This window comes from Pituophis catenifer, unplaced genomic scaffold (genome assembly GCF_029215685.1).
Source record: "Pituophis catenifer annectens isolate HBS135680 unplaced genomic scaffold, rPitCat1.0.hap2 SCAF_11, whole genome shotgun sequence".
Taxonomy (NCBI): domain Eukaryota; kingdom Metazoa; phylum Chordata; class Lepidosauria; order Squamata; family Colubridae; genus Pituophis; species Pituophis catenifer.
In genome coordinates this window covers 4,872,907-5,017,085 of record NW_027256891.1, presented here as the reverse complement: position 1 = coordinate 5,017,085, position 144,179 = coordinate 4,872,907, and the positions used below count along the sequence as shown (strand labels likewise).

Below are 144,179 nucleotides of genomic sequence, written 5' to 3'. Positions count from 1 at the left end.
TGGAACAACTTGCCTTTGGAAGTTGTGGGCGCTCCATCATTGGAGGTTTTTAAGAAGAGACTGGACAGCCACCTATCTGAAATGGTCTAGGGTCTCCTGCTTGAGAAGGTGGTTGGACTAGATGATGTCCAAGGTCCCTTCCAGCTCTATTCTGATTGATTGAAGGTTCTGTGTTTGAACCCACTGATCTGGCTTCTGCTGATTATAGCCATTCAGCTGAGAAATACTCACATTTGTGAAATTTCCAAACAAAATGTCTATAGAGATTGTCAATCATCCATATCATGGTTGATTTTATTGGCTAAACCAACAAAAACAGCAGTCTATCCACAACTGCTCTAACCTCTGCAGTTGTTTGATCTCATAAATATTATGCAAGGGGAACAATACGGTTTTCCAAAAGGCTTCCTTGGTTTTTTCCCTGAAAAAGTTTCGCTTCTCATCCAAGAAGGTTCTTCAGTTCTGATTAAATGGCGGCGAATAGAATGTATAGGATTTATATTCTTAATAATTCTTATTCTATAAATGTATTTATATTCTTTGGAATCCTTCTATTGCCCACCAGGCTAAGATCTTCTTAAGCCTTTATTCTTCCCTCCCTTCCTCCAATTATTAAATTGGGGATTCTGTAATGCAACATATCTGAGTCCTTCTTCAAGGAAGCCAATGCACAGCAATTTGGAGATGGTTCTGCTTTGTTGAGTCTTCTCTTTCAACATTTTCCAAGACATAATCACATCTCTCAAAAACACAACAGGAAATACTGCCAGATGAATATCAATGGGGATTCACAATCATCCAGGTCATGGTTGTCTCAAAGGCATTTTTCCAAAAGGCAACTGGACTTTCTTGGGGGGGAGGGGATTCCTTGAAAATGTTCTGAACTGAGGAACCTTCTTGCATGAGAAGCGAAAATTTTTCAGGGAAAAAACCAAGGAAGCCCAGTTGCCTTTCGGAAAAGCCCTTTTGGGATTTCCAAACAGAAGAAACGTTTCTGCATCCTAAACTCAGGATCTTAGGATAACCGTATTGTTCCCCTTGCATAATATTTATGAGATCAAGCAACTGCAGAGGTTAGAGCAGCTGTGGGTAGACTGCTGTTTTTGTTGGTTTAGCCCCAACTGTGAAGACTGGAACATCTCTATCCTGTTACCCACTTCTCTTTCCCACTTTCTTTATGCAGTCTAAATTAGGGGTGAAGCTTCTAACAGGATGCATTTGTTCCATAAATGAAATCAAATTCCTGCAAATCCTTTAAACATCTAACTCCAAATAAGGAAGGTTTCCTTTGAATACAGTTTGATTTCAGTGGCTGGAATCTTATCAGATGGAGCCATGAGATCATTTATTAAGAATGAGTGCAATCTGAGAAAAGTGATATATGGTTTGTAAACCATGATGTATCTGTCATATGTGCATATCCTGTTCTGATGCCATAGTAAAAGAGAAAAAAAATCTGCTTTCTTCCTTTGCTGATTTATGGGCACATCTGCCTCGGGGAAGGGACAGAGGTCATTGGGTTGTTCTCCAGAGTTTTTTCCAAAGCAAATTAGTTACCAAAGGAGCAGTGTAAGAAAAGGAAACCAGGTGGATTTATGACAACAAACAAGGAAATACTGGGCTATTCACTAAAGTGATGTGTTTGTAGAGTTTTCCTGCCATAATTTTGTCATTTGGGGTTCCACATATATTAAGCAAGAATGTCCCTTCCAATTTTGAGGACAATCTTTCTCCTTCCCTGCCTGCCTGCCTGCCTGCCTGAAGTCTTCAGAAATTAACAAGAATTCAGGAGGGTTACAGTTACACAGGGGCCATTACACACATCCATCCATCCATCCATCCCAGCCATCTTTTCTCCAGCTTGAGCAGGAGGATAGATTAGAAGACCTCCAAGATCCTTTCCAACTCTATTATTCTCAGGGTTGAACTTCCCATCTCATTTCATAGGACTTAATTTCTATCCCCTGTGTTTATCATGGATCGTCTCCAAACCCCTTCAAATCCTCTGAATCCTTCTCAACTGGACAGCACAGTCAAGATGCAGGAAACCAAGGTAGAATAACATGGAATAAGAATTTCCTGTCCTTTGGAAATTACACTTCTATTGATGTGGCCTGAAATTGCATTTAGCTCTTTTTTGCAGCCACATCATTACTGCTGATACACAGTTTGCAATCTTCTACATTTCTACCCTCTTTTTCAAATGTACCACTACCAAACCAATCCTATTAGGTTCTCATCCATCTGAATTTCAAGCCATGTTGGTCCAGTTCACCAACATGGCTTGGCTTGCCTAGGTATTGCCATCTGCTGTTAAACAGTTCATACAACATACTAGGCTATGGCAGGGTTCCCACAACTTATGGAGGCACAAATGATTACATCTCATTTAGAGAGTCATCTGGTTGTATAAGTCAGCAATGCAGCGGTGAACCACCTTGTCCTAACTGAAGGAGCACATTCCATGAAGCAGGCCAGCTCCCAGTCAGTTTCTACTTCCCCTCCCAAGTTGTAGTTCCACTGCGTAGTAATTTGTATCCTGACATGGTAATATTCACACAACATCTTTCTAGTAAGGTGAACGTGGTTTCTTTAGTTTTAACTTAGAATACTGTGCAAACTATTGTGACTGCTATACCAGAATTTATGGCTAACCATTATGAACCTAGCCTATTTGAAGCTTATTAAACAAACTCTAACTAATAAAGGAGACTATTTGTAGTTCAGGATTGACATGAGGGGTACTTGGTTATGATTTGAGGGATCCTTGATGCTCTCTGAGCTTGTTTGTTTTCTTGCAGACGTTTCATTACCCAAACTAGCACTGCTAGCACTGATAAGGTTACCTAGTTTGGGTTAAAATATCAGCAAGAAAACAAGCAAGTTCAGAGAGCATCAAGGATCCCTCAAATCATAACTAAATACCTGTGAATGTGTGAATCCAGCAAGTATTTTCCCTATCCTTCATCAACACTGATGGCAGCTTCTGGTAAAAACAGGAAAATGTTCTGTCTAAATCAGGGGTGTCCAACCTTGGCAACTTGAAGACCTACGTATGGACTTCAACTCCCAGAATTCCCCAGCCAGTTGAAGGCCACAAGTCTTCAAGTTGCCAAGGTTGGACTCCCCTGATCTAAATGATCAGGACATCATATAAAGCAGCTTATACGGTAAAATAGGAAAATCCATTCAGAAACGCCTTCATTTATTTTGTATACAGAAATCTTTGAGGAAATTGGAGGGGAAGGTACTAAATCCCACAAATGCTGAAAGTATAATTTAATATTCAATGTCTTGCATTCAACAAAGCAAAACCATAGTTTAGGTTTCACAATTAATGGGCCACTGACTTCAATGGAATAAAAATAACACAGGTGGAAAAACACACTAGTAAATATTTTATTTCTGGTCTCTCTGAGTCTTTAAATGGACCTGCCTGTACAGCCTATAAATTAATTCTTCACCCGAGGTTGTTCCAGAAACTACATCTTCAAAATCATACCCAAGCTTTTCCCAGCTGATGTGGGAATCTTTTTTTTTTTAAAGCAGAGAACAACAAATCTATTCCCTCTGCACAGTTAAAAAGATGTCTCTAAATTCAGAAGACAAACATCCCAAGCTCTTTGACTGTGTGCTGCTCAAAGAAAAGCAATCTTCAAACACTTTTCACCTCTTTAAGAGAGAGTTCCCTCAAAAGTGTCAGGTCATTCACAAAAGTCAACTAAGTAGCACATCCTTAAGGGATTTTATTTTATTTTTTTTCCATCCCTTCTTATGAAGTTTTGGTTGCTTGTTAAGAAACAGTGTCAAAACAGTTTACACCCCAATATTTTTCTCCAACTACTCAGAGAATACAAATCAGCTAATATAACTCTGAAAAATGAAGAGGATTAAATGGTTTGTGTTAACACTTTTTGTTTTTTAAATCACATGCTTTGTCTGCCACAAATTCTTATTTCTTTCATTAAAAATAATTTTATGAGTTCTTTTCATGAAATTGGAGATAAATGCCTTTTAAACACAAATTAATTCAACTGTTGAATGTTCCATTAATTGCAATTGAACATAGGATCATCTGTCTAAAATTAAATGCCCTTGCTCTTTGTGATATAAACATCTATCACATCTGGAATGAATGGCTGGCTTCACTCATGAGATGAATATTGAATCAGTTTAAAAGCTCACCTACAATGATGACCAATGAGTTACAAACCACACTGGATGGATTCATTCACAATGCTAGTCTTTGTGCTACTTTCTCCTCCCATCTTTTAATGATAAATTATCATTATTGTTGTTTATTGGTTATTCCTTTAATGGTTACTGGTTTTAAAGTTTGTAAACCACCCAGAATTGCCTCTAGATGAGATGGATGGCACATAAATCTAATAAATAATCCCAAATCAAAGAAATCACATTATGATTTAGTGTGGAGTTAGTTGTACTTTGTTTTTTCGAAATTCCTAGAACAAACACACAGAATCCATGCCTGGCCCAGGACAGGAAGGGTCTGTGAGAAATCGGCAAGCCAACAGAAAGGTGGGGTTGCAAGATGACCAACCCTTCATTTGAATGTAAATGTTTGGGAGTAGCCAGTTATCTTTGACATTAGGCAGATCCTCAATCCACTGCTAGCCCAGCACCAGGGATCCTATTGTCAAGGATGGGTAGTAAAGAGACCTCCTGAGTCATCTGCAAAACCAGTCTAGGTTTAGGCTTGAAAAAGAGAGAGAGAGCGAGAGCAAGAAGAGGACGTGTGAAATCAGCCCCCACCCCCCAAGGAACAGGATGCCTGGCCAAGAAGAAGTTAGGGGATGAACTTCATCTATGTGAGTTATATTTTGGAAAAAGAAGTCAGGATGTATCCAGGTTCTGTACGATGCAACGGCAGCAGCAACCTACCAGCACAAAACTTTCCTTCTGCTACACCTTATGTAGATTACATAGGATACCATCATCCCCAAAGTATGGAGAATCGTGGACAACCTTCAGGGACTTGGGGAACACCTTATGGGCTGCCTAGGGAAGATTGGGGTGCTTATGGGCCAGGAACCTCCAACCCCATAAGCTCCCCCCAGATCAACAGGTCTTCTCCTGGACAGGTTTCCTTCTCTTCTGCTGATTACAGTTCCCTGAACGTTGCTGGTTCTGTGACTTTACCTTCTCTGGACACCATGAATTCAGAGGCAAATTCCCCTCCCCTCAGCCAGCGGCACAGCTCCTATGAATGGATGAGGAAAACGGTCCAATCTACTTCAACAGGTATGTTCTCCCTTCCCCTTCAAAAACGTTCCTCATGCTGGCCACTTTCTGAAGCCAAGGGACAGATTATCCCAAACTGAAAAGGGGTTTTCTTTCTCATCTTCTGATGGGGCTCTTGAGTCACAACTTTGATTTAAGGTCTCAATAATCTGGTTCTCCAAGCAAATGATGGCATGGTGTATTCATAAAATGGGGGTCCTTTAAGGGGAAGGAAAAATGGGCTGGCAGAGGCAGAAATTGATGTTTTAAAAAACCCTTCAGCTCCTGATACAAGATGAGGGATAGAATTGCTGTGGCACTGAGTGGGATCTGCTCCTGAAAAGGTTAGGATTTGCATATGTTGCTTATTAATGTTGGGTTGGCTTGAGGCTTGAATGCAAACCAGCTAAACAACCCTTCCAGCAGCATCTGATGAAGTGAGCTGCTGCTCACAAATAAATCAGGAAAAAGTGGTAGCAGACTGATTTTGGATCTACTGTAGTCCAACAGTTTTCCTGCTATACACAATACACGTTACAATCTTTGTGCTCTTTGAGCTTGGTTGTTTGTTTGCATTACCCAAACTAGGTAGCATTAGCAGCAGTGATGATGTTCCTAGTTTGGATAATGATACGTCTGCAAGGAAGCAACCTAGTTCAGAGAGCACCAAGGACCCTTCTTTTCAACCCTTTATTCAATCCTTTATTTCAGAGCTTCTTCCTCTAAATCTCTGTGAATCTGCATCAGCCCTTTGCACTTGAAATCAACCCAGAAGGGTGAACTTTGCACCTTTTAAAACTTTTTGCATAACAGCAGAACCAAACTGGCATTTAAGGGACAATGCTTGCATGCAATTCATTGCTCACCTGGGTTCATTTTCAGGGTAACCGCCATTAACATTTCAAATGGATGCTAAGGATAAAAGGAGCTCTTGCTAGACGCCTCTCGGAATGCAGGGATCTAAGAAGCAGAAAATACCTTTGATCTCTTGATAGAGTACCTTCCAGAATGTTAATAACAATGGATTTAACAAGCGGGCAGGATAAACATTGCACATGATTTTATAAAAGGCACCTCAGATAGACTGGAAAATTGTCTAGCTTGATGCTAAAGTAGAACAGGTATGAGAAAAATAGTTACAGCTGCATTAACACTAATATTTATATTGAACACTAATAGAATAGATATTGCTCAGGGTTGAACTGTGGAGTTCTTGGTGCTGAGCTTAGTTGCTCGCGAATGTTTCATGAGCCAACTAGTCAGATGTCAAATAATGCCACATTAGTATATTTTAATGAGTTAGTAATAGGCTTCCATAACACTCTACACATCTAGCAGCAATCTTCATATTACATGATATGCTAGATAAGATTTAGTCGCAGTTGTAAATACTGTAGACTGTAAAGTGTAAACAAATCCAGTCAAATTTGTTGGGTGCCCCAGGCTGTTGGGTGAGTTTGTGGTTCAAAGTAGCGTGAGAACTACAACGCTCTGGTGTTGTTAAATAAGTTTCAGCACAATGTGAGTTTTGTAAATTCACAGATTTTGACTAAATACACTAAATATGACATTTCCTAAGATACCTTGAACTACAGTATCCAGAATTCCCAGCCTCCCTCATTTGGAAAGTGACTGTAGTATTCTAGAGACATTTGAAGGAATTTGAATGAGGGAAAAGGGTTAGCAAAGACTGTTTTATTACCTGTGTCCTACTTGGTCTGGTCTCTCATTTCTATAGTTTTCAATTTGTGTTAAAATGATCCGCAAAGCTTCCAGTCTAGTCATCTTGCTGTAAATCAAAGGTTTGGCAACTTTTAGATGTGTGGATTTGTGGGGCTGGACAATTCTGGGACTTGAGCTCCACACATCTTAAAGTTGCTAAGTTTGAAATACAGTGTTGTAAAGCAATCAACTATGTCAGGATTATGAACAAAAACTGCAATTTTCAAGGCAAATTAGTTTCTAACTAACCCTTTATAAATGATATTTCTTGAAAGGTCCTGAATATAGGGGAAAAAACGTATTTCTTGAAAGGTCCTGAATATAAGGGAAAAAAAGACTTACTTCAGGGAACTCCCTGTTTTTAACAGTAGCTCTCCAGTTTCTCATATAAATCAAACAGGGTAAGATGGCAAGATCTGCAGATAAGGAGTAAAAGCCTGGTTTGAATTAAATTATCAAAAGATGGCTTATAGAAATCCCTAATACATTTAGTCTGTTGATAGTGTCATAGATACATGGATGGATGAATGGATGAATGGACAGACAGAGTAATATCTAGTTCACAACTTACCTATATAATTTTCTTGACTTGGCCTTCTCTGGCCCCTTTCAGACTGCAAATCCCAGAATTCCCAGCTAGTATGGGTTTTATGGTTCTGAGAATTGCATCCAGAGTAGGCTGCAGAAGAACATCTGGATTCACACAATGCTCAGCTAATCTAAAATAGGGTTGGACAGCTTGTGGTAGCATTTGGGGAACTCAACCTTTCTGTTAGCATCTTGTTTGAATAATTTCCTTGAAGATAAAGATGGTTTGTTTGGCTGAGCCCATATGTGAAGAGTGCAGTTGTGTTTTGTTAACCTGGGTTTAGCATGGTGTGAAGCTATAACTCCCATTGGTGGCTGGTGAAGCTGGTGGGCCACATCTTTGAAAGGCACTAGATGGGAGGTCTAACCAAATAAGAATTTATTTCCTTGTGCATCTGGAGGCCCAACTTTTGTGTTGCAGCAGACAGAGAAATGCTTTGAATAAGAATGTTACAAGACCAGAGAGCCAGTTGCTTCTCCAGTCATTTCTGGAATTCTGGAAAATGTCCTCCATATGGACCCAAATAAATGCACAGTGTGGTCCTGTTTCATCATATGAAATCCAAGGGATTAGTAGTCATACTTAGCCTCACAGCTAATTCTAGTGAAGCTCTTAGTATCTAACCTACCTGGACCAGAAGCCTTCCCTTCAGGCTCTGCCTTCAGCCACAACAAGTGGGTTCGCAACTAGAACATGTCCTTTCCTTTCTCCTTGGATTCTAAGCTCTACCATCTTCATCTGTGGATGTTATGCTTGTTAACCATTGCTCAGGCCCACTTGTCCATCCATCATGAATAGGTAGAATGTTCTTTTCAAAGCCTTCCTGAATGAGCTATTGTGGGAATAAGGTCCAAAAGCTAGAGACATGGCTTTCTTCAACCCAGCTGCCAAAAAATTGCTTTGACAATTCATCCCAGTCTTAATATACAGAAGAGCAAGGCAAACATCTTAACATCATTTTATGGACCTCTGTCATAGCCTAGACTGGGTTTGTTTTTCTAAACTAAAAAAAAGTGCTCTTCAGAGAAGAAGGGCTGATTCCATATCTGGGATCCTTCCACTGCTCTTCTCTAAGTGTGCCTCCCTCTCTTGTTTTTGGGAGAGGAAGAATGCACATTTTGACATAACATTGGTTAGATTCATGCATTTTGCTAAGCAGCAATATGGTTTGCTTGGTTTGGGCTGTGTATGTTGCTAAAAAGCTATGGTGTATTCAATAAACCATCATAAAATACATAATTTTTTATGGCAATTCTCAGGACATTCATAAGGTATTGTTTTGATGGCAATACAGACTTTTCAAGGATGGCAAAACACCTTGGAAGTCATTTGTTGTTTGGAGATGGACCATAAAGTCCCTTCTATAGTTGCTATTGTTGCATGGCAGATGGCCAAACTTTGTTGAGTCATTCAGTTGCTTCTGAAGGCTTATTTAGCACTCACAATGCCAGCTGCTCCACTGTGAGGACAGATGTTAGATTCAAAAGTTTCAGGCTGACTTCCACTGAGGTAGGCCCCTGATTACCAAACACAGTTGACCTGCCCACAGACAGAGTTTTCTTGGAGCAAAAAATATTTCGGCAGAGAAACAGTTAAAAAACAGACTGAAGTGCCATCACAAATATTAGCTTAGTAGCATCTCTTCTGCTTTTTATCATCATATTTTGTTATTGGGACTCTCGGGGCCATTTGGGTGGGGACTGAGAACCAAGCCCCACAAAAACAAAGTCCCATCTAAGATACACTTCCATATTTGAAATGATTAGATGGACAATGCTTCTCATACATGGTAGCAAAATACATAATTTTTATGGCAATTCTCATGGGGACCTACAAGGACATTCATAAGGTATTGTTTTGATGGCAATACAGACTTTTCAAGGATGGCAAATCAGTTATACATGAGTTCAAGATCTTTTTCTGGGCCTCTGACTATAATGGACCAAAACAAAGGGGGAGGGGAAGAAGCACCTGAGGGCAAGACAAGGGGAGATCCAACCTAGAACTAAGGAGAAATGTCCCAATAGTGAGAACAATTAATCAGCGGAATGGCTTGCCACATGGCTTGCCAATCAGAAGTTGTGGTTGCTGCATCACTGGAGTTTTTTTAGCAAGAGTTTGGACAGCCATTTGTCTGAAATGGTCTAGGGTCTCCTGCTTGATTAGGGGGTTGGACTAGAGGACTTCCAGGGTCCCTTCCAAGTCTGCTATTCTCAAGGAGAACAGGCAGCAAGAATGGCAAGGCAGTGAGATAAGTTGAGAAGGTTTGCTCACTGGGGTAACCTGGGGTAAGTGTAGGGTTAGAGTTAGGGTAAGTATAGGGCACATTTAGGCAGGCAAAGGTCTTGAGCAATAAAGTCAAGCTTTTCCTCAAATCTTTTGTTTGCTCTCCCCCATCCTCAAATTCATCAGGGAGGGCTACAAATTTAAACAAAAACAACCACAACTTCATGATGCCACCCCATCTTGTTCGGACTTGTCTTTGGATTGTTCCCAGCGACACCTGTTTTCCCCTAGTTGTTTTTTCTCAGTAGAACCAGGTGCATCCAAAGTGTTTTTGTAACATGGTTGTTAAGTGAATCTGGCTTCCCCATTGACTTTGCTTATAAGAAGGTCGCAAAAGATGACACTGGGACACTGCAAGCATGATAAATGTGAGTCAGTTGTCAAACTATCCGAATGTAAATCACATTGCATGCAATGTGATGCTGCAATGGTCATAAGTGTGAAAAATGGTCATAGGTCACTTTTTTCAGTGCCGTTGTGACTTTGAACAGTTATTAAATAAACTGTTGTAAATCAAGGACTACCTGTACTTATACGTAAATCACCCACTAGTATCACTATTCATGGAACATCTGCTTATAATTATGAATTATAATTATGAATTATGAATTATTTATTCATTCAAATCAAATCTCTGTTAATCATCTTAGACCAGCATAAAGTTCATTTGACTGGCACATTATGGATTAAGAAGATGATGACTGATGGTGGAGAAGGTTTCCTATCTAACTGGAGAAACATGAATTAGGGGCTGGATTATCCTGGGAGGGTAGAACCAATAGGCTTAAAATATGGTTCTATAATCCATTTATATATTTTCATTTCAATGGGAAATTCTATTTTATCCCCATAAGAGTAGGCCTATGAGGTAGGCTCAGCTCAGAGGGACTGCCTCAACATTGCCCACTGAGATCCCGTGCCTGAAGGTGGACTTGAACTCTGGCCCAACACCTGAACCATTATTCCACATTGGAGTATTAAACAAGAGTTCTCTGAAATGGTGTCTTCCAGATGTGTTGGACTACAATCCCAGAAACCTCAGTCAGCACTGCAGTTCTGTGAATCCTCTAGCATTGCAGTCTGACTCTTAGCTGGGGAAGCCCCTGTGAGTCCAGTGAAATCTTTCCTACACTGTCACTATATGCAAAGTTGTTCATTCACATGTTTTGGAAGTTTCTCCCAGGGCAGATTAACAAAGCAGGCTATCATGCATGAAGAACATTTAAAGACCTTAGGAGAGAAAGGGGGGTACCCAGTTTTTAGCAACAGCACTTTCACAACTTAAATCCATGTTCTCTGGCCTGGTATGTTCTCCAGCACAGATGGTGATTTGATTTCTGTCTATCATAATTAACTCAACATCTTTGGAACTGGCCAGGTGAACAATACCGAACAGTCAATCCTTTGAGTAGGAACCTTTTCTCATATGTGTAAGAAAACATCAAGACAGATACCTGCCTGATTCTGCTTTTTTTTTTTTTTAATTTGATTTATATGCCACCCTTCTCCAGAGACTCAGGGTGGCATACAATGCGTTAAGCAATAGCCTTCATACTTTTGTATATTTATACCAACTCAGCTTATTGCCCCCACAATCTGGGTCCTCAATTCACCTACCTTAGAAAGGATGGAAGGCTGAGTCAACCTTGAGCCTGGCGAGATTCGAACCTGCAGTAATTGCAGGCAGCTGGTCTTAATAACAGGGTGCTTTAGACCACTGTACTACCAAGGCTCGTACTTCAACAAGAACCTTTTCCTGCCCGTAGATTAAGTCATAGCCTTTAAAAGGAGCTTCTAGATTTAGTATGGATCATAGAATAGATGTGATTAGACAGACATGATTTGTCTCTTCATTGTCTTAGCTGTTGATTTAACAACCTTCAAGCCACCAAATCTGGATTCACAAAACACTAAGCCAAACCCAAACAATACTCATGATGTGCAACCCCAGTCATTTAAAATGACAGACAATGGATAGGATAGGATAGGATAGGATAGGATAGGATAGGATAGGATAGGATAGGATAGGATAGGATAGGATAGGATAGGATAGGATAGGATAGAAGAATAGAATAGAATAGAATAGAATAGAATAGAATAGAATAGAATAGAATAGAATAGAATAGAATAGAATAGAATAGAATAGAATAGAATTTCTTTATTGCAATCCAGGATTAGACTTTGTGTTAAAAAAATAAATGCCAAATTTGTTATTTGTACCTTGGAGCTCATAATCTTAGCCAATATTATTTTATCAGACATAACCCTGGGATATTTTGCACACAAATTAAAGCATAGGTTCTACCATTACTGTATTACAGTCCTATACTTGAACATTTGTGGTCCCTTACTTTTTAATTTTTGGGTTAGTATCTTATATCTCCAGTAGGTAAGAAGTCGAATAACAAATGAAAAATGAACAGTATAGTATATGCTGCAAGAAAATCCACATTCAGATCTTATTCTAATGATTTTAGAATTCTCTAAATGAATAGATTCCATGCAAAATTGGGTTTAAAATTCAGTAGTGTCAGATCTTGAGATAAGTTTCTAAAACAACATGAACACACCAAAACACCAGACACTTTTTGATTGGCAGGCAATCCTGGCCAACACACAGTTTAAAAATTCATGGATACAATTTTACCATGAAAATATTACCAATCATTTAAGATTGAAAGTAAAAACTAGAATGAGAGGGAAATACCCAACTAATGTAATTTTGATTTGGTATGTTTTAAATCCTTTAAAACATTCTTCAGTTTAAATAAAAATTTCCAAGACCTCATACTATTCATAGATACACAGCAAAAATTATCACAATTACAAACTAATTACTGAGGAGATCAGAGCAAACTAAGAACCATCATTTGCAGTCAGGTGTTCAAAAACATTAAAAAGGAGCCTAAAGGGCAGCAATTAAAGGCTGCATTAAAATGTCTTTGATAACTAAAGGTATGATTCAGCCAGTTAAATGTCTCTGCTAAGCCAATTCCAGAGCAAAAAAGCCATGACTGAAAAACAGGGATATCTGAAGGATTAATCTTAGGCTTAGGTTTAAAAAGTCAAGATGGTGATGATGATTGAAATCCTGCCTCATAAATGAGGAGTTTGGGCTGTGATCATGCAATTGCAGTCGCCATCTTGACTGTTTTGAGCCTTCAGATTGCTCCTGCTGAAAGGGCCCTTAGTCCAGTCTCTACCTACAGTATCTTGCTTCTGAAGACCCTCTGAAGAAATGTCCAGTTTCAGACAGGGAGAAATAGGCCACGCTTGAGAGACATGGAAGACCATTCCATACAAGTCTTTGCTCATTCGTTTATTCATGTCTTATATTTCTGTTGAGCTTTTCTTCAAGCAGCTCAAAAATCTTAGAAGACTTCATTTCTTTCCCAATAGCAACAATTCTGAGAGGTGTTTTGGGTTGACTTGCTTAAAAGTCACCAAATATGTTTTCATGGATGAGGGTAGAAGACTCTAGGCCTGGCCCAGTGTCTTCACTACTATACCACACTGTCTTTATGGTTTCTCTTAGCAGCAGAGAGACAACCAGTGGTATTTTTCAACAGTCAAGGTGTCCTCACTTGGCAGCTGTTAGATGAGACAATAGTAACTTTCATGGAGCTTTAATACTTTTAACACAAAGACCTCAAACAGGGACTTCATTCTGTATTGCTTCTATGGATTGGAATGGAGTTGGTGCCCCTTGTCTATGTTACAACTCAGGAATAAGAGCTAAAGGAACCATTTTATTATTTAGCATTACAAATGCATATGATGCTGGAAGAAGTAGTATAAATAAAACAATGTTGCCCTATCAAGAACAAGACTCATCAAAATATAGAGAATCATGAACTGAGAGAAGGATTATGAAGATCTAGTCATGAAACAAAATGCTGAGTCCCATATGTAAGCTTTCTTTCAGGAAAAGTAAAAATTAAAGATGCAAAGCCTAAACTACATTTGGAGTAGGAGGTTAAAAGAAAGTTTAGCTAGATTTAAATATTATCAATATTTTATCAACATTGACTAAGTGATGGATGGAAGATGCCCTTAAAACTTGTATCTTCTGGGATTATAGAAAAAGTATTAATAAAGGAGAACATTTGTTGAAATGAGAAATCCTTGGTGCTCTCTTTGTTTGTTTGTTGCAGATGATTCATTACTCACACTAACTAACATTGTCAATGCTCAAATGATGTTTCCTAGTTTGGGTAATGAAATGTCTGCAAGAAAACCAAACTCAGAGCACACCAAGGATTTCTCATTTCAACAAATGCTCTCAGAAAAAGTATTCTTGGTTCCTTTCAAAATCTTATCTCTAAGCTAAGCTTCCCCAACCTGGCATCCTTCAGATGTTAGAACCACAATGTCCCTCATTCTCAGTTGCCTTCAAGACCTTTTCTCATTTGGCTTCCTCTTTTCACTTGGGGTTCTCCAGAGAAGCTGAGATAGAAATCTTCTCCCTCATACTTGGGGAGCCTACCTAGAAGACGCCAGGCTGGGGAAGGCTGTTGGTGAACCTCTCCTCTAACCCTTTGAAGCTCCTTTGCCTGGATGAAACTGGAAAGGGATGGAATTTCCAAATGGGGATGCAGAGCTCAGCTGTTTTTATTGTCCTGATGAATTCACAGACATGGACAAATTCACAAATTCCTGTGACCAGGAAGATGCCGGCTGATGTAAAACGGAGCTAGGCTCAAGCAGAGAAGACAGGGAAAACCAGGGGCAATTTGAATGCTAATTTATTTTCTTTATAAACTAGTTGTGAGGTTCAGGAGCCTCATCCTGCTCCTCCTTGTCCCTTGATTCCATTGTCTTGAGTCCAGGGGCTGGCTTGCCATATCAAGCAACAGACCTTATTTTGACACTTTTGGGAGGTGGGGAGGGGGGCTTTGATATGCATCCTGGCTTCTGCTCCTTTTCTTTAGCAGTTATATTGCCGGAAAGACTGATGATTTTCACAGCAAATAAAGAGGCCCTCTCTTGGCTTTTATTGTGTTCTGAAAAAATGCCCTGTGAATTTTATGACCAAGGGAAAACCTCTTTCCCCCCCCCCACTCCTTCCCAAGAACAAGACTGCTAGAATAACTGGAGTATCCTTAAAACAGGTCCTGGTTTTAAAACACCTGGCGAGTTGTTTTGTTCAGAGTCAACAACCTGATTCTCTCTGATTACAAAAGACCCCTTTAAATGGGTCTTCCACCATTCCTTTAGCACATCCCCATTACACATTCCAGTCCAGGGCACCCACCCTTCTTTCCTACTTCTAATATCTCATTTAGAAAACAAAAGTCTATTCTTTTTAGCCTTCATATGCTCTCATATTCTATTTTCCACCCTCTGTTTCAATGGCTGTCTGGTTCATCTTTTAAAATGAAGAGCTTTAAGAGAGAAAAGGAGAAAAGGACGTTGATCCACTTCATGGAGAAAGCTGCAGCTTGAAAAGCAGCAGGTAGAATCTTTTCAAATCTGGCTTCAGGGTTTTTAAAGCAGCCACATACTTCATTTTGTAAGTCTCTGAGCATAACAATTCAAAATAGCAGCAAAAATTTAACATGTGGGGAGTTATCGTACAGTGCATGACACAGATGATGGAAGATTTTAGTGTTAAAGATAGCTTAAAGAGAAATTATTCAGGAAATTATTTTCCATAAGGCAAGGCTTTCTAAACATGCAGTTTCAATATAGACTTTTTTAGTGAGAACTGTAAGCCCTTTAGTTTTTTAGAGTAAAAACTCAGTTCTTTAAATTATATTTTTGAGGGAAAATTCCAACTAACTTCTCTGAAATGTGCCAAGCATACATAGGATTCAAAATTAGAACATTCCCCTTCTTGACAATTTCTGCAAATTTCTAGTTAGATGGACCTTAAAAGTTGAAGTTCTATTGCATCTGGAGGTCTCAATGTCCCTGATTCACAGCAAGAAAGTCACATCATCACACAAATGTCATTTGTGGATGTTATTTGTGCAATGTTGTCATGATATACATGATATCTGTCTAATGTCTATGTCTGTAGACCATCAAACAGAAGAAGGCTATTTCAGTGGCAGATCATTTCTGCTGCTTTGTGAAATTTACTGAAACCAAATTTAAGCCCTTAAAATGCTATTAGTTCAGTCATTGTCCTCAAAGGTTAACACTTAAAGCTTATTTCTCTTTCCAAAAATATATCTGTAATGTTGACACAGGGACCAAATAGAATTCCTATAAATACAGTCCTTCAAACTAAGATTTGCATCTATTGTCAGGAGGCAGGAGTTTTGCCAAGTTCTTTAAGCAAGAGATCCTAACTCTTCCTCCACTTAAATTTACCTTTTGGTCTCTGATTAGCTAGATCACCCTGTGTACAGCTCCAACAAGCATGAAAAGTAAGTCCAATTGCAAGAGGTTAGTGGCAATTATTCTAAGGCAGAGTTTCTCAATCTTAATAACTTTAAGATGTATAGACTTCAACTCCCAGAATTAGGAAAGTTCCTGAGGTTGAGAAAGGAGAATCCCCTTCTTATTCCTACAGTTTCCAGCGCCCAACCATACTCTTTGATCTCAAAAACAGGTGATCACTAGAAAATCCTAGGATTATAGTCTAATGGAGAAGTTTCAAAGATCCGGGAAGAAGACAATAACACTTCCCTATTATTGCCAAGAAAAATACATTGGTATTTCCATCAGGTCATCAGGGCCAAGCTCAACTTGATAGTAACTTGTTGTGTTTTTTTTTAAGTCCCCTGTAAGCAGACAAAGGGAAATCTCAGAAGCACAAGCTTCATTCCTACAAACATTCAGTGTGCTGGCAAATTCAGTGAGTGGCCAAAAGGTTCTGGTCAGAGAGCTTGCTGTGCTTTTTTGCATTACGTATTTCTGGGTGGACCCTTTGGGTATTTTGGACTGTCATTCCCATACACCATACTGATTGGACGGGTTGAAAATACAGGTAGCCCTCAACTTACAACCACAGCTGAGCCCAAAATTTATGTTGCTAAGTGAGAAATTTGTCAGGTGAGCTTTGCCCCATTTTACGACTTTTCTTGCCACGTTTGTGAAGTGAATCACCACAGTTGTTAAATCAGTAACCTGGTTGTTAAGCGAATCTGGCTTCCCCGTGGACTTTGCTTGTCAGGAGGTTGCAAAAGGGGGTCACATGACCCCGGGGCACTGCAACGGTCATAAACACGAGCCACTTGCCAAGCATCCGAATGTAAATCACGTGACCATGGGGATGATACAATGGCCATAAGTGTGATAAGTTATGGTCATAAGTCACTTTTTTCAGTGCCGTTGTAACTTCAAACGGTCACTAAATAAACTGTTGTAAGTCGAGGACTACCTGTATGGCCTACCACTTCTGAAGTTGATCAACTGGAGAAAGGCTACCATTAAGGCAAGAGACAAAGGTGCCCTTCAGGATTAGTGGGAAATGACATATGTTTACAGGCCAGGAACAGATCCATGCATGGCTAATATTTCCAACACAAAATGTCTTCCCACTAAATTCTGATGCCCTTGCAATAATTGCTGTTAGCAACAATCTACTTCTTTCCTGTCTGCAGAAGCCTGCCACAAACAGTGCAGGTCAACTAGGAAATGTTTTTGCAAGCTTTTAGCTGTTTTAGAAGTTATGGGTAAAGATGCTTGTGGAACAAAACCAAAATATGCTTGAATACATATGCCTTCTTATCCCTGACCCAGCCAGCGTGATTATAGGCACACTTTGAAAATAATTGAACGTAATTTTGATTGTTGTACAACTGTAGCATCTCTCTGCTATTATTTAAGGCAATCTGACTTTTCCAAGAATTCCTCATGGGCCTGAAAAATAACTGCCACTGTTTTAAGGAACCAACTCATCCCACGAATGTCACTTTTAAAGCAGAGTGTGTTTTTGTAGGCTTGCACAGAAGCCTAAAACAGAAGGGTGCTTTCATGAATAACAATGAGATGCTGGGTTCACACAAAGTCTAAAGCAGGGGTCTCCAACCTTGGCAACTTTAAGACTTGTGGACTTCAACTCCCAGAGTTGAAGTCCATAAGTCTTAAAGTTGCCAAGGTTGGAAACCCTGATCTAAAGTACTTCTTCCAAATCATTTTTGAAGCATAAGAATTAGACCAAAGGTGCTTTGTAAATACTAGTATTATTTATATTGGAATTGGAATATTTTTTATTGTCCAAGTGTGATTGAACATACAAGGAATTTGTCTCCAATGCATAAACTCTCAGTGTACATACAGTACACTTATATACAGTACATTTAATAGTAATTTTTTGTAAATGGTATTATTTTAGTTCTGCTTGGAAGACAGGCTTAGCAAAAGTAGTGCTGGCATTTTCCAGCATATTTGCATCTTCTTTATATGGTTTAGCCAAAGCCTGATTAGACAGGTCCAAGATTTCAGGAGCAAATGCAAACTTTTCTTACTTTCTTTTTCAACAGGTAAAACAAGAACAAGAGAGAAGTACCGTGTGGTGTACACAGATCATCAGAGGTTAGAACTAGAGAAGGAGTTTCATTACAACCGATATATCACCATCCGAAGGAAGTCTGAGCTTGCGGCAAATCTGAGACTTTCTGAAAGACAGGTAGAGCCTCAGTTACTTGCATAGGGCAGGGTTTCTGTCCAATTCAGAGCAGAGGACCAGTTGGGTGGGTGGGAAAACATCTCCTGAGGTCCTTGGTGCTGCCTGAGCTTGGTGATTTTCTTGTAGATGTCTCTGCTAGCACTGATGATGTCACCTAATTGGGTAATGAAATGTCAGCAAACCAACAAGCTCAAAGACCACCAAGGACCCCACAGGTTAACCCTCAGCTACAAATATTCTCTTCTATCAGGACCTTTGCAGATTCAAGGCAATCCATGCTTTTCCTGTGGTCCCTTTTATAGATAAATGACTGAAAGAAGCCCTGGATTAGCCATTAAGCCCATGCTTAGTGCCCCAAGAAAAGGTGGCACCATAGAGATATTTTCTCTAGCTGTCATGCCCTTCACTGTTTTACTGCTACACTCAACTTTTGTTAATTTTTTTTGTAATTGTTCTTATTTGCTGCAGTAGACTTTAATCTGCATTATTATTATTATTATTATTATTATTATTATTATTATTATTAAAAACTTTTTTTGGCCCAGTGCGGAGGTAAAGTTTAAAAACTTGGCTTACAGGTGGCATCAGATGTCACATTTGTTTCTCATCTTATGCCCTGGAGATTTTGCTCCCCTTGAGCACCAATGTTGGGTTATGCTTAGGGCACCCGTTGGCCTTAATGCAGCCCTGATAGAAAGTGTAATTGACTGGATTAGAATGGCTTCAAGCAGCATATTCCCTCATACTCATCAAGGGTTTGGTCCAGGGGTGAAATGCTCCCGGTTCGTACTGGCTCACCCGATCCGGTAGCAATGGTTCGGAGAACCGGTAGCAAAAATCCCTGCACCCCTCCATGCCCAGCTGAGCCGCGTGATCATCAGAGGCTGGTTTTTTTACTTTTAAAAGCATTTTTTTCTACAACCTCTTTGGCCAAAAAAATGCTTTTAAAAGTTTTTTTAAAAAAGCCTCTGATGATCGTGCAGCTCAGCTGGGATTGTCAGAAGCTTTTCAAAGCATTCTTTTCTGCAACCTCTTAAGGTTGTAGTAAAAATGCTTTTAAAAGTTAAAAAAAAAAAGTTGGCCACGCCCACCCAGTCACATTACCCCCCACCACCAAGCCACGCCCACAGAGCCAGTAGTAACAAATTTTAGATTTCACCCCTGGTTTGGTCACTCAGATTTTGAAAACCTCCTTTCAACAAGCAACGTCAATGGAGAGGCCAGATTCATTTCACAATTGTACAACTAACTTAACACCAGGTTATAAAATGGGGCAAAAGTCACTTGATAAATGTCTCGCTTTGGGCTCATCTGTGGTCTTAAGTCAAGGTCTACCTGTATCTCTCTGCAGGGGCTTCTTTGGGTGATGTGCTCCATAACATCACCCTTGACTCACCTGCTAGGGGCTAGTTTTCCTAAGGGGTGTTGGTCAAAGAATAAAACATAGAAATCATAGAATAACAGAATTGGAAAGGACCTTTGGAGGTCTTCTAGTCCAACCCTCTGCTCGAGGCCAATGGCTATCCAGTCTCTTCTTAAAAGCCTCCAGCGATGGAGCACTCACAACTTTTGAAGGCAAACTGTTCAGCTGGGTGATTCTTCTCACTGACCAGAAATTTGCCATTAGTTCTAAGTTGCTTCTGTCCTTGATTATTTTCCATCCATTGTTCCTTGCCTTCCATTTTGGTCCTTTGGAAAATAGATATCATGTCACCCCTAGTCCTTCTTTTCACTAGTCTAGACCTACCCAATTCCTGCAACCATTCTTCATATGTTTTAGCCTCCAGACCCCTAATAATCTGTGTTGCTCTTCTGTGCACTCTTTCCAGAGTCTCTACGTCTTTTTTATATTGTGGTGACCAAAACTGGATGCCAAATGGGGTTTTACTAAGGCTTTATAAAGCGGTACTAACACTTCATGTGATCTTGATTCTATTCCTCTGTTAATGCAGCCTAGGATTGCTTTAGACTTTGCTCATCTTTAAGGCTCCCAATGTAAAATGATAGAAACTCTTTTTACTCTCTTCCTCTGTTTTGCTCTTGCAGGTGAAAATCTGGTTCCAAAATCGCAGAGCCAAAGAAAGGAAACTAATGAAGAAGAAAATGACCAGTTTTGATGGCGGCAGCCTGGGCTCCATCCAGAGTGACTCTGGTTCCATGAGCCCTATTCCAGTTCATGACCCACAGACTCACTCAGAAATGGCTGGCACTTTGTTTCCACCCCCACCCCCACCCCCCTCCCCCCACCCCCACCCCCTCCTCTTTCCATGAATGGTCTTCAGCACAATGGAACAATTACACGAGTTGTGGTCTCTCAGTGAGGACTTTCCGCCAAGTCAAGAACACAGCAACACAAGTTTGCAGTGGAGCCAACAGAGCAGTTGGCACTACAACTCCCACACCTGGCTTCCCCATGGCCGTTTGCAAAAGACAGAGGGCTTTCCACCAAAGCTTGGTGGCCACACAACCATTTTGGACAAGAGGTCCTGTAGATACTGAGGGAAGGGGATAAACCATGAGCTCTCGGTTACAAAGTTGTGCTGGTTGGAGGCAGCGAGAATGGCTGGAGCAGAACGCCTCTCCTGCTTCTGTACTAGTGGTCCTGCACTTTGTTTGACTAGAGATTGGAAGATTTCACACACTTTGGCAACTTCAACCTCTTGTTTTATATTTTTCCTGGTTCACAGGGTGAAGACATGGTATCAGAAGAAATACCACACTAGCATAACTTATTGTCAGGGTTGGGCCTATGACATCTGCTTTGCAGAAGGAGAGAGATAGTGCTGGATGTGGAAGAAAGCACAAAGCACAACTTGCTGTGAATCATAGCTTTCCTGTTTTTAAAATATATATATATCCTAAGATTCTAGTCTTTATCACAAAGATATAGGTTGGGAGGGAGGGATGTCTGTTTTTTTTAAAAAAAATCATAATCCAGGTTTCTACGGATTGAGAAGATGGAGGTGAGGTTCTGGAATTTTTTTAGAACTCTCTGCTTCCTCCATTACTATAATATAAACTATACATGATGCAAATCTGCCCAATTTGCACTATTTTTTATCAATCATAATATTCAGTTTGTTTTGGTGTGGGACTGGCTCATTTGAATGCTGAATTTTAGTGCACAGATATCTGACACCATTAAACAAATTTGCAGATCAATCAGAGTTATTCTTCTATGGATTATTGAAAATCATGTTGTTAATTTGAGATTCCTAATCCAGAATGCTTCCCCCAGAGGTTTTCAGCCTGGTTCCTGCCTAACTGTAAAAATGGTACACTTTTCAAACATTGCCCAGTTGTAACAGCAAGTGGGTCACCGAGTTTCAAATCCATCCCAAGCGTTAAACAAATCTTCTGAGGGAGATTACAAAAGTTTGAAAGGTTGGTGAGCAATTTTTGCTCTATGTCTGGAATATAAAGTACTGTCATAGAAAGTAGAGAGTTTAAGATTATGTGAGAAATCTCTCCCAAAGGCTTTATTCAAAAGAGACACCATCATGCCCAACACTTCCTATGAGTTTTCTAAAGATGCCCAAATTCATGCCAAGTACCTTTTAGCTTATTTCCACATTAGGAATATTGGGTAAACGTGAAGACTATCATTCTTATTTTGTTTGAAGTCAGGAGCAGTTTCCTGATTGGTAATTATTGGCCAATGCAATGAAAGTTTGTGCCTCATTGGTAAGGCACAAACAAGGCTTCCATCTTCTATAGTTGGACTTCAGATCTAGTTCAAAGTTGCATTTGGAAGTTCAGAAGTATGAATTTTGTACTAATGAAAGACAATTCTGTGATCCATTGGGTCATCCTTTGAGAGAAAGGCATAAGGTCTGATGTGATCAGAAAATTAAATTTTAGGTTGACCATATTCTTTTACCTCAATAGTGAAGGGTCCATAGTTATCAAGAACAGCATATCTCATAAGCAGAAAAATAATTGTAGTGGTACTGAACTTCAATAATAAGTCAATATTTATTTATTTATTTAATTATTTATTTATTTAATTATTAAAATTTATATGCCGCCCTTCTCCCGAAGCACTCGGGGCGGCTCACATAAATAAAAAACAATAACAATAAATTCTAAAACTAATCTAAAATTAAAATCCCCAAATTTAAAACCTTGTAGAATGATCAGGGAGTCTGCTGGAACAGCCATGTTTTCAGGCCAGCGCGGAAAGTGCGGAGGTCGGGAGCCGTCCGGAGCTCGGTGGGTAACCCATTCCAAAGGATCGGTGCAGCCACAGAGAACGCCCTCATCCTGGGAGTCGCCAGCCAACACTGTCTAGCCGACGGCACCCGGAGGAGGGCAGCTCTATGTGAAGGCACAGGGCGGTGGGAGGCTGGTAGGAGGTGGTCCTGCAAGTACCCCGGGCCCATGCCATGTTTACTTACCTAAACAGAAAGACATGGGTGAGTAGAGCTGGAGTAAATTCTGGCTTCCTGCTGGCTTCTCCAGTGACTTGTGGGAAGCTGGCAGGGAGCATCGGAAATCATACACATGACTTCAGAGATGCTGCAAAGGCCATACCTTTGCAAATAAAACCGAACATTTTAACTCCCCAGGAGTAATGGGGCCAGATTTTTAAAATTATTCCTTAAGGTTTTACGTACCTTGATTCAAAAAATTGTAATGCACCATTTGGGCTAATGAGGGTACAAACTGATAAACACAGTGACAGTTTTAGTAGTATATAAATGGTTTTTGAAAATACCCACTTTGTGATTCCAAGCTGCTAATGTTGAGGAAGTCTAAGTGGCTCTAAACAAAACACAGGCCTTCATTTTTCTTGGGCCAAACATAAAACTGCTGATACTTGGTTACCCAATTCCAATTTAGCAGAGTTTACAAAACTATTTCAAATTAGTATCCTAAGAGAGTTCTTAGAAGATCCCAATGTTTACAGCTGCATTTCTCAAACTTGCCCACTCTAAGTTGTGTGGACTTCAACTCCCAGAATTCCCCAATTGGCATGGTGGCTGGGAATTGTAGGAGTTGAAGTCCATACATCATAAAAACCGTAGAGGTTAAAAACACTGATCTAGAGTCTTTAGGAACTCACCAAAATACCATGTCAAACTTTCAGGAGATCCAGACTGGTGAAGATTAAGCTACAAAAACCTGATGGCCACATTCCAATGCTTTCTTCTATCATATATAATGTGACAATCAGGGTTAGTTCCAAATTATGTAAGCTGAAGACATTAATTCTTCCTACACAATCCAAGTATACTTTGACAATCATTTTTTAGAGTGCCATGGAGATCTCCTTTGAGAGCCATCCAGAAGACATTGGAAACACAGAGTGCAGAAGAAATGGATTCCATGTAAATGGGTTTACATGGAAGGAGAGAAGGGAAAAGACGGCAGACTTGCAAGATATTTTTTTAACTATAGTTTTTCTTGATGATGATTTTATCCATTCAGTCTAGTCTAACTCTTAGTGATTCTATGGGCCAGGTCTCTCCACATCTTGATCTTGCACAACTTGTTTGAGTTGTTTTGTGCTCTGGCTGGTGTCAACTTTGATTGTGTCCACCCACCATGTTCTTTGGAGGCCTGGTTTCCTTTTATCATTAGCTCTTCCAAACATCATTGCTTTCTCCACTGAATTCCCCTGCACAACATGGCCAAAGTAAGTGAAACATAGCTCTTAGTATAGTTCTAGCCTTCTTGTGGACTCATCTGATCAGGGCTATCTTGTAGGGCTGACATCTTTTTCTACTATGTCCCTATGTCCACATGAATGAAACACACTTAATAAAGTAGCATTTTCCCTTTTCTTCCAGCCACATCCAAAGGTACTATTACACCGGAAGGGGAATCAAGGAATTACACTCATAGAAATAGACACAATAGAGTTAGGCAGAAATTTCACATCAGAATGATTTTCTATTAACTGAACAAAGTTAATAGAAACAAAGGAATTGGGTTTGTCAAGTCTAATGAACAGAAGGACGAGGGGTGACATGAGAGCAGTTTTCCAGTATTTGAGGGGCTGCCAGAAAGAAGAGGAGAGGTCAACTTATTCTTCAAAGCACATGAGTGTAGAACAAGAAGCAATGGGTGAGATCCCACCTAGACAAGTGCAATCCCCGCAGCTGTCACCCTGTGAAGGAATAGAACTGCAAATTGTTTGGTTTCAATTGGTTTGCCCATAATACCTAAAAAAAGTTCAGGTTTTATTAATATTTATACCTTAAATATTTTCTCTGTTATTATTATGTTTATCCAATACATTTTGCAAGACAACCACGCATGATAAAATGAGCCTGGATTTGGATTACATTTCCAGCACTTATTAGAAGTCCCTTTACACATTTTCGCTAGTCTATTGGGGTCAAATACATCATTTTATAGAAATTTTCTTTCAAGTTATAATTTAATGTAAATTAAAGGAGAAATTTCTTAACAGTGAGAACAATTAACCAGTGGAACGGATTGCATTCAGAAGCTGTGGGTGTTCCAACACTGGAAGGTTTTAAGAAGAGACTGGACAGGCATTTGTCTGAAATGGTAGAGGGTCTCTGCTCGAGCAGGGGGTTGGACTAGAAGACCTCCAAGATCTCTTCCCACTTTGATATTCTTTTAAGACTTAATACTTAGAGAACATGATAAAAAGCAGACGCCCCAATATCTGGCTCCTCAGATTTTCCATTATCTTCATGTCATCCCAACCTTAGAAATGTGAGCTTGGAACTCTTATGCAGTGCATGCTATGGTAACTTAAACAAAATGCCTTATCTAAGGCTCTTTCTGTGAATCCTGCAATCAAGATTCTGTGAATCCTGTGAATCCTCCACAAATCTGCAAGTCCAGCTGCTGGCCAGACAATGCAATCTCTTCAAGATGAATAAAAACTTGGGGATCACTGCTAAAATAGATCTAAAGAAAATGGAGATAAAGGTCCAGACAGCTCAGGAAAAGAGCTTTATCTCTTATTTCATAGATAAAACAAAAAAAAAGCAGAAGAGATAACATATGCTATCAGACGGTGGGTTCTAACAGAGGTTGTGGAGAGAGCCAGCAAAAGACCATCACAAAAGACTATCTAAAGACACCTTTGGGAGATCAGAAATCCATCTATTCACAGGTTCTCATCTGGACTTCCACCAGTGGTTGGTTGGTTGGTTGGTTGGTTGGTTGGTTGGTTGGTTGGTTGGTTAGTTAGTTAGTTAGTTAGTTAGTTAGTTAGTTAGTTAGTTAGTTAGTTAGCTGGATAGTTAGTTACACGTAGTCCTGAAACAGCAGCAGCTCTGTAAAAGGACAAATACCTATACTGAAAAGCTCTCTTTCTTTCTTTCTTTCTTTCTTTCTTTCTTTCTTTCTTTCTTTCTTTCTTTCTTTCTTTCTTATCTGTCTGAATTGAACAAAATTTTATTTTGTTCTAATGTATCTCTTTCCCTTTCCTTATTCTTTTCTTTTTTTCTTTCTCCCTTCTATTTTTCCTTCCTTCCTTCCTTCCTTCCTTCCTTCCTTCCTTCTCCTGGGCTCCAGCAATTCAGCAAATGAAAGCAGTGAGTCTGCATGGAGCATTGTTTTTTAAAAGGATGGCGGGGAGTCAAGAGCCATCTTCCTTTCCCAAAACCCCAAGCCCTAAGGGGGCCATTCTTGGGGCGACCCCTTCCCTTAGCAAACAGGGTCGTGTTGAACCTGTTGTCTTTCCATGAGGCAGAATAAGCACCTGCCTCTTGGGCAAGGGCAGACATCAGCCTACCTGTTGGCTTTCTGTAAATGGACCTTACTGGGGGCATTTTGCAGCTGCACTTTCTCAGAGAGCTGACAGAAGCTTCATCAGCAGGGATCCCCAGCTCCTCTCCTTGCTAATCCTTGACCTTCTCTCAGAAAGGCCAAGGGTGAAGAAAAAACCAAGTCAGCTGTTTTTCTTTCCACACTTTGCCGAAAGTGGGGAAAATGCAAGAGTCACACCTTGGCCCAGGCACAAGCGGTGCAAAGGAGGAGGATGGGCCTTCTTCCTTCAGCTAGCAAAATAAACTGTATTCAGACCCCAAAAAAGGCCAAGACCTTAGTCCTTTCTTCTCAGCCCTTAATTGGTGGGAACAAAGTTCTCTATTCCATCACGGTTTGACCTAAGGCAAGGTACCATCTCAGCAAATCTGGCATCAACAGTTTAGAGCTGTCCACCTCCTTAATATTAATGATAACCTTTCAGGAGTCTCAAACTCGGCAACTTTAATGTTGGGGAATTCTGGGAGTTGAAGTCCACAAGTCTTAAAGTTGTCAGCTTTGGAAACCTCTGCACTAACTAATGTGGTCCAGTCTACCAGGAGACTGACTATTTACATACATACATACATACATACATACATACATACATACATACATACCATGTTTCCCCAAAAATAAGACCCTGTCTTATATTTTTTGAACCCTGAAATAAGCGCTTGGCCTTATTGCCATGCACTCAAAAGCCCGATTGGGCTTATTATCGGGGATGTCTTATTTTGGGGAAAACAGGGTTCATACATACATACATACATACATACATACATACATACATACGGTAGACTTTGGACTAAACTTTGGATCTTGAAGTGCCTTATCTTGACAAGTTCATCAATGTACTTTTATGTGCAATAATACAGTTTGGCATTTGCACCTTCTGGGATGAGTAGTTGATGTTGTCATTGTTTGATTCCTCAGGCTAGAATACAGGCCTGGGATTCCCTGGGGATTTCCCATCCAAGCACAAGCTAGTTCAGACCTGACTGAGATTTCTAGATCAGCCCTTGAACCACACATATTCCTTTCTTTCTTTCTTTCTTTCTTTCTTTCTTTCTTTCTTTCTTTCTTTCTTTCTTTCTTTCCTTCCTTCCTTCCTTCCTTCCTTCCTTCCTTCCTTCCTTCCTTCCTTCCTTCCTTTCTTTCTTTCTTTCTTTCTTTCTTTCTTTCTTTCTTTCTTTCTTTCCTTTCTTTCTCAGAATGGATTATTTGCCATTCTTTTATTCTTTCTGGGCCCCTGCATCTGCCCACAGATTTGGTCTCAGGTTTCCCTCACCCTCCAAAGAATTTGAATGTCATTTTTGGGAAGAGCAATGAAGAAGTCAAGAGATCATGAAGTCTGGTTTTCTCTTAGGCATGAAAGCTGGTTGGGTGGCTTTGGGCCAGTCCCTCTGTCTCAGCCCAAGTTTGTTGAAGGAAAGTAGGATAATATGTACTCTGCTGCCTTGAGTGGCACTAATTAAACTTGGGATAGAAATCTAGTATTATTTACTGAGGACATGAAAACCTGCCTAAAATATCCCAAAATGAAAAATAAAAAAGTGGAATGTTCCCATTAAGATCTGCAGAAATGGGCAACAGCATCTTTCCTTTAGGACTTCTCATCCTCATTCAGTAACCCTGAATGTTTGGGTAATGAAACATCTGCAAAAAAACAACCAAGTTTAGAGAGCACCAAAGACCCTCACCAACTTCAATGGATCAGAAACCAGAGGTCGGGGAGGAAGCACCTGAGGACAAGGCAAGAAGAATGAAAGGAAGTTTATCAAGGAGACAATCAACCTAGAACTAAGAAATTTCCAGACAGTGAGAACAATTAACCAGTGGAACGGCTTCCCTGCAGAATTTGTGGAGGCTCCATCAGTGGAGATTTTTAAGCAGAGAGTGGGCAGCCATGAATATACAGTAGAGGTGACAAATAGGTTTAAGGAATTAGATCTGATAGACAGAGTGCCTGAAGAACTATGGACGGAGGTTCGCAACATTGTACAAGAGGTAGCAACTAAAACCATCCCAAAGAAAAAGAAATGCAAGAAAGCAAAATGGCTGTCTGAGGAAGCTTTGACCAAAATGGTGTAGGATCTCCTGCTTGAGTAGGGGGTTGGAGTAAAAGACCTCCCAGGTCCCTTCCAATTCTGTTATTCTATGTTCTATCTTTGAAGCACCCTTGCCAGGAAATGCAAGCTGTCATCAGGCTGTTTTCAAAGGTGACCTTTGAATGATAAATAAAAATAATGAACTGCTTTTCCGTGCCCAGGAGAGACCTGGTTTTTTTCCACTGAAGTTCAGGATTCAGTAAACAACCAGACTGTCTTATGGTTATTTATAATGTCAATATATAAAGCTGTCCCAACTTAAAGCCAACACCTACACTTGCTTAAAACAGAAATATCCAACTCAAGTCAGCATGCTGAGGAGTTCTGGAAGTTGAAGCCCACAAATCTTAAAGTTGCCAAGGTTTAAGACCCCTGGTTTAATGTGTACTTTCCTTTAAAGTACATGTTGTCTTGTTTCTTCTTATATATTTTAGGGATCATAAATTCCTTGATAGTCTTAGGATAGTGGGAGGTGAAAAATATTTCAAATAATAAATAACCTAGGGATGCTTGGTTTTCCACATATCATTGCAACTTTCTCCAACTTGGTGCCTTCAAGATATGTTGAGATGTTGCAGGATCCAATCTGGGTTGGTCACCGGTACCAGAAGTTTTGTCTTCTGAGCTTTTGGACTCATGCTGGAGCCTAGGTTAAAGAGAAGTTCCCTGAGGATGGGCTCCAGCATGAGTCCAAAAGCTCAGAAGACAAAACCTCTGGTACCGGTGACCAAGCCAGATTGGATCCTGCAACATTATCCTTGGATACGTAAATTTGCCTTCATTATGTTGAGAGGCACCTCATCGTCCATTTTAGGTTCCTGTTTCCATCACACCCAGTCGAGGGAGCCTTGGTTAGCTGGGAATGATGGACTCGTTAACTGGGAATGATGGATGTTATGATGGATGTTATGGGCCCCTAGATGGAAAGGCTGTCCTCAAGCAACTTTCTTCCCACCCACCCACTGTCCTCTGATCCCTGGTCTCTTCCTTTCCTGGAATTAATATGGCTGTGTTAGTTGGGATGGTGTCAATGTAAAAAGTGTGGAAGGGCCTCCCCAATCCTCCATCCCTGAACAGGGAGGGCCCTTGTGGTACTTCACACCTCTTTTGCAAGTACATTCTTTAACAAAACAGCTCAGGGCAGCTGTCTTGCATCTTGGGCTTGAAAAAAATGCAAATGACCAGATAGAGAGGCTCAGTAGTGGAGCCCTTCCTCTGAATGCAAATTCAGTTCAAAAGCAGGCAAGAGAGGCAAAGGGCAGGCCTGGTTTGGGGAAAAACCATGATGGTTTGATAGCACAGGAGCTGATAAGCTGAAAATGAGGTGGGAGACTGTGAAGAGTCTGTAAGACTTGCCCTAAATGCCCAAACCCTTTAATAAAGCAGTGGGTAAAACAAAGGGAAGATGTTTTGCCTGTCCAATTGAAGATGTATGTGAGCCACATTTTATACAAAAAAGCCAGTATGTATCCAAGATTGAAAAGGTGAGAAAGGAACCCAGAAAAGGGCTAGACAGCAGCATGCTGGAACTGCCAAAAAGCCAATGCAGGCATACTGTAGACGGCATTCACAGAGCGATAGAATCAAGATCATGTGAAGTGTTAATGCCACTTTATAATGGTATTAAATCTTGGGGATTAAGTTGCAAACCTGTTCTTAGTGAAGGAGAAAGCTTCCACTCCATCATAGAGTCCTACTACTTCTTCTCTAGCCATCTATCAGTGATGTTCAAATATGTCCTGCCCCCAGCAAGCAAGGGGTTGGAGTGGACCAGATGTGTGTAGCATTTCACATTTAATAAATAAATGATATAGACTGCAATTCTTAAAACTTCAAAGTCTTCTTCATATGAAGCTTGACTTCTGGTTAAGGGTATCCATGGGGCAGGTGGGGAGATCCTTCCTAACTTACAGTTATTGGTAAACTATAATTTAGTATTATGAATTGCCTTAGGCCTTGAGTGCTCTGTCAAATTCTTTCAAAAACAGTCAGGCGACTTAGCTATCGTTGCAGACTGTGAAGACAACAGGAAACAGGACAAGTTCCAATTGATCTTAATTACACTTCATTAAAACAGGCTATCTGCAGGTATTAGCTTTCTGCAAATGATTATTAACATTAAGTAGAGTTGAAGAATTGAACAAAACCCTAAATTGAGATTAATCTGAAACAGAAGGAAAACTTTACAATCTCCTTGTGGTCTTATTGAGTTTGCAGCTTGCCTTTCCAATATTTAAAATCATTTAAACAGGTTTTAGAATTCAGAGAGTAAGGAATGCAGTCAAAATAAATCCCTGCATGAAACCCTTCACGACATAATGGACAATTAGAAAGACAGTGAGGTCAGTTTTGTTATTTTCCTGCATACTGGAAACATGGAGATCCCAAATGCATCTTTTTGGGTGGGGGAGAAAATGTCATAACCTTGGTTAGATGGTGTGCTTTTCACCTCTTTTTAAATAGTGATCATCACATTATTTTGTTGCTTTGAAAATGTATAGCCCAGAGCTGTGTATTTATTTATTTATTTATTTATAATTTTTACTGGTTAATTTTTGACTTTTTTATTCTGAAAGTCAAAGTACAAGCTTCCAAAAAAGGAAAAAAATACAGTTTACAAACACAAAACAAAGTTTGACAAAACACTAAAAAATGTGCCTTAAAAAAGACAAAAGACAAAAATATATACACATATTGTCTTTTGTCTTTTCTATTTATTTATTGAATTTATATGAGCAAAGAATTACATGCCCAATAATAAACTAATAAAACATAGGTTCAATATCCAATAATAAACAAAAATAAAATAAATTTCTCAAAAAAGCAGCAATTGAAATCAAATTAATAAATGAATTTGGTCATTATATAAATATCTTGAATTATCCTACTTCTGGGTTAAGTTTAATACCCAACCTGAAGCAAAACCAAGATCACATTGTACACCAAAGCCAAACACTCTATATTATGGCTTTAGGTTATTCTTAATTTGGATTTCTGCCCCCAGAAACAAGACCCTGGCAACGGTGGGTTTCCCTTTGCCAACAGTGGTACCACCTTGGATTTTGTGATATCTGCCACCACACCCACCACAATCTCTTTTGACACTTCTTCAGCTTTGATATGCAAAACTGTCTCTTCCTTTTCTTTTCTTTTCTTTTCTTTTCTTTTCTTTTCTTTTTTCTTTTCTTTTTTCTTTTCTTTTCTTTTCTTTTCTTTGGCAAGTTATATGGCCGGAAAGGGTGTCAATTTTCACAGCAAACAATTTTGAAAAAAGAAGCTTTCCTTGGTTTTATTGTCTCCAGAAGAAACGTTCAGCAAATTTTATAGCCCAGGAGAATCCTACAGAAGGTTCACATAGAAACAAATAGAAACAACCCCCTACTCTCTCTCTCCCTCTCTATCACACACACACACACAAAGGTTTCCAATCGTATTGCATGTCTTATTTGCTCAACTAGAATATCACAGAGGCTCTAGAATGTGAAATACAACAAGCATTCACAAAAATTTGGAATAATTCAAAAAGTATAGATTTTATGTCATGCATGTCAAGTCTTGTAAGTGAACTGTACATAACATTTTAGCTAAATAACTAAAAAAAACTAAATAACTAAAAATAATAACAACTCTCTGTCAATTGCATTAACAGAAGGAAAAAGTCAAGATCACGTGAACTATTATTACCGCTTTATAAGGTCTTGGTAAGACCACACTTGGAATGCTGCATCCAGTTTTGGTCACTACGATATAAAAAAAGATGTTCAGACTTTGGAAAGAGTGCAGAGAAGAGCAACAAAGATGATTAGGGAACTGAAAGCTAAAACATATGAAGAACGGTTGCAGGATTTGGGTATGTCTAGTTTAATGAAGAGAAGGGCTAGGGTGATATGATAGCAGTATTCCAACATCTGAGGGGCTGCTATAAGGAAGAGGGAGGCAAGCTATTCTCCAAAGCACCAGAAGGCAGGACAAGACGCAAGGGATGAAAACTAATCAAGGAGAGAACCAACCGAGAACCAAGGAGAAATTTCTTGACAGTGAGAACAGTTAACCAGTGGAACAACTTGCCTACCAGAAGTGTAGGTGCTCCATCATTGGAAGCTTATAAGAAGAGACTGGAGAGCCATTTGTCCGGAATGGTATAGGGTCTCCTGCTTGAGCAGGGGTTGAAGTAGAAGACCTCCAAGGTTCCTTCCAACTCTGTTACTGTTATTCTGGATATAAAGTGGCAATAAGATTTACAAAGCTTCCTTCCTTGCAAATCTCTTACGGCAATACTAGAGTTACTGCTTGATTTCATGCACCATGTTATCTTTCCTCAAGGCACCTTTAACATTTTGAGGCAGGAGGGAAACAAAGATTCCTTTGAAACCCTCTTTTTCTTCTCTGCAACCTACATGGTGGTGGTAGTTGTTTTCCCAAAGTGGTGAAGTGAATTGCTGAGTAAAGGGGAACATGGTCCTCAGAATACTGCATTAATACCTTGGATATTTAGATGATTTTTTTGCTACCTTGAAAAATATTTAAATCTATGGACCTCCTGAGAGGAGGAAAGACGGGGGAACATGATGCTGCATACATCATGATGTTATACAAATGTTTCCAAGAATGAGATACCAACTTTTTTATTTCAAGACATTTGTGCAGTGACTTCATGATGGATTTGACATCATTGTGCCTTGTATAGGATGTCATGAATCTAACCCACCCCATATATTGGCCATGGAATTACTGTTACTTCTTGCATGTTCTTTTCACTATGATACTTTCAGGACAGGTGTCCAAGATCCCAGATCAGGCAAAGCCCTGCCTATCACGATAGCTGGATTCTTGACAATATGATCTCAGAGAGCTTTCTTTCTTTATTGATTTATATCCCATCTTTATTATTTCTTACAAATAACTCAAGGCAGTGAACACATCTAATCCTCCATCCTCCTCCTATTTTCCCCACAACAACCCTGTGAGGTGGTCTGGGATGAGAGAGAAGGACTGGACCAAGGTCACCCAGCTGGCTTTTGTGGCTAAAGTGGGATTTGAACTCACAGTCTCTCACTTTCTATCTTTGTGCTTCAATCCGTTGTCCCTTGTCATCTATATGTTCTCCTCCCAAGTAAATCATGTAAGATTATTGAGGTTGTACTGCCTGCTAAGCACAAAAGTGCTAGGATAGGGTAGGATAGGATAGGAGGGGAGGGGAGGGGAGGGGAGGGGAGGGGAGGAGAGGAGAGGAGAGGAGAGGAGAGGAGAGGAGAGAAGAGAAGAGAAGAGAAGAGAAGAGAAGAGAAGAGAAGAGAAGAGAAGATTATTTATTGGCCAAATGTGATTGGACACACAAGGAAGAAGCTCTCAGTGTACTATACATACAAAGCGATATAAGATACCAATAGGCACCCAAAGCAGAGGCTAGAAACCATGGTTTACAGTCTAGGCTAGGGCAACAAAACACAGCTAAAACAAGTCATGCAGTATGGAAATCTCTTAAATTCCCACTGATGGTTGGCGAGGAAACCACCTCTCAATCATAGGAGGAGGGTTGGGTGAGTCTATGACGTATCTGAAGATGTGACTAGGAACTCGGGAAAACTTCTACCTTTTAATAAAATGTGTGAGTCGGAGAAAGAATCCCTGGCCTCCAGAACCATGCAAATGGCCTGCAAGCAGGAAGAACAAATAGCAAGAAGAGAAGCATAAACTTCCTTGAGGAGTTAACGCTGAAGTGTGGTGGCACGGAGAAGATTCCTCTGTTGGAGCAGAGCTTCCTCCTCCAGAAAAGGAAACAGGAGGGGCGTTCCCAAGACTGATGCCCCTTGTTCTTGAGGAGATGAAAGCCAGGCCGACATTTGTTTAAGGCTTGTAAATTCCAAGCCAATTGGCTCGGGTATCTGAATGTGAAAGGAAGCTTTGATAAGATCGGCTTGCTGCCCCTTTGTGAGACCAGTGCTTCATTCTTAACACCTCCCTGGAGTTTAGGGAACCACTTTAAAAGGGCCTTTGTCTTGCAGTTTGTCCAAAGCACTCACATCAAAAACAGCCTGGAAGATCAGAAGGCTTATTTGAAACTCCAAATGAAGGCTGGGAAGTGATAAAGCAACAATGACGTTAGACAAGGGGAGCCCCTTCTCCTGATGTCCGAAGAAGGGTTAATCATTGATCACTCGCAATGCAATGCACCTCCCTCCTGAGGAAGAGTTTTCTATCACCACCATCAAAGTGATGCCCAGAGAAGTGACCTTTTCTGAAGTTATCCTGTTTAGAGAGGCCGAAAGGAGGCGGGATGGAGAAAGGTACTCATTCATCCCAGGAAAAGGTTCATGGGGATCAGGCAATCCAGACAGGCCAGGTGAAACCTGGTTACTCTAGAGACCATCCTATTAAGCCATAACAGGATAACAAGAGTTGGAAGGGATCTTGTACAGGCAGAAGACCCTATATCATTCCAGACAAGTGGCTATCCAGTCTCTTAAAAACCTCCAGTTTTAGAGTATCCACAACTTCTGGAAGGAAGCCATTCTACTGATCAATTGTTCTTAGTGTCAGTAAATTTCTCCTTAGTTCTAGGTTGCATCTCTCTCTTTAACAAGCTTCCAACCATTTCTTCTTCTCCGGCCTTCAGATGCTTTGCAAAAAAAGGTTGACCCCCTCTTCCCTGTTGCAGCCCAAGTACTGGAACATGCTATCATGTCACCCCTAGTCCTTCTCTTCATTAAACTAGACATACCCAATTCCTGCAACCTTTCTTCATATGTTTTAGTTTCCAGCTTCTTAACCATCTTTGTTGCTCTTCTGCTTTCCAGAGTCTCAACAACTTTTTTATATCATGGTGACCAAAACCGGATGTGGATCAAATATTATTATTATTATTATTTAATTTGATTTATATGCCGCCCTTCTCCGGAGACTCAGGGCGGCTTACAATGCGTTAAGCAATAAGCAATAGCCTTCATTCTTTTATATATTTTATACAAAGTCAGCTTATTGCCCCCACAAACTGGGTCCTCATTTCACCTACCTTAGAAAGGATGGAAGGCTGAGTCAACCTTGAGCCTTGGAGAGATTCGAACCAGCAGAAATTGCAGGCAGCTGTGTTAATAACAGGGTGAATTAAACCACTGTACTATCAAGTACAGTGATATGATATGATTATAGTATTATATAATGGATCAAAACCATGATGCGGTTGGTACTTCAATTCTCAGAATTCCCTAGGAATTCATGGGTGGCTGGGAATTGAAATTGACAAATCCTAAAGAGTCCGTTGCTCTAGCCCAACAATCAGAGACTGGTGATCAACTTGTTCAGCAACTGATCCAAGATTCTTTTAAACTATGATTTCAATTTTGCAAGCATTCTTAGAAAACGTTGTTTTATTTCTTCATATATCATTCTGTTTGTACCTCATGCACCAAGGTCACTGGCACTCTGTGTAAATGTTTCAGTAAGAACAAATACAAAAAACCCTCTTTCTGGATCAAATCTAGCTTAGACTTCACAAGAGAAAAGGACAAAGAGCCAAATATGGTGAAATTTTCATCCAAAAATTGGAGTGTAAAGAACTGGTACTAGATAAGGGCTCTTGAGTCATGAGTCATGTTTTGTCTCCAATGTATGTTTTGTCTCTTGGAAAAACAAGGACAAAAGAAAAGTCCTGGATGATTTATACTGATCAGCAGAGGCTAGAAGTAGAAAAAGAATTTAACAGAATAACAGAATAACAGAATTGGAAGGGACCTTGGAGGTCTTCTAGTCTAACCCCTTGCTCAAGCAGGAGCCCCAAAACCATTTCAGACAAAAGGCTGTCCAGTTTCTTAAAACTCTCCAGTGACAACCTCATGGTGTTCATTTCCTTGTTGCACTGAGATATGCACCAGAAGTGGCCAAATTTTTGTGTTCTGACCTTCTGAAGGCCATTGGGAGCGGGGGGGGCGATCATTCCCTGATACAGTGATCTCACAGGAAATATTTTCAGTCTAATTTGGGAAGATTTTAAGGTTTGAAATGGGAATAGATCACTGAGACACAAACATCTACTTCCCCACTTGTAAATTCACCTAGTTTATCATCAGTGCAATGGTGCAAAATATGCTGAGCATGACACACAGGTCTTTGGCATGGCTTACATACCATGATTGTCTTCCATATACTCACAATGGCACCCTAAAATGTTATGATTTCTAAAATACACAGAACCTTCACAATTTAGAATCATGTATATTCCATAAATAGGACTGCCTTGAAATAATAGCATGTATCAAGATTCATAATACAGATAGACCTCGACTTACTACAATTGAGCCCAGAATTTATGCCGCTGAGAATTTTTTAAACTGAATTTTGCCCCATTTTACGACTTTCCTTGCCACATTGGTTAAGTGAATCACTGCAGTAGTTAAATTAGTAACATGGTTGTTAAGTGAATCTGGCTTCCCCCATTGAGTTTGCTAGTCAGAAGATTGCAAAAGGGGATCACATGACCCACGGGACACTGGAACCGTCATAAATATGAACCACCTCTTGAGCATCCGAATGTAAATCATGTGACGCTGCAAAGTGTGAAAAATGGTCATAAGTCACTTTTTTCAGTGCTGCTGTCATAACTTAGAATGGTCAATAAATCATAGAACCGTCACAATTTAAAATCATGTACATCCCATAACATCTCCCTTTTAAATTGGCTTTTAAATTGGGTTTTAAATGTTTTTTAGATAAATTGGATGTTTTAATTTGTTTTTTGAGCCTAAATTATTTAATCTGTTTTTAATAGTTTCTTAACTTTTGTATGTCTTTGTATTTTATTTTGGCTGTTCACTGCCCTGAGTCCTTCGGGAGTAGGGCGGTATACAAATATGATTAAATAAATAAATAAATAAATAAATAAATAAATAAATAAATAAATAAATAAATAAATAAATAAATAAATAAATAGGACTGCATTGAAATAATAGCATGTATTGAGATTCATAATATTATATTATACTAATATTATGTATTACAATAAAGGGAGGAGGGAGAGAGGCCACAGCGCCTGCGCGCCAAGGGAGAGCGCCCTCTCCCTCCCTCTGCCCCCCACGCGCGCGCTCCTTCATCCATTGGGCTCGCGCACGAGCGCGCCGCCGCGCTTGCGCAATACCGCGCGCGGCGCGAGGTGGGGGGGGGGCGATGAGCGTCCTGCTCCCCAACATGGCGGACTTCGACACCATCTACGAACTGGAGGAGGAAGAGGAGGAGGAGGAGGAGGCGGCGGCGGCGGCGGCGGACCAAGAGGAGCTGACGGAGGCCTCCCGGACTGTGGTGAGGAGTCAGGAGCTGCCGCGGCCCCGGGACGCGCCCGAACCCGTGGCTGTGAGGGGCGCCGGGCAGATCACCGTGTAAGGACCCGCGGAGGGGGCGAAGGGTGCGGGCGGGCTGGGCGGGGCCGCGGGGCCTGCAGGCGGGGGAGGGAGGCGTGCCTCTGAGCGCGTGCAGAGAGCGCGGGGGGGGCGTTGGGTGGAAGGGGGAGGGTCCCTTGGGCATGTGCAGAGCGCCGGGACCCTCAGAGGAGGGGCAGAAGTGTGGAGGAACCCGCGACCCCCCCCCCTTTTTTTAGGGGTGAGATGAGGTGCGGAAATCCCAGGGTTCCTGAGCGTGTACAGAGCGCCTGTCTTTCACTGAGCAGCGGCTGTTCCTTGGATCTTCCAGGGACCCTCGGGGAGGGAGTCAGCCTGACAGGCAATGAGCAGCTTTTTATTTATTTTAATTTGTATTTTTATTTATTAATTTGTATTTTATTTATTTATTCATTCCTCAAATGGATACAGCCGTCTGTCTCATACATTTCTGACAATTTCAGAATATTAAAATATAAAGAGAGCAAAGAAGAGCAAGAGAAGCATTTAAAAAAAAAACCCCAGCCAATATAAAAGCATGTAGAAAGCCATCCTAAAAATAATAATAAAATTCAGAGTCACCTTTAACCGTAACATGCAATACGACTACAGATAGCCCTTGACTCACAATAGTTCGTTTAGTGACCGAAGTTACAACAGCACTAAAAAAGGGACTTACAACCTTTTTTCACACCACTGTGGCAGCATCCTCATGATCACATGATCAAAATTTAGACACTTGGCAACTAATTCATATTTAGGATGGTTCCAATGACACGGGTCATGTAGTCCCTTTTTGTGACCTGACAAGCAATGAGGAAGCTAGATTCACTTAACAACCGTGTGACTAACTTAACAAGTGCAGTGATTCACTTAACAATTGTGACAAGACAGGTAAAATGGGGCACAATTCGCTTGACAAATGTCTCAATTAGCAACAGAAATTTTGGGCTCAATTGTGGTCGTAAGTCAAGGACTACCTGTACTTGCTTTCTGGAGCACCTATGGGAAGAAGCCCAGCGGAGACCCTGTGCTGAAAGGACCCCAGAGCCTTCCTTAGGGTAGCCCCTTCTCTCACTTAGGGCACTTTCGCCCTTTGGGGTGTCTGTGATAGGATGGGGAGAGACACTGTCATTGCTTCCCTCTGGAAAGCCCTGGGGGGCCCATGGGGCCAACAGTCAGGCAGCCCCAAACTCTTCTCCAGTATTTGCAGGGTTGTGCCCCCCCCCCTTGCCTCAAACATTTGGGCTTGAGGTTGATGCTGCACTGCAGACAAGGAGGGCACATTTTAATATTGTCTGTATTGAACAAAAATAAAAACAGAACCAGATATCTATAAAAGGAGCTGGAGCAACATAGGAGCAGGAAGATATGTTGGATGTGTTTGCTGCCTTGAATTATTTGCAAAAAAAATAAAGGCTCAATACAAATAAACGAATTAATAAAGGAGGGTGTGACATTGCAAAGGCTTGGGTGATACTTAGCAGAGTTACAATTCAAAAGTTGTGAATGCTATCCAAATGGTGAATCTGGGATATGATAGAAAGTGATCCTAAAGTGGCCATTTGAAAAACATTGGTAGCTCTCTGATTGATTGTTCGCTTTTAATTATGAGAGGGAACCCATTTGCTTTTCAAGTGTAATCATAGAATGTGTGTTAAATGCAATTGTTTGTTACAATGTCTATTTTTACATCTTGCCCTGCTTTCTGTAAAGCAAATAACTTAATAATGTAAGAGAACTGTCCTTTTGTTATTTGTTAAAAGTTAACGGCTTTGTCATTTGATATTTATTTCATTATCCATTCAAAGATTATTGTCTTGGAAATAATTGGGAATACAGTAATTGGAATTACTTATTCTTATTATATGTATCAAATGGGATGTTTTGAATTGTGCTCACATGATATTTCTTTTTTATAATGCTCTGTTGTTGAACCCATTCTTTTTAAGAGGACATTTGCTTTCTTTTACTAAGATCTATTTGCTTTGTATATCTTCATTAAGTATTTTAATTTTTATTCTTAAATTGCATTTACATTAAGAGATGAAAGCAAGTAGTATCTTGATTTGATAGTTCTTCACTGGTCATTGACCCCTCTTTTTTTAAAAAAAACTATTTATATATAGAGTGAACTTTCTGTGTACTTTAAAAAAAACTTACCCAGAATTCTTTGACTCTGAATGTATGATTTCCATTTCTTACCTCCCTTTCTGTGGGGTACAATATATTCTACATTTTATCTGTAACTTCCTCATTTTTGTCAGTGTTTTCTCCATATTATACTAACTATACTGTTAGTTCTTGAGCCCTCTGAATAGACCACTCTGTGTCCCCCACTTGATTGAAGCACTGCATTTATACTGCTGTGAAATCTTTGCCAGTATTTCTAGGTGTCACCAATCCATACTGTTTGGAGTCTGTAGATTCATCTCCCCGCAACCCAGTTCTGGATCACGGCTTGAGACAGTAATGAAAAACCTAATTACAAAGCATGTAACTTTATTTATCTCTTCATATTGCATAAAACAACTTTGTGATAAGCTAATAATAAAAAGGACAATGTGATATAGATGTGAGCAGAATATTTGAACCATATTTAAATTGCTTATTAATTAAACTACTCAACTAAAAAAATCTGTATGCCAAGGTATATAAAAAAATCTGTATGCCAAGGTATATTGAAGAAAGCTTTCTCTTTCATGACCCTCCTTCTGGAAGGGTATAAATTAAACCAGAGAGCATACCTTTATCGTTTTGGGGCTCATCTACATTTCTAATAACTTCATAGTCTCTTTTTCAAATAATTCACCAAGTGAATTTGGTTAAAGCTAATGTAATCCTTAGCATCATTTGAGCAGATTCTAGTAGTGTAATAGACACTAGCATACAATTAACAATATAATTTCATCTTTAGCAGGAAATAGGGTAGATAAACAATGAATTGTGCAGCTAGATAGGAGAGACCAGTTTTCTAAAGGAAAGGCTCTGTTAAAAATAATACTGTGTACAACTTTCGTTCAGTTCTGTTGTTAAGCAAAATAGAATGAGGAGAAAGACAACCCCACATGGTTTCAATCTGTACTGTAAGTCTCATTGGAATTTTACATATTGTTAGCTCTGGCATGAGTTAACTAGGCAGAGTGTCTTTTAATTCATAGATGATTTTGAAGTTTATGCTTATCTCTCTTATGGTAAGAATCTCAAATATAATTTTTTGAGAGCACTCTCTCCCCTCTTTTAAATTCCTGTTATGACCTCCAGATGTATTGATTCTTAGCCAGCATGTTTTATAAACATGATGGCTGAAGGTGATGGGGATTTTAGTCCATTGCATCAGGATAATGCAAGTTGGGTAAAGTAAATTGTTCAATGTGTGCTGCTAAGGCATTGGATTAAAATGCAGGATTTGTAAAGTTTTTTTAGAAGTAAATTGAGAGGGTTTTTTTGATGGGATACGAAAAGTTGGTATCAAGATGGCTGCATAACTGTACAAATGCTTCATTTATATCCTGCCTTTATTATTATTATAAACAACTCAAAGCACATATCTCAAAGAGCAAGCATATTTAATACTCCTTCCTCCTATTTTCTCCACAACAACAACTCTGTGAGATGAGTTGGTCTGAGAGAGAGAGACTGGCCCAATGTCATCCAACTGGCTTTCATGCCTAAAATGGGACTAGAACTCATGGTCTCCTGGTTTCTAGCCTGGGAGCTTAACCACTAGAGCAAACTGATTCTCATTTTTTTTAGCTGTACCTTTCCAAAAATTATATTGAAATAGAATTTGAATTTTTCTTTTGCTTGAAACCTTGGTATCTTCTACTTGTTTGTTTGTTTAGTTGGTTGGTACCTTCTAGTTATATATGATCCAGATGGAGAATGATAGTCATTTCCAATCAGCACTGAATCAGTTAACCCTTGTTTTCAAATTCTGGCTATACTTTTTGACATTGCTGTTTCTCCAGGTATAAAGTACGTGATTATGTTTTCTTTCAAAGCTCTATCTTCAGCTCATCTTTATTAAGTCTAACATGGTTACCCATTAGCTCTTATTGTTTATTTATTTATTAACTTATGAACTTATTACCTGCTTCAATTAAGGTAACACACGCAGGGTATAAAAATAACAATCACACCTGGTGCAATGAACAATAAACTACAATAATACCCAATAGCAGAGTGTATACATACTTATTTCCAGTGGTCCCAATGGTCAGGAGAGGGGGGCTGCCTCTGCTTCTTGGAGCTTTTCTAGATGTGGGTAACCCCAATGGAGAATGCCTGTTTTGGGATAGGGTCAGTCACACCTCCCAATTGGTGGGCCCTCCAGCAGGCATTCTCTGTGGCCTTGGATTGCATGTGTTTTGTGTGGATTTTACCTTCAATGAAGAGACCCCCAGATGTAATGAGATCTTTTTTTGGAAGTTGAGTCAGTGATGATTTCCATTTATTATATATTTTAGAATTTTAGGTGGCGCAGTGGTTAGAATGCAGCATTGTAAGCCGCCCTGAGTCTCCGGAGAAGGGCGGCATATAAATCAAATTAAAAAAAAAAAAAAACTCTGCCCACTGCCAGGAGTTCAATCCTGACCAGCTCAAGGTTGATTCAGTTTTGGTCGGTAAAATGAAGTTGGTAAAATGAGGACCCAGATTGTTGGAGGCAACATGCTGACTCTGTAAAACTGTTAGAGAGGGCTGTAAAGCACTATGAAGTGGTATATACGTCCAAGTGCTACTGCTATTGCTATAAATGTTAGTTTGTGTCATTGGGATGGTAGACTGAGTGAAAATAGGCCTCATGTCATTTAAGATTTTACAATCAACTACTAGTTTTTCTTTTAAAAATGTGTATTTTGGAATGAGAAAACAGTAACAATTTCATTGCCAAATAAATTACTATTGTATCGACAATAAATTATAGTAAGTTATTAATTGCTGAAGCAGCACTTCAATTTTGTTTATAGAACACACATTACACACAATAAGCTATGAGAATATTGGACAGTAAGTACTGTATCTAAATGCCTTGTTTAATGGACTTCCTAAATAGACATTATAGGGTGGTCAAACATTTTCATAGGCTTATTTATAGGATGTGTTTCCAAGACTACATTTTCATCCTTTTAAGTGTATTTAGATGGTGGGTAGCCCACTCATTTGGAATTAATGGGTTTTACTTGTCAAGGAAACCTGACATTGAAGCTGGTTTTCAAGGCTGTCTCCAGAGACGATGGTACATAAATAGACCATTTCCCTACTGAATTGATTATGTAAAAATTTCCATTCCTTTAACTTGCATTTATTGAGTAAAATGGAAAGGAAGGTACTTAAATAGTTCTTTCTATTGTGATGCTTCAGTGCTAAAACATATACTTTTCAGTCATTCACTTTTCGTTATATTTTCTTCAATTGTCACTAAATATTAACATAGTTTAAAGAAGCAACAATAAATTTATGTTGTATGTTCCAAATTTGTTTGAAAATACTACAAAAAGGATGGCTATTAGTTTAATGTGCATGCTGTCAATAATATAATTACAATGTAATGTAATGCAATGTTTGTCATAATCTTGGCAAGTCTGACAAAAGTTAAGCATTCCTATAGGAGGCTCTGATATGGCAGAGCAGCATAGCAAGGCTAAAATGATACCAACATTTAAAAAAAATATTCCCGCTTCTTTTCCAGTTTCTACACCATTGAATTGAAAGAAAGAATGGTATAGAAAGTTGGAAACATTTTAAATTCTAAACATTTTAAAGAGCCTTGGTAGTACAGTGGTCTAAGGCACCCTGTTATTAAGACCAGCTGCCTGCAATTACTGCAGGTTCGAATCTCACCAGGCTCAAGGTTGACTCAGCCTTCCATCCTTTCTAAGGTAGGTAAATTGAGGACCCAGATTGTGGGGGCAATAAGCTGACTTTGTATAAATATACAAAAGAATGAAGGCTATTGCTTAGCGCATTGTAAGCCGCCCTGAGTCTCCGGAGAAGGGCGGCATATAAATCAAATTAAAAAAAAAAAAAAAAAAAATTGGCTTCTTTGTTTCTGCTGAAGCTCCAAAGAAAACTTTGAGAATTTAATGCTATGCACCAAACAAGACCAAGGCTAATATAATAATTTATTATGGAGAAAATTAAAATATATTCAACTTGAAAGATGTACTCAGTTAGGAGCTTCTTTTTCAATGTTGTTGCTTGAGGTTGAATTTTACCATGTTTAGATTAGGCTGCCATTATTCTGAAAAAATTTTATCGGCTGTTTGGGAGATATTTTTTAGAAGCTAGGTACTGAAATAAGGATTTCTCTATACTGATAGTCCTCAATGTACAACCATTCATTTAGTGATTGTTCAGAGTTACAATAGCACTAAAAAAGTGACTTATCGTTTTTCACACTTACAACCGTCACAGCACATCCACAGTTACGTGATCAAAATTCAGGCACTTGGCACAACTTGCATGCGTTTATGATAGTTGCATTGTCCTAAGGGTCATGTGATCAACATTTGTAACCTTCCCAACCAGCTTCTGACAAACAAAATCAATGGGGGCAGTCCGATTCACTTTATGACCACATGATTCACTTAACAACTGCAGTGATTCACTTAACAACTATGGCAAAAAAGGTTTAAAATAGGGCAAAACAACTGTCTTATTTAGCAACAGAATGTTGGGCTCAATTGGGGCCATAAGTTGAGGACTACCTATTATAGCTAGTTTTAGGGGTGCATAATGCCAGAGTCCATAATAAGGAATAAAGTGCATGAACTACTTATTAACTATGTCATCGGTTCCAGGTTTTTCTAATATTAGTGGAACACATTGTTTTCTGAAGCTAACAGGTTATTTATCAGTTTCCAATTATAGAAGGTCCTTCATGCTGGCAAGGGGCAATACTTTGATCTCTTTGCTTCTGATTGGGAACTTCAGAAAAAAATCCGTATTGTATATGACTTTGTACCAATAAAGGAGAATATTTGTAGCTCATATTTGTATATGACTTTGTCTTTGCAGCTTCAGGAGGTTGAATCAATAAAACATGTCCTACGTTTTGTATTTTATAATGCTACTGTACATAACACTCATCATCCTGCTTCTGAGGTCCTCCCAGGGTTAATAGACAGTGCTGCAAATTACTGTATTGCTTAGTCTCTTTCCATTGTGAAGCCAAGATACATTTGTATTGTGACTTTAGGTTTGTATATTATTTTATATTCCTTGCAAAGTATTAAGCTCTGGAGATTACGTTTTGTGTAATGTGTATACCTCAAAATATCTACAGGTTTTTCAGTCTTTTCTCTAAGTGAAAAATGAATCTGTGGGTATATAATATGTGTCATCTATATGGTTCTTTAACCTTAGCTCAAAGCTTGCAAAGTCAAGATTATACTGCTTTGGGATCCTATCCTGGAAGGATTCTTGTTTCCCCTGTTAAAACACAACAACCTTCATCATTCTTACTAACTTGTGGAAGAAAAGTCAGAAGATGAAGTGTGTATTAAAATGTTCTTGATGAACAGTTTATGTCATAATTTACAAACTTTATTTGAATTCCTACAAAGATCTGTCGAGACCTGATTAATTTGATGGAATTTATATAGACAGGCATTAGGAAGGAGAAACACCCATTTATATTTATCTTGGTAATTTTTAAAACAACTTGCTAATAACAAGAGACGTACATGTTTCTTGTTTTGGATACTCCTTACTATATAAAAAATTATTTGAATGCGGTACAAAGCCATAGCAAATTATAATCTTGAATGCAGAATAGGTATAACAAAAGTTGTAAACATTTTATAGGTTCGGTGGAAATACTTTTTGTTCTTTGTTTTTTCAAGGTTTGGCTTGAGCAACAGGTTTGACACAGAATTTCCCTCTGTTCTGACAGGGAAGGTAAGTTGGAATTGCCTTGATCCTAAACCTGAAAGTTGGAATTGCCTTGATCCTAAACCTGACTTCCTTGTCACCTTGTTGCATTTATCAAGGAACGCTCTTAAAATAATCCATAGTGACCACAAACAGGTGTAATCTAAGATATGGCCACTGATTTCTGTGGATTCAAAAAAAAATATTCAAGAGCAGCCTTTATGTAGATCTGCCCTTCATTCTGTTAGACTCAGGATCTGTTTCCCTTCCCCCCCTCCAAACTTATGAGTTTTCCTTTCTTCAATTTGAGAGTTTTCCCATGAGTAGAACATGTGCAAGAAGGGAAGTTGTCTACTCTTAACAGGGTTTAGAATGCTTTATATAGTTAAAGTTTTCTTACAAATATTAAATGGTTGGGTAGTGTAGGATGTGCATTCTCCTTGCTTACTTCAGTATCTCCCTCTCTCTCTCTCCCTGTCTCTCTCTCTCTCTGTCACACACACACACACACACACACACACACTCTTTAGTCTCCATTTGGCTATCAGATCACTCTCTTGTCAGTGTAGACTCGTAGCTATTATCTGTGACAGCATCTCTAATAGAGATGGCTAGGTTGTGTTCATTTGATGTGGCAACCAAGATGGGAGGTACTCTGCCAGATTGATTGAATTTATCTTGAAAGAGTATTTTAGAAATGTTGGCTGGAATGTATTTGATGGGTGTGCTAACTTATGCCGAGTGAAGCATTGATTGACCTGCTCTGTGCTATTTGTGGGCAGTGACATCATCCCCAAAGACTATATACAGATTCCACATATTATACAAGCAGTCCTCGACTTACGACCACAATTAAGCCCAAACTTTCTGTTGCTATGTGAGACATTGGTTAAGTGAATTTGCCCCATTTTACAACCTTTCTTGCCACAGTTGTTAAGTGAATCACTGCAGTTGTTAAATTGGTAACAAGGTTGTTAAATGAATCTGGCTTCCCCATTGACTTTGTTTGTCAAAATGTAGCAAAAGATGACTACATGACCCTGGGACACTGCAAACATCATAAATATGAGCTGGTTGTCAAGTGTCTGAATTTTGATCACATGACTATGGGGTTGCTGCAATGATTATAAGTATGAGAAACTGTCGTAAGTCACTTTTTTCAGTGCTGTTGTCACTAAACAAACTGTTGTAAGTTGAGGACTACCTGTACTCTCTAAGACATCTTCATTACCCAGAAAACAACACTAGCAAAAGCTACCCAGAAATTGGAACGTGGCATAAACTGACTGAGGGTAGAGTGAGGTTTCTTTCCATTTTTAATCTTGTAAAAACTAGGTCAGAGATAGCAAAGTTTGTGCATTTGTGTATTCTCTTAGTAGCATCTGTTCTGCTTGGCAACCGCTCTTCCCGGCCAGACATTTTGATGCAACATTAAAAATAGTTCAATGGTGGCAGCTAGACTGAACATATTATAGCATTGTTTAAAGAACCCATTTCAGGTAAGAACTCAACTGATTGTCAGACTCCAGCTCTAGGTCTAATTCAGAGTCAGCTCTGGGATTAGTAGCTTAAGATCTTCGTATCTGAAAGTGTTTTCTTCTTTCAAATGAGAATCCAACTAAATGAAGTCAATTGTTCTCAAGTGGAAGCCCAAATTACAGTATAACCATGCTTTGGTCTCTGCATTTCAGAATGCTGGTTATTGTTTTTCTATTACTGTAGGTGGTGGTAATAAGTCTAAGATGCGAACAGGAATTTAAGACATACTCTTTCTTGGAAAGTAACGTGGCTTTTTTTCAACTGAAGCATATCACAGACTTTGAAAAATAGAATACTGAAAACAAGAGAAAAATTCCTAGTTATTACCTCATTTCAACCTTCAGTTTTAGGGAATTCTCACATTCCAAATTTCCCTAACCCTTTTCTGTTCATTTAATTATTTTAATAGTACGCTAAGCTTTCAGCCCTGACCACCTAGTTTAGAGTTGCCTGTTCACACAACTCAACTTTTGTTGGGGAGGTTTCTTATTGATAAAAATGTTAAGCTTTCAATATGGTGTTAAATGGGACTTCCATAGTTTTGTCACCTGGTGCTGTTTAGTCATCCTTAAGGGGAAAAGTCCAGCTTCCTGCTCTGATCTTGAAACAATACAGACTTTAGTGAGCAATGCAGGGAAGTGCAAGTCATAAAACCTCCCTTTGGTATTATGATTCAGCAGAAGGTGTGATGGATAGGGCTGTGATCACCATGGTCAAAGAAAGCAGAGCAGGCCTGCTGGCTTTCGGGCGATCACTTCCTCTCTTGCCTGCTGTTGTAAAACATTATGACCCTTCCGTCCACCCTCCACCCCTTTTATGGCTGGTTGGCAAAAAGCAACTCCTCTTTAGAATGCAGGCCTGCTGATCTCTTCGGGCAGATGGATTTCTTAGAGCTCTCCTCGTACTGGGTGGGTGGGGGGGCTTACCTGGTTTGCTTGTTTTTTTAAAAGAACAATAGCATTTTATTTACGACATCACAGGATGCTTAAAAAGACTCCTGAACAATAACAAAAAGAAACCATGGCATTTTTTTGCATGTCGGAATAGCTGCAGTTCCCTCTGCTAATTTGGAATACAGCCTTTGTCATTTCTGAAATTCTTTCAGCATAAAATGTTTGTGCAGAGGGCACACAAAATGGCTGTTAATATGGATAGACCATCATGTGGCCTCTCCATGGCTGCATTCTGACATGCTGTAGAATGAAGCAGAGTTCAAAAAAATGGCCCAGTGGGTCTGGATAATTCTAGGTTTTAGGTACAAGAAAAGATTTCCTGAAATAAAAGCATGTTAGGAGTTCTCTCAGTGATTTGCTGCTTTTTCTTTTCACTTTGAAAACAGTTTAAATAGAGAAGAAGTTTTAAGTATTTTACTTTTGGCAGGGGGATGTTCTCCAAGCTTGCTGCTTGGCTCCCTGATGTTTTGTTACCAAACTAGGTAACATCTTCAGCAGAGGTTTTGGGGTGAAGTGTCTTGTTCATTTATATGGGTCCTGGGTGGTCAGTAGGTCTTGTGACTGGTTGAAGACCAAACGACCATCCAGGACCTATTTAAATGAACAAGACACTTCAGCCCCAAATCCCACTGAAGATGTTACCTAGTTTGGTAGCACAATGTCCTGGAGCTAAATAGCAAGCTTGGAGAACAGCCTCCTGCCAAAGCCTGCAAACTGAGCTACAAATATTCTCAACATTCTACTTTTTTTTTTTTTGCTCTAGTTAGAGGTGGATGGAGTGACCAGGGATTGTGTCTTTCCCTCCTATCCTGAAGGGGATTCATGAAAAATGTCCATTGTCAAGAGTGGCTGGATGTGTGTAATCTGTGTATCATCTGCTGTCTAATCTAGAGGGACAGCCTAGAAAAACTGAAATCCATCAAATAAATGAAAAATTAAACTTCCCCATCACAAACACTGTAAAAATGCCTCAAAGCTTAACCAATTTATTATGACATAAACTCCAACAGTCTGCTAAAAGTTATGGCATGTTCATGTGGTTTGCAAAAATGTGATGAGTTGATTGCAATGTAATTTTAATAGCTATACTCTTACGATTCTTGGTTTCTATTGAAGGGATCTGCAATAAGACACTAGAACAGAATAGTAGGAAAAAAAGAATTAACATAGTGTCACCAAAAGTATTGGTCAAAAGTATTCTCTTGTTTTCTTTTTATTATCCTGTTATTCCCATTCAGGTAAGAATTTATGGAGATTCTATTTCAGTTACAGGCTGTCAACATATGTAGATGCATCCCTAATATTGTTCACTTTTTGTTCACCAAAGATTAGATTCAATATTAACAAAACATTTAGGCCATTGGTGTAGGCAGACAAAACTTAAAAAAATTAGATTGATTAAAATTAATACAAATCGTACTCTTAATTAAAAAAAATAACTCATGAGATATCCCAAAGAGATATCCCATATATCTCATGATTTGATGTCTGCGGTGATTCCCAGTCATCCAGGTCATGGTTGTCCCAAAGGTGCTTTTTCAAGAGGCAACTGGACTTTTTTGTTTTTCTTTGAAGACGTTTCGCTTCTCATCCAAGAAGCTTCTTCAGATGAGAAGCGAGACGTCTTCAAAGAAAAAACAGAAAGTCCAGGTGCTGCTTGAAAAAGCACCTTTGGGGCAACCATGGACTTGAATGACTGAGAATCTCCATAGACAACAAATCATGAGATATATGTGTATATTTAGATATAGAACAGGTTTTAGTTCCCGATGCGGAGTCACCACTGGTCCTTTTTTTTTTTTTGCAGGTTGCCCCTGAAGAATTCAAGACCAGTATCAGTCATGTGAATGCATGTTTAAGGAAGAATCTGCCCATCACTGTAAAATGGCTCCTTTGTGGCTGTTTATGCTGCTGCTGCACGCTTGGATGCAGCCTCTGGCCCGCCGTCTGTCTTAATAAAAGAGTAAGTGTGCAAACCAGCCCGTGCAGCTCTTCACTCTCTTCTAAGTGGCTTATTAGTTGCCCAGGCAAAGATGGTTTTTCGGAGGGGGGGCCGGATGTGTCCATGGGGAAGGGGTCATAGAGATCAAGATATTCATCCTTCTCAGAAAGTCGCAAAAGGTGATTATACAACTCTGGCACACTGCAATCATCATGAGCCAGTTGCCAAGCTGTTACAACAGTTCATTTAGTGACTGAAGTTACAACGGCATTGAAAACAAAGTGACCTATGACCATTTTTCAGACTTACAACCATTGTAGTATCCCTGTGCTCACATGATCAAAATTGGAAAGCTTGCAGTGTTCTGGAATCATATCATCACTTTTTGAAACCTTCCAACAAATACAGTCAATAGGGAAACCAAACTTATTTATTTATTTATTTATTATTTATTTATTTCATGTATTTATATGCCGCCCTTCTCCAGAAGGACTCAGGGCGGCGAACACAAGTTAAAAACATGTACAACAAAATCCCATTTTAAACCAAATTAACTAATAAATAATAAAACCCAGAATCAGAGTCAGCCTATTTGCTTGAGCAGCCAAGTCTTCAGGTCCCGACGGAAGAAGCGGAGATCAGGAGCCGTCCGGAGCTCAGTAGGCAACTCATTCCAGAGGGTGGGAGCACCCACAGAGAACGCCCTACCCCTGGGCGCCGCCAGACGACATTGGCTCGCCGGCAGAACCCGGAGGAGAGCAGCCCTATGTGAGCGAACAGGACGGTGAGAGGCAGGCAGGAGAAGGTCCTGCAAATATCCCAGACCTAAGTCATGTAGGGCCTTATAGGTGAGAACCAGCACCTTGAAGCGGACAAACAACAGTTGACATAACAATGGCAAGAAAGGTTGCAAAATGGGGCCAAATTCACTTAGCAAACGTCTCGCTTAGCAACAGAAATTTTGGGCTCAATTGAGGTCATAATTCAAGGACTACCTTTATAGCTGCTCATTCCACTGAATGCAGCTCTGGGCGGCAAACAACAATCAGATAAAAAACAACAAATCTTAAAAATCCATATTAATAAATATCATAAAAGCAAAAAATATAGACCAGGGATCCCAGGCCTGCAGCCCACTAGCAGGCCTTCAGCCATTCGGAACAGGGCTGCAGAGGGGGTGAGTGAGCTTGTGCATGTGCATGGGCCTCCCCATTTGCATGAGCGGTGGGCACGCACGCTTTCCGCCACTCGTGCGTAACCATCCATTCTCACACACACACCCCCAGTCCACAAAGCCAGAAAGGTTGGGGAACTCTAATATAAACGACAACAGAGGGAAGATATAAATGACCATCTCAACAATGTATTCAGTTTTACAAACTTACGACTGAATTTTAAGTTTTTATATTTCATAGTTAAATAATTGTATTTATAATACACTTTAGTTTCCTCCATTTTATTTTTTTCCTAGCTGATGCTAAATACTTAATGTATTTTTACCTGAAGTCTCTAAACCCTTTTATAAAATTGTGTATAATTCTGGTCAGTGACAATGCTAAAAAACTAATGTAATCTTTTTTTCCTAGACAAGAAGATCTATTCAGAAGTTGTTAGAATGGGAAAATAACAGATTATATCATAAGGTAATACAAGGAACAGTTGCCTTATTTATGGTAGCAAATAATATATTTCATTTAATCAATCAAAGAATATTCTGTATGGACTGGAAAATCACACCTCTTTTGATTAGTAATTCATAATCCCGGAACTCCGATCTATGGGTGTATGTGAATGGTCATCTGGTTAACTAAAAGAAATAGAAAAAGTTTCTGCTGTTTCGATTCATTTATTTGCCAGATGTCTTAATCTTCTTAAGGGATTGAAACCAGTTGCTTGCTCATATCTATCTCTGTTAGGGAGGTGAATTGTCCTAGCTGACTGACTGAAGTTTCTAATGTTGTTGAAGTACTGAGAAAAATCTATACATAGACAATGGGTGGGTTTTTTGGAGGTTTTTTTTTGCTAATTAATGTCTTTCAGATATGCAGCATTAGAATTCCATTATGCTTTACTTGATAGGAATTGCACTCCACACTCCATATCTCAAGGGCAGACTGATTTAGAGGCTGATTTACAGCTAACCCAGAAATAATCTTGTGCTGGGCAGCATATATAGGAGAACTTTAATAAATAAGTCAAAGGGACACAGAGCCTTGTTTGTCAGTATAAAGAGTTGTTTGTTAAGATAATGTGGTATGTGATAATGTGGTTTTTCTTCTTTAAGCTTGGCTTGCATTGGAAGTTGAGTAAACGGAAATGCGAAACTAGCAATATGATGGAATATGTAAGTATTGTTGAAGTTATCAGTATAGGTAGTCCTCAATTTACAACAGTTCATTTAGTGACTGAAGTTACAACTGCACTGAAAAAAAATGACTTATGACCGTTGCAGCATCCCCATGGTCAGGTGATCAAAATTAAGACGCTTGGAAATTGACTTTATGACCGTTGTAGTATTCTGGGCTCATGTGATTCTCTTTTGTGACCTCCTGACAAGCAGAGTCAAAGGGTTCAGTCAGATTCACTTAACAGCTGTGTTAGAAATTTAACAACTGCAGTTATTCACTTAACTGTGGCAAGAAAGATCACTAAATGGGGCAAAATTCACTTAACAAATTTTCTCACATAGCAACAAAAATTTGGAGCTTAATTGTCGCAAATCGAGGACTACCTGTATCAGTTTCAAGGTATCACTTTCACCTTCTGATTAATTCATTCCTGTCTTTAGTGACTGGAGACATAATTCTACTTTCTAGGAATATGTATGTGATCATATATGTATGTATTTATGTATTAGGATATGCCTAGGATAGCGCAGTCATTCATCTGAAAATGGAATCAACAGATACACCAACTTATAAAATCAAAACTAGCTGCTAGCCAAGTTAGTATTATCTTTCCAGGTTTTAGTTGCATTCTACTCATTTGCTTCCACTTACAGTACTCAAGTTGTAGCAGTTTAAGTACAGTAAGAAAAGATATCTATCTTCTCCCGCTCCCCTTCCCCTTTTTTAAATATATAATTTTTATTTAATATTTTAAGAAGGGAAGATTAAAAACTAATTACCATATTTTTCGGACTATAAGATGCATCTGGCTTTTGGGGAGGAAAACAAAACAAAAAAACTGCCTCTGTCTCTGCCTCCCAGCAAGGACCATGTCAGTAGGACCAACACCCTGTCAGCTTCAGCACAGCCTGATCTAGCACGAGCAGCTGATTGTTGGTTGGATCTGCCTCCTGGAATACCACCTATCAGCTGTTTCAGGCTGGGGGGGATCGCCATCGGCACTCATTGCCCATCGCCACTGCCGTCTATCACTGTCTCCACGTGCCTGATTTTCTGCCTCTGCGCACCCCATTTTCCACCTCCACCTGTCCCATTTTCTGCCTGTACCAGGTGACGGAGATAGGCGGCAGCGGTGATGGACAGTGACGGCGATGGGCGGTGGCGATCCCCGCAGCCTGGAACAGGTGATAGGTGGTATTCCAGGAGGCAGATCCAACTGCCAATCAGCTGCTCGTGCTAAATCAGGCTGCGCTGAAGCTGACCAGACTGTTTGCTACAAGGAGGCAAAATTGCTGGGAGGCAGAGGCCAAAGGGTGGGGGCCGACGGGTGGGCGGGGCTTCGGCAACATTCACTGTATAAGATGCACAGACATTTCCACCCACTTTTGGGCGGGGGGCGTAAAGTGTGTCTTATACACCGAAAAATATGGTAAATTAATTTAAGAAAAAGAAAGAAACCAAAGAGAAAGCTAAAAATACAAGGGGACAAAAGTAGTACAAAAATAGGAAAAAGATATCAAGAAATAACTTTCTTCTTTGTAGCAGTTATAGCTAAAATTTTAAATTTACCTCTTGCTTATGGTCGTATCTCTCTTCTTTCTATAATACAGAAACCATAATAAGTTCATTTTTTCTGTTATACACAGAAAGTCCATAAGGGCTTTCCACTCAGCAATAAAAATAGATATTGTCTTTTTTTTAAACAATCAAATAAGTCACTTTAGCCATCATAGTAAGTTTCATCATCTTCACCAATCATTCCTTCATTGTGGATAGTGCCAAAACTTTCCATCTTTGAGCATACAATAATCTCATGTCAGTTAATCTCATGTCAGTTATCATTACAAAAACAAAGTTCCATGACTTTTTTCCCACTTCTGTCCATCAGTCCTAAAAGAAAGAGCTTTGGTCTCAATTGTGTTAATCTTTAAAGTCCTTTGAATAAGTAGCTTTTTAACATGTCCACCAATATGACAAAATTAATATTTCCAACATAAAATTTATGTATAAGTGCCTTTATACAAGCGGCCTTCTGCCTGCCACATAGTTCTTTGTTTACATGGCGGCTATATACTTTTGAGTGAGACATATGCACAAGGAAACCTGTACTCATTCTGAATAATGTCAAAAATGCCAGCTGATTTTCTTTCAAATTTGTCTTCACTATGTTGCTCATTGTCCTTTCTTATCTTAGTTTATTAAAATACAAAATGTTTTTTTCAGAATAACTATCCCTAAACTAGCTAGCATTATTTACTTTAGTTAAAATAAGTACTTATCCATAGTACTTGCTTTGAACCTTTATAGGCTAGATCACAGCCTCGTCTCAGAGGGCATCTTGTGCAGAGTTCAAGCTTATAAACACAACAGTCTGTTTTCCATTTTTAAAGCATAAATGTCTTTTGGTTGAATTTACTTAGTCTCCTCTTGCTTGTTTGCTGTTCCCTAAGTATTCTTGAATATAGAGAAGTGAATATCACCCTGGCCCTGAAGGATATTGGAGGACCCATCACTTGTTTTTAGATTTGTGGATTTCAATAGTGACTTGTAATCAAAACATGTCGAAAAAGTACTATAGCACTCTTGGGATTCTGAATGGATGAGTCAAGATTTTCCTCACTTTGCTTTTATGAAAATGTGCTCAGATACCTTCTGTATCAAATTACTTGCTGCTTTCTATATATATAAAAATGCTAAGTAACTGTGAATTGAATTAGAACATAGAATCACAGGGCGGGAAGGGACTCAGAGGTCTTCTAGCCCAATCCCCTGCCCAAGGGAGGAATCCTTGGTCCATCCCAGACAAATCGTTGCTTGACAAACCTTTTCTTGAAAACCTCCAGTGATGGAGCACCCACAGCTCTGGGAGGCAAGCTATTATATTGATTAATGTTCTCACTGTCAGAAAATTTCTCCAGTGGAATTGGTTCCACTGAACCTGAGCTACATATTACTCACTGGACTCCCATCAATAGCAAGTCCAATGTGGACATGCACAAAACTTCAGCAGATTGTCAAACAAGTTTAATCTTGCCTTTTGGGGGAGATTTGCTCCTTTGATGATAGATAGGCTTTGTTCTTCCTCATTAAATAGTATTAAGGAGCTGAGCTGTTAACCTCAACAAGGAAGTATCTATCCCAAGATTTAAACCTGATTTGTTGGTGCCACCTAGGGGAAAGTAAACACATGGAAACCAAACAAGTATCCAGAAGCCAACCTCTTTGTGCAACTGAAAACTATCTCCTCAAACTCTGTTAAGAGAAGCCAAGCCCCTTTTTTTCTAACATAACATGTATTGAATGACTTTTTGATGTTTGGGGAGAACATTTTTGTTGTGGTTAGAAGTTCCAAGGTTATAGAGGGCTTGATTTACCAAGATCCCAGGTGTAATTGCTGGTAGGAGGGAAAAAGATCCTTTTCTGAAATATCAATCTGGGTAAACCAGACAGAGAGGTGAGCCCCAACGTGGCACAAAGCAACTCTCAACTCTCTGGCCAAGCACCCCAGCTTCTAACATTTCCTGACATTCCCAGAAGAACTGAATTGCTTAATGTGTCTTTTGTGTTTCTCCCTTTTTATAGGTAATACTCATAGAATTCTTACCAAAATACCCTATCTTTCGACCTGACTGAGGAGCAGTATTACTTTTCAATGTTACCTGTCACATCCTACCTGTAGTGCCTTGTAAGGGATATTGAAGAGAAGATTATCTACTTTGCTCTGATACTGTTTTTGAAAAAGTGTTTGTCAGTAGAGTATCTTCATTGCTGGGTTACTTTTTTTTAAAGAAAAAAACTGTTTGCACTTTCAAAAAGGTTGCGATGCTAAGGCTTGTTTGTGCACTCCCAAGGCATAATATACTTGATGAACATGGTCACTATGGAGATAATCTTATATCAGTGCTGCTTGTAGTCTTGTTCTGACATGCTGCCTTATTCATTTCCAAAACTCAGTCTTGCAAACACTCTCCCTGGATCTATGTAACCAGTGTTCTCCAGGTGTGCTGACTGGGACTTCTGGAGGTTGCAGTCCTGACACATCCGAAGGGCACCATGAAGGGAGGAAAAATTGCATCTTCAGGCACTTTGAATTCTTGAAAGGAATGATCAAGGTTAGCATACAGTAATTAATATCCTACGTATCTGTATTGATGATCTGCTTTGCCCGAGATTAACAATGAACAGCAGTGCTATCGTCTTTCATTTGCAAAGTTGCTCATTTTCCTTTCTCTTTGCTGGGGGGTGGGGGGGGAGGGGAAGGGAAAGGGCTGGGTATGTAAATATTACCTCATTGTATAATATAAAGTGTGGTATTACGCCAAGGTTTACGAATTGTGATATAACGCCTATGGCTTTGCATAGATTTGTTACAATTGATGTTGTGTGTACCTTTCAGATTGTATTGGCCATTTATGTGCCACATGGTGAAGCCATGAGGGCTTTGTAGATGCTACTGAAAGTTGGACTCAGGTGCGGTTTGTTAAGCAAACATAAAGATGCATTGTAATTCTTGCTCCATGAAATTGCTGGTAAAAAAAAATTAAAGATGTAATTCCTTGAATTTATATGTAACCCAAAGACTCCAAAGCCCATGGCTTAAGCACAGCAGGCCTCTAAACAATTCTGCCAGAAAACTATTGGGACCCCTATAATGGAAGGCGATTTTTTTTTTTTTTTAAATGGCTTGGTGGCCTACATTTTCATGTTAGTTACAAGTGTTTCTGACCATGGCAACTTGAAGATGTGTAGAAGTCCATACATTTTCAGGTTGCCAAGGTTGAGAAACAGTGGTCTGTCTATCTGATGTTTAGATCATTTCCATGTCTCTGCTCTTAATATCACATGTCTTTCAAATCTGTCGGGCTGCAGTTCCTTTTAACATTAGTAAGATTGGATCCAGCCCTGCAGTTTCACAAACGTAAAGTATTACATCAAAATCTGCATGAAAGTATTTCTGAAATAGCAGGAAACTAAAACTTGCTCTCAAGGTCAGTATTTTGAGATCCTCCTGTTCTAAGGCTGTGTGCCAATAGTTTCTCATCTGCTGTTTGGTTATACTTAAGAGATTATAGAAGTAAATTAGTTAGGATAGAGTTCCAGAAATCAAGAACCACAAAATTCATCTGATATACTGTACATCTGCTTGACTCATGTTCTCGGTTTAGATACTGTAGTTCTTTCAGTCAGTGCTTTTTAACGATTATGTAGCTAAAACGTTAGAGAATTGAGAATATTTGTGATTTCAGTTGTTTGCGTTTGCAAACCCTGTAACAAGCAAGTTTAGTCTGATGGGTAGCAAGACCTGTGCATCAGAGCTCCAGTATAAATAAGCACCTTCTCATTAATTCAACTGTTGTGGACATCACAGTACATGCATCTTTCCTGTAATTTTGTACATCATGCATGCACAGAGTTGCCCATCATGATTAGGTAAATGGGAAAGGCTCTGCTCCTGGGTGCTGTGTGCATGCATCACAAAATAGCCATGGAAATATCGCCTCAAAAACTTTTATTAGCAAGTTATAAATTCAACACAGTTGCCAGTTTGCAAACTGGCACTTTGAATTGCTATTTTCTTCTCCAAGCTCCAGAGGAAATGTCTCGTGTAAGACTTATAGAATAATTAAAGAAAAAAAATCATCCATAGATCTTTTTGGCTGCATACCTTGGATCGTAAGGCTTGTAGACTCGTAAGAGAGTTGAAGAGCAACACACTTTCCTAAAACAATATGACGCACGGTGAAGTTGAGCCTGTTCTTTCACAAATAGTGTTAAAAATCCTGCCTTGCTGAAAAGGTTACTCTAGCATGTGTTACTTATGTTGTTGCTACCGAGTTATATTGTATAGTATACATACTCCAGTTATGTTGTTACTGAGGCAAGAGCAGCTTCATTTGAGTGTTACCCCACAGATCATCCTTGCCCTCATCCTAGCAAAGTCTACTTTGATAGGTCTTCAGCACTTTCTGAAAACACCTTGCACCTTCCAAGCCAGGTTTGCTTGGAGATTTTATGTCAATATTCTTTTAAACATTGTGCCAAGAAACATTATGGCTTTTCCAATCCTATCAGTATCTAAATGCAACACTTAATACCTCCTAATCCAGATGTAGGAATTATCTGTCTCCACCACGACCATCCTTCCCAGCGTTCTAGGTGGAAGCAGCTTCCGTAGGCATAAATGGGACTGACTTCCAGCTCAGCTTTTCTTTTCTTTGTAGAATTAATTCTGTAGTAAAAAAAATACTTCCAATTTTTACACTCTGTAGAATCCCAGCCTTTGTTTGTTAAAGGGGCCATACTTGCATCTTTTCTCAGGTATGCAAGTGCCAAATAAGATGTGTCTACTGCAGCAAATGTGGCTCAGTGTTGTTGATTGGTAATAAATGGTTAACGTGTTGTGACACTTTTACTGTTTCCCAAACTCTGTGCTTTGGGCAAATCTAGCTTCAAAGGCCTTTACAGTACTAATTGGGGGGTTTTTTAGGAAGTGTAAATTCCCCATTCCTGCCCCAGGATTCATCAGTGGAATATGGGAAACAGGTCCTTTCACTTTGCCCTAAGATGCAAGAAAAGCTGATGAAAAGCTGCTGCTTGTTCCTGTGGCTCTTGAGGTGTCATTTGAAATGGTCTGGTATGTGAAGTTCTGACAGTGTTCTGTGTTGATCATGGGTATAGATTATATAAATATGTAAAAGCCTGTAAAATAGAGCAGTGGTTGCCTTAAAAGTAAATAACTTCTGAGCCCAATTCTTGAGGAGGCAAATTAATTTTAAGAGTGGTTTCTGCCATTCTGACTTGAAAAATGCATTCAGAATTTTGGGGAGCTTGTAGAAAATTTGGAAATACAGCTCCTTATTTTCTGCCATGGCTTTGTGCTGATTCTTTTTTTCTGAAGCTCAGCAGTCCAGCTTTGAATTACTCCTTCCATGAGCCCCTCAAGATGGCCGTTACAATATTTGAAATCACTTTTCTTTTTTATTTTGTAGGCTTCTAGTGGGGGAGGGGTGGAGAAAGTGTCTGGAATTGTTCAAACAAAGCAAAGAACGTAGAGAACCCCAAGCAGTGAATCCTGACTTTATACCACTGATTCATAAGAAATTTAGAGTTCATTATAAAATGTCACAGGGTTTATCATATGCATGAATGCTCTCTCCCTCCCCCCCAAAAACTAGTTTGCCGAGAAGTAGGTTACTATATTAATGCTTTCTCTTAATTTATTCCGTCATATATACAAAGATTGCTAATGTAGGAGAATGTTTCTGGGTATAACATTCCACATGTTTTGTGTGATGAGTAGATTGGTCATTAGTTTTACCTATTGTGCAAAACTGGGAAACAAAGATAAGTATGAGAGTAGTATAATTCTTGCACACTTCTGCAAAAATCAAAATGAATGGAACATCCCTCATGCCGATGTATTATGTTGTAAGCATTCTTTATTCTGTCTCATTCCAAACCTCAGAAAAGTTTTCAATAAATTTATCACTCTAATAAATTTAGCCATCCATTTTCTTGTCTTGATTAAACACACAAATTGTATGCTTAAATGTGAATATTGTATTTCAGTATCATGCTAATTAATTGCATTAGCCTGAAAATATTAGCATTGAGCAATAAGATCTTAAGTGTTGGTATTCAGTGTAAATATTTAACAGTTTAGGAAACAATGTTGTATAATACATTCATACTTTGCCAGTTTTGTGAATTTTTGTTTATGGCTATAACCATAATTTGTAAATCCATGAAGCTTCCTTGTTAATCTGTATACATTTTAATTATGTTTCCTTACACTTTATGAAGTAATAGCCACTTTTTTTAATAGGACCTCATGCCTTGAAGATTTTGTAAAAAAAATAAATGCTTAAATAACTGTTGTGGGTATAATTTCATGATACGGCTTTTCACTTGCATTTCACTTTTGAACAAAAGCACACTTCTGTAAGCTTGCTTTCTCAGCACCTTTAAGGGCTTCAAGCTATATCTAGAGAACAATTGCACTGATATTTTAGCCACACACTTCCCTTTAAAGTTGTGAGTGTAGTCCTCCAAGAACCTGGTTTATAGTGGCTTTGGTTCAGTTTGAATCCTGCAAACAATTCCTCTTCCCCCTTCTACGGAAAAGCAGAATCCAGCCTTCCTAAGTATTTTGTGTGTTCTTGAAGAAAAACATTCAGGCAGCTACAGTGACCTCCTTCCCATAGTCATCATTCAAGAATCTGTGGCATTCTTATTACTCCATGGGATGTGCAAGACTAATTAGCCATGAAATAAACCTGGCTTGTAGTCCTTCAGCTCTGGAACCAGCATGAGGAAAGACTGGAGCTGCAAGCATAACATCTGGAAGATGACGCTGCCTGAGGTGTCTTGTTTCACTTGCAGAAGATCAACACCTTTTTCATGCTTGGCGCAGCGCTGAACCTGGTTCTCCCACATTTAGCCTGATACTCTCACAAGTTCTTCCCACAACCACCAGCCTTCCTATGAAATTCCCATGATGCACAGCCAACACGGGAGCGGTTGGCCAGCTAGAGATCCAAGGAAAGCTAGTGAACCAGGAGGTGGAAGAACATCTAGATTCAGTCCCAACTAGAAACCTAAACCTGGTCTCCACCATTAAGTTGTTTTAGTACATAGACATGGTATGGTACCTGTAATGTTATTGATTTCTTGACTAGAAATTTCTTCCATGGTAGAATGTGAATATTGTGTGTGGAATTAATTGGCCAGGCCAATGTAACATCCAACATAAGTTCATTTGCAGGTCAGTTGATCATGCAATGATCGGCCTGAGTGAATCAGGATTTTCTTGCAGCATCTCCTACTATGTCTCAGCTTTCCAGCAGATTCTGAAGCGGAGGCCCTGGGGCTTCACTCGGGTTCCTTGTGCCCCAAGCCAAGCGTAGGGCACCCCCATGGTCCCCCAAATCTCAGTGCAGCTTCCCTCCTGAATTTCAAGCCAGGAACTGGGTTTGGCAGACTGCTGCCTGCTTTGGTTTGATAAGGTTTGGCCTCTTCAAATATAGGTACTCCTTTACTGACAATCACAATTGAGCCCCAAATTTCTGCTGCTAAGTTCTTGCCACAGTGGTTAAATGAATCATTGTAGTTGTTAAGTGAGTAACACAGTTGGCTTCCCCATTGACTTTGCTTGTCAAAAGGTCTCAAAAGGAGATCATGTTGTCCCAGGACAGTGCCACTGTCCTAAGTGCATGCCAGTTGCCAAGCATCTGAATTTTAATCACATGGCCATGGGGATGCTGCAACAGTCACTTTTTTCAGTACTGTTGTAACTGAATGGTGGCTAAATGAATAGTTGTAAGTCAAGAACTACCTGTAAAGCATTTACATCTGATGAAAGATCAGGTAGTTTTAGAATAAAAAAATGGTTCAAGTTTGCCTTAAATCGATTTCTAACCTCTGCCCATCCAGTTTTCTTTTAGACAACCATTTGTCTGAAATAGTGTAAGGTGGTCTGCTTGAGAAGGAGGTTGGACTAGAAGACCTCCAAGGTCCCTTCCAACTCGGTTATTCTGCAATAAAATGGAAATTGATTGAATTTTGACTTCACTTACATCCCTGCAATCGCCTAGTGGTCTCCCATCCTAGCCCTACTGTACTGAAATCCTGGCCTTTTTCCCTGAGCATTCAAGGTCGACTAGCAGCAGCCTGGAGGTTTGGAGTGGAGCCTCTTCCCAATCTCACCACCACCACCACCACCACGCTGAAACATACCCCAAACTCAGCCTACAAACGGAAATTCGGACACTACAAGGATGAGGTTTCAGCACTTGCAGCCTCTCAATCTCCTTTCTTCCCACAGGGCAGGCAAAGATGCCATCTAAGGTCAGGACGGCGCACCCAAATTCCCGCAAAGCTTAGGCGAGATCAGCTGAGAGGCTGCCTGGTTGCTCCGAATCCACGAACCCAGCCCAAGAAAGGAGTTTGCACTTGGGAAGGCCAGTCCCGGGTTAACGGAATAACCCAAGTTGGAAGGGACCTTGAGGGTCTTCTAGTCCAACCCCCTTCCCAAGCAGGAGATTCTATAGGTCAGTGGTTCTCAACCTGTGGGTCAGGACCCCTCTGGGGGTCGAACGACCCTTTCACAGGGGTCGCCTAAGACCATTGGAAAACACATATTTTCAATGGTTTTAGGAATAATTTTATGGTTGGGGGTCACCACAACATGAGGAACTGTATTAAAGGGTCGCGGCATTGGGAAGGTTGAGACCCACTGCTATAGGTGGTACCATTCTGACCAAATAGTGGTCCAGTCTCTCGCCCTGAGTCCTTTGGGAGTAGGGCGGTATATAAATCAAAGAAACTAAACTAAGTGGCTTGATCCCACTGTTTTGGTTAAATTTAATTGATTTTAATTGGGTTGTTTTAAATTGCGGCCCAAAATATTTAATTATTTTTAAACTGTTTTTAAATTTCGTATGTTCCGTTTTATTCTGGCTGTTCACCGCCCTGAGTCCTGTTGGAGAAGGGCGGTATGCAAATTAAAACAAACAAACAAACAAACAAACAAACAAACAACTAAACTACACTTGTTAAAAGCTGCCACTTCTGGAGGCCGGGCGTTCCACTGGTGAACGGGTCTGTCGGGAAGGTTCTCCTTCGTTCTAGGTTGCAGCCCCCCCTGCAGACCCCCCCCCGGCCCGGCCACCCCGGAGCCCATGGCGCGCGCCCGAAGCGGCGGCTCTGCCCAGTCCCGGGCAACTGGCAGCTCGGCCGCGCGCTCGGGCTGGCCTGGGTCCGCGGGGCGCTAGGACCTGGCCGCCTCTCGCTGCAGGAGCCGCCGCCGCCGCCACCGCCTCCCTCTCCCTCTCCCGGCCTGGGCGCCGCCGGCTGCGGCTCCCCCGCCGGAGCTGGGCTCTTTCTGTGGGCGCGAGGGCTGCTGCGGCGCCTGCGGGGAGAGCAGCCGCGAAGGGCGAGCGGGGATGGCGGCGGCGGCTGCAGGGGCGCTTTAGCCCGGCGGAGCGCTCCGTGCACGATGCAGCAGCCGGGGATGCGCTGAGCCCGGCCGGCTCTCCCGCTCCCGCGCGCCCCGGAGCCCCGCCATGGCCACCGACCTGGAGCCCGCGGCCGGGCGGCTGGAGGCGGAGGAGGACGAGGAGCAGTGGCTCTACGGAGGTGGGGGCGGCCGCGCTGGGGAGGGGGCGAGTCCCGGGCTGCCTCCCCCGCCGGGCGTTGCCGCGGACCCGGCGGAGCATCCTTGGGGGTTGTTGGAGCGCTTTGCCGGCCTTGGAAGCCCCCGATCCTCGGGCTGGTTGGGGACGCCGCCCCCCCCCACTCCTCGGTGGGAGTCCGGAGGAAGAGGGGCCGGGGGCTTCTCTGAGGAATGCGCGGGCCGGGGATGCTCCGCGCGAGGGGGGAGGGGAACGAGGGCATCGCGGGCCCGGTGAGACCCCCCACCACAACAACCCAACGGCAAGGTCAAAGCCTTTGAGCATCCCAGCAAGTGGGAGGGCTCCAGCCCCCCCGCCCCCCATCCAGAAGATGGGATCTGCTGGCTTGAAAATATTTCAGTCTTTCCTTTAAGGGAATAAGAGAGGCGGAAGGGACCCTGGAGGTCTTCTAGCTCAACCCCCTGCTCAACCAAGAGACCTCTGTACCAGTGTTTCTCAACCTTGGTAGCTTGAAGATGGGTGGACTTCAACTCCCAGAATCCCCCAGCCAGCAGCGCTGGCTGGGGGATTCTGGGAGTTGAAATCCACCCATCTTCAAGCTACCAAGGTTGAGAAACACTGGTACAGAGGTGGCACCTATGCCAAGGCCACAAATTCCAGTGCACCTGTCTGGCAGGCCTGTTTTCCCTTCGCTAGAGGATGCTTATCCAGAGGAGTTTGAATTTTCTGAAGATGAGGGGTGGAGGCCTGATAGGTCAGCATTCACATGACTTTTTCATCCCTCTGTTTTCAAGTCCTTACTTCATAAGGCCAAGGTAGTGACCAACATTGCAGTAGTTGAGATCCTCCTGACCAACCTCAGGGCTCAGCTGCTCCCCATGAGGACTTGTTGATGATACCAAAGTAGGAGCAAGACTTTATCCCTTGCCCAAAACTTTTCTCTGAGGTCATTCAAAGCCCGTGGGGTTCAACACTGCTCTATTCCAGACAAGTGTTTTCTTAGAGACCGCTGGCCACTTTCAGAAGAAACCATTGATCGTTCACAGGGATTCACACTTGGGTTGGGTTTACGCAACAACTTGGACCTCAAAGTAGCCTACCACATTTTCATCCAGGCCGTTGTGGGATCTTGACCTCTTCTCTCATGTGAACCAAGACAAGTTTTACCTTAGGATGAGTCAGTGCTTTAAAGCAGGGGTCTCCAAACTTGACAACTTTAAGACTTGTGGCCTTCAACTCCCAGAATTCCCCAGCTAGTATGGCTTGCTGGGGATTTCTGGGAGTCAAATTCCAAAAGTCTCAACGTTGCCAAGTTTGGAGACCCTGACTTTAAAGTAAGGGAGTAGAAACTCACCTGAGCTTCTGGCAAGGTCCAATAGTCCAACCCAGATTAATCATATCGTCTGTCAGTTGTAGATGAATGAAGAATAGGGTTTCCTGTCCCAGGGGGGTTACAGTATAATTTGATAGGAAAGTGAGCAGCAAGGAGAAGTCCACGAATGGAAGGAGAGCTTAAACTTTAAGGAGTGGTTGGAGAATCTACATTCAGGTGGGTTGACACCTCCCTAGAGTTAATCACAGCAAACAAGGGTGCTTAAGTGGAGACTTCAAAAAACTTTGGGGAGGTTATAAGGAGGGATTGGGTGAGCTGGCTTGCCATGGGGGACAGTTCTAGGAATAAGGGGAAGCACGGCCTAGTGGATGGCCCTTCAAAGGGAACAGAACTTCGGCTGAGGCAGCTGCATGACCCTGGTCGGGACATTCAGGCCCAGCTGCTTGTCAAAATTGAAATGCCTGGTGGGAGGAAAAAAAGGAAGAGTCGTCTTCCAAGTAAGTAATTCAAACAAAACTTGAGGCATTACTAACTAGGGGGTTCAAACGATTGAATTTGTGCTTGCCCAGAACGGGGTGATAGAAGGGACATGCCATGGGAACCTCCTGGAGGACTTCCAGGTGAAACCAAATTGTATACTCTCATAACTATGTTAAAAGAACGTTAGTTTTCATTGTGATTTCTGAAATTCAGGGAGCTGGCAAGAATGAGCATTCTTCCATGCTCTCATTGTATCAACAGCTAGGAGTGAATTGGTGGTTTTTCAATACAGTGGTTTAATGTTTAAACTACGTTTCCCAACCTTGACAACTTTGAGACCTGTGGAATTTAGCCCCCAGCCAACCATTGTGGATTTTAAATCCCAGAAATCCCCAGGCAGCTGGCTGAGGAATTCTGGGAGTTGAAGTCCACAGGTCTTAAAGTTGTCAAGGTTGGGAAACCCAGCATTAAACCATGATTTTAAGTTAAGTGCATAAGCACAAGAAGAAGAAAAAACCCAACCCCATACTGAGCAAAGTTTTAGTTCTCTTCTCACAGGTACCAAAGAAATGGTTCCATTTTATTTCTCCTGGTTGTTTGCTCTTGGTTCAGTACAAACCACGTTTTGTGTTTTAAAATGTAACACTTGCCAATTATTAATCCAGCCATTTGCAAACCTTGTATTTAACCTTGTTAAAAAGTAGCTTGCATTTCTATCAGGCCAAGATTTTCTGCTTTATATAATAACATTCTGGGCATCAGAGATGGTTTTCCTATAGATTCTCTTTTTTTTCCTGCTTTTAGAGCTGAGCTTTAGCATCATGCCTCAATACAGTCAGAGACTTCATTTAGCCATCAAAGCTCAGCCATTCAGTACAAGTATAGGTAGTCCTTGACTTTCAAGCATCCATTTAGTGACCATTCAAAGTTACAACGGCGCTGAAAAAAGTGATTTATGGCTGTTTTCACAAATACAATCATTGCAGCATCCCGGGGTCACATGATAAAAATTTGGTCATTTGGCAACTGGTTCCTATTTACGACGGTTGCAGGGTCTTTGGGTCGTGTGATCATCTTTTGTAACATTCTCACAAGCAAAGTCGGTGGGGAAGCCAGATTCAAGTGTGACTAACTTAAGAACTGCAGTGATTTCACTTAATGTGGCAAGAAAAGTCATAAAATGGGGTAAAATTCACTTGAAAACTGTTTTGCTTAGGAACGGATATTTTGGGCTCAATTGTGGTTGTAAGTCGAGGACAACCTGAAATTTTGGAATTTAGTTGGAATATTAAATTAAGAATGTGAAACGAAAAGGTAATCGTCGTTTGACTGCAAGGTGATTTTTATTCTTAGACTATTCTGTTTATTTGGCTTTATCAGTCCCACCAGATTTATTATAAGGATACGCAGCTTTACTTTCTTGGTGGAAACATACAGGGATTCAAATGTTTCTGGGCCATTGTAGGCTTTGTAAAATTAGTGCAGCAAATTCCAATAGTAGCATGTTGGTGCTTTGGGTGTGAACCAACGGTTCAGAAGTAGCCTTGTGGATCCGTCTCTGCATATCTATTTGAGTTAGAGCTGCAGAGCTAAACAAACATGGATAAAATTGGGTCATGGAATCAAGTTATGCAGTATTGTAGTTAAGGAACATGTTGCAGACACTTCTCCATTTTTCTGGGGGGGGGGGGTTGTTTTGTTTTGTTTCTAAAAAGATACATGCAGTGGCCGTGTTTAATCAATAGGCAGATTATCTAAGACCATAGTGAACAAATTGATTGATTGATTGATTGATTGATTGATTGATTGATTGATTGAATTTCTATACCGCCCTTCTCCCGAAGGACTCAGGGCGGTGAACAGAATAAGATTTCATATATTTATATATATATGTTAAAAACTGAGTCATCAGACCATGTCTTACTCTTGAGAAGATGCAACCAAGTCTTTGGTTTTGCACATATGCCATTAGGGCAGAATTTTCATCCTTTTTATTTGAAGCAGAAGTGCTTTAAATAAACAAAGATAGGTAATTGAACCCAGAATGAATTAATGGCACAATAAGAGCAAATCTCTCCAGTGAACTATTTAAACAGGCACAGCATTAAGAAGGGAGAAACATGTTGTATAGAGGAAGTGAACTGTCATACATGCCATCACAATCAAGAGGTGATTTTTTTTTTATTTTATAGGCTGTTTGTCAGGTCAGTACTAAGGAAAATGCCACTTCCTTGGCATCTGCTTGATTGGAACTCTTGCTATTATCCCAGTATATTAAATGTGGATTTTATGCTGCTCTCTGATCTTGTTTGCCTGAAGACATTTCGTTACCCAACTAGGTAACATCATCAGTGCAAGAGAATGTAGGGTTTGCCCCCTGTTTATGTATAGTAGCTTGCCCTGCCAGGGTTAGTGGAGGTATGGTTTTGCTCCTTCCAAGTTCCTTGATTAGAGTATTGATTTCTGCTTGATAGCTCAAGTGTTGGTCCCTGATTAACTGGTTTATCTCTATGTGTCTATTGTGTCAGTCATCCATAGACACAGAAACACAATAAACATGTGTCAGACATCCATAGAAACACAGACAAAATAAAATAAATGTGTTGGCCATTCATAGATACATAAGCACAATAAACATGTGGTAGCCAGCACATAGACAGAGGGGTCTAGGACAATTCGTTGTGGCTAACTTGCCACAGCCACCTTGTCGCAGGACAATTCAACACTGTATTAATAATTTCATTCGGTTCCGTCAAAATTAATTTAACTTTTGTTGAATTGTCCTGCAGCAAGTTGGCCATGGCAAGTTGTCCCAGAGACAGAGATAAGCCACATTTAAACAGCATTTAAAAGAGACAATTAAAAGAAGGTAACAAAAAGAAGAACTCAAAAAGAACAAAACACATCCTCTCCCGCAGCCAACACCTAGATAAGCAGGAATTAACACAGACAATCAACCCAGCAGAAAATAGTATCTTAATTAAGGAACTACCACAGGGAAACCTATCCCGCAGGGTAAGCTACTATATATAAACAGGCAGCAAACCCCACACTCACTCACACTGATGATGTTACCGAGCTGGGTAATGAAATGTCTGCAAGAAAACCACCAAGCTCAGAGAGCACCAAGGACTCCATAGTTCAATCCTGAGCTACAAATATTCTCTTCTAGTGGAAGTATGAGTTCTATTTTGCAAAAGTTTTAAAGAGTTTCTATTACACAGAGAGGGGGGGATTACTAGCCCTACATGAGTGAGGCATGCAGATCCATTTATATAAACATAAATTATACAACCAGCCTGCTAATATCAAAATAGGCCACAGATCAAAATTCATGTGCATCCTTTTTGCCCAGGAAATGTGATGTAGGAAACACTTTGAATGTGGCTTCCTGCCTGATTTCTAAATAAAAGTAATTATGAATGAGCTGTCTGAGGTGTGACTCCTTACTAACCCTCAGAATCTGTGGAGTCCAGACCCAGGTCCTGAAGGATGATGGCTGCAGAAAACTTCCCTGACTGCCCATTTGGAAATCCTGCAGTTGGAAGATCCTCAATTCAGATTTCTGCTAGATGCAGGAATCCAAATTAAAGCATCCCCTACAGAAAGATGTCCAGTCTCTATCGATCGCTTTGCTTGGTTGCTGCTTTTACTGCCAAATTGCTTTCCTCACTTATCCTTGGAATGTTTTTCTAATATTCAACTGGCATTTGCTTTCTTGCAAATTGAGAGCATTGTTTTGTCTCCTGATCTGGGATGATCTGGATGTTAGGAAATCCTGGAGGTTGTAAATACAAGAAAATATTTTGGCGAAAGCAGCAGCAAAACATTTCCATGTGACTGCCAAGAAAACTCCATGGAAAAGTTCCTGAAGTCATCAGGGTTGGGTCAACTCAAAGGAGACTTCAAGAAGGATTGGTGCTTGGGTGTCACTGTAGTTAGAAGAAGAGAGACATAAGCTAGAAAGAGACAGAGTACAGGGACAGTCTAGGAAAGCAATTGCTCCTTCTCGCTCACTTTTTTGTCCGCCTCCAGTGGTGAAATCCAAAAATGTTCCCTAGCAGTTCTGTGGGCGTGGATTGGTAGGCGTGGATTGGTGGTCATGTGAGTGGCTGGGCGTGGCTGGGTGGTCATGTGAGTGGCTGGGCACAGCCAACTCAATGTCACTCCCACCCGGTCACATGACACCCTCCCCCCAGCCACACCTACCCAGGTTTTGTGGCTCCTGGTATTTTCTGTATGAAATGGATCATGTGACTGGGTGGGCGTGGCCAACTTGATTGGTCTCACCCTTAGGAAATTTCTTAGTCCAACTAACAATAAAATAGTACAATAAAATAGCACTGTTCCAATATTTAGAATAGAATAATAGAGTTGGAAAGGACCTTGGAGGACTCCTAGTCCAACCCCCTGCTTAGGCAGGAAATGCTACACCATTTCAGACAAATGATTATCCAATCTCTTCTTAAAAATTTCCAGTGTTGGAGCATTTACAACTTCTGGAGGCAAATTGTTCCATTGATGAATTGTTCTGTCAGGAAATTTACAAAGATGAGAAACAATGGATGGAAACTAACCAAAGAGAGAAGCAACCTAGGACTAAGGAGAAATTTCCTAAGGGTGAAACCAATTAACCAATGGACTAGTTTGCCTTCAGAAGTTGTGGGTGCTCCATCACTAGAGGCTTTCAAAAAGAGTGAGGGAAGTACACCCCAAAAGGACAGTGCCAGTAATCACTAAAACAATGCAGAAAACTTAAAACAGCCATTCCCTTTTTTAAAAAAAGTCAACCCCAAAGCAAACGCAACAGCCGAGAGGGAAACTAAGAGCAGCTGCTCAGGCTAATTGAAAGCCTGGGTGTGCTGCCAAAAGCCATTAACCCTTCCAGCTCTATTATTCTATGTTCTCTATGTTCTAAATTGGATGCTTCACAGCAGGAGCAATACAGCTGGCTGGACCACACATGCCTTAAATTCACAGCCTGTACGACCAAGCTGCATCATTGTCCCCTCCTCTGTCTTTTCCCCCAGGAAGAAACAAGAAGTAGCCAACACTGCAGCAGCTATAAAAGGTCTTGGGAAACTCCAGGGAGTATCAGCTGATCACAGAACTGTTACTTAATTCTCTTTATAATGAAAATGTTTGTAATCTTGTCCTTCCAGAAGGGAAGTGGTTAATCCCATCGCTAGAGGGGTGATTGATGGGTTTCCCTGCCCTAATCCTGACAGTTTCTGTTGTTTATTGACTTGATTCAGCATGTATTGGCTGCATTTTAGCTGCAACTGTTAAGTGGAGCTATTAATTGAAGGAGAGAGAGAAAAAAAACACCTCTCTTGCACTTTATTTTTAACTGGTTCTCCGAATGCCTAAGCAATTTACTAACGGTTCGGACAAACAGGTGAGAACCAGCTGAATTTCACCTATGTCGATATCCCACCAGCCTTCCATATTCCATCGTAATTAGTCAAAACGAACACCTCATAAGACTACAGTGAGTTCTTTTTTTACAAATATTGAAGGATTTATCTTTGCCTTTAATTAGTATTTGTCTTTCTTCCTATTTTCAGATGACAATGGTAAGCCAGAAGATGGACCAATATCTGGGTAATTCTTCAAGCTTTTCATTTAGAACCAAACATAGTTAGGTCAGGTAGCAACCTTCTGTAACATGATGCTCTTCAGATCTGTTGGATGTCAATCTCCATAATACCCGGCAAGCTTATGCCATGTTAATTGAACATCATAGCATATAACATTTATATATAAATGCCATATTTCTATATAATACTATATAACTTTTCTGGAGCACGTCAAGTTACGGAGGTACTTGATGTTACATTAAGTTAATTTTATTACATTAAATTTACATTACCTTAGATTAAATTAATGTTAAGTTACATTGATTGTAAAAGCTTAAGTGTAGCTTTGTCACTTCTGTTTATTCCCAGCATCAAAACCTCATTACTTAAAAAAACTCCAAAATGCTTTGTTTATATCTGTTTATTTGCCTTTTATTTTCTCATTTGGAGTTCTAAATTCTGTTTTAGTCACATTTCTTTGGATGGATGGATGGATGGATGGATGGATGGATGGATGGATCAGGAGCAGGCTTGCTTTCCAACTGCCTGGTTAGCTGACTTGGGCTTTTCTTTAAAAGAAGACAGGATAGGAATTTGTGAAACCAGCACAAAAGTCAGCCAGGTAATTGTAAACCAAGCCTGTTCCTGATAAGCCAAGCCCATTAATTGTTCCATGGATACCTTGAGCTCAGGGTCCTGCAAAAGCTTTGTTCTGGCTGCAGTTGAGTGTGCCAAGGATAACCCTATATGTGACATCTGCATAGAAAGGAATACTTTGTATGCTGGAGGGTCAGTTGTCCTACTGATTAACCAATGTAACCTGTATCTTATTGGGTGGAGAAACTTGCCCTTATTGTTGTGTTTACATTTATCAGACACACTGAATCTCATCCATTGCAAGACATTCCTAAGGAGACCAGAATTGTTATCAGTGAAGACCAAGAACTGTTGCAGCAAGTAAGTGATGATCATCAAGTAGAAAGTCCAGCACACCGTTTTCCAATCATGTGTCTGGGAAATATGTTGGACTTCATTCCCAGTCCTGTCCAGCATAGACAATCACTGGATATTTTTCTGTCAAGGTCTGGCTGCGCTCACAGGAGAAATCCATAGAGAATTATGTCAATGATGAGCAGAGCTCACACTAACAATAGTTGGGACCTGTCACTTCAAGTCCTGCTTTGCTGCCTCATTCTGGCAAGAGTTGGGGTGTTCCTGGGAAAGATGACCAGAAGTGGGAGTGTCAAGCTAAAGTAGAGAAAGAAAAACATCCAGTTTCCATTATATGGTCTTGAGCACATAGCCATCATTTTCAAACAGAACATCAAAAGTTATTTTGAAGTCATGAACATCATTGATAGATACCATGCAAGTCTATGACTGTAATAAATATGTGATTGATTGATAATTGATAGAAAACCAGAGGAACCATGGATTGGATTTAAAAAAGTAGTTAAGGATAAATGTGAAAAGATACTGCTGAAGAGGAAAAAGGGAAGAAAGCAAACTGGATTTTAGAATGAACCATGGAAACTAATGAAGGGAAGGGAAGGGAAGGGAAGGGAAGGGAAGGGAAGGGAAGGGAAGGGAAGGGAAGGGAAGGAAAAAAAGACCAAAAAACCCTTCTGAAAGGCAATTAACTAAGAGTTCCAGAGACAAGAAATTTCGGATACAGTATTGAATTAGACCATTGGGATAAATTATGGGAGAAAAACTATAAATTAATGATGTCAGCTGCTTATAAGGAGAACCTCTATAAAATGTTCTACCGTTGGCATTTACAACCAGCCAGATTGGCCAAGATGTTTTCAAATTGTTCACCCAAATGTTGGAGATGTGGTTATAAACAGGGAACTTTCTACCCATGTGGTGGACTTGTCTCAAGGCCAGGAAATATTGGCATAAGATAAGAAAATGGTTGGAAGAAATAACTGAACAAAAAATCGAATTGAAGCCGGAATTATTTCTTTTGGGCATTTTAGATTGGAAAATGGGTAAAAAAATCCAATACATAATATTACACATATTAACGGCAACCAGAGTCGTTTTTGCGCAGAATTGGAAACAGGCTGATATTCTTTCAGAAACAATGATATTAAGAAAAATATATGAGTGTGCTGAAATGGATAGGCTGTCTATGGAATTGAAAGAAAGAGAAGAATCTGAGTTTTATCAAATTTGGAGTAGATGGTATACGTGGCTTGAGAATAGGAGTAAAATTAATGCATAAGATGTATAAAAAGTATAATATATAATATATAAACTATATAATATTGATGATAATATGATTGTAGGTATTATAATTTAAATGATGGTATAATATAGGATAATGAACCATAGAAATTTATGTAAATATGAATCTTATGGCTGATATTGATACTGATATGGAAATGCTGTAATGAGTGTAAATTTGTATTTTGTGTTTTAAATGTTGGAAAAATTTAATAAATATATTTTTTTAAAAAAAAGAGTTCCACAGACAAGAAGCACTATTACAACTGCTGTAAAGAGGTTGAAGATAGAAAAACATTGAAACATCTTCCAAAAGATCTCTGAACACAGAGGTTCCGACCTCATATCAGTATGCTAAGGGACACCAATGGGCAAATAGTGAACAGTTCAGTGAAGATCAAACAATAAGTAGATTGAAATTCTGTAGAGTACAGATGTCAGCATCAAGATTCTTTAGAGTAGTCTTAGTATTAGCAGATGAAATCAGATCAATATTTCCATTATTACCAAGTCAGAAGGCTACAAGAATTGAAAGAACTACAGAAAGATGGCAAGCAACAGAAGAAGTATTGGCAATGGTTCCAACCAAACTATAATAGCAAATCTGGAGAATAACACAGTGGCCAACAAAGAAGTCGTTCTACATGTCAGTACCAAAATTAATGAGATTTTAGCAGACTGCACATGCTATTGTATAGTATCTATAACATGCTAACAAAATAATGGTTAGCTCATCCAACACAGAGCTCCACATGTAAGAACTTACAAAGCTGATTTTAGAAAAGTTCAAAGAATAAGGGACTGGTTGCTGATGCACACTGGATATCTGAGAAAAGCCAAATAATAACCAAAAATTAGTCAGTAGGTGCTTCATTGACAAAATGATTGTATTGACAACGTCAACCTGTGGAATGTCCTTAGAAAAATTGGAATTCCAGAACATCTCAATGTCCTTCATGTATATGCAGTCAGAAAGCCACAGTCCAGACAGGATGTGGCAAAACTGGCTTCAAATTGCAAATGAGTGAGACAAGACTGAATAATTACACAATAGCAGAGTTGGCAGGGACGTTGGAGGTCTTCTAGTCCAACCCCCTGCTCAAGCAGAAGACCCTATACCATTCCAGACAAGGGGCTGTCCAGTCTCTTCTTAAAAACTCTAGTGATGGAGTGCCCACAACTTCATGATTATTCTCTCTATAAATTATTAACATACATATATTGCAACATATATAAGACTATATGTTCTTAATTAATCAACCCACCTGTTGAATTTTTATTGAGAAAAGCTGGATTGGGAGAAAATGAACGTGGTTGTAAAATTGAAGGAAGAAACATAATTTCCTAAGATTAAATACAAGCAAAAGTAATGATAACTGGCCCAGCAGCCACCCAGGAAAGCCTTTAAAAAGGCATTCAGATGCCCAGTTGTGTCTCTGAGCAAAAAAATCAGAACTACACAAGACATTTTTTTTTTTTTTTGCCTGGTGACATTCTGTGGAAGTGAAAGTTGGACTTTAAAGGAGCAGGACAGAAAGAATATTGATACTTCTCATCTTTGGTGTTTGAGAAGTCTCCTAAGAAATCTGTGGATAGCCAAATCCAGAGTTCTCAATGACCAAATTGAAATTACCCTACTTGGGAAGGATTATGAGAAGACCTGGCTCTCTGGAGAAGGTTCTGGGGCTCAGTAGGATGGAAGGAAGCAGAAGAGGAGGGTCAACAGCAGAGAAGTTCATCAGCCCAAATACAATGGTGTGAGGGCGTTGTTGGAAGACCTGAAAGAAAAAGCTTAGGGACAGATTGTCATGGAGAAAAAGTTGTCTCTGGTTGGCAACAGTCAACACTAATCTGATAGTACATAATCAGGTGGGATCCAAATCCAAATTAGATGGAGCTCCCTGTACTCTTTTTTTCTCACGTTCTCTTTTGTTCCTTCTGTCTTTGCTGTAGATCATCCCAAGTGGGGAAGATGATGAGGAGGAGAGTGACAGTGATGATGATGACATTCGAGTCACGATTGGCAATATCAAGACTGGAGCCCCATCTTATATGTATGTGTTATACCCTCCCCCAAATCCTATTCTTTACTTAGTCATGCAAGTTTTTTTGAGATCAATGATGCTTTACTTGTTTATTTTATTTGTATGCTGCCTCTATTATTTTTATAAACGACTCAAGGAAGTGAACATATCTAATATTCCTTCCTCCTCTATTTTCCCCATAACAATAATCCTGTAAAGTGGATTGGGCTAAGAGAGACTTGACTGGCCCCAAATCATCCAGACACCTTTCACGCCTTCATACTGTAATAGCAGAACTCAACCATCTCCTGATGATTGACCCAAAGTCACCCAGCTAGCTTTCACACCTAAGGCGGGACCAGAACTCATTGTCTCTTGGTGATTGGCCAAAGTCACCCAGTTGGCTTTCATGCTTAAAACAGGACTAGAACTCACCATCTCCTGATGATTGGCCAAAAATCACCCAGTCACTTTTTCATGTCTAAGACAAGACTGGAACTCGCCATTTTCTGGTTTCCAGCTGATCAAATTTCTGCCGTATGTACAAAGTCATTGAAGCAGCTTTCATTGCAACCAGAGTGACTCAACCTGACACCATCCAGATGGGCAGGACCTCGCTCCCGTCATTCCCCAAAAGCCAATTAGAATGGGGGGAGGATGCTACCAGCCCAGCAGTGTTGTCCACTGGCCCCTTCTCCTGGGCCAGCCTGTCCATTCAGCCGATTATTGGAACTACCCAGTGATGTTTTTCATGCTGCTGTTGTTTGATTTGTACTGGTTTAAGACTCTGATCAAGATGATTGGAGCCAAGCCCTACATAGATTACCCAGGAGATCTGTCTTCATTCTCTTTTAGGGGGACTCCGATGAACCTGAATCTAAAAACGGGTCGAGGCTATGGAGCACCAGCCTCAGGTATGAATGGAGCTTTATTTTTGGTTATCTTTTTCACTTTGGGCAAATGAATGTTTTATTCTGAATTAATGTTCAATACAATCAAAATGGCTTGTAAACCTATCTCAGACCATATCAGTCTTTGTAACATATGCTATTAATTAATTAGGCTTATTTAATTAGCATGCTGACTCTCTTTTTTCCTTCCTTCATGTCTTTTCCCTTTCCTATTTCCTTCCTTCCTTCCTTCCTTCCTTCCTTCCTTCCTTCCTTCCTTCCTTCCTTCCTCACCTGTACTTGCCATTGTTTTCTCCATGGAGCAAAACAATGCATTGTGTTGAGAAAGACACACACAAACACGCACACAAAGCTATTTTATTTGCAAATGGGCAGAACTTAGGAGCTGAAGCTAAATTTATCCAGGAAGAATTTTCTGGTTTTTTTGAGCTGCACAGTTTCCTCACCCTGGGAACAGCTCTGCAGCCCGCCTTAAGCACTAACCATCTGCTTTCCTTTCTTCAAAGCCAAGTCGCAGCCTAAAGGTATTGATTTAGAGGCTTCGGGGAATATTAACGGCTTGCCAGTAATCGAGGTGGATTTAGAATCGTTTGAAGACAAACCGTGGAGGAAACCAGGTGGGGCCTCAAAGTTTCTTGTGGTAAATATGATCAACAGTTTCCTTTTTTCCCCCCCCTGTAATTTGGTTTGGTTTGGCCCGGCATCACCAGTCCGTGATGAGGTGGGACAGGTGGATACAGTCTCCAATTTATGGGCATGCTCTCCATAATGTGTGATGAAATCTAAGAGCAGCACTATCATTTTGGAAATGGGGAGATCTTTTTCTGTGTAGTGGGACCATCTGATCAGTTCACTTGGGATTGGATAAATGGAGTCCTTGCAGATTTTACTCCGCTAGTCATTGCCGGCTCTAGGGAGCGCTGCTCATCTCCATTTCAAGGCCATTGAGCCAGTGCTATCCAAAAACATTTCTGTGGTCATGTGGCCAGTATGAACTCATAGAGCACTGTTACCTTCCCACCGAAGTGGTACCTATTTATCTACTTGCATTTGTATGCTAGGTTGGCAGGAGCTGGAGCAAGGATGGGAGCTCACCCTGTCATGTGGTGCTTGGGTTTCGAACCTGGGCTGCTGACTTTCCAGCCAACAAACCCAGCGTCTTAACCGCCGAGCCTTCACGCTGCTCCTTGGGGTTGGACAGCTCAGCTCAATCAGGGATGGGCTTTTTAGTGATTGTAGCTCAGCTTCTGAGCTTTGCCTACCTATTTCCAGATAGAAGCCAGAATTTCTCCTGGCTTTTTTTCTTGTTGCTCCTCATTTAGAAACTGAAATTAGGATAACCTTGAGGAAGAGGAGGAAGAGCCTCAGAGAAGAGAAATCTGAGTCCAAATCAAAAGTGGAATTAGAGAGAGTCTTAGAGGGGAGCCTCCCTTGTTCTTGTGAACATGAATGCATGGGGGGGAGGCACATTTAAAGTTGCAAGATTTATGTACTTTTGAGGTAGACCTGTCAGGCTTCAAAGCAAGAATGACACACAGTAATTCTTCCAAGCTGTGTTCTTCATTATTTTCACACCTCTAGACCAAATCTTGGCAGGCTCCGCCTAGAGATCATGCATGAGAGAAAGATGGTGAGGACAGCCCCTCCCTAACAGCTCACAGAGTATATTGTAGATGCAGATTAAAATAGACGCTTGATCTCTAAGCTGAGTTGCCTCTTCCACTTAAGCCCCTCCCTAACAGCTCACAGAGTATATTGTAGATGCAGATTAAAATAGATGCTTGATCTCTAAGCTGAGTTGCCTCTTCCACTTCTGGAATAAATTCCATTCCTCCTAGGGATCCACATTCCATCACAACATTTGTGGACTGCAGCTCCCAAAATCCCTCAGCCATCATGGGTGGACTTCAGCTCCTAGAATTCCACAGTCGGCATGTGTCAGGCTCAAAACCATCTTTCCAGGCTGAATTATTTATGGTTTTCACACCTATAGACCAAATTCTTGGCAGACTGAGGACTCTACTTTCTGCATCTACAATGTATTCTGGGAACTGTTAGGGAGGGGCTGTCTTCACCCGCTTTCTCTCACACCTGGTCTCTGGGCTGAGTTGCCTCTTACTCCTCTGGAATCAATCCCCTCCCTCCCTGGGAATCCCCTTCCTCACCACATTCCAACACAAGTTCAGACTTGAACATCAAAGAGATGAATACTAAATCTGCTTTTATTATAGGGTTGCGGTAACAGACTCTGGACACTCTCAATGCACCTCCCTCTCTCTGCCTTTCTCCTAAACAGAACTAGGGAGGGTTTAGCCTGAGACGCTTTCTCAAGTTACATTCCTGCTTTGGACTCAGATTTCTCTTATCTAACTTGTATCGCTTCCTCCTCGGAAGGTTATTCTCACAGCCCTTACAGAAACAGATCTTGTTGGTGGAATTTTTTTTTTTTTCAAAGGGAATTCCAGAGAAAATATCTTGTTTGGAGTGTGGGGTTTTTGCACCTATCTAATCCAAAGAACCATAAACATAGGTGTGAATTGCATGTCTCCTGTTGCACAATCCTCTGGAGTCTGCAGCCTCTGTGGCTTCCTCTACTCCAGGGATCTCCAAACTTGGCAACTTTAAGACTTCTGGACTTCAACTCCCAGAATTCTCCCAGCCAGTTACTTTTTTCAGCTTTGTTGTCATTTCAAACAGTCATTAAACAAATGGTTCTAAGTGGAGGGCCACCTGTACAAAATCTGGCTGATTTGTAACCACAATTTGTGCACCTGCTTTGAATCCTAGTTTCAGCAATCATGGTTACAAATCGCCTTGTTGCATTGAAGATGGATGCCATTCAGATATTCATCAGTTTTCTTTGGGATTATTGCCATTAGCATATGTGTGCACGTGTCTTCATACTCTAAATATATTTCACCATAAATGTTCCCAGATTTCAGGACCTTGAGAATGTTTAAAAGACGAAACACTCGTTTTCACCTTCTACAAGCCGAAAGGACCCTTTTCATCTCACAATCACCAGCCTAAAAAAAAAAATGGTGCCAAAATAATGGTCCCATCCACTCGTGGGGGTCCTCTGGTTTGCGGGCCACAAAAATGTGTTGGGCTTGCACGTGGCCTGTAGACCACAACTCATGAAGGTTACCAGGTAATCTTCAGCCTCCACAGGACCTAATGAAAGTGTCTGGTGGTAACAGAAGATGGAAATTATCCTTCAGCAAGATTTGGAGTGTTAAAAATTTCCACTCCTGGAAAAAAAGAAAACCTTGCAATTGTGCTTAACTGTAGCCACAGCTGGCCCAAGTTTTGGTGAAATATGACAGCAGAGATAATTTGCAATAATGAAAAAGGTTGTTAAAATTCCGCATGAGTCATCAAAAGACAGAGAGAGTTTACCTACGTGGGAGAATGAGGTGGAGACTTGAATGACACAGTTCTTGATTATTCTCCAGATCATCTTTTATAATTCACTTTAACTAGGGAAGGGGTCTCCAAACTTGGCAACTTTAAGACTTATGGACTTCAACCCCCCAAAATTCGCTAGCCAGCCATGCTGGGGAATTCTGAGAGTTGAAGTCCACAAGCCTTAAAGTTGCCAAGCTTGGAGACCCCTGAACTAGAGGTGTAATATGCCAGCATCCCCTTGCTGTTCTCCTTTTCTTCTTTCCAGTAACTTTTATTTATTTTTAGCAGAAGAATCCCGAAAGAAGATTTCTCTGCTGCAAACAGAAGTTGCTCCAAGCCACTTTCCACTTCAGTCCCACCCCCCACCCCGGCCCCCCATTTCTTTCTGCCAGGAGAGTTGGATTTCCCTGGAGACCCTTTTTGTCAACACATTTCATTTCTTTCCAGGTGCCGACCTTTCCGATTATTTCAACTACGGGTTCAACGAGGAAACGTGGAAAGCCTATTGTGAAAAGCAGCGCCGGCTTCAGCTTGGCCTGGAGCCTTCGGTCCCCATCTGCACCGAAAACAAGATCACGGTAAAATGCAGAGCTTGGAAGTTGGTTTCTTTCAATCGCCCTGCTTCCCAAGGAATTCGTCAACGTGCACGGGCTTGGAATGGTTGGGGGACATAAAAGCTGTAATAATGCACAGGTAATCCTTGACTTACAACAGTTCATTTAATGACCATTCAAAGTTGCAACGTCACTGAAAAAAAGTGACTTATGACCATTTTTCACACTTAACAGCTATTTCAGCATCCCCATGGTCAAAATTTGGATGCTTGACAACTGATTCATATTTATGACGGTTCCAGTGTCCTGAGGTCATGTGATCAACTTTTGTGACTTTCATATAAGCGAAGTCAATGAGGAAGCCTGATTTACTTAACAACCGTGTTACTAACTTAACAATTGCAGCCATTCACTTAACAAATGAGGCAAGAAAGGTCGTAAAATAGGACAAAATTCAATTAAGAAATGTTTCACCTAGCAACAGTTGGGCTCAATTATGGTCGTAAGTCAAGGATTACCTGTACAAGAACGTCAGTTTTAAGTGCAATGAAGATGAAAAGCAAGTCAGTTTCTGATCTCGACATTTTGATCCTTTGGAAGGAGACAAAAGGCAATAAGTTGCTTCTAGCCTGTGGACCAAACCACAACCAAACTTAAAATGCCCGGACTTCAAATTCCCAGAATTCCCCGGTTAACTTCTGGGAGTGGAAATCCACCCATCTCAAAGCATGCTGGCTGGGGAATTCTGGGAGTTGAAGTCCACACATATTAATGCTGTTAAGGTTGAAAAGCATTAAACTTTTGCCTCCTGTATTAAGATGTACTATTAGAGTTAGGGTTATCCCCGGGCCCATCTTCTGTTCCCACAATCGAAGAATGGATGGAAAGCAAAATTAATTGTTTAAGTCAGAGAAAAGAATATATCCAGTTTTGTTTCTGCTTGAATATCTACCTGAGCTTTGTGTTCGAGATAGGAAACAGTGAAATCTTAACTCTGGAATTTGCCAGTTAGATTAGTCATTGTTATAAAAATGGCTAGTATCTACTAAGAGTGTGAAAATAAAAAATATTGTATTTACCGTGCTGAAAAAAGTTGGAAGTTAGTGCTTTTCTTTTCCTTTTCCCCCTTATCCTACACTTTTCCTTCCCTTTCCCATTTCCCTACCATCTTATTTTCATTTGTATTTTGTACTATGTTAATCTTAATTAAAAATAATAAAAACCAGAATGTACAATTTTAAAAACTCAGTAGGCCATCTCTTGCGCTTTCTGAAGAAGACTTGGCAAACGGGTAGGTGTAAAAATAGTAGAAGGCTTTTCGGTCCGATAAAAATAGCTAGCGTGTGAACACAGAAAGTTTAGGAATTCCAGATTAAAAATTATATCCATCTGCATCCCTTCTGCAATAGAACCTAACCCCTCTCCACTTTAAGGTGCTTTATAAAGACAATCCTCGACATACAACCACAACTGAGACCAGATTTTCCATGGTTAAGCAAGGCAGTTGTTAAGTGAGTCACAACCAACTTTATGATCTTTTACCATGGTTATTAAGCAAATGATTTGCAATTGTTGTCAATAACACAATTGTTAAGTGAATCTAGCTTTTCCCCACTCCCAGATAGCAATCAGGCAACTCCAGGACGCCACAACCATCATATATAGAAGTAGTCCTCATCCTACAACAGTTCACTTAGTGTCTATTCAAAGTTACAAAGGCGTGATTTATGACTGTTTTTCACACTTACGACCATTGCAGCATCTCGATGGTCACCTGATTAAAATTCAGCCACTTGGGAACCTGACTCCTATTTATGATGGTTGCTCTGTCCCAGGGTCACGTGATCCATTTTTGTGACCACCTGATGAGCAAAGGCAATGAGGAAGCCAGATTCACTTAACAACCGGGTTACTAACTTAATAATTGCAGTGATTCACTTAACAGCTGCTTATCCAAGTAACTTTTTTCATCCAGCTTGATCTGAAGAAGCTCTTGGATAAGTAGCGAATGGTTCAAACCAAAAAAAAAAAAGAAGCCCAGTTACCACGACTCAACTTCCAAATGGTGGTAGGCCACTTTCTCCACTTCTGTTGTAATTTCAAATGGTCACTAAATGAAATGCAAGTCAAGGACCACCTGTAACGGTTGGGTGGTGGCTGCAGAAAAGAATTCCGTCTCCTGGAAAGCAGCAGGAGCAGAATGGATGCTCTCTCTGTTTAAAGTCGACCCTTGGAGACGGAAAAATACCTCGGATTTAAAAGGTCATTGTAGCACTGCAATGTTTTTTGTTTTGTTTTTAAGGTTCAACAAGGAAGAACCGGCAATGCCGAGAAAGAACCCGAGAACAACATCATCAAGATGGATTTTAAAACTGATTTTGTTGCCCTCGTTGGTGGAAGGATAAAAGCTGGACCTCCTCCAAACAGGTACCGAAGGGACACCTCTGGGGCGACTGTTTTTGAGATCTTTTTGCTTTTTCAAAGGTTTGAAGCCTTTATCTCCGGCTTCCTTATTTGCAAGATTTTCAGCAGCTTAAACTACCCCATGAATCATTTTAGGACCTTGAATTTCTCCAGATGAAGGAATCTTAAGCTTCCAAGCAAGCTAGAATTCAGGGAAGCCCAGACCCAACCCATCCAGGGAAGACTCATCTAGATGGTCACCCAAAGCAAACTTGGTCAACGCTGTGGAAAGGGAGGTGGCCGTATGCTGACCTGGAGGCAGATCCATCAAGTTTCCCCCAATCTCAATCTTACCCCATTTTGTTTAGGTGATATAAATAGCCTCAAAGCAAAGGGCTCAGTCATCTGCCCTTCAACTATTGTTATTTGAACAAATATTCAAACAAATATTGTTCATTCCCTAGAGCCTTGCAGATAGTTAAGACTCTAAAGCAGTGTTCGTCAGCCTTAAAAAAATTAGGATGTATGGACTGCAACTCCCAGAATTCCCCAACCAGCTTTGCTAGTTGGGGAATTCTGGGAGTTGAAGTCTACACATCTCAAACTTGTCCAGATTGACAAACACTGCTCTAAAGAAAGGATAGGTGACCATTTGGAAGTCAGAATGCAGTTCCAGGGAGGGAAATTGGTCCTGAGGAGACATCTAATCCTAAAATGGCTGCCACAGTAAGTATGGCTGTCCCCAAAAACCATTCATCAGGAGAGAAATGGTCCCATAGATAACTCTCAATGTAGATCTTTAGGAGGCCTAGAGGCATTGAAATAAATAGATTTATTTTTATTTTTTTTAAAACTAAATGGGATGGCGGTTGGTATTTGGTGCAAATCCAAGATACCATGTTGCACACCTCTGCACTAAGTCTTTGGAACATTTTGAACTTGTGAGCAATATCCCAAGCAGTTTCCTGCTAGATAAAGTATTGTAACTCTCCTGTCTGTAGCATAGCATATAATAATATCCCAAAAAGCAAGATGCAGGTCAGTTTTTGATGGTTTTTTGATAGTAAATTCTGCTTTATGGAATTTTATCCAGAGAATTGGGAAGCAAATGCCCACAATGTTGCACAAAAGAAATTTGATTGTTAATCCATTGGAACTTAAGTTATCATCAAATTATGGTGGTCTACTGGTGGATGATGTGCAGTGTGCAGTTGTCACAACATGTGAGTTGAGTGTGTTTACAGCATCCATTACTCCGATGATGAGCTGGGTTACAGGAAGAACAATGCAATCAGGATCAGCTGCTGATGCTGAATGAGTCTTCTTTTGGAACAGGAAACTGGGTGGGACAATCGACGTGATTGGTGGACAGGCTGGCACTATCCGGAGGGTGGAAGGAAGGCGGCGTGACAAACATGCGTCTGAAGAAAATCCCATTCAGGTAAGAACTGAAAAGAGGAGCTCAGGCCTTGCACACTCTTAACTTTCAATCCAGATTGGACGTTCCTGACTGGGGTAAGACCACACTTGGAACAGTGCATCCATTTCTGATCACCACGATACAAAACAGATGTGGAGACTCCACAAAGTGTGCAGAAAAGAGCAATGAAGATGATAAGGCATCTGGAGGCTAAATTGTATGATGAATGGTTGAGGAAGTTACTGTAACTATGTCTAGTCTAACAAAAAAGAGGATCAAAACTATCTCTTGATTCATGGCGTATGTTCATATCTATGCAAATAGTTGCTTTAGTCTGCCAAGATTCTGCCTGTAGGCGAACAACAAACTAGGTCTAACAAAGAGAAGGACCAGGGGTGACCTGATAGCAGGCTTCCAATATTTGAGGGGCTGCCACAGAGATGAGAGGATCAACTAATTCTCCAAAGCATCTGAAGCAGGACAAGAAGTAACAGGTGGAAGATTGTGAGAGAGATTCAACCTAGAGCTAAGGAGAAATTTCCTGACACTCAGAACAATTGGAATGGCCTGACTCAAGAAGTTATGGGTGTTCCATCACTGAAGGTTTTTAGAAGAAGTTGGACAGCCATTTGTCTGAAAAGATATAAGGTCTCCTGCTTGAGCAGGGATAGACTAGAAGACCTCCAAGGTCCCTTCCAACTCGGTTATTTTGTTACTCTATATTTTTGTATGCAAAGTTGGATTTTCCTCCTCTTTATTCCATTTTAAAATGTTCCTCTTCTTTCAAACTACAGTATGTTGAACATCATCTGAAGATCTATCTCAATATAGTACACCCCCAAATCATCTTTTCCTTAAATCTACTGGCATCTTTCTTTTTGGTTTCCTCAAATTATAAATGATCTAACCATTTCTATAACTTGTTCTTTCTCTTAAATGCTGTTTTCAAATTGAGAGGGGATTGCTTCTTTCCCTCTCTCCATATTCTAGGTTTCTAAATCTCCTGTAAATAAAATCTCAATTATAGCCACACTGGGAAAAGTATGTGAGTAATCTGTGATTTCTAGTAATTTCTTTTCCTGAATTGATTGGACATATCCAAAATATGTGACATCAATTAGATGATGATGCAGAACTTCACCAACACATAACCCAAAACAAAAATACCCTGTCCGAATAGTTTCATGTCTTTAAAGCAAATGCACTTGGTCTGAACTGAACTAACTTGGATATTTTTAATGAAATCTGGGGCGATTGAAGGTAAATACACGCATCCCAGGATAATGTTGCAGGATCCAATCTTAGTCGGTTATTGAGACCAAAGTTTATTCTTCCAAGCTTTTGGGCTCATGCTGGAGCCCATCATGACTGTGAAATGACTTAATAGTCAGCCATCAACACCCTAATTAACAACTAAAAGCTACCCACAACCAGGAACCATATAAATAGAGTATAGAATAACAGAGTTGGAAGGGACCTTGGAGGTCTTGTAGTCCAACTCCCTGCACAACAGGAGACCCTTTATCATTCCAGATGAATGGCTGTCCAGTCTCTTCTTAAAAACTTCCAGTGTTGGAGCACCCACAACTTCTGAAGGCAAGCTGTTCCACTGATTAATTATTCTCATTGTCAGGAAATTTCTCCTTAGTTCTAGGTTGGTTCTCTCCTTGATTTTCTTCTTGATTAGTTTCCATCATTGTTCTTGTCCTGCCCTTTGGTGCTTTGGAAAATAGTTTGATCCCTTCGTCTTTGTAGGAGCCCTTCAAATACTGGAACACTGCTATCATATCACCCTTAGTCCTTCTTTTCACTAGACTAGTGTTCTGCCCCAGCTACGGACCCCAAAGAACACAGCACACACAAAGTCCGTTCAAACCTTAGTTTACTAAATAAACCAGTTTTTTTAAAAACAATGGCTGTTAATTAACTGCATTAACAGCCGCCAAGAATTCAAAGAATAATACTGAAAGTTTACTGTGGTTGGCAGAATGGCCAGAAGCAATTTGCAGGAAGCTGATAAGATAAGCAAGACAAGACACGAAGGTATGTGAACGAAGTTGTTCCCTGCAAATTGCTTCAGTCGGCTTTCCTCCTTAAATAGGCTAAAGGAGTGGCCAGTTAGCCCCAAGCCTTACTCTCGAGGAGACCTCCTGAGGAGCCACTCCGGTCTTTTGGCAGCTCTGCATGCCCGTGCATCGAGAAGAGGCTCCTCCTCTTTGTCCTCTTCACTTAAGGGAGCTTCTGGAGGTTCTGAAGGCCCTGGCTGAATCCCCGCCTCTGGCACCACATCTTCTCCAGTCTCCTCATTGTCTGACTCGAGTGCCAACTGCACAGGCTGCTGGCGCAGTACCACACCAGCCTCCTCGCTGTCGGAATCAACTACTAGCTGCACAGGCCGCTGACGGGCATTTTGTACTAGACGTACAAAATGTGTATGTATACTACATGTGTTGCACTAGAACTACAACACAGAGAATACCCCAGTCACTCAGAGAGACATTCCCTGAGGATGGGCTCCAGCACAAGCCTGAAAGCTTGGAAGAATAAACCTTTGGCCCCGATGACCAACTCAAATTGGGTCTTGCACATCTGAGTGCTGTGAAAGGTCTCATCATTCTTATTTCAGTCCTGAAATGTTTCTGCTTCTTGAAATGTTCTGGTAAAAAGAGGCAAACATTTGTAGCTCAGGGTTGAAATGAAGGGTCCTTCCTGCTCTCTGAGCTTGGCTGTTTTCTTGCATGAAAAAATGCACAAAGAAACATTTCTTCATGATCCAAACTAAGAAACATCATCAGTGAAGAGGCAGTCTTCAGTCTGAGGGCTATATATACAACAGTTTGTTTAGTGACTGTTCGAAGTTACAACAGCACTGAAAAAAATGACATGACTGTTTTTCACACCTACGACCCTTGCAGCATCCCCATGGTCACGTGATCAAAATTTAGATGCTTGGTAACTGACTGATACTTATGATGGTTACTGTGTCCCGGGGTCACGTGATCCCCTTTTACGACCTTCTAACAAGCAAAGTCAATGGGGAAGCCAGATTCACTTAACAATTGGCTTACTAACTTATCAACTGCAGTGATTCATTTAACAACTGTGCCAAGAAAGGTCGTAAAATGGGGTAAAACTCACTTAACAAATGTTTCACCTAGCAACAGAAATTTTGGGCTGAATTGTGGTCGTAGGCCGAGGACTACCTGGCTTCAAAAACTTTCACTCTGCAGCAATGAAATCTGAGCTCTGAAATAAATTAGGCAAACGAATGAACGGATAAGTACCTACACAGGAGATTTGAAACGTTGGAAGTCGTCCTCAGTGGCCACCGGCATTAGGCATTCCAACTGTCCTTCAGGGTTGATTTGATTTGGTTGGGTTTCTTTTGAAGTTCAGCTGAATTCAACACGCAGGATCTCGTTCTCCTATTCTTCTGCATTCCCATGGTATTGGGCACTTCCTGTTTTGGGATTTGCTTTGACTATGTTTCTTTTTTTCGTAAAACCTAACCTGTTTATTCTTCTGTGCCCTCTTTTGACAGGTACTTGGAGACCATGGGAGCAAAACTCAGCCTGCTCAGCCCCCTCAGCAGCAGCCATTTGTGCCCCCGGCAGGCCCACCTCCAGCATTAAGTGGGCCTCCCCCCCACTTTCTCCATCCTCCACCGCCACCAGTTGCCTCTGTCCCACCGCCTCTCCATCCTCCAGGTAGGTGTCCTGCTAGTGCAGAGCCTTGATAGTACAGTGGTCTATGCACCCTGTTATTAACACAGCTGCCTGCAATTTCTGCTGGTTCGAATCTCGCCAGGCTCAAGGTTGACTCAGCCTTCCATCCTTTCTAAGGTAGGTGAAATGAGGACCCAGTTTGTGGGGGCAATAAGCTGACTTTGTATAAATATACAAAAGGATGAAGGCTATTGCTTAATGCACTGTAAGCTGCCCTGAGTCTCCGGAGAAGGGCGGCATATAAATCAAATTAAAAAAAAAAAAAAGATACTAAAGCCAGCGCTAGGACACACAACCATCTTGGTCTCTAAGTATGATGAGTTGAGCCAGAAGTCTGCTCTGGCAGACATTTGCAGGAGAATTGCCTTGGGGTTAAAAGCGGAGATGCTCTTGCTTTTAAATTGCATGAGGAGAAGAATGATTTACTCCTTAGCAGAACTCTGTTTCTGCAGAGAAGATTGGAAAGAGGCCAGTCCAGAACAGGGCACTGTGCAATAGGCAGTCTTGCCAATGGATTGCTTCAGTGGTAGGCTCCAACTGATTTAACAACCGGTTCGTCCTAAAGACCAGCTGGGCACGGCTGGGCGCAGTCATGTGACTGAGTGGGCATGGCCAACTCAATGTCACTCATGGCAAGAAGGGGTGGCACAGGCCGGCCGAAGTGGCAGTGGCCGGAGCCTTCGGTTTACCTTTGTGCAGCAACAGAACGGTAATTCTCCGATGCCTTATCTCTTGCTGGGTCTCGCTGCCCGACAGGCAAGGTTTTTAAAAAGATTTTTGCAGAAGGAAACAGTAAAAGACCGGCAGCTGCAGGCTTCTCGCACTAGCAAAGACCGGCAGCTGGAGGATTCTTGCACCAGCAAAGAGGTGGCGGCTGCAGGCTTCTTGGGGGGGGGGGAACACGGCGGGGCTCGGCCATCTTTCAGGCCATGCTCTGGGCTGCTGCCTGCTCGATCTCCGCTCCGCCTTGGATCCCACATCCAGCCCGCAACAAGGGGACATGCCGCTTCCAGGCCAGCCCAGCTGGTGGATGGGCGAGCAGGCGGCCCTCGGGAGCTTTCCCTGGCTAACTCACATCTCTAATATTACCTGGTGGTCTCCCGCCCAAGGACAAAGGTCAGGTCCTCCTTAGTCTGTCTGAGATTATCTAAAGAAATAAGGAACATTTCTCTTAACATCGTAAGGCACATCCACACGTAAGCATCAGAATGGCTTTTTCAAAATGTTCCCATTTGATTTAGATTCACACATACATATCTTCGTGATCCTTATCCTAGTTAGTTTTAAACTGGGTTTTAAATGTGACGTGTAGTTCTTCTGTGCGTATGTGCGTGTACAGTGTGTAGGATAACCATCCTTAGTTTCCTGGAAGTAAAGACTCTTTCCTAGAAAAGCACGGGAGAACAATTTGTCTCAGTCTGAACTACTCAAGATCTGGAGATGCTGAATCAGCAATGCTGGGAGTCAGTGGATTGGAGCCAAAGACAGATCAAGCCATTCCTTCTTTTTAAGGCATGACCTTTTGCCATTTGAGACAGCCAAGCCCTTCTAGAATCTGAACAGGTGGTCCTTGACTTGCAACAGTTCATTTAGTGATCGTTTGAAGTTACAATGGCATTTTTTTCAGACTTACAATCATTGTAACATCGCCATGGTCATGTGATCAAAATTCAGATGCTTGGCAACTGACTCATATTTATGACAGTTGCAATGTCCCGGAGGTCACCTTTTGCGACCTTCTCACAGGCAAAGGCAATGGGAAAGTCAAATTCACTTAACAACCATGTTACTAACTTAACAACTGCAGTGATTCACTTAACAACTGTGGCAAGGAAGGTCGTGAAATAGGGCAAAACTCACTTAACAAGTGTCTCACTTAGCAACAGAAATTTTGGGATCAATTTATGGTCATAGGTTGAGGACTAGGTGTTCATGGTCCTAGCTAATTCTTCTCTGAAGCCACCAAAATGAAGTTGTTCTTCAGATGTTCCTGACTTACCATGATTAGATCATCCTGACTGATTTTACATGGGTCCATCAAGTGCTGCATGTGACATCCCACCGAGGCCCCAACCCCTGGCGACCAGATCCACGTGGCCTGCTTCTCTCAGGTGTATCCCAATTATTGTTACCAGTTGACAGAACTGGAGGAAGGTGCAATGTGGCGACTTGTGGCATCTGGACAGGGAGGTGTTAAGAAATTCAATTACTGGAATAAGATGGGCATTTTTTTCAGTGGTCCCCAAAGAGAAAGTGCTTGTCATATAATGGCCATCATGTCTTCTAATGATTATGACTGGTTTTTTATTATTAACAGGGCTGTTTCCGCCTCCTCTTGCTCCTCCACCCGCTCTCTTGATTCCAACTCTGGATGGGTAAGTGGAAATTCGATGGGCACTGTTGCTGCTGGTTCATGCCATTCGCTCAGCTTATGAATCTGGATACAGGTAGTCCTCGACTTACAACAGTTCATTTAGTGACCCTTCAAAGTTACAATGGTGACTTATCACCATTTTTCACACTTACGACTGTTGCAGGACTCCCATGGTCATGTGATCAAAATTCAGTTGCTTGGCAACCAACTCATATTTATGACAGTTGCCGTGTCCCAGGGTCACGTGATCCCCTTTTGTGAACTTCTGACAACCAAAGTCAACGGAGAAGCCAGTTTCACTTAACAACTGGGTTACTAACTTGTCAACTGCAGTGATTCACTTAACAAGTGTGGCAAGAAATGCCGTACAATGGGGCAAAAGTCACTTAAATTCTCACTTAACAAAATAAACTTTGGGCTCAATTGTGGTTGTAAGTCGAGGACTACCTGTATTCCTAAAACTTTTGCATCTCTAACCTTTTACTGGATGAAAGTACACCATAGGACAAAACATTTTCAACTAAGGTACCTCAAATGAGCTAAACTTGCAGAATGCTCCAATATCCAAGTTCCATGACTCCTGAGGAATTGAAATGTGGCAATTTTTATCAAACATTTTATGACATAAAAATGATCATAAAGCAGTTTATGGCATAATATCAAATGCCGTAAAACATTTCCTGTGTTCTGCTGCCCACATTTGACTGTGCTGTACAGTCCGACCTGGGCTACTTTCAAGGCAGAGACATCTCTGAACATCTCCCTGAATTTTTAAGAACTTTTCCAGATCCTTTCGGAGCTCTGCCATGATTGAAGACATTGAGGAATCTGGGAAGGAAATCTCTCTGAAACGATGACCCGGCAGCTCACAAGTTGTCTAGTTCACTCTTAACATCAAGTGTCTGCAATTAGGCATTTTATAGAATCCTTAGGAAATCTATAGGGGCATCAAAGTAATATTAATAATATTTCACACATATCCTAGGTCCATGATGGCAAACCTGTGGCATGCGGAGCCATATCTGTGGGCACGCAAGCGTTGCCTTAGCTCAGCTCCAGCATGCGTATGCGCACAAGACAGCTGATTTTTGGGTCTTCTGGGCCCACTGGAAATCAAGAAATGGGCCATTTCTGGCCTCTGAAGGGCCTCCAGGAGGCTGTTTTCATCCTCCCTAGGCACCAAGAAAGCCTCTGGAGCCTGGGGAGGGCAAAAAACAGGCCTACCAGGCCCATTGGTAACCTTTTTGCCGTTGCGTACCAAAAGCGGGGGGAGCGCGGGGGGGTCACATGAGCATGCAAAAGCGGGGGTGCCGGAGGCATTGAATTATGGGTGGTCAGCATGCATGTGCGCGACCACCCGGCGCTCCCCCTGCTTTTGGCACGCGATGGCAAAAAGGTTAGCCATCACTTGTCCTAGGTATTTCAGCATATAGCATATTAAAATAACAGACATTTCATGCTGGCTGGAGAATTCTGGGAGTTGAAGTCCACATGTCTTAAAGTTGCCAAGGTTGAGAAATACTGATCTGGTTGTATATATTGTACAATCATTGAACTGATTGTTGGCGTCCATCACTGATAAGCAGCGAAGGCAAGAGGTCCCTGAGATTAAGAGCCTTTCTGAATCAATGGAATAAATGAATCGATGCAAGCATGTCGTGATCACTGGCCTAGATGGCTTTATAAGGGAATTCCAGGAATTTTCAGTAGACTCTCATAAGTGAGAGGGCACTTTTGCTTTCAGAGAAAACGTTCAGCAGTTCCAGTGACTGAGAAGCAATCACAGGAGCGAAGGCATTCTGCCATTCTGCTTTGCTTGAAAGCTCCACACAGGCAACTTGGTAGTGAAGACCAGGATTCTGCGAATGAGATTTCTCCTCTGGCTTGATCTGGCCGGGTTTCTATTCGTTCTTCAGGACACATAGTCCTCATCTTACAATTCATTTAGTGCTCAACTGCACTGAAGAAAAGTGACTTATGACCATTTTTCACACCTACGACTGTTGCAGCATTCCCGTAATCGTGTCATCAAAATTCAGACACTTGTTAATTGGCATGTATTTGTGACGGTTGCTCTGTCCCAGCGTCACGTGATCCTCTTTTGCAACCTTCTGACAAGCAAACTCCATGGGGAAGCCAGAGTCACTTAACAACCATGCTACTAACTTAACAATTGCAGTGATTTACTTAACAACCATGGCAAGAAAGGTCGTAAAATGGAGCAATGGATTTTTCAACTTGCTTAGCAATGGAAATGTTGAGCTCAGTTGTGGTCGTAAGTCGAGGACTACCTATATTTGAATTGCTTAGTGCTTCTCACCAGCGTGCTGATCCCAGTGGATAGATTAACTAAGATATGTTTGATTAGGCAGTGGATAAAGAATACAGCACTTGCAATACCACTTAGACTTATATGCCACTTCATAGCGCTTTATAGCCCTCTCTAAGCGGTTTACAGAGTCAACCTATTGCCCCCAACAATCTGGCTCCTCATTTTAGTGACCTCGGAAAGATGGAAGGCTGAGTCAACCTTGAGCCGGTGGGAATCGAACTGCGGAACTGCTGGCAGCAGTCAGTCAGCAGAAGTAGCCTGCAGTAGTGCATTCTAACCAGTGCGACACGGTGGCTCCTATAAGGAAGGAGTGGGTTGTTTACAGAGATAATCCAATGAGGAAGTGGGATTATCATTTCCCTTCGTGATTTTATTTTTCAGCCTGAATTAATGATGGGGATTAGATGTCACTAACCCTTCTTGTCTGTTCTCTCCCTCTCTCCTCAAAGCCAGCCTGCCAGCTACAGCAACCGGCAGCCGCCTCCCTTTGGCTACAACTCCACAGGTGAGCCCCTCCGAGCTCTTGCAGCAGATAGGCGGAGTGGATTGTTGTTTTGCACAACCCACATTGGGTCCCAAGGATTGGCCAGTTCAGCTCTTGCGGGTCAGCTCTGGACTCTTCTGTGATTGTCCTACGTTGGCTGATCATCTCCACCAAACTGGCGTTAGTAGAACATCCTGCAATGCTACAGAATTCTGGCCTTTTGCTCCTCTTTCTTCTCTCAGGGCACCATTTGGATACCACTGTTAAACTGGAGTTTTGTAATGATATTTTTTATGTGTGCAATTATCTCTTCCTTTCACATGTCAATGAATTCGTTTGCAAGGATTTTTGCCTTTCCGCATATGCCTTATTCTTGCGACCTGAAAAAGACCCCACCCCAAATTGTATTCCAATGGATCACCATTTACTTTTCACTGTCCCCCGTTTTATTGTTAGGCAAGTGGACCTTTATCGGGAATGTGTGGAAATACACACACCTCTTCATTCAGGCTAAAACCGTTGTTTCTTTTCCAGCAGAAAAAGAGAAACTTCTGTGCAAAACAATTGCAAGTTATACATAGTTCTGTGCATTTCTGTATGATTAATTTTCTGAATTGAGGACTCACCTGTAAGGGAAAAGTTACCACCAGGATTCCATACTATGTCAAATAATACCTTCTATATCATATCATCTCCTGTAAGTCTAATTTTCCAAAGGGGTATCTTGACATCATGCTGAGATCTTCTTGGCCTTCATCCTGAAGGACTTAACTGGGGATCAGTGATATGGTGACTACCTTGACCTTAGGAAATATTTATTACAGTGTTCAGTGAGCTCCGTATAGTATAGCTGAACTCTTGTCAAGGATACAACGGCAAAGGCTCCGGGAAAGAAAATTCTTAACATTTACCATAGCGGGGTCTGTCATTAAACAGGATTTGTGGCAAAAGGAGACACTGAGACATATTTTAGCAGCTTTTCAACTTTGAGGATGCCAAATATTTTAATGCTTGAGGTTGTAAATATCCCCTTCATTTAAAACTAGCATCAGGCCTGTGGGAAGATAGAAAATGCCCATTCTTCCATTCCTCTTTTGTTCTGAAGGAATTTGATTAATGGACAGCCTGTTTGCTTGAAAACAACTTCCAAATCTCCTTTTAACTGCAACTGGCCCCACTCAATCCCTCTGCCTGGTTCTCAGTGCCATAATTTAAGAAGGATTCGGTTGAAATGGAACAGCTGCAGAGAAGGACTTGGAGACATCAAGGGATTGAAGTCTCCTGAGAAGAGATTGAAAGGCCAGGTCATGTTAATAGGAAAAAAACAGAGGGTATATAATATTCTTCTCCATTATGCTATAGTTCAGGTCTCAGAATAATGGCTACAGGAACGCAAATTCTGATTATAAATTATAAGAAGGTCCCATCTTGCTTGAATTTAAACCTCTGCCTGGCTAGGAAAGCCCTGTCTGCTTTCAACTCCCAGTTTGCTTAACGAGGGATGAGGCATAAGCAAGAGGTGCCTTCGGATAAGCAAGCTCCTTCAGTTGTTTCAGTGATTAAGGTTTAAAGGGAGCTCAGTCTTCAGGCTTCTAGCGCAGGGATGCCAACCTTGGCAACTTTTAAGACTTGTGGACTTTGACTCCCAGAATTCCTCAGGGCAGTGGGCAGTGTCTTGTCCACTTCAGACACTTCTGAAGTGGGCAAGAAGATTCTTCCCTCTTGATGCTTTGCAGAAGGCATTTCAAAATAACAGAGTTGGAAGGGACCTTGGAGGTCTTCTAGTCCAACCCCCTTCTTCAGTGATGGTGGATGCTGCCCTTCTGTTCTGCTTGGTGTGAACCAGGTAGCAGCAAAGTGAGATTAGTCTCAGAGCGTTCTGGGTTTAAGAGCGCAAATTGATGGAAAGAGGCTGATTGATTAGTTTAGAAAGCATTTATAGCCACCTATCCAGTACATGACAATCCTAGGCAGCTCACAACATTCCATAAAATCAGAATAAATATAACCCACAAAATCTCCCAATACCATTCTGTAACCTATCACAGCACTACAGCCTCCCATCAATTCTATACGTTTCATTTGCCGGATTCATTTCCCTGCTAGCCCGATGCCTGTGCAAAGAGCCAGGTTTTCATGGCCCTCAGCCACAGTTGCTTGGCTTTATAATTGATGTCTATAAGCAAACTATATGAAGAGGTTCAGAACTAGGTATCATCCGCACAGCACCAAAGCTCCTCTTTAAGCTCATTTTTATTAGCCTTTGATTCAGATCCCCAGAGGCTCTGGACCAACAGATATGTTCAGTAGGACTATAGGTAGTCCTTGATTTACAACCATTCATTTAGTGGCCATTCAAAGTTACAGCGGCACTGAAAAAAGCAAATTATGAGCATTTCTCACACCTATGACTGTTTCATCATCCCAATGATCACGTGATCAAAATTTGGATGTTTGGTGAGTGGCTCATATTTATGACAGTGTCCTGGAATCACAACCTTCTGACAAGCAATGTCAATGCGGAAGCCAGATTCACTCAATACTAACTTGCAACTGCAACGGTTCGTGTAACAACTGTGGCAAGAAAGGCCGTGAAATTTATTCATTCATTCATTCATTCATTCATTCATTCATTCATTCATTCATTTTATATGCCGCCGCTCTCCAAAGACTCAGGGCAGCTCACAATGCATTTAAAATCATTATAAAAAACATTTAAAAATTAAAAACATTAAAACCCATTCACACCATTCATGGCCGGATCTCACCAGATCGCAACAGCGAGATCAACGGCCCCAGGCCTACCGGAAAAGCCAGGTCCTCACCACTTTCCGGAAGGCCAATAGGGTGGGGATGGTCCAGACCTCAGGAGGTAACTGGTTCCAGAAAGCTGGGGCAACCACAGAGAAGGCCCTCCCCCACAGGCCCGCCAGCCAACATTGTTTAGCTGACGAGACCCGGAGGAGACCAACTCTGTGGGATCTTACCGGTCGTTGGGAGTTATGCGGTAGAAATGAGGCAAAACTCACTTAACAACTGTCTTGCTTTGCAACAGAAATCGGGCTCAGTTGTGGCCATATGACGTAGTGAATCCTAGCAGCGTGGATACGGTGATTACTTCAGCTGTATGAATGAATGGCTGTCTGCCAACCTGACTGAGTGGATCAGGCACTTTAAATACAGAAAGGAGCCCTATGAAACCCCAGTTGGTTATTTTTAACCTCCTTCCTTGAGAAAACAGAATCTGGCATCTAGAATCTAGAAAAGCTTCTTTCTCCAGAAAAGAGAATCAGTGGTTTTTTCCCCCAGTTGGGATTATCCTTGGGGACTGCCTGATGCTACAGCTGTGCAGGCTCTTGCTGCTGAGAGAACACCTTCTTGTCCTGCCCTCAGGTGCTGTGGAGAACAGGTGGACCCCCTCTCCTTTGTGGCCGCCCCTCATGTATTAGAAGACGGCTATCGTGTCTCCCCTGGTCCTTCTCTTTCTTAGACTTTACATCGTTGTTCACCTACAGGCAGAATCTTGCCAGACTAAAGCAACTATCTGCATAAATATGAATACAAGTAGTCCTTGGCTTATGACCACAACTGAGCCCAAAATTTACGTTGCTAAGTGAAACATTTGTTAAGTGAATTTTGCTCCATTGCATCACTATTGCATCATTATTAACTTAGTAACACAGTTGTTAAGCGAACTTTTGCTTGTCAGAAGGTTGCAAAAAGTGATCACGTGATCCCCGGGACACTGCAACCTTCATAAATATGAGTTGCCAAACATCCCAATTTTGATCATGTGACCATGGGGATGCAACAATGGTTGTAAGTGTGAAAAACAGTCAAAAGTCACATTTTTCAGTGCCGTTGCAACTTTGAACAGTCACTAGATGAACTGTTGTAAATCAAGGACTACCTGTATAGTCCGTGAGGCCATCTTGATCCTCTTCCTCCCTTCCAGACATTCCAGCTCCTTGGCCTTCTGGGGGGGCAGCCCCTCCCTCCTGGGACACCAGACTACATTCCACCACATCAGAACAGGAGTGGGGAGGTTGTCCAGTGTTCAAGGTGATTTCTGAGTTAGGTTGGCCATGCATGGGGTCATCATCATAATTTTCTGGAGGAGGAAAGCAATCTGTGACATGCCTATACAGTGCAGGATGAAAAATGGAAGGATACATTCAACATATTTGTCAGGAATCAGGTCACCATTGCTCATATTCATCTTCCTGTCCCCGTATTTTGTGGAAAGGTGCTTTCAAAAATAAGGAGCAGGATTAGCCCTTCTCTGTATCAGGGGTCTCCAACTTGGCACCTTTAAGACTTGTGGACTTCAAGACTTTTGTATGATGATGTGTTTTAAAAAAATAAAAAAAAATTGTTCAATAAAAAAAGACTTGTGGACTTCAACTCCCAGAATTCCCCAGCCAGTCAATCCTACTTCTTCCTCAAGTCTTAAAGTTGCCACGTTTGGACACACACACACACACACACACACACACACACACACACACACACACTATATTGGGGTGTCAAATTCAATTTCACTGAGAGCCACATCAGGGTTGTGGTTGACCTTGTGTGGGTGTGGCCAGCTGGGTGGGCGTGGCCAGCTTGACCCACTCCCCAAACTGCTGGCATGTTTCCTCTTTGCATTGGGTAGACCAGGCTGAAGTGACGTGGGCTGGCCCCTTACATTTTCCAGGATGGCCCTGCAGGCCAGATCCAACCACATCGCGGGCAGGATCCATCCCGCGGACCTTGAGTTTGACACCGCTGCTCCAAGGGTGAAATTCAGCAGGTTCTGACAGGTTCTGGAGAACTGGTAGCAGAAATTTTGAGCAGTTCGGAGAACCGGCAAATACCACCTCTGGCTGGTCCCAGAGCGGGGTGGGAATGGAGATTTTGCAATATCCTTTCTCTGCCGCACTCACCAAGCCACGCCCACCAAGCCACACCACGCCCACAGAACCGGTAGTAAAAAAAAATTGGATTTCACCACTGCCCTGTTCTATATGCACAGACCCTCTTCTTCCCTAATTGAGTTTGAGCTGAACAAACTTGCAGTGTGTTAGTGCACTGATAAAATTTCTCTCTCCTAATAAACCTGATATTATTTCTAGCTCCGTCATGCAAGCGATGACGTAGTTGATGTCCTCTCCTCTATGAGTGTCCACTCCAGCTGATGCAAAGCTCTGCTGTTTCTCTCTAGATTCAGGTTTCATCACCTACCCGCCCATTTCGACTTCCCACACTCCCTGGGTGACCACAGTTGACAAGGCCTCCAGTGCTTCCGACAGCAGCCACTGGGAATACGCGGGCTCAAGGAGAGAGAGGGACCGAGAGCGGGACCGGACCCCCACCACAAGCGAATATAGCAAGTGAGTGTGGCTCCTACCGCAATATTTATCATGGTACAGCTACATAATTCAAGTTTGAAACTGAAGCCAGAATCACAACGTAATCACTACAATAATATACAAGTAGTCCTCGACATACGACCCCAATTGAGCTGAAAATTTATGTTGTTAAGCAAGACAGTTGGTAAGTGAGACTTACCTCATTTTATGACCTTTCTTGCCATGGTTGTTAGCATGGTTGCTAATGAATCTGGCTTCCCCATTGACTTTGCTTGTCAGATGGTTGCAAAAGGGGATCACGTGGCTTTGGAGCACTGCAACCGTCATAAATATGAACCCGTTGCCAAGCGGTTGGCTTTCAGCCAACCGCTTTCAGACCGTGGAGATGCTGCAATGGTCGTAAGTGTGAAAAACAGTCATAAGTCATTTTTTCTAACCTGTTGTAACTTTGGTCACTAAATGAATGGTTGTAACTCGAGGACTACCTGCATTCATTGTTTTCTTTCTGTCCTATCTTTTTTTCTGGTCAACAATCGGCATGTGGAAGATCTTGGCTTGTATTACAGATAAAAACATGAGCCTTTCATGTTACAAGACAAAGGGTGAACTAAAGAGCTGAGAAGTTAGATTCCATAGCTGGTAAGAGATAAGCTTAGTTTAATTGCCCGAAATAACTCAGCTTTTCTTGGCAGCGAAGTCAAGTTATTTTGACACATTAGTGTTAAGTCCACAAAATATCACAAACGGAAATTTTAAGAACAAACCACAGCGAGAAGAAATGAATAACCAGGTTGAGACTACCTGAGGCCATAATGATAGGCTTTCAGTTTGTTTTCAGCTTTTAAAAGAATTTATTTGGGTTTAAAAGTAGAAACGGAAGAGGACGCTTTTGGGAGACAAACTGCTCACACATCCCCTTCCTTAGACCTCCCAGATGGTTTGCTGGGATTAGCATTTTAAAAATTGGGATGCCTATTGTTTGATTCTCCAATTCGGAGTGTGAAATTCCTGTCTCCCCCAGCCAGTTCCTGTACTGTATAGGCATGTCAGATTGTTGTGCTCCTTCAAAAAATTAAGATGTTCACCCCACGCATGGCCACCCTAAATCAGAAATCGGCTTGAATACTGAATAACCTCCCCACTCCTGTTCTGATGTGGTGGAATGTAGTCTGGAGTCCCAGGAGGGAGGAGCTGCCCCCCCAGAGGGCCAAGGGGCAGCAGAGCTTGGAATGTCTGGTAGGCAGGAAAAGGATCAAGATGGAGTATATCCATATTTATGCAGATAGTTGCTTTAGTCTGGCAAGATTTTGTCTGTAGGCAAACAACGAAGTAAAGTCTAACAAAGAGAAGGACCAGGGGTGACATGATAGCAGTCTTCCAATATTTGAGGGGCTACCACAAAGAAGACAAGATCAATCTGTTCTCCAAAGCACCTGAGGGCAGGACAAGAAGTACTGGATGGAAACCTATCAAGGAGAGAAGCAACCTAGAACTAAGGAGAAACTTCCTGACAGTGAGAACAATTAATCGGTGGAACTGCTTGCCACCAGAAGTTCTGGTTGCTCCATCACTTGAGGTTTTAAAGAAAAGATTGGACAGCCATTTATCTGAAATGGTAGAGGGTCTTCTGCTTGAACAAGTGTTGGACTAGAAGACCTCCAAGGTCCCTTCCAACTCTGTTGTTCTGTTACTCAGAAGTAGTCCATGCGTTGCTCTTGGTTTTTGAGCCTGACACCCATACTTCGTTCTTCTCTCCTAGTGACGATGAGAGGTACCGTTATTATAGCCGGGAACGCAGTTACGATTTTGAGCGTGACTACCGCAGGAGTAGAGATCGCAGTCGTGAACGAGAAGATCGTCACCGGGAAAGGAGGCACAGAGACAAAGAAGAGAGCAGCAAACATAAATCATCACGCCGGTAAGTCACTGCCTGCTCCTATTTTTGGTTCAGGCCAAATGCTTTTAAATGTAGTGATAATAGAGGTAGTCCTTGACTTACAAGCACAATTGAGCCCAAAATTTCTGTTGTTAAGTAAGACATTTGTTAAGTGAGTTTTGCCCCATTTAATGGCTTTTTTTTGCCACAGCTGTTAAGTGAATAAAAGGAGAAATTTTCTGACCGTGAAAGCAATCAACCAATGGAACAGACTTTGCCTTCAGAAGTTGTGGGAGCTTCATCGCTGGAAGCCTTCCAGAAGAGATTGGACTGCCATCTGTCAAAAATGGTGTAGGGTCTCCTGCTTGGGTGGGGGGTTGGACTAGATGACCTACAAGGTCCCTTCCAATTCTGTTAATCTATCTGCATGAATCACTGCAGTTGATAAGTTAGCAACCCGATTGTTGAGTGAACCTGGCTTCCCCATTGACTTTGCTTATGATGGTTGTTGCTTATGCTGCAACCGTCATAAATATGAACCAGTTGCCAAGCATCTGAATTTTGATCACATGATCATGGGGATGCTGCAAAGGTCATAACAGTGAAAAACGGTGGCAACTCATTTTTTTCAGTGACGTTGTAACTTTGAACAATCACTAAATGAACTGGTGTACGTTGAGGACTACCTATAGTAGCGCTGAACTGTATTCCAAACTAAGTTTGAGTTAGTGAAAACAAATCTCTACCTTGCCTGCTCTAGTTAAAAGCTTCTGGTCAGTTAAAGACTGTTCCCATATTGTGGCTATCTTTCAGCTAGACTTGGAGAAAATTCTTCAAAAGTCTGGAGTCTCCACCAGAGGGAACCTCTTGGCCAGCATTGCCATGAGGGGGAGCTGAAGAGGGCAGAGGGAGGACAGGAGGGAGGGCCATTGCCAAGGCAAGACTTAGATAAGAGATTCTTGTGCCCTGGTCAAGGAAGTTACTTAGAGACTGTCTCCATCAAGTTCTGCCTGGTTCACCTGAAGATAAGGGGAAGGAGGAGGGAGTTACTAGAACTTTACAATGAAGGTAGCCCTGATCTACAGGTAGTCCTTGACTTGTGACCAGTCATTTAGAGACCGGATGGACCTACCTGGGGGTTACCTATGACCCAGATTCAAAATTCCGAAGGTGAGGGCCACCAGGTCACACTTACACCTGTTTGCAGTGTCTCAAGGTCACATGACAGGGTTTTATGACTGCCACTCACTTCCGGTTTTTGGCAAAACTGCCATAGCAAGCCATTGGTTCACTTTACGACCACCTATTAAGATTTGCTTAATGGCCGAGTGATTTGCTTAAATTTTATGCAAAAAAAGGTAAAATCGCATTTTATGACAATCTTAACTTGCAACCATGATTATTAGGCTCCCTTATGGTCATCACTCTCTATAATTTTAGTTTCTTAGGCTGGTCTGCCTTGTAGGGCTGACAGTATCATTGGCTGGAAGAAGGTCTGTGCTAAAGCAGGTAATGAATTAGTGACCCTCACAGTGAAAATGTAGAATCATAGAGCTGGAAGGGACCTCAGAGGTCTTCTAGTCCAACCCCCTGCTAAAGGCAGGAAATCTTATACCATCCCAGTAAAGTGGTTTCCCAAACTTTTTTGGGACACCTCTATTGTCAAATGATGGACCACCCACCAGGAGGCAGGATAAGCTATTGAAAACATGCTGGTCATCAGGTTTTTTCAGCCTCGTTTGGGATGGCCAGAATTGATTGTACTCAAGTATTCTCTTCAACCTTATGTGAATACTGGAAGCAGGCAGGCATGATGGGTTAACCGTTAGGCTTATCCAGTCAATGACACAAAATGTTTTTAAGTAATGGCATCTATTTAATATGTCTGTTTACTAGCACACTGCCTTCTGTTCTTTTCATAGACTAATATTTTTCTTGCCTATCACAATGTTGAGCTACTGATTTCTAATAAGGTGTGTGTGGAATCTCTTTAAGAAGTGTTATCTTTCTAGGTTAGGGCTTAAAAAGCTCAACATCAACAAGCCACATGAATGAAGGCAACATATCCCAGGATAATGTTGCAGGATCCAATCTGGGTCAGTCACTGGGACCAGAGGTTTAGTCTTCTGAGCTTTCAGACTCGTGCTGGAGCCCATCCTCCGGGAACTTCTCTCTCTCACCAGAATTTGGTGAGAACATTCAGGTGAGAGAGAAGTTCCCTGAGGATGGGCTCCAGCACGAATCTGAAAGCTCAGAAGACTAAACTTCTGGTCCCAGTGACTGACCCAGATTGGATCCTTTATCAACCATTCTGTTGCATTTGTTCATCAGAGCTTACGCTGTGCTTCTTTCCTGGTCCTCCATCAGCAAGCAGCATGAGAGTGAAGAAGGGGAAAGCCACCGTCGACACAAGCACAAAAAGAACAAGCGCAACAAAGAGGAGAAGGAGGCAAGTGAAGATGGACTTGCAGAAGGAAACGAACAGGACGCCAAGGAGTAGCGAACCTGGACTCCACCAACCAAGGGTGGTGCCTCTCCAGCCAACATTTCCATTTTGGGTGATCTTCTTCGTGGGCTTCATGTCTGAGACGACAGAGGTGCCCAAACATGAACACAGATTGGGTTGCCAACATGGAAAGTGCAGGACTTTGAGGAGAGGACCCAATCCAGCACCTCTGGCCTTGAGTGGTTCTATAGGCAGGCCAACTCCATTGTGTCAGATCCTATGGCTTCTGATGGGAGTCCGTTTCAGCAGGAATTAATGCATTTAAAGACTAGGACAATATTGGGGAATTATTACTGTTTCCGTTTTTAAAAAGAAGCAGGACATGGAACTGTTTTGGTACAAGAAGAAACCAGTGTTAGGTCATCCTCCAAGCCAGGCAATCTGGCTCCTATAAGCTAGTCCCATTTCTCTTTTGCCCCTTAATTGTAGCTTTGAACTTTGGACTTCATTCAAGGAAAGCTTGGTGGGAAACCACAAGTCAGCCACTGGAACAGTTCTGGCCCATGAAATGTCCAGTTTCTCTGAGAAGGCCATTTCTACCTAGGCCTCTGGAGTCTTCCAGATCAGAGAGTTTTATTATGACCAGGTTGAGTGGGCTTCGTGGTGAACTTCAATAGGGCCACCTTTTCAAAGTCGGCCTTAAGTAGTTTGACACAAGCTACTTACTTATCAAAAGTAAGTACTTTTTTACCTAAACGAAGTTAAACATTGGCAATTTATCTCTAAGTCTCAGAGTCACTTTTCACAACTCTTAAAACACTAAATGTAGACATAGGATTTGTGGTTTCCTTTGGAAAAGAATACGTGAGAAGGTACTCTTAAGGCCATCGCTCTTTTACGCACATCCCATCCTTGCATTATCTTCCACCCGTGGGAAATGTTTAAAAACGCTTCCTAAAAATCATTTCAAATTTATACTTTTTTTGTATTGTAGTTATGCGAGTTTGAGTGTTTATATGAAACTAACAACCTTGGACATGTGAGCCAGTATACCCATTGTATTTTGATTTGTATGCTATGATGGTGCTGTGAATGGGTCGATAACAGAAAATACGTAGGAAAGAAAACTTTGGGGGGGGGAATGTGATTAGTTTCTGTGTGGTCATGGCATCTAGGACTCGGTGAAAGCAGCACTTAATACTAAATTTTACACTGCAAACTTAATTCACAGAAGCTTTCTTGCTGTTTTGTTTGTCATATGGAAGTAGTGTGTTCTTAAGTCTCTCGGATGATACAGGCCAACAGTGTCTTCAGGAGGACAAAATATGGCCCACGAGTTCACATTTCACTTTCTAGACCAGTGTTTTTCAACCGTGGCAACTTGAAGTTCAATCAGAATAGAATAGAGCTGAAAGGGACCTTTAAGGTCATCTAGTCCAACCCCCTGCTCAAGCAGACTACCTACACATTTTGAGACCAGTGGCTGACCAGTCCCTTCTTAAAACCCTCCAGTGATGGAGCTCCCACAACTTCTGAAGGGAAGCCGTTCCACTGGTTAATTCTCACGGTCAAGAAATTTCTCCTTAGTTCTAGGCTGCTTCTCTCCTTGATTAGTTTCCATCCACTGTTTCTTGTCCTGCTTTCTGGTGCTTTGGAGAATAGGTTGAGCCCCTCTTCTTCATGGCAGGCCCTCAAATACTGGAATCCTGCCATCATTTGAGGGTCAATTCTGGAAGTTGGTCCTCACATTTTCCGGTTACCGAGATTGACGAACACTGCTCTGGAGCAGCCCCCCCCCCCCCCCATGCCCAGTCCATGCAAACAAGCAAAGCCCAATCCGTGGGATGCGGGCAGTGCGTGAAACCAGACCCCTTCTGGTCCGTGGAAAAACCTCTCTCCACGTAACTGGTCCCTGGTGCCCAAAAGGTTGAGGGCAGCTGCTCTAGCGTACTGTTTATGTGTGGACTTCAAATCCCAGAATCCTTTGCAGTGGCCATGCTGGTTGGGGAATTCTGGGAGTTTTTAAGTCGCTGAGATTGAGAAACACTGGTCTAGACATGCTGTGTAATCATGGAAATGATACTGCAGAATAGCCAAAACAGATTATAGGCTCCCCATACAAGGATTTTAGAGAGCATTTTGTTTTTTTTTTAAAAAAAAAACAAAAACCAAACCTTCAGTAACTTGGTTGTCTCAATGACTTTGTGGCCTTCAAAGATGACTATTTATAAAGTGTACGGTTCTTAGTGTTTTTACCTTTATGGCTGATAAAAGCTGCCATAATGTTTTATTAGGAATGTTGTTAAGAGCCCAATCTGTCTTGGAATATCTTCATGGAATATTTCAGATGCTGAGCGCTAGGAAGGGATATGATCTTCCAAACACCACAACTAAGGTAAGAATACATTTCAAGCTTGCAGGAGGGAGCCCAGTCTTCTCTGCATAATAGAAAGATACCAGTGATCACAAGGAAAAATGAAAGAAGTCTGTGAAAGTTGATCTGGTCGGAACAGAAAACCCAAACGTCTTGCGTAACTTCAGAATAATAATTTATAAATGTATCAGAGCAGTGACAAACGTCTCTACAAGTTTCAACAAATTCTTTGGTGCAAAATAATACAGTAGCTACTAGATTTCCTGCTGATTGTTGAAGGCACATTGAAATCAGACAATACAATGAAATGAAAACGCACGTCCCCTTCATTTGAGAAAAAAAAAAAGGCTTGGCATCCTTTTTATAGCTATTGCAAGAGTCACACATTACAGTGGTCATACGGGACTCAAACTCGAAGACAGAAGTCAGTCAATTAGGCAGACCGATATCCTTTCAAAGCACATCTGAAGGCAGACACTGACTTTCAGAAATATACTTTGACAAATACATTTTTAAGTGAATCAACATCCTTAAATGGAGCACTAGTACCTACTTGCCAGATTCAAATGAGGCAACAGAGTCCAAGCATGAATCAGATTTAAACATAAATCATAAGTCCTTTTTTGTTTATTTGCTATTTCACACAGCCTCTGTGAATGCCAAGTCCTGTGTTTTCGTCAGCCTGACTTGCTGTTCAGTTGAAATAAGGCTCCAACTGAGAGGAACACCAGAACCTCCAGGAAGCGAAGGTCCTGGGGGAAGCAGAAGCCCCTTGTAAGTTGTTTCCTGAGATGTGTGTACCTCCCACTCACCCACCCATCTTGTGAGCAAGTGAGAGAAGCACATTGTACAGCAGGGCCTCCAAAAAGCTTGGCAGCTTTTAGACTTGTGGAGTTCAACCTCCAGAATTCCTCAGCTATCCATGCTGGCTGGGGAATTCTGGAAGATGAAGTCCACAAGCCTTAAAGAGGCCAAGGTTGGAGAGCCCCATAGTAGAAGGTTGCCGTGTTTCAGCAACCTAAAGTTTCTGTGCAAATCAAGGTCTGAGAAATCCCTTTTATAATTGGAGGTAGCAGGCCCTATTAATTTCCTAATTACGACAAACTAATAAATTCTCTAACTTATTCCACAACCACACAATATTTGCAAATGGGCTAGTGGAATCCCTTTGTAAATCATGAAACTTTGTAGAGCACGGACAACAGAAAGTAGGTTTTCAACCCGGTGAAATAAATGTAGTGTATCCTATGCTTAGAAAATAATTATTAAGGCTATTTAAGGAAAAAAAGATTACTTTTATAAAAAGAAAATGTCTATCTTCAAGTGTCAGCATATGCATGCATGCACACATATGCAAGAAAACATAGCAAAAGACTTCCTTAGGCACAGGTTTTGCTATCTTTCCATAGGGTGGGCTGCTTATTCCTTTTTTTAATTTGCTGTGCATCTGTTCACAGGACAAAGCCTCTGCCACGGACAAAAGGACGTTCTTGTTAAGCAATCTTGTTAGGATTGTTAAGCATACTTGTTAAGCAATCACAAAGATGCTCAATTAGTTAAGGGATATGACCAATCTAAAAACAAACAAACAGTGCAGGGGATCAAAGGAAAACAACTCAGGGAGGTGGCTTTTCCAAGCGGGTAAGGATGGTACGCTGAACACCTGTTATTCTCCTTTTTTCCCCAGTAAACCGTGGATAAAAAAGACAGCTGAAGGTCCGCAAATTTATGTGTGCAGAGGGAGAATGCCCCTGAAAGGACAGCAGGGGTAGATGGCTTTATTTCCTCCTAAGTATTTTCTTTGGCCGTCTTAATGAGCTGCTGTGATAAGAAGCTAACTCAACCAGGATTGTGGTCCTAATGAGATTGTTGGGATGGGAATCCCTGTGGGAGGGATAGGGCAGCTGGCCCTCTTTGAAAAAACCCCATTGTCTGCAGAGACACATTAAGCCTCTATTTAAGTGTATATCAAATGGCCAAAGTCTGCCTTTCAGTAGTGGAATGCTCTTCCGGAGCTCATTTATATCCCCTCTTACAAGGGAAATAAGTGACAGGAGAGAAACCCAGAAAGGGGGCTCAGTTGAGTAGGAACATCCTTCCATTGGGGCTTCCAAACCTCCTTGAAAGCAACTCCTGAAGTCAAACAAGGCTGTGAGGCCATACATAACTCTTGAGACTGGCTCAAGGCTAAACAATCAGATTGAGCAAGAGGCATAAATACACCTCAACAATGGCTGAGTCTTCCCAGGCCTCCTACTTTGCAAGGCACCAGTAACTACAGTGAGATTGAGCTAAATGATTCACCCATTGCAACGATTAGTATCTTGAAGGTTGCTACTTCAGTTCATTAAGAGCAGAGATTATTGTATTAAAGGCCATCAATCAGTTGAGTTTCAGCCTGCTGTCCTTTAGTTCGACAGGTTTAAGGGAAGAATTCAGGAGGAGGAGGCTGTGGCTCAGAGTTTCCCTGTTCAACAAAAAATAACCATAGCACGAGATACCTCCTGCTGCTTATTAGAGTACAGTTTTTAGCTTACCGAGTGGATGGATCTAAAATCAAACTCAACAACAAGCTACATTTGCCTTTTCCGTAAAAGAATCTACACCTTGGAGGAAGCCTGTCTGAGACCTGCTCAGCCACTGGTTGGTTGGTTCACTCCAATGAAAGGCTCCCCCAAAGGCATCCTATTGCAGTTGGCACCTTAGACGTGGCTGCCAGGCCACGAGACCACCGTTAGAGTCACTTTATTCCGCTGTTCTTTCAGCATGGGAATGAGCTGGCTGTTGCTCATCCCAACAGCAGACACTCCGTTGACAGCCACAATTTCATCTCCGCACCTAGTGAGGGGAAAGGAAAGAGCCCTGTTACAACAGCATCCTCAAGGTCTCCTTCATTGGGACTCGGACAGCAACTAAAACGTGCCTTATGTTCAATCCCTACAACACTTTTACACAAACACAAGTCACTTTACTTGTACATTTGTTTCTTCCTACCATTTTTACTTTTTTGCACTTCTTTTGTTTTTGTTTTATAAAAAAATAATAATAAAGTTTTTAAATATCATCTGACAAAAGAAAGAAACAATAACAAACATCCAGCACAAAATATTTTCAAGCCAATTCATGCACTAACTCCCAATTGCAAATGAATTTATAGTGGTACCTTGGTACTCAACTGCTTCAAAACTCATTGAATTTTGTAGCAAAAGTTTTTTCCTGGTATTCATTGTTTGTTTGGTACTCAACATACAAGCTAGAACTTTTCAGTGTCACCTGCCTTGTGACTCACTACATTATTCCTTATGGGAAAAATCTGTTTTTGATACTCATTGCGCCTCCTGGAACCAATTAACGATGGGCACCGAGGTATCACTATACTACAGGTGTGTAACCCAGTTTATAAAGATGGCATTTGCTGACTCTCTCAATTACAGCCTTGCTTCTTACATGCTGCGTACCGAGTCACTCCTTCTGTTTTTCAGGAAAGAAAAGGGGGGAAACTAACACTTCCTTCCCAGACATTGAGCCGTGGTGCACAGTGGTTAGAATACAGTACTGCAGGCTAATTCTGTTGACTGCCAGGAGTTCGATCCTGACCAGCTCAAGGTTGATTTAGCCTTCTATCCTTCCGAGGTCGATAAAAAGAGGACCCAAATTGTTTGGGGCAAGATGCTGACTCTATAAACTGCTTAGAGAGGGCTGTAAAGCACTCTAAGTCTAAGGGCTATTTGAGGTGAGGTCATGAAAAGCCAGCTGAATTGCCCATTCAACCCTCACCTTCAAGTCCTGCTCTTAGGGGCAGTTGCAGTTTTTGCATGCTCTGGGGAAATCTTAAAGCAATATTGACCTTTTTTCCCCCAAGTCAATCTTGACTTCTGGTGCTTGCCTAGACTAGCCCTGCAGTTTTCTGGGCAACATTTTTCAGCATGTCATGGGTCCCTCTTTCCTAGGGGTGAGAGAGAGGGATGGTCTAGGGTCATCCAGCTGGCTTCATGCCTAAGGCAGGAATTCAGTGTCTTTTGGTTTCCAGCCTGGGGCCTTTAACCGCTACCCCAGGCTGCCTCTCAAGTGGAAAACCCAAACTATAGGAGCAAGAATGCACGCACTTCAGCCGCCGGTCCCAGAAGGCAGGAGTCTCAGGCACGATGGTTTTAATGAAGAACGGCTGGTTTCCTTTGCTTTCTTCGAATCCACCCACTATGCTGAATCCCCAGCTCTCCGAGTTGCTTTTGCGCAAGACGATATCTTGACAGCAGTGGAGCTGGCTGAAAGGAAAAAAAACAAACAAGAACAGCCGATTGGAGTTATCGCTTACCTTTGTGTAGAGAGAAGGAAGAAGCATCACAGCAGGAATGAGTAACTATGGCAACTTTACGACCTGTGGACTTGAACTTCCTGTAATGCAGAGGTGGGGAATTGCACCAGGTGGTAGAACTATGAAACAGTCCTGCAGTTATCTCGGGTAACATTCACTCCAGTGTCCAAGAAATAATAAAGGATGACAAACTGGGCTTCTGCAGTTTATATTCCAGTTTCCCTGAGTTTATCAGCTTCAGTCATGAACACATAAACATCCATCCCATCATAAAAAAAGTCCAGAGGGTCAGCTTCAGTTATTCAGTGATTCCATTCCATCATGCTTTACTTGTTCACACAATCATGCCAAGATCCATCTCTTTCCTCCAAAGCAGTATCCGTCATATTGGCTTCCCATGTTTCATTATTTCACATCATGTAAACTTGGAAGATGCTTAAGGAGGGTTTGGAACGAGGGTCAGCCAAGTCAGTCTAAAGAAGCCCAGGCAGAATCCTCCCCAATTCCGCTGCAATATGGAGTGGAGCCCTACAGACGTTCTCTTCTATGGGAATCTACTGCAATCCCCTGATTTGGAATGGGGGGGGGGGGAGTCTCCCTGCCTGATCACCTACTAAAAAATGTCCTTTGAAAAGCCACAGGATAAAATCAATCACCTGGCTGTAACAATCAGCACACTCACATATCAGGTTCATGGAAGGTAGCCAGAACTTGGACTAAAAGGAAAAAGGGAGAGGAAGGGGATTCACAAGGCAGGTGTTTTGTGTGGATTCAAGGAAGGGTGTGCTGGGCTTAAGCACAACAGTGGGGAAAGTCCTTTAGCATTGCAGGTCTGCATTTTCAATCGTCTCAGGTTTAGAACAGTGAAACAGCTTTAAATGACAGCATTTCAATTCAAGTGTTAACGGTGGCTGTTTAGGCAAGACAACCCAAATGCAGATACAGAATAGGTGACACTTGGTTCAACAGCAGAGGGATCTAGGTTTCCTAGTGGACTATTACTTAAGAATGAGCCAGCAGTGTGCTGCAGCTGCTAAAAAAGCCAACACAGTCCTAGGCTGCATCAACAGGGATAAAACATCAAGATCGCTGGAAATTACAGTACTGCTCTAATACTGCCTTGATAAGACCACCCTTGGAATGCTGCATCCAGTTCTAGTCACCATAATACAAAAAAGATGTTGGGTGCAGAGAAGAGCATCAAAGATAATTAGGGGACTGGAGGCTAAAACATATGAAAATGGTTGCAGGAACTGGGACTGTCTAGTCTAATGAAGAGGAAGAGTGTGGTGACATATTTAACTGGCTGTCACAAAAAAACGGGTTGAACAGTTGTGGGAACTGGTATGTCTGGCCCAGGAGTATGAAACTCAAGGCCCGCAGGCTGGATCTGGTCTGCAGTGCTGCCTTGGGAACAGCAAAGGACTGGCCCAAACTCCGTTTTCACTGGCAGAGCGCTCAGGCCACCACAGGGCCCCCTGGCATGAGTGACACTGAGCTGGCCATGCCCACCACCACCCGCGAGGTCAAACACAACCCTGATGTGGCCCTCAATGAAATAGAGTTTGACACCCCTGGTCTAACCTAATGAAGAGAAAGGCTAGGGCTTATGTGATAGCAGTCTTCAAATATTTGAAGGGCCATCACAGAGAGTAAGAGGTTCATCTCTTCTCCAAAGCACCTGAGGGCAAGTCAAGAAGTAAGAGATGGAAACTTATCACGGAGACATCCAACTTGGAACTAAAGAGAAATTTCCTGACAGTGAGAACAATTAATCGGTGGAACAAACAGAAGTGGTGAGTGCTCCATCACTGGAGGTTTTCAAGAAGAGATTAGACAGCCCTTTGACCAGAATGGTACAGGGTCTCCATTCAACCAGGGGGCTGGACTGGAAGACTCCAAGTTCCCCTCCAGCGTTATTATTCTGAATTCTGTATTTTAATTCCGGTGGCATCCTAAGAACACTTTCAAGCACGACTGTTGAAAGGCTAAGTCAAGAAAAATGCCCTAAAGCAGGGTTTCTCAACCTTGGTAGCTTGAAGATGGGTGGACTTCAACTCCCAGCTGCTGGCTGGGGGATTCTGGGGGTTGAAGTCCACCCATCTTCAAGCTTCCAAGGTTGAGAAACACTGCCCTAAAGCATCACACGGTTTTGTTGATCCGGCTGAGATAAACAAGAACTACTTACCAGGAAGATTCCCTCTGCCAACACCAACCTTACCTTGGCAATCCGAGCCAGGTGATCCAGAGAGGAGACCAGCTTGCCCAGCTGTGCCCGTTTTCCCTGCTGTCCAGGCCCTCAGCCCCTTCCAACGCCTTCTCTGGGATTACAACCTCCAGCGCTTTCAGCACCACTGTCTGCAATGCTGCGTTTGACTTCAGTGCAGAGACAGCTTCGTTATAATTGAGATGAGTCAAATCGATATTGTTGATGCTCAAAAGAATATCTCCTGTTACAGAAATCAGGAGGAGACAGATTAGAACCAAGATTTTGGTAAAAAATGCATCTTCCTAGTTTCGTTCACTAAGATCTTTGCAAATTCATGAAAGCACCATTCCTATGTCAGTGACAGTTTAATCAACTTTTTTTAAAAAAAGAGAAGAAGGGGGGGTGTATCCTACCTTTCTTAATCCTCCCATCCCTCAAGAGACATCCAACTGGTTGGACACTGGTTACATAAATAGGGAGTTTTGCTTTGCCGTCTCGTCCTCCTCCTATCGTTATCCCAAAAGACTCTTTGGGGTCCTTTTTTATGGTAACCACCTTTTCCTGGCTGAAGTATCCTTGGGGGAGTATCTAAAAGTTCAGAGGAAGACAGGGAAGAAAGAAAATAACATATATTAAATTTTCAACAGTTAATGTTAATTAACTAAGTTGGTAAGATATATATCCCAAGCCAGCAGAATCCCCATTACATCAGACTGAAGCAGCTCATTTTTGTATTTTCATTTCCAAGGGAGATTTTGCAAAGGATGGATGATACTATGGTGATATCCAGAGGAGCTACATAGTGATTAAAAATATTAGAAGACATTTCTCATGAGAATCCATAGGTGCTTTTTCCAAAGGCAACTGGACTTCCTTTGTTTCTCCTTGAAGATGTTTTATACTTCTCATCCAAGAAGCTTCTTCTGTTCTGACTGAATGGTGGAGAATAGGAGGATTAATATTCCTTGCAGTCACCTGGTCATTAGCACTCTCAAGAGTCGTTGAGGTCACTTGGAGGTTTATCTGTGCCCTCAGGGTCACCTGAATACTGCAAGGAATATAAATCCTTCCATTCTCTACCATTCAGTCAGAACTGAAGAAGCTTCTGGGATGAGAAGTGAAACATCTTCAAGGGGGAAAAAAAGGTTCAGTTGCCTTTTGAAAAAGCATCTTTGGGACAACCATGACCTGGATGACTGAGAATCTCCACAGACATGAGAAATTCTAAAAAGTTTGATTTGGAGAAAGGAAAAAAAAAGTTATGTTTAAATGAAACACAAAAGTATTTTGTCTGGGACAACTTTCAGAGTCAAAAACCTTTTTTTTTTTTTAGGTTTGAATTCCTAAGTAATAGGCTGAGAGAGAAAGGTAAAATGATGTATTCAAAACATGTTTCTCAGCTGCAAATGTTATGCCCGACACCCTCACAATTGTGACCTATTCTCTCTCAGGTCTTCACTATATGCTTAATTTTCATGAAAGGGATACAGAGTCAGTTCCTTTCCTGAAGTTAAAGGTGAACAGGAAGTGAGTCAGACAGGCATCCTGGCTAGAAAACATGTCAGCCCATCTTTTGCAGAAAGCATTTTGCAAAATGTTCCTGAATATAATTAAGGGCAGCTGTTGAAAATTATTTCAAAAAGTATATTTATGCTTTTGTGTGGATCACCAGTTGCCTAACCTATTTCTGTACCATACGGAATGTTTGTAGTGGTGCATTTTCTGTTCCAGGGTGGATAAAAATTGATGATTTAAAAAAAAAAATCAGACTTAAAATTTAAATTGGTTTTTTTTTATTTTTATCAAATTTATTTTAATAAAATGCTTTTAGAGTAAAAATTTATCTAAAGATAGTTTTCTATTTAAGATACATTAATAATTTAGTTTATGTAGCATGAAATGGAGCTTAATTATGTGGCATGAGGCTATATATTCTGCTGTATTGGGACTGTCGGTGAGTCAACAGCAGGTCAGAGAAAGTCGCTGCAGGACAGAGATGACAGTTGCTCTTTAAAAATTATGATTTAAATTGAGTTGATTTAAATCAAGCCTTTTTACTAGTGATTTAAATCATGATTTAAATCATGCCTGTTTTGTTCACACTTCAATAGGGACAGATAAATAACTGCTTCAATGCAGAATTAAGATGAACTCCCAATAATGGTAAAATGAGAAATACCCCCTACAGGGACCATCTGTATGGGATTAACAGGGTATGGAAAATTCATTAATCATACTGTTTTTTCCAGGAGACAGAAGCCTTCTCTGTGGCAATAGATTTTGGACAATTAAGTTCTGAGAGTAATATGCAGATCCTCGCCAGTCATGGAAAATTAGCAATCTCATACACTAGCAATAGCACTTAAGACTTTTCACAGTGCTTTACAGCCCTCTCTAAGCAGTTTACAGAGTCAGCATTTTTCCCCTAACAATCTGGGTCCTCATTTTACCGACCTTGGAAGGATGGAAGGCTGAGTCAACCTTGAGCCGGTCAGGATCAAACTGCTGGCAGTGGGCAGAGTTTGCCTGCAATACTGCATTCTAACCACTTTGTCACCATAGCTCCTGTAATTATGTTTTAATTAACCAGGATAAGGGGTCTGGGGGCTAAAACATATGATGGATAATTGAAGGAACTAAGTATGTCTAGTTTATTGAAAAGAGTAAAATATAAACTAATAGGGGGTGACATGATAGCAGTCATCCAATACTTGAGGGGCTGTCATAGATAAGAGGGGATTGACTTATTCTCCAAAGCATCTGAGGTCAGAATCAATGGGTAGAAGATCATTAAAGAGAGATCCAACTTGGAACTAAGAAGGAATTTCCTGACAATGAGCACAATTAATCAATGGAACAGTGTCTCCAGAAGTTGTGGATGCTCCATCACTGGAAGCTTTCAAGAAGACATTGGACAACCATTTGTCCGGGATGGAATAAGGTCTCCAAGGTCCCTTCCAGCTTTATGTTCTATGATCAGGCTTTTACCTGATCCCATCCAGTGAAATCAGTGTTTCTCTACCAGAAGACGACGTTGATGATGACACTAGAACAGGCCTTCTCACAAACAGCACTTCCACTGTTGAATTTCTCTCCCCAAATCAATACAGATTTATTTACACTCTCTCTCTCTCTCTCTCTCTCTCTCACACACACACACACACACACACATTTCCCGCTCCCCCTACGTTCTATTCTACCTTGCCTTACTTTTGACTTTCTCTGCTACTTTAATGACTGGGCACTTTGTACCATTTTCATGACATTCTTGTGTTTTTACCCAGAAGATTCCACATGAGCCCTTATAAGTGGCAAGGGGGAAAATGTTGCAAAGTCAGTTTAAAATGAAATTAGAGCATCAAATCACTATAACCAACTCCCTGCCATGTGCTCTTTTCTTACCCACTGTCATCAGTTTCCTATTCTGTACAACTTCTAAGTTCCTAGTTATTTATTTATTAAATTTATTTGCTGCCCATCTTGTTATTCAGAGTCTCTGAGTTACAGATTAACAGAGTTGGACGGGACCTTATAGGTCATCTAGTCCAACCCCCCGCTCAAGCAGGAGACCCTACACCATTTCTGACAAATGGCAGTTCAATCTTTTTTTGAAAGTCTCAAGTGATGAAGCTCCCACAACCTCCGAAGGCAACTTCTGTTCCATTGGTTGATTGCTCTCACTGTCAGGAAATTCCTCCTTATTTCCAGGTTGAATCTCTCCTTGGTCAGTTTCCATCCATTATTCCTTGTCTGGCCTTCAGGTACCTTGGAAAATAGCTAGACCCCCTTCCTCCTCTCTGTGGCAGCCCCTCAAATATTGGAAGACTGCTCTCATGTCTCCCCTGATCCTTCTCTTCACTAGACTAGCCATGCCCAATTCCTGCAACAGTTCATCGCATGTTTTAGCCTCCGGTCCCCTCATCATCCTGGTAACACAATAGAAAATATAAACATAAGAACAATTATAAATATAACACTAATTTAAAAATTACAAGAATTAAATGCAGACTGAAAGCCAAGCACACGACCAACTGACCAAACTGGCACACAAGATAATAAGCTAGAGAGAAAAGGGCCAGAAAATCCTGATGATGATGTTACGTACTCACATTCATATGTACTCATATGTTATGTACTCCTGATGATGATGTTACGTACTCATATTCTAACGAAATGTTCAGCAACTAAATTGAAACACGTTTGGAGAGCAAACCACTGCCAAAATAAAAGCCAAGGTCTCTATGTCGCTGCACCAACCGCCTCCAGCCTAGAGCGCCTCCATTAGGCCCCCCCAGCCCACTGGCAGAGCCATTACACAAAATGACACACCCTCTTGCCAGGCTGAGAGGTGCCCATGATCAAAGGCTGCTTCCAAAAACAGAGAGCAGAGCCATAGCAAAAATTATTTTTCATCTCATTTCACTTCTGTTTACAGAAATCTAGTTAACCTAATTACTTACTCTCGCACAATGTATTTAACAATCCCGCCCAGGTCATATTTTAAAAGTTACCATCTGAGAGCCATTTGGGGGGTTCTAGGGGCTGGGCTTAAGACTTGGGAGGGATGGGTGGGGAGCTAAATTCTTCCTTATACATTAAAGTAAAGGACACCATCTGCATCCTGGAGCAATGTAGACCTTTGTAAAGGAGATCATCTTAACATTGCAAGTTAAAAACATTCCCATGCAAAGATCTTTAACCAATTACAGGTAGCCCTCAACTTATGACCACAACTGAGCCCCAAATTTCTGTTGTTAAGCAAGACAGTTAAGTGAGTTTTGCCCCACCTTGCTTGCCACAGTTAGTAACACGGTTGTTAAGTGAATCTGGCTACCCCATTGACTCTGCTTGTCCAAAGGTCAACAAAGGTGATCATGTGACCTTCGGACACAGCAACCATCATAAGTATGTGCCAGTTGCCAAGCAGCTGAAATTTGATCACGTGACCATGGGACTGCTGCAACGGTCATAAGTGTGAAAAACGGTGATAAGCTGAGGGCTACCTGTATGTCGTATCGTTCCTTCACAAATGGCATTTTGATAACAATCTTTGCTCAAAGCAGAGCAGAGATCAAGTCGACGTCCCAACCAAAACTGACTGAGTGGCCAATACCTTCTGATAGTTGGATCTTCGCCGGAAGTGATTTTGCTCCGGCTTCCGGCGACTGTGCTGCACAGGGCTTCCCCCGTTGCTGCTGCTGCTGCTGCTGGCGTTGGAGGTGCTGCTGCTGTCCTCAGCGGCTTCCGGATGCTGCACCCCAGACTGACGGAGGACCACAAAGCTGACCCGGGCTTCACTGCTCTGTCAGGGGACGTCACAGAAAAGGAGGCGCTTAGAAGAGAAACAGCCCAACCTCTTTAGCGCTCAATGAGATAATTTAATCAGAGGCTCTTAAAAGTCCTCAAGGGTCTCTGGGAAAGCTAGAGGAGGCTTCCATTAAGGGTTTGTTCTGTTTTTTAAAACTGAAGTGGCTTTGTGACAGCCTTAAAAAATAGAGCATTCAATATATGTCAAATGGGGGCACCTGATCTATTCAAACACAGAGACCTAAAATAACTGAAATAGAAGTGAGCAATTAGCCATTTGCATATTCAATACGTAACTCATTATGGATAATGAAACATGTCATTATTTATATCCTAACCTTATTATTTGTATAAATAACTCAAAGTGACAAACATACCTATCTCTCCTTCTATTTTTCCCACAACAACCACCCTAAGAGAGAGAGGGACTGGCCCAAAGTCACCCAGCCGCCATTCATGCGTGGTCTCCGGATTTCTAGCCTGGTGCCTTCACCGTTAAACCAAACTGGCTCTACATAACTATTAAGCATGACATAAGCAATAGCGCTTAGACTGCTTCGTAGTGCTTCACAGCCCTCTCTAAGCGGTTTACAGAGTCAGCATGTTGCCCCTAACAACCTAGGTCCTCATTTTACCGACCTCAGAAGGATGGAAGGCTGAGTCAACCTTGAGCCTGTCAGGATCGAACTGCCGGCAGTTGACAGTCAGCAGAATTAGCTGCAATACTGCATTCCAACCACTGCACCATCACGTTATAAAACTGCAGCAGTTTTTGTTTTACCTGCATATCCTTGAATTCAAAATTTAGGGCCAGAACAGGAAATCGGCATGGAAAAATCCAAGAAGGAATTCCTGATTCCCCCACCCCAAAAAATTTCCTCTCTTATAACAGGAAGGGTCACGATTACTGTGCATATTTAGAAAAACTGGACAACTGCAATTTATAATGCATAACCTTGGAATATTAATGCAAGTTAGTGTTAATCTGTTCTGTCGAATTCTTGGATTTACTCTTAACCCAGCTCAAGTGAACACTTAAACTGTGGCCTAAAATAATTGCTCATTTACTAATACAATTATTCTAAAACCTGTTGACACATCACACTACAGCACAGTGTTGTTGTTTACTCAATGCAATCCCATAATTATGATTTGCAAACCACAGTATAAAGCTTAAGGTTTGTACATCACACCAATTATGGTTTATACAATAAAATATGAGTCAGCATACCAGTCTCTCAACAGAGTTTCTCTTGGTTTTGTTAGAAAGAAAGACAGGGGATTAGTTACCCATTATCTTAATCACCAAATGAAATTCCTTAGCAACAATGCATATTTTCTTCCCGTCCTATTTTTGTGTAACTTATCATCAGCATCCAAATAAAAGCACATACTGGAGTCTTTGATGCTCTCTGAATGTGATGGATTTTTTTTTTGCAGATGTTTCATTACCAAACTAGGTAACAGAAGCAACAGCACTGATGAGGTTACCTAGTTTGGTAATGAAAAGTCTGCAAGACCACCACCAAGCTCAGAGGACACCAAGGACCCCTCATTGCCTAGTTTGTCTATAAGAAAGCCACCAAGAGCCGTGGTGGTGCAGTGGTTAGAATCCAGTATTGCAGGCTAATTCTGCCAACAGTTCGATCCTGACCGGCTCAATGTTGACTCAGTCTTCCATCCTTCCGAAGTCAATAAAATGAGGACCCAGATTGTTGGGGGCAAGATGGTGATACTGTAAACCACTTAAGAGAGGACTGTGATGTGGTATATATGTCTAAGTGCTACTGCTAAGCTGAGAGAGCACCAAGGACCACACAGTTCATCCCTGAGCTACAAATATTCTTCCTTTCTATTAGTTAGGTGTGCTCCTAGAACCGCATAGGTTACACCTCTGCTCTGTGAGCTGTACTGTTTTCCAGTTTCAATTCAAGATGTTGGGGATGACTAATGAAGCTATACATGGCATGGGGCCAGGTTACCTGAGGGACGGCCTCTCCCCAAACAGATCTGGCAGGAGGGCCATAGTTTTGGGTCAACATCAGCCAAAGAGCTTTTGGCAGGACCTAGGAAGAGGGCCTTTTCTGCTGTGGTAGAGAAGTGTTAAAGTGGATGTGTCCCTTTAACACATCGTGTGAAATCCAGAAGACCCTTCAAACTCTTGGGGCTTGGGGATCCCATGGAAGTGTGGGGCCGATTAAACGGTTGTGTGGTGTGTACGGCATTCTCTCATATTTTTTTTTATTTTTATTTTTATTTATATGCCGCCCTTCTCCAGAGACTCAGGGCGGCTTACAATGCGTTAAGCAATAGCCTTCATACTTTTGTATATTTTATACAAAGTCAGCTTATTGCCCCCACAAACTGGGTCCTCATTTTACCTACCTGAGAAAGGATGGAAGGCTGAGTCAACCTTGCGCCTGGCAAGATTCGAACTTACTAATTGCAGACAGCTGGTGTTAATCACAATGCTATCAGTCTGCTGAGCCACCAGGCCCGTTTTGTTATTATAGTTTTAACTGTTTTTATTTATTAAAAGTATATGCCGCCCATCTGACTGTAACTGCAACTCTGGGCAGCTAATTTAATTTTAATTGTTTTTTAATTATTGTAATTGTTTTTTTTTTCTTTTAGTTGTGTACACAGCCCAGAATCACAAGCATGAGATGGGTGGCTGTATCTGTCTAGTACATAAATACACTGCTCATAAATATTTGCTTTAACTCCTTGCATTTGTGTTTCTATTGTATCTGTATTTCTTCACACGTGCTTGCAATCCTTGCTCCGTAAAACGTGGCCCAATTCTTTCTATTTTACCAATAATTGTTTTGTTTTATTGTTTAACTCCCCACCAGCACTATGAATTCACAAAGTGACACACTTGGTTTATTTTCCCCAACCTTTCTTGCAGATTCATTTGTCCCCTTTCTTCTTCTTAGTTCTTACTCAATATCTTTCCAATTTCGCAGCTGAAAAATTAAATCATGTCAGTGCTCCAGTATTTATCAAATATTTGAAAAACGCTTAACAGCATTTAGGGAAAAAAACATGTCTGGAAAGCTAGGAGACCTTGGTGCATAAACAGAACGGATTCCAGGAATTCCGTGCCAAAATCAAAGAAAGAAAATTAAAATGAAGCCCAACCCCAGACTATGATGTGCTTTGATGTATTTGTTTCTGAGCTGACAGGAAAATGAAGACGTGCAAGGCAATTATCTCACTTTGATTACAGTCTGTGGTTCCTCCTCGTCTTGGGGAGGGGCCGTATCTCCTCGCTGGCAAACATGCTCTGAATGCAGGAGGAGCCAAGTTTAGTTGCCACAGGTCGTCCTCGACTCACAGCCATTTGTTTAGCAACCAAAGTGGCAATGACACTGAAAAAAATGGCGTGACCAGTTTTCACATTTACAACCATTGCAACATCCCCACAGTCATGTGATCAAAATTATTTAGGAGTCTTGCAGCATCCTATGAGGTCATGTGATTGCCGTTTATGACCTTCCCAGTCAGCTTCTGACAAGCAAATTCAATAAAGTTTCACTTAACAACCGCATGATTCATTTAACCCTGGCATAAAAGGTCATAGAATCAGGGGTGACAACAATCGTCTTGCTTAGCAACGAAATTTCCAGTTCCAAATGTGGTCCAAAGTCGAGGACTGCTGTAGTACTTTCCACAGAAAGACCTCAGATTACAAGGGTGAGGAAACATCTCACTGTGATAGCTGCAGCAATCCAAAACAGTCCACACTACAGGATACACATCAAGACGCTGTCTCTCAAATTGCAGCGGCTTCATACAACCAAAGCTTCTCTAGATTGAACTACCATACTCCAGATTACAGGTAGTCCTTGATTTAGAACGCACACTCTAGCCCAAAATTTATGGTGCTAAGTAAGACAGTTGTCAGGTGAATTTTGCCCCATTTTACAACCTTTCCTGCTACAGTTGTTAAGTTAATCCCTGCATTTGTTAAGTTAGTAATGCAGTTGGTTAAATGTATCTGCCTTCTCCATTGACTTTGTTTGTTAGAAGGTTGCAAAAGAGGATCACACGATCCCAAGACACTGCAACCGTCATAAACATGAGTCAGTTGCCAAGCATGAATTTTGATCACATGATCATGAGGATGCCACAATGGTTGTTAACTGTGAAAAACGATCACAAGTCACTTTTTTCTGTACCGTTGTAGCTTCGAACGGTCTGAACTGTTATAAATTGAGGACTACCTGGACTGTCTTCCAAACTTACCTGGATTATCTGGGCAGCTGCTTCAGGCGTTCCTTGGCGTAGATCCTGACCATTTATAGACAGGACTTTATCGTTCTGACGCAGCTTCCCATTCTTGGCTGCCAACCCTCCGTCTAACAGGTCCAGAATAAAGATCCCAGGCCCGTCTGTTTTTCTGATCAGTTTAATGCCGAGGGGTTCGGATCGGTCTCTTTTGACGAGGATAACATGGACCACTTCCTGGTTCACGACCGGGGGAGCCGTCCGGTTGGTAAAGCCCTTTTCTTGGAGCACGAGGAAATGGAGCTCATCACAGGGTTGGCGCAAGAGCGAGATGGCTTGGCAGTGGGTCACACTGCTGATGTTCACACCATTCACCTGGGAGAAGGACAGAAAGAAGGGCTGGTCAGAAGATGGTTTCCTAAAGGTCCTTCTCTCAGGATACCCTTCCCTCCTCTGTGTACTACGGCAAAAGAAAATGAAAGAATGTAAGCACTGTAGGAAGGAAATCCTACAAAAAACTGTCAGGACTGCCATCCTGCTACCCTATGCATTGCTTGCTGGCAGCCTACCATGCTTGAAGGGGAGGGAGAGCTGCAGGGCAGGATAAAGGAGGGCTTAGCATGAGAGGAATCGGCCGTTCCAAGGTCTCAAGGTCACGCTGTGGAATGCAGAATCAATCACCCCGCAAAGGCAGGGACCGTTGCCCAAACAATTTGTTGGCACCTGATTGGACACTCGATGATAACTAGGGGAAAAGGTGGGAACAAGGAAAAAGTTAACCATATGCTTTGGGCACGAAAGCCTCAGATCTAGCTTTGCTTCTTCTGTAACTACTTGGCTTTAGTAAAGTGTAATTTTTGCAAACCATGGCCTCGAAAGTGTTTCTTTTCTCTCATAAAAATCAGAAAAAGTAAACCAGAAAAGTTGCAAAGATTCTTAATACACCATGGTTCATTCAAAAGCACTGCCCAGCTTCCACACTTCCTGACACCGTACCTATTTTATGGCTTCCACTCCTCTCTCTCCTCCATGCTTTACAAGTAGTCCTCAGCTTACAACCATTCATTTAGTGACAGTTCAAAATTACAATGGCACTGAAAAAAGTAACTTATAATTTCTCACACAACTGTTGCAGCATCCCCATGATCACATGATCAAAATTCAAATGCTTGCCAGCTGGTTCCCATTTATGACATTCCAGTGTCCCAAGGCCATGTGATCCCCTTCTGCGACCCTCTGACAAGCAAAGTCAAGGGGGAAGCCAGATTCATTTAGCAACCGGGTTACTAATTTAACAATTGCAGTGATTCACTTAACAACTGTGGCAAGAAAAGTTGTAAAATGAGGCAAATCCCTTAACAACTGGGCTCAATTGTGGTTGTAAATCAAGGACTACCTGTACAACCTTAAAAAATCCAAGTCTGATGATATCACTAGCTTTTAACTCTGATTAAAATCTGCTACAGCTAAATGTTGTGTAGAAATGTATAGTTTATAGGGGGCAAAACAGCTTATTGTTATGTAGAAATTTATAGTGCACAGGGAGGAGAATAGAGGGGTGGTAAAGTATGATATAATACAATGTGGATGGACTTCACCTTGGGGAAGTCATGGGGAGGGAGGGTTTGGGGGGGTTAGGGAGGGATGGGGGGGGGGAATGGGGGAAAAATGTTGTTTGTAAAACTTTTTCAATAAAAAAAAAAAAATCTGCTACAGCCGATTACCAACTGGTCATTTTACCATGAGGTTTTAACCATAGCAAACCCACCTCTAGGATGTGGTCTCCAGGTGCGAGTTTCCCATCGGCAGCCACCACGGAATCCTGAAATATCTCTTGCACAACGATGTTCCCGAGAGGAGTGTCTTTACCACCAACTATACGCATGCCAAGCTCTTCCTCGGGGGCCTCTCGGTGGATTTCGATGGTGTTTGTCTCCGCCACAAGACTCGCTCTCTGAGGTAAATCTGACAGAGAAGTCAGAAAGTGCATGAATGAAGAGGAAGGCCTGGATTTGTAACAACGTACAGCAAATATGAGCAACCTGCATCCATCCCATCCTTTCTCACCAGTGATCCTGCAATCTCCAGCTTGGTGAAGGTGGAATTTTGGCTGCTTGAGGAACCGTCTCACACTGATGGGACTGACCCACCCCGTCCCACCGGCAGAGGAGCATTCTGCAGGTCCCATCAGTCAAGGAATGCCAGCTGGTGGGGTCCAGAAGGGCCTTCTCGGCTGTGGCTCCTGTCCTTTGGGACCTCTTAACCCCTGAGATGACATGGGCTCCCACCCTCCTGATTTTTCATAAGAGCCTGAAGCCCTGGCTCTGCCTAATGGCTTGGAGACCCCCGTGGGGGAGCTTCACACTAGAAGTGGCTGACTAATTAAAAGCTAATCCCACCTCCCATTCCTCCCCCATGTATCCAGCTCCCTTGTCGCTGTCTTGTGTTCATTATTTTAATTTATCTGCTTTGTCATTTTATATCTGAAGATTTTCATGCTTGTTAATGTTCTTATCCTGTACACCGCCAAAGATAGGCATTAAATAAATTTCTTAATAATTAAATAAATACTAAATTTTGTATCTAGAATTTGTCCTTCCTTCTTTCTAGAAGCTAACCTTGGAATTACTTGACTTCAGGCATCTGAAATGTACTTTGGAAAGCTTTTCCAAAGTACATTTCAGACGCCTGAAGTTGATGAAAAACTTTTCCAAAGTAGAAAACTGTGGAAAAACTTTCAACCACTACTTCTGAGCAAAGATATGCAAGTCAAAGTATGCCCTTCTGTTATTACGGATGAAAACTACATGACACAATTTTCAAACTGAACAACACAATTGCATAGTGCTATTCCATCAACACAAGTATAATCATAACAGAATACATTTATTTATGCAATATTTGCAAACTTTTAAGGTTTTTGTAATTATACAGAAATCCATACAGAGATCTACCATAAATCCCAAAATGCCTTCTGGCCAGTTATACTCAAATCAAATTTTTTGACTAATATGGAATTTTTCCTGGATATCTTAAAATCCTTAAAAGGAACATGAAACGGAAAAGCAAGGCAAATATATATTTTAGTTGTTGAGGGCACTTTGCCTCCTTGTTTCATCAACGAGTATCAATGTCAGAAGTGCCACCTCACTGCCAGTCTGCCATGAACCCTCGGGGGCGGCTGGAAGAGGGGGCAAGGCCTTAGGGGAAAGGGGAACTGAACTGTGAGAACCCAGAAGTCTTCAAGGCCGTTTCCCTGGGAGAAGAATGGCAACAAGTAGAGTGAATGTTTCCAAAGCATCTCTTTTTAGATTGATTGGACATTGAGAGACAAGCAATGGGAAGGAACCAAGGGAGGAAAGTTAACTGGGAAAACCTGGCACGCAAAGCCTTAGGCTCTACTGCAAAGCTTTGCTCTACTGCAATTCACATGGCTCCAAGTAAAATATACCTTTTTCAACAAATGGAGTTAGGGATCATTTTTACTTAGAAATTAATCAGTTGAGGCAGTTAATCTGACGATTAATTGTACAAATATAGTCCATTCACGACAATGGCCCATGGACAGAAGTTACAGGGATCAAATGAAAAGTAATGCCTCCAAGGTAGTAAATTGCCAATAGATAACACTTGTGAGCTCTGGCATGTTCTTCAGCATTTGCTATTGGTTCTCCTGCTTGAGCAGGGGGTTGGACTAGAAGACCTCCAGGGTCCTTTCCAACTCTGTGATTCTGTTATTCTTTCACTTCAGTTAGGGGAATTTGCTGTGTGAAAAGGTTGTGCTGTTTTTATTCATGAAATGGAAGCCTGCAGTGAATACTCCTCAAAGGGCTGTGACTGAATTCTTAACTGCCAAAGGACTCCCTCCAGTTGAAATCCACTGCCCTATGAAGACCGTTTACGGCGATTTCATTGACAGGAGTATTGTGCATCATTTGGTCAAAAAAAAAAAAATGCAGAGATAGATTTTTGCACACGAGAAAGGCTGATAACTGGTGAGAGACAATCAACATATCACTCTCAAAGGGACACTGTGTCAAGCTTGGCATTTCACAGGAATGTGTGGGTCGTATCACCGATGTTCTTCAATATTGGAAGGCTTGTGCAAAGATGAAAAGCGGGTGGGTGAGATGAAAGCTTCACAGTTGAAAATTGCTAGTCCAAGCCTAGATCATTTTGTTATTCTAGCAAGCCGCTCTGATGGGATAAATGATTTTAATTTGGTTTTAATGGGGTTTTAAAATTGGTTTTAAAATGAGAGTTTTAAATTCGGCCTGTGATTTAATTATTTTAATCTGCTTTTAAATTCTATTTTGTACATTGTTTTATTACGGCTGTTCACCGCCCTGAGTCCTTCGGGAGAAGGGCGGTATATAAATTAAATTAAATAAATAAATAAATAAATAAATTTCAGACAAGTGGCTGTCCAGTCTCTTCTTGAAGATTGCCAACAACGGAGCACCCACAATTTCTGGAGACAAGCCGTTCCACTGATTCATTGTTCTCGCAGTCAGGAAGTTTCTCCTTAGTTCTAGGTTGCTTCTCTCCTTGATAGGTTTCCACCTATTGCTTCTTGTCCTGCCCTCAGGTGCTTTGGAGAATAGCTTGACTCCCTCCTTCTTTGTGGCAGCCCCTCAAATAGTGGAAGACTGCTATTATGCCACCCCTAATTCTTCTCTGTCAGATGTAAATGCCTTATTCTCTAATGTGTAAATAATGTATATATGGAACATCAGGGGTTAACTTATTACTTGAGCTTTAATGTATTCATATTTTACCACTCCCATTCCTGGCTCCGCCCCTTGTATATAAAAGGAGCCATCCTCCCCATTTTCCTTGCTTCTATCTTGAATATTCAGCGAATATAGAATGCCTATTATGATTAAAGAGAATTATATTTAAACCTATAACTTCTATTATCTTTATTGAGTCTGATCCTGAAAATATTGCAACAAGCTGGTAGCAGAGGATGGTTAATTGACTCAATAAGTAATTAAAAATGTCCAAGAAAGATAGGCCCAACACCAGGGCCTACAGCAAAGAAATAGAAACTGATCAAGAGATGATCAACGAATCCACTAATGCGATTTCGAGAGAATCCGAAGAATACACCACTGAAGAAGAAGAACTGATGAGTGAAAATAACGACCAGGAAGAAATCGAGATAGAAAATAACGAACTCAGGTCAGAAATATTAAAAATACTAAAAAGCCAAAAGAATGATGAAAGCCTCATCGCGGACCTCCAGGAGATGCTGAGGAACAGCGGAGCAGCGAGAGAGAAAAACGTCATTAAAGAAAAACCCAAAGATCAAAAAACTGTGAGTGAAATGACTACTGAGAAAATAGTTGTAAAAAAGAAAAGATGTGACCCCGCGCGAAATTTTGAACGGCAGCCATCTTGGTTTCAACGAACTTCAAAAGAGAGTGAAGCAGAGCCAATCAAAACGCTCAGTTCAAAATTTCTGGCGCGAAAAACACTATCAGACGAAGAAAGTGAAAAAGAAGTCTCAAACTCTTCAGATGAACCAAAATCAGAAAGTGAAGACGATTTAACAAAGTCTCAAGTAAAGTCAGCAATGAAAACGCTTTTTGCTGCCTTTGGGCCAAGATTGAAAATCTCCAAGACATCGACGAAGAAGCAAGAAATCAAACCGACAACTCAAGACCTGCACGCTCCCATCCTGACTTCGAAAACGACGACACCCGAGCCCAGAGAGCCATGCCGATTCCGCCCTACACCGCAGACAGAATCGAGTGCCAGCACACACAAGAGAAAGAGAAGAACCGCCGCCATCACCAAAGCCCCAAAAACCGAGCCAGAGACCGACTCATCTGAAGAGGAGCGGATCGAGAGAGCTGAAATGGAGAGAACCTTCTACAACGGCGCCAAAGAAGAAATGAGCAACGCGCATGTGCAAAACTACGTAGACGGCCCCGAAAGACTTGAACTGGCCAGAGAACCGCGCAGACTCGTTACAAGCATCCCAATGCCGTTCTGTAATTTCCTGCACTTGAGAGACCACGGACTGCCTCAGGTTGTAAGTAATGGACAAAATAATGTGGGGAACTTACCCAGTGACTTCCCAAAACTTAGAGTTGATGGCATTAATTTACAAGAGTGGTACCAACAGCTTCAGGTTATTTTTATGAAAGAAAATTTACTATTCTTTATAACTAGTCCTCCAAGAAGACCTTGGACTTTAAAAATAGACTGTTTACATCATAGAGCATTTTTCATAATAATTTCTAGCGTGTCTCCTGCAATGTATCATAGCATCAAACCAAACCTAACTGTATCAGAAATAATTCAATGCATGTTTAATCTATTTCACAGCGATAGCGTAGCCACAACCACAAGAATGTCTAAGGATTTCTTTTCTTCTAGAGTGAAACCAGGGGTTTCTATAAGTGAACATTTGATAAATCTAAACAAAATAAGAGCTGAGCTGCAATTGAGGGGGGAAGTGATTTCAGATCAAACTATGAAAAGTGTTATTATCAATTCACTTGATCCATCATGGGATAGCTTTATGTCACACTTAGATACCATTAATTTGGGATATTTATCAATAGAAAGTCTATCTAACAAATTGATAGCAGAAGACAATTCAAGAAAAAATCGTTCCAGTAACCAAACAGAACACAAATCTTTTAGGAAAGTAGTCTTTCAAGATAAATATAATGAAGCCTTTAGATGCCACAATTGTAGATCCAGGGAACACAGTAGAAGAGACTGTCCCAAAGTCCCAAGGGAGAGACATAGGTCAGAATATAGGAGCAAATACAATTACAGACAATCTTCCACAGATAGACACAAATATAGAAGTCCACCAAACTACAGAGAAAGTAGAGGGGGTAGAGAAAATTCAAAAGAGAGAAAATCTGGGTCACTAAATGGGCTAAATAAACAAGACAGCACCAAAACACAACAAGATGAGAACAATAATTGGCTTATTGATTCTGGTGCAACAAATCACACCACTAATAACAAAAGTATATTATCTTCATTTACAGAAGATAAGTTTGTGATAAAGGTAGCTAATCAAGAAAAGGTTCAAGTATTAGGCAGAGGAAATGTGACCTTGCCTGGTTTAGGGAAAATAGAGGGGGTATTATTAATCCCAGAAATACCTCACAACATACTAAGTGCTATAAAACTAAGCAGAGAATCTGACATCAATATAGTTTTCTCAAAGGGGAAAGCAACTATAGAAAAGAACAAAACAAATGTAGGCACTGTGATGATAAAAGGGGGTCTACCCTATCTGATAACCAAAGAAAGATGGTTACATAACATTGATTCAAATATGGAAGATTGTATTGAAGCAGATGATGAAAATGTCAATAACAGTGACAATGATGAATGTAAATTAACTCATGATAACAAAAATACACACAATGAGAAGAAACCAAAAATAGGTAAACCAATTCATGATGAGTGTGCTCATATCTTACATAGGAAGTTAGGACATGCTAGCTTTCCTGTAGTACAAAAAATGACTGAACACGCAGAAGGTGTAAAAATAAAAAATTGTGAAAATTATTTAGAATGCTCAGTATGTAAATCCACCAAACTAAAAACCAATCCTAGACCAAAAAAATCTAACAGATCAACTAACAATATTTTTGATTTGGTACATATGGATTTAGTTGGTCCATTAACTCCATCAATTACCTATAGAAAACGTTACTTCCTAACAATAGTGGATGATTACAGTCGCTATGGTTTTGTTTACACATTAAAGCACAAGGATGAAACTTTTCAGAAATTTAAGGAATTCTACAAACGCATAGAAACACAACATAATATCAGAATAAAACAAATTATGACAGATAGGGGATGTGAATTCATGTCTAAAGAATTCTCCCAATGGTTAAAGGATAGAGGGATGCTACATTTCACGTCCAATCCATTTTCTGCCTTTCAAAATGGGATTGCAGAGAGAAAGAACTCCACACTACAAACCATGATTAGATGCACATTAGAGGATGCTGGTTTAGGCAAACAATTTTGGTCAGAAGCCTTACATTATTCAAATTACACTCAAAATAGAACATGGTCCAGTATTGTGAATAAGACACCATATGAGGTGATGTACAATAGAAAACCTAAATTAGCACACATGCACATATTTGGAGTTACTGCAGACGTGCACATACCTAAACAATTGAGGAGAAAGGGAGAAAACGTATCCAGGAGATTAAGATTCATGGGATACGAAACTGGAACCAAAGGGTACAGATTCATCGATAATAATAACAAATTTATAGTATCCAGAACAGCTGTGTTTCATGAGCAGGCCAATTGGTCTAAGTTGCACCTTAATGAAATTTTTCCTAATAAAAGCAAAGATAATATATCTTGCGAGGAAGGAACAACAGAAAATCAAAATATTAACAAAAGTAAGAACAAAACCAAAACTTGGACAAATAGTCAGCATAAAATAAAGACAGACACATTAACAAAAAAGGAAGCCAGATATTTGCATGACAACCATAGCAAACCTGAAAGAAATATTAGAAATAATAGAAACCAAATACCAAATAAATACAAAGATTATATCATGCATATGGATGGAGAACAAATAACACCTAATACATATGAGGAAGTATTGAAACTTCCCCGTGAAGAAAGAGAAAAATGGGAACTAGCTATGGAAAAAGAAATGAAAAGTTTACAAGGATTAAATGTATTCACACCTGCGATCGCACCTAAGGATAAAACAATTATAGGTACCAGGTGGATTTATAAAATTAAGAATTTAGAAGGAGGTAATACCTTATACAAGGCCAGACTAGTTGCACAAGGTTATGCACAAAAATATCCAGAAGACTATACTGACACATATTCACCCACAGTGAGAACAGAGAGTGTCAAAACAGCTCTTGTAGTAGCATCTGCACTCAATCTAGACGTGTTTCAATATGACATACAGACTGCATACTTACATGCAAAATTAGATAAGGAAATATATGTAAGAGCACCACACAGTCAATACACTAATAAGAACGAAATTTGGTTACTAAATAAGAGTCTGTACGGATTGAAGCAATCTGGCAAAAGATGGTACGATTGTTTGGTAAAAGTACTAAAGACCATGGATTTCAACGCCACCATTGCTGATAACTGTTTCTTTGTAAAAAGGAGTAATGATCATATTGAATTTGTATTAATTTATGTGGATGATATTTTATATATTGGAAAGCATAAAGAGAGCAGGGAAATCTTTGTAAATAAGTTAAACGAACACTTCTCATTGAAATCACTAGGTAAAGTGAATAAATACCTTGGTGTACAAATTAACAAAACAAAAAGGGGATTCAAACTTACTCAAAAAGATAAAATCATTGAACTCCTAAACAAATGTAACTTAAATAATGCCAAAACATGTGACACACCTATGCAAACTGATTTTCTTAGAAACAATGATGAATCTTCCCCTGAGTTTAAAGACAACACATTTTACAGATCAGTTATAGGTTCACTCCTTTATATATCTAATTGGACTAGGCCAGATATTGCATTACCTCTCAATTTATTGTCAAGATATGTTAGCAAACCAACCTTGTATCATTGGGAAGCTGTCAAAAGAATTTTAAGATATCTGAAAAGTACATTAGATTTTTGTTTAATATTGGAACCCAATAATGACAAAGAACCAAAAATTACTTGTTATGCTGATGCAGATTGGGCTGGTGATACATCATGCAGAAAGAGTACTTCTGGTTATGTTTTTCTATTGAACGATTGTCCAGTTTACTGGTATACTGGTAAACAAGAACTGGTAGCCACCTCTACCACAGAAGCAGAATATGTTTGCTTGTCTAAAGCTGCAAATAACCTTGTATGGTTCAATGATTTGATCACAGATGTTTGGAAGAAACCTACTTTACCATTTATTATGCATGAAGATAATAAAGCGGCCATTGAAATTTCTAGATCCGATGCAATTGGACAAAGGTCCAGGCATATTGATATAAAATTTAAGCACGTGAGACAACTATCTCAAGACGGATTCATCAAAGCAATACATTGTGATACTTCTGAACAATTAGCTGACATATTAACAAAACCCTTACCTTCTAAACAACACAAATATTTAACTTCTAAATTATATGTATTATATTGTCCTGAATCTGAATGTAACTGGTGTTGTATAACGAACCGGCATTTAGAGGGGGATTTGTCAGATGTAAATGCCTTATTCTCTAATGTGTAAATAATGTATATATGGAACATCAGGGGTTAACTTATTACTTGAGCTTTAATGTATTCATATTTTACCACTCCCATTCCTGGCTCCGCCCCTTGTATATAAAAGGAGCCATCCTCCCCATTTTCCTTGCTTCTATCTTGAATATTCAGCGAATATAGAATGCCTATTATGATTAAAGAGAATTATATTTAAACCTATAACTTCTATTATCTTTATTGAGTCTGATCCTGAAAATATTGCAACATTCTCTTTGTTAGGCTAGTAATACCTGATTCCTGCAACGATTTTCATGTTATGAGAATGAAAGAACCGCAGGGTCTTTGGTGCTCTCTGAGGCGGATTGATTGTTTGCAGATTTTCATTATCATCATCCACCCTAGTGGTTGAACTCCAGTGTTCTACCCTGAGCGACATGCATTATTTCCCCATGGGAATGAAAGAAGTAATGAGAAGGAAGAGAAGGAATTTCTTCACAGCATTGTGACAGCTGACAGAACATGGGATCATTTTTTTTATTTATTTTTATGTATTTATTTCTATCCCGCCTTTATTTTATATGAATGACTCAAGACAACAAACATACCTGATGCTCCTTCCGCCTGCTATTTCTTCCAACAACAACCACCCTGTGAGGTGAGTTAGTCTGAGAGATACTGATTGGCCCTAGGTCACCCAACCAGCTTTCATGCCCAAGGCAGGACTAGAATTCACGGTCTCCCAGTTTCTAGTCTAGTGCCTTAACCACTAGACCGACCTTGGAAATGAGTATCAATTCACATAATGTAATTACAAAGGTTCTGGGAGGGGGGGAAATAAGCCTAAGATTTGTGAAAAAAATTCATGGTGATAATTTTCTGGGATGCATATTATTATTCACAAGGACTTCCTTGAATTTGGAACCATTATCAATTCAGAGCAGTGTGCTGCAATGCTTGACATTTTGAAACGACGATTAAGTTCAGAATCACCAGAAGGAAATTGAGCTGCAGCAAAGCCAGACTAGTCACACACTTCACGAACCACCCAAGAGGAGAATTTGAACATTTGAACCTCACTATTTTAATTCCCTACAGCTGGGGTCTCCAAACTTGGCAACTTTAAGACTTGTGGACTTCAACTCCCAGAATTCCACAAGACTTAAAGCTGCCAAGGGAAAAGGAGAAAAACCCAAAACAATGTCTTTGAAAGGTAAGTTTCATCACATTCTGAGAATCCACGGAACTAGAGGATAAACACAATTTTGTACGTCAAAATTACAGATTTGTTATCTATCAAATCAGTGGGTATTTATTAAGGTAGTCCTCGATTTACAACCAAATTGAACCTGAAATTTCAGTCATAAATCATGATGGACATCAAGCAGGTGACTATGTGACATCATCTGATTTTATGATCTTGTTTGCGGCGGTTGTTAAACATGGACATAATTCACTAAAGGGGTAATTTTTTTGCCAGAAACCGGAAGTAAATGCTGGTTTCTGGCAGAAACTTCATAAATTGTGATACATGATTGTGGGCTGCTGCAAATGGCCATACATGCAGGCCGGTTGCCAAGCACTCAGAGGGCGGTCACATGACCAGGGAGTTCAGAACTTCAAATCTGAGTCATAAGTTCCTTTTTCAGGATCCGTTGTGACTTCGTACAGTTGTCTGCTGGACTGCCTGTACAGATAGTCCTCAACTTACAACCATTTGTTTAGTGATCATTTGAAGTTACAATGGCACTGAAAAAAGTGACTTATGACCATTTTCACACTTACGACTGTTACAGCACCCCCTTGATCACATGATCAAAATCCAGATGCTTGGCAACTGACTTGTATTTATGACGGTTTAGGACGGTTTATGACGGTTGAATTGTCCCAGGGTCATGTGATCCCCTTTTGCAAACTTCTGACAAGCAAAGTCAATGGGGAAGCCAGATTCACTTAACAACCATGTTATTAACTTAACGACTGCAGTGATTTACTTAATAACAGCGGGAGGAAAGGTTGTAAAATGGGGCAAAATTCACTTGCTTAGCAATGGAAATTTGGGGTTCAGTTGTGATCGTATGTTGAGCACTACCTGTACACAGAAGACACGACAGAAGACCTCAATATAATTTCTCTGCAAAAATTGGGTTGGGGGTGTTACTTGGAACCCTGACATTGGGTATGTCTAGTCTGGTGAAAAGAAGGGCTAGGTGTGACATGTTAGCAGTGTTCCAATATTTGAGGGGCTGCCACAAAGAAGCGGGGTCAACTTATTTTCCAAAACACCTGAAGGCAAGATAAGAAGCAATGGTTGGAAACTATTGGAGAGAACTAAGTACTTTATTGTAACCTAGAACGAAAAAGAAATTTCCTGACAGTGAGAACTGCTTGGCTTCAGAAGTTGTGGATGCTCCATCGCGGGAGACTTTTAAGAAGAGGCTGGACAATCATTCATCTGGAATGGTAAAGGATCTCCTGCTTGTGCAGGGGGTTGGACTACAAAACCTCCAAGGTTCCTTCCAACTCTGTTTTTCAGTTCCATTATTCTGGAAATTTGCTCACATGCGCTCCCACATCAGCCTTCATTTCTCTACAAGTTTAAGAGAGGCCTACCTTCTTCACTCCCATCAAAGGCTGGGTTAACCAGCCCAGGATCTGGGGTCTCTGGTGACACAACGGCAGCTACCGAGCCTCCAGTGGCTGAAGAGGACACTCCATTTGATACTTCGGGATCCTTGACAGCCTTTGTTTCCAGCCTAGAAAGAGAATCTCCCTTCATCCTGGACCGAGGATGCCTCTTCCTTTCCAGGCGCTCCATGTATTTCTTGAAGCCAGGACACCTGCATTAGACAGCAAACACCAATTCCCAAAAGAGCTCCATGTCAGTCCTCTCACACCCTAAATTAACCACCTGAAATATTTTTGTAACTTGTGTCTGAGTTTGGGTGGACAGGGATGCTTTTTAAGAAAAGCAAAAGTTTAATAAGTGCAGCAGAAAGTCTAGAGCACAAGTGTGCAACCATGGCAAAGTCTTCCACACTTAAACTCCCAGAATTCTGCCAGCATAGACAGCTAGGGAATTCTGGGAGTTGAAGTCCACACATTAAGGCTGTCAAGGTTGGACATACATGCTCTAGAGCTGTGATGGCGAACCTGTGGCATGTGTAGCCATATCAGTGGGCATACCAGCTCAGCTCTGGCGCACATGCGCGTGCTGGCCAGCTGATTTTCGGGCCTTCTGGGCCCACCAGAAGTAGGGAAACAGGTTGTTTCCTGCCTCCGGAGGGCCTGGGGAGGGTGGGGAAGGCCCGTTTTTCTTTCTCACCTGGCTCCAGATCCTCTCTATGCACCTGGAGAGGGCGAAAACAGCCTTCCCCCTCGGAGGCCCTCCGGAAGCCTGAACTCCCAACTCCCGGTTGGACAGGAAGTGACTTTTTTGCTGTCCCCAGCCTCCAGAGACTCCTAGAGAAGCCTCCGGAGGCTGGGGACAGCAAAAAAGTCACTTCCTGTCCAACTAGGAGTTGGGAAATGGGCCCTTTCAGGCCTCCGGAGGGTCTCCGAGGGGGAGGGGAAGGCTGTTTCCACCCTCCCCAGATGCATAGAGAGGATCTGGAGCCAGGTGAGAAAGAAAAACGGGCCTACCGGGCCATCATGTGCCAGGAGCGGGGGGCAAGGGGGGTTGCACACGTATGCGCAGAGCGGGGCTCAGACATGGGTGTGGGAACACACGTGCGCAAACCTCCACCGTCCCCCCTCCTGGCACGCGATGACAAAAAGGTTAGCCATCACTGCTCTAGAGAGAAAGGAATTAGAACAGTTGCTAATGAAACCCTGATCTTTCAAATATACAGTGATACCTCAGTACTCATCATTAATTGGTTCCAGGAGGCACAGTGAGTACCAAAAATGAAGAGTACTAAACAATTTTTTCCCATAAAGAATAATGTAAATAAATGCAATGCATTCCCAAACCAAAGACGATGCACATTTTTAAGGCAATGTAAATAAAAAAATGGGATTGTATATCATTATTTGCATGAGAAATAAACCTAAAAATTAATAAATACTTAGATTAAATAAAATAAAAATGTCACTTAAAGTACTGATGAAAAAAGCACAAACATACTCAAAATGACCACAGAAGCTAAGATAACACTGCAAGGGGATGTGCACAGGGCAAGGCCTACCATGTCATAAGCGTGAAAACATCTTTTCACGTCATAAGGGTGTAAAACATATGATCCTTTGTTTTGGCTGGAAAAGATAGCAAGTTACAAGGCAGCCAACACTGACAAGTTCTAGCTTACACATATTTACAAGACCGCCTTCCGCCACCGATGGCCTCCCATTGACCAGTACGCTCCCACAGAGAGGGGCTCCTCAGGGTGCTGTCAGTAAAACAATGCCGACTGGCGGCCCCCAGGGGGAGACCCTTCTCTGTGGGGGCACCTACCCTCTGGAATGAGCTGCCCCTGGAGATACGGCGGATCCCGGATCTTCGCACCTTTCGCCGTGCCCTAAAGACGTTTTTATTCCAACAAGCCGGGCTGGCCTAATTCTTTTAAATTCTTTTAATTTTTAAATTGTTTAATTATGGGTCTTAATTCAGGTGTGCTTTTAATTGTGGGCCAAATTAATTTAATTGGATTTTAATAGTGTTTTTAAATTTTGTATTTCTTGTGTTTTATTTGTTGGCTGTTCACCGCCCCGAGTCCTTCAGGAGAAGGGCGGTATATAAATATAAACAATAAAATAAATACCAAACAAATGATGAGTACATGTAGTTCAACTTACAACAATTCATTTAGTGACCGTTCAAAGTTACAACGGCACTGAAAAAAGTGACTTATGGCCACTTCTCACACTTATGACCATTGCAGCATCCCCGTGGACACATGATAAAAATTTGAACACTTGGCACGTGATTCATATTTACGACGAATGCAGTGTCCCAGGATCATCTGATCAGCTTTTGCAACCTTCTGGCAAGCAATCTGCAGTGAGTCACTTAACAAGAAAAGCTGCAAAATGGGGCAAAATTCACTGCTGTCTCGCTTAACAACAGAATTTTGTGACTCAACTGTGATCATAAATCAACCTATACTGGGATAACATTTTCACATCAAAATGCATTTAATATGACACTCGACAAGTTTCAAAGCAGACAAGTACCAAGGTATGACTGTATACTATTTTTGAGATATAAGTAAGTAGGTGAGCCTGAGAAGAAGCAGGCACATTGGCAATCTATAGTTTTTTAAAAAATGCTTCTTATATGTACAATTTCCTTAAGTGAATTTATAAATAGTTGGAGTTTTACCTTGAGCCAAATATGTTTTTTTCAAACTATCACATTCCTTCTAAAACTTTCAAGTACCAAAAAAGTGCAGATTAATACTTCCAGAAACATCGGGAGTGTCCATCAATGGAGATTTTAAAGAAGAGACTGGATAGATTATCTAAAATGGCATAGAGTCTCCTGCTTTAACAGGAAGTTGCACTAGAATTATCCTTCCAACTCTGTTATTCTGTTTTCAAAAACATCCTTTTTTTTTTTTAGTAATTCCCTACTTAAATTTCTCAATTCAATTTCTTCCATTCAAGTTTCTTTCTCCACCCAGCCTTCCTTAATTAGTTTCAGTGATTGGAGCCAAAGACAGATCAAGCCATTCCTTCTTTTTAAGGCATGACCTTTTGCCATTTGAGACAGCCAAGCCCTTCTAGAATCTGAACAGGTGGTCCTTGACTTGCAACAGTTCATTTAGTGATCGTTTGAAGTTACAATGGCATTTTTTTCAGACTTACAATCATTGTAACATCGCCATGGTCATGTGATCAAAATTCAGATGCTTGGCAACTGACTCATATTTATGACAGTTGCAATGTCCCGGAGGTCACCTTTTGCGACCTTCTCACAGGCAAAGGCAATGGGAAAGTCAAATTCACTTAACAACCATGTTACTAACTTAACAACTGCAGTGATTCACTTAACAACTGTGGCAAGGAAGGTCGTGAAATAGGGCAAAACTCACTTAACAAGTGTCTCACTTAGCAACAGAAATTTTGGGATCAATTTATGGTCATAGGTTGAGGACTAGGTGTTCATGGTCCTAGCTAATTCTTCTCTGAAGCCACCAAAATGAAGTTGTTCTTCAGATGTTCCTGACTTACCATGATTAGATCATCCTGACTGATTTTACATGGGTCCATCAAGTGCTGCATGTGACATCCCACCGAGGCCCCAACCCCTGGCGACCAGATCCACGTGGCCTGCTTCTCTCAGGTGTATCCCAATTATTGTTACCAGTTGACAGAACTGGAGGAAGGTGCAATGTGGCGACTTGTGGCATCTGGACAGGGAGGTGTTAAGAAATTCAATTACTGGAATAAGATGGGCATTTTTTTCAGTGGTCCCCAAAGAGAAAGTGCTTGTCATATAATGGCCATCATGTCTTCTAATGATTATGACTGGTTTTTTATTATTAACAGGGCTGTTTCCGCCTCCTCTTGCTCCTCCACCCGCTCTCTTGATTCCAACTCTGGATGGGTAAGTGGAAATTCGATGGGCACTGTTGCTGCTGGTTCATGCCATTCGCTCAGCTTATGAATCTGGATACAGGTAGTCCTCGACTTACAACAGTTCATTTAGTGACCCTTCAAAGTTACAATGGTGACTTATCACCATTTTTCACACTTACGACTGTTGCAGGACTCCCATGGTCATGTGATCAAAATTCAGTTGCTTGGCAACCAACTCATATTTATGACAGTTGCCGTGTCCCAGGGTCACGTGATCCCCTTTTGTGAACTTCTGACAACCAAAGTCAACGGAGAAGCCAGTTTCACTTAACAACTGGGTTACTAACTTGTCAACTGCAGTGATTCACTTAACAAGTGTGGCAAGAAATGCCGTACAATGGGGCAAAAGTCACTTAAATTCTCACTTAACAAAATAAACTTTGGGCTCAATTGTGGTTGTAAGTCGAGGACTACCTGTATTCCTAAAACTTTTGCATCTCTAACCTTTTACTGGATGAAAGTACACCATAGGACAAAACATTTTCAACTAAGGTACCTCAAATGAGCTAAACTTGCAGAATGCTCCAATATCCAAGTTCCATGACTCCTGAGGAATTGAAATGTGGCAATTTTTATCAAACATTTTATGACATAAAAATGATCATAAAGCAGTTTATGGCATAATATCAAATGCCGTAAAACATTTCCTGTGTTCTGCTGCCCACATTTGACTGTGCTGTACAGTCCGACCTGGGCTACTTTCAAGGCAGAGACATCTCTGAACATCTCCCTGAATTTTTAAGAACTTTTCCAGATCCTTTCGGAGCTCTGCCATGATTGAAGACATTGAGGAATCTGGGAAGGAAATCTCTCTGAAACGATGACCCGGCAGCTCACAAGTTGTCTAGTTCACTCTTAACATCAAGTGTCTGCAATTAGGCATTTTATAGAATCCTTAGGAAATCTATAGGGGCATCAAAGTAATATTAATAATATTTCACACATATCCTAGGTCCATGATGGCAAACCTGTGGCATGCGGAGCCATATCTGTGGGCACGCAAGCGTTGCCTTAGCTCAGCTCCAGCATGCGTATGCGCACAAGACAGCTGATTTTTGGGTCTTCTGGGCCCACTGGAAATCAAGAAATGGGCCATTTCTGGCCTCTGAAGGGCCTCCAGGAGGCTGTTTTCATCCTCCCTAGGCACCAAGAAAGCCTCTGGAGCCTGGGGAGGGCAAAAAACAGGCCTACCAGGCCCATTGGTAACCTTTTTGCCGTTGCGTACCAAAAGCGGGGGGAGCGCGGGGGGGTCACATGAGCATGCAAAAGCGGGGGTGCCGGAGGCATTGAATTATGGGTGGTCAGCATGCATGTGCGCGACCACCCGGCGCTCCCCCTGCTTTTGGCACGCGATGGCAAAAAGGTTAGCCATCACTTGTCCTAGGTATTTCAGCATATAGCATATTAAAATAACAGACATTTCATGCTGGCTGGAGAATTCTGGGAGTTGAAGTCCACATGTCTTAAAGTTGCCAAGGTTGAGAAATACTGATCTGGTTGTATATATTGTACAATCATTGAACTGATTGTTGGCGTCCATCACTGATAAGCAGCGAAGGCAAGAGGTCCCTGAGATTAAGAGCCTTTCTGAATCAATGGAATAAATGAATCGATGCAAGCATGTCGTGATCACTGGCCTAGATGGCTTTATAAGGGAATTCCAGGAATTTTCAGTAGACTCTCATAAGTGAGAGGGCACTTTTGCTTTCAGAGAAAACGTTCAGCAGTTCCAGTGACTGAGAAGCAATCACAGGAGCGAAGGCATTCTGCCATTCTGCTTTGCTTGAAAGCTCCACACAGGCAACTTGGTAGTGAAGACCAGGATTCTGCGAATGAGATTTCTCCTCTGGCTTGATCTGGCCGGGTTTCTATTCGTTCTTCAGGACACATAGTCCTCATCTTACAATTCATTTAGTGCTCAACTGCACTGAAGAAAAGTGACTTATGACCATTTTTCACACCTACGACTGTTGCAGCATTCCCGTAATCGTGTCATCAAAATTCAGACACTTGTTAATTGGCATGTATTTGTGACGGTTGCTCTGTCCCAGCGTCACGTGATCCTCTTTTGCAACCTTCTGACAAGCAAACTCCATGGGGAAGCCAGAGTCACTTAACAACCATGCTACTAACTTAACAATTGCAGTGATTTACTTAACAACCATGGCAAGAAAGGTCGTAAAATGGAGCAATGGATTTTTCAACTTGCTTAGCAATGGAAATGTTGAGCTCAGTTGTGGTCGTAAGTCGAGGACTACCTATATTTGAATTGCTTAGTGCTTCTCACCAGCGTGCTGATCCCAGTGGATAGATTAACTAAGATATGTTTGATTAGGCAGTGGATAAAGAATACAGCACTTGCAATACCACTTAGACTTATATGCCACTTCATAGCGCTTTATAGCCCTCTCTAAGCGGTTTACAGAGTCAACCTATTGCCCCCAACAATCTGGCTCCTCATTTTAGTGACCTCGGAAAGATGGAAGGCTGAGTCAACCTTGAGCCGGTGGGAATCGAACTGCGGAACTGCTGGCAGCAGTCAGTCAGCAGAAGTAGCCTGCAGTAGTGCATTCTAACCAGTGCGACACGGTGGCTCCTATAAGGAAGGAGTGGGTTGTTTACAGAGATAATCCAATGAGGAAGTGGGATTATCATTTCCCTTCGTGATTTTATTTTTCAGCCTGAATTAATGATGGGGATTAGATGTCACTAACCCTTCTTGTCTGTTCTCTCCCTCTCTCCTCAAAGCCAGCCTGCCAGCTACAGCAACCGGCAGCCGCCTCCCTTTGGCTACAACTCCACAGGTGAGCCCCTCCGAGCTCTTGCAGCAGATAGGCGGAGTGGATTGTTGTTTTGCACAACCCACATTGGGTCCCAAGGATTGGCCAGTTCAGCTCTTGCGGGTCAGCTCTGGACTCTTCTGTGATTGTCCTACGTTGGCTGATCATCTCCACCAAACTGGCGTTAGTAGAACATCCTGCAATGCTACAGAATTCTGGCCTTTTGCTCCTCTTTCTTCTCTCAGGGCACCATTTGGATACCACTGTTAAACTGGAGTTTTGTAATGATATTTTTTATGTGTGCAATTATCTCTTCCTTTCACATGTCAATGAATTCGTTTGCAAGGATTTTTGCCTTTCCGCATATGCCTTATTCTTGCGACCTGAAAAAGACCCCACCCCAAATTGTATTCCAATGGATCACCATTTACTTTTCACTGTCCCCCGTTTTATTGTTAGGCAAGTGGACCTTTATCGGGAATGTGTGGAAATACACACACCTCTTCATTCAGGCTAAAACCGTTGTTTCTTTTCCAGCAGAAAAAGAGAAACTTCTGTGCAAAACAATTGCAAGTTATACATAGTTCTGTGCATTTCTGTATGATTAATTTTCTGAATTGAGGACTCACCTGTAAGGGAAAAGTTACCACCAGGATTCCATACTATGTCAAATAATACCTTCTATATCATATCATCTCCTGTAAGTCTAATTTTCCAAAGGGGTATCTTGACATCATGCTGAGATCTTCTTGGCCTTCATCCTGAAGGACTTAACTGGGGATCAGTGATATGGTGACTACCTTGACCTTAGGAAATATTTATTACAGTGTTCAGTGAGCTCCGTATAGTATAGCTGAACTCTTGTCAAGGATACAACGGCAAAGGCTCCGGGAAAGAAAATTCTTAACATTTACCATAGCGGGGTCTGTCATTAAACAGGATTTGTGGCAAAAGGAGACACTGAGACATATTTTAGCAGCTTTTCAACTTTGAGGATGCCAAATATTTTAATGCTTGAGGTTGTAAATATCCCCTTCATTTAAAACTAGCATCAGGCCTGTGGGAAGATAGAAAATGCCCATTCTTCCATTCCTCTTTTGTTCTGAAGGAATTTGATTAATGGACAGCCTGTTTGCTTGAAAACAACTTCCAAATCTCCTTTTAACTGCAACTGGCCCCACTCAATCCCTCTGCCTGGTTCTCAGTGCCATAATTTAAGAAGGATTCGGTTGAAATGGAACAGCTGCAGAGAAGGACTTGGAGACATCAAGGGATTGAAGTCTCCTGAGAAGAGATTGAAAGGCCAGGTCATGTTAATAGGAAAAAAACAGAGGGTATATAATATTCTTCTCCATTATGCTATAGTTCAGGTCTCAGAATAATGGCTACAGGAACGCAAATTCTGATTATAAATTATAAGAAGGTCCCATCTTGCTTGAATTTAAACCTCTGCCTGGCTAGGAAAGCCCTGTCTGCTTTCAACTCCCAGTTTGCTTAACGAGGGATGAGGCATAAGCAAGAGGTGCCTTCGGATAAGCAAGCTCCTTCAGTTGTTTCAGTGATTAAGGTTTAAAGGGAGCTCAGTCTTCAGGCTTCTAGCGCAGGGATGCCAACCTTGGCAACTTTTAAGACTTGTGGACTTTGACTCCCAGAATTCCTCAGGGCAGTGGGCAGTGTCTTGTCCACTTCAGACACTTCTGAAGTGGGCAAGAAGATTCTTCCCTCTTGATGCTTTGCAGAAGGCATTTCAAAATAACAGAGTTGGAAGGGACCTTGGAGGTCTTCTAGTCCAACCCCCTTCTTCAGTGATGGTGGATGCTGCCCTTCTGTTCTGCTTGGTGTGAACCAGGTAGCAGCAAAGTGAGATTAGTCTCAGAGCGTTCTGGGTTTAAGAGCGCAAATTGATGGAAAGAGGCTGATTGATTAGTTTAGAAAGCATTTATAGCCACCTATCCAGTACATGACAATCCTAGGCAGCTCACAACATTCCATAAAATCAGAATAAATATAACCCACAAAATCTCCCAATACCATTCTGTAACCTATCACAGCACTACAGCCTCCCATCAATTCTATACGTTTCATTTGCCGGATTCATTTCCCTGCTAGCCCGATGCCTGTGCAAAGAGCCAGGTTTTCATGGCCCTCAGCCACAGTTGCTTGGCTTTATAATTGATGTCTATAAGCAAACTATATGAAGAGGTTCAGAACTAGGTATCATCCGCACAGCACCAAAGCTCCTCTTTAAGCTCATTTTTATTAGCCTTTGATTCAGATCCCCAGAGGCTCTGGACCAACAGATATGTTCAGTAGGACTATAGGTAGTCCTTGATTTACAACCATTCATTTAGTGGCCATTCAAAGTTACAGCGGCACTGAAAAAAGCAAATTATGAGCATTTCTCACACCTATGACTGTTTCATCATCCCAATGATCACGTGATCAAAATTTGGATGTTTGGTGAGTGGCTCATATTTATGACAGTGTCCTGGAATCACAACCTTCTGACAAGCAATGTCAATGCGGAAGCCAGATTCACTCAATACTAACTTGCAACTGCAACGGTTCGTGTAACAACTGTGGCAAGAAAGGCCGTGAAATTTATTCATTCATTCATTCATTCATTCATTCATTCATTCATTCATTCATTTTATATGCCGCCGCTCTCCAAAGACTCAGGGCAGCTCACAATGCATTTAAAATCATTATAAAAAACATTTAAAAATTAAAAACATTAAAACCCATTCACACCATTCATGGCCGGATCTCACCAGATCGCAACAGCGAGATCAACGGCCCCAGGCCTACCGGAAAAGCCAGGTCCTCACCACTTTCCGGAAGGCCAATAGGGTGGGGATGGTCCAGACCTCAGGAGGTAACTGGTTCCAGAAAGCTGGGGCAACCACAGAGAAGGCCCTCCCCCACAGGCCCGCCAGCCAACATTGTTTAGCTGACGAGACCCGGAGGAGACCAACTCTGTGGGATCTTACCGGTCGTTGGGAGTTATGCGGTAGAAATGAGGCAAAACTCACTTAACAACTGTCTTGCTTTGCAACAGAAATCGGGCTCAGTTGTGGCCATATGACGTAGTGAATCCTAGCAGCGTGGATACGGTGATTACTTCAGCTGTATGAATGAATGGCTGTCTGCCAACCTGACTGAGTGGATCAGGCACTTTAAATACAGAAAGGAGCCCTATGAAACCCCAGTTGGTTATTTTTAACCTCCTTCCTTGAGAAAACAGAATCTGGCATCTAGAATCTAGAAAAGCTTCTTTCTCCAGAAAAGAGAATCAGTGGTTTTTTCCCCCAGTTGGGATTATCCTTGGGGACTGCCTGATGCTACAGCTGTGCAGGCTCTTGCTGCTGAGAGAACACCTTCTTGTCCTGCCCTCAGGTGCTGTGGAGAACAGGTGGACCCCCTCTCCTTTGTGGCCGCCCCTCATGTATTAGAAGACGGCTATCGTGTCTCCCCTGGTCCTTCTCTTTCTTAGACTTTACATCGTTGTTCACCTACAGGCAGAATCTTGCCAGACTAAAGCAACTATCTGCATAAATATGAATACAAGTAGTCCTTGGCTTATGACCACAACTGAGCCCAAAATTTACGTTGCTAAGTGAAACATTTGTTAAGTGAATTTTGCTCCATTGCATCACTATTGCATCATTATTAACTTAGTAACACAGTTGTTAAGCGAACTTTTGCTTGTCAGAAGGTTGCAAAAAGTGATCACGTGATCCCCGGGACACTGCAACCTTCATAAATATGAGTTGCCAAACATCCCAATTTTGATCATGTGACCATGGGGATGCGACAATGGTTGTAAGTGTGAAAAACA

The 144,179-nt window shown here is 41.3% G+C and overlaps 4 protein-coding genes across 7 annotated transcripts; 3 read left to right on the top strand and 1 right to left on the bottom strand.

Annotated features, from left to right (window-relative positions):
• Positions 1 to 4,814: 4,814 nt before the first annotated feature.
• Positions 4,815 to 20,690, top strand: CDX4 (caudal type homeobox 4). The gene is made up of 3 exons (XM_070952011.1): positions 4,815 to 5,262; positions 18,274 to 18,419; positions 20,466 to 20,690. The coding sequence occupies exons 1-3, from the start codon at positions 4,815 to 4,817 to the stop codon at positions 20,688 to 20,690; spliced, it is 819 nt and encodes a 272-aa protein (XP_070808112.1).
• A 16,730-nt stretch (positions 20,691 to 37,420) lies between these two features.
• Positions 37,421 to 56,514, top strand: LOC139322737 (cysteine-rich hydrophobic domain-containing protein 1-like). 3 transcript variants are annotated; one of them, XM_070951943.1, is made up of 7 exons: positions 37,442 to 37,504; positions 37,565 to 37,629; positions 45,474 to 45,528; positions 49,801 to 49,956; positions 51,522 to 51,578; positions 52,220 to 52,279; positions 55,866 to 56,514. In XM_070951943.1, the coding sequence occupies exons 1-7, from the start codon at positions 37,442 to 37,444 to the stop codon at positions 55,914 to 55,916; spliced, it is 507 nt and encodes a 168-aa protein (XP_070808044.1). In that variant the 3' UTR covers positions 55,917 to 56,514. The 3 variants fall into 3 exon arrangements, with proteins under 3 accessions (XP_070808042.1, XP_070808043.1, XP_070808044.1); XM_070951941.1 differs by having other exon boundaries at positions 37,421 to 37,629; XM_070951942.1 differs by lacking the exon at positions 52,220 to 52,279 and having other exon boundaries at positions 37,421 to 37,629.
• A 6,832-nt stretch (positions 56,515 to 63,346) lies between these two features.
• Positions 63,347 to 103,529, top strand: LOC139322638 (pre-mRNA 3'-end-processing factor FIP1-like). 2 transcript variants are annotated; one of them, XM_070951796.1, is made up of 15 exons: positions 63,347 to 63,419; positions 70,796 to 70,832; positions 71,683 to 71,764; positions 74,993 to 75,093; positions 75,919 to 75,977; positions 76,481 to 76,591; positions 79,830 to 79,960; positions 82,239 to 82,363; positions 83,675 to 83,780; positions 87,301 to 87,466; positions 89,802 to 89,859; positions 92,640 to 92,695; positions 97,881 to 98,049; positions 99,788 to 99,946; positions 102,272 to 103,529. In XM_070951796.1, exons 1-15 carry the CDS (start codon positions 63,347 to 63,349, stop codon positions 102,402 to 102,404), a joined length of 1,566 nt encoding a protein of 521 aa, XP_070807897.1. In that variant the 3' UTR covers positions 102,405 to 103,529. The 2 variants fall into 2 exon arrangements, with proteins under 2 accessions (XP_070807897.1, XP_070807896.1); XM_070951795.1 differs by having other exon boundaries at positions 102,236 to 103,529.
• A 1,353-nt stretch (positions 103,530 to 104,882) lies between these two features.
• On the bottom strand, positions 104,883 to 133,778 carry LOC139322637 (ligand of Numb protein X 2-like). The gene is made up of 8 exons (XM_070951794.1): positions 133,596 to 133,778; positions 122,557 to 122,753; positions 120,807 to 121,163; positions 116,362 to 116,550; positions 111,662 to 111,836; positions 111,261 to 111,489; positions 108,831 to 108,989; positions 104,883 to 107,562 (listed from the first exon to the last, which is right to left on the bottom strand). The coding sequence occupies exons 1-8, from the start codon at positions 133,759 to 133,761 to the stop codon at positions 107,427 to 107,429; spliced, it is 1,608 nt and encodes a 535-aa protein (XP_070807895.1). The 5' UTR covers positions 133,762 to 133,778; the 3' UTR covers positions 104,883 to 107,426.
• Positions 133,779 to 144,179: the final 10,401 nt, after the last annotated feature.

What these genes read in the sequence shown, in the direction of transcription:
- LOC139322737 (XM_070951941.1), top strand. Translation starts at nt 37,421, where the DNA reads ATGAGCGTCCTGCTCCCCAACATGGCGGACTTCGACACCATCTACGAA. An exon ending in CCTCTGTTCTGACAGGGAAG is followed by an intron (nt 45,529 to 49,800) that starts GTAAGTTGGAAT and finishes TTTTTTTTGCAG; the next exon opens with GTTGCCCCTGAAGAATTCAA. An exon ending in ATAACAGATTATATCATAAG is followed by an intron (nt 51,579 to 52,219) that starts GTAATACAAGGA and finishes TTCTTCTTTAAG; the next exon opens with CTTGGCTTGCATTGGAAGTT.
- LOC139322638 (XM_070951795.1), top strand. Translation starts at nt 63,347, where the DNA reads ATGGCCACCGACCTGGAGCCCGCGGCCGGGCGGCTGGAGGCGGAGGAG. An exon ending in CAAACCGTGGAGGAAACCAG is followed by an intron (nt 76,592 to 79,829) that starts GTGGGGCCTCAA and finishes ATTTCTTTCCAG; the next exon opens with GTGCCGACCTTTCCGATTAT. An exon ending in ACCACAAGCGAATATAGCAA is followed by an intron (nt 98,050 to 99,787) that starts GTGAGTGTGGCT and finishes CTTCTCTCCTAG; the next exon opens with TGACGATGAGAGGTACCGTT.
- CDX4 (XM_070952011.1), top strand. Translation starts at nt 4,815, where the DNA reads ATGAACTTCATCTATGTGAGTTATATTTTGGAAAAAGAAGTCAGGATG. An exon ending in GGTCCAATCTACTTCAACAG is followed by an intron (nt 5,263 to 18,273) that starts GTATGTTCTCCC and finishes CTTTTTCAACAG; the next exon opens with GTAAAACAAGAACAAGAGAG. An exon ending in TGAGACTTTCTGAAAGACAG is followed by an intron (nt 18,420 to 20,465) that starts GTAGAGCCTCAG and finishes TTGCTCTTGCAG; the next exon opens with GTGAAAATCTGGTTCCAAAA.
- LOC139322637 (XM_070951794.1), bottom strand. Translation starts at nt 133,761, where the DNA reads ATGAAGGGAGATTCTCTTTCTAGGCTGGAAACAAAGGCTGTCAAGGAT. An exon ending in CAGCTGCCCAGATAATCCAG is followed by an intron (nt 116,551 to 120,806) that starts GTAAGTTTGGAA and finishes GTCCCCTGACAG; the next exon opens with AGCAGTGAAGCCCGGGTCAG. An exon ending in GGATGGGAGGATTAAGAAAG is followed by an intron (nt 111,490 to 111,661) that starts GTAGGATACACC and finishes TTTCTGTAACAG; the next exon opens with GAGATATTCTTTTGAGCATC.